The sequence below is a fragment of the Vipera ursinii genome (assembly GCF_947247035.1).
Source record: "Vipera ursinii genome assembly, chromosome: 3".
Taxonomy (NCBI): domain Eukaryota; kingdom Metazoa; phylum Chordata; class Lepidosauria; order Squamata; family Viperidae; genus Vipera; species Vipera ursinii.
The window spans coordinates 33,825,478-33,927,095 of NC_139516.1; the positions used below are offsets into that span (position 1 = coordinate 33,825,478).

Below are 101,618 nucleotides of genomic sequence, written 5' to 3' on the forward strand. Positions count from 1 at the left end.
CAGATGAAGCTGTGCAAAAGCTTCCCTGGCGACAGCTACAATTTACTAATTAAGCAGGTAGTATGAGTCCAGGAAGGTCCCCAGATTGTGTATCCAAGATTAAAGGTGGAACTTGCTAAGATTTGGGTAGCCCAAATACCACAGCCTCCAAGCACTGAGACAGAATCTTGAAAGCTTCTTTTTCTTCTTCCATTGCATTTATATCCTACATTTCCTTTGAAAGTTCCCAGCTGTATATATATAGCAATATCATTTCATTATCCCCAAATCAACCAAAGGGTAGATTGGCCTGAGAGTGAGTGAATGGCCCAAAGGCACCAAGTAAGCAATATAAATAGGTAAAGATTTGAACCTGTATCATCTTATACCTCTACAATACCTTAATTCAGGGGTGTCAAACTGCCGGCCCATGGGCCGGACACATCATCAGGAAACCACGCCCACTCCATTGCTGGCAATGGAGAAAAAGCTCTGATACGTTATGCAATGTCATGTGATGTCGTGAGTTTGACATGTCTGCCTTAATTCCTTATTTTGTTCCTTACACTTTGAATGTTTTTCTTAATGAACAATGCAGCAATTTTTCTTCTCCCACATTATATTCAGATAGGACTACTGATCTAACACAGCCTGTTTCTAAGAATCATTTACCTGATCTTAGCCATATTTGTTTCTGCTATAGGTAAGAACCATCACAAAATTGTAAAAGATTGTCCACATATTTGTCACAAAATAACAAACTACCAGGTTTGTCCCAAATGTGACCTACAAGGAGTCTTGTCTGTTTGATTTTTTAAAAATAATAAGGCTTTCCAGGATGAAAAAAGAGTAATTAATCTGAATATGCAGCGGCATAGATGCTTTTAAAAAAATATGTGAAAAAGTGCCATAAAAGTGGCTGCAATTCAACTTCTCTTAAGACACCAGTGTTGAATTTTGTAACATAACCATTTGTTTATTCCACAATATAAACTGCAACATTTGATACAAGCTACCAAAAAAGAAAAAGCCAAAATACAGCTGTGGGCATTACTTTACAGAGCTTTCTTGTTTCCTACATCACTAGTGTCATCAGTGATACTAGAACCTAAACATTTGCTTTCTGTACATTAATCAATGCTAAAAGCACCAACACGCTGTTTGGAATTATAATTCCAGTCACTGAAAGCAGACACAGGAATTATTGCTCAGATAAATAAATCTAGTCTACAAAATCAAAATGAAAAAAATCTAACATTTTTAAAAATGTTCAAGAGTAAACAGGGATTTCTTCAAAAAGAGAATTATGGGGATGTTTAGTGCACTGCTTTGCATCTAGACAGAGCTGATTTAAGTGTGCTGGTAAATTCCAAAGAGGTAATTGAATTCTATACATGAAAAGGTGCACATCTTGATGCCTTCCAAACAGGCGAAAACCCCGGACCAAAAGAGTCAGCATTTCAAACCTTAATAACCACAAACAGTTTAAAGAATAAAAATACAAAAGTGTCAAATTGTTTTAAGTCTGAAAAAATGATCCCATGAGGACAGAAGTAGCACCATTTGCAATGTGGCTTTAAAACCAGCCCAGTGGCTTTATGGAGAAAAATATCATTTTCTCTTCTACAGTCCTGAATGCTCATCAAATTATTTACTTTCAGTATGGAGAATCTTTTCTGGTACAGCTTGTACAAATATAATCTTCTTTTTCTGCCATCTCTGGAGAAACACCCACGCACACTTGATGAAACCACTGGTTGCAGCAGCCATCACACTGGACCCAGTCCACCTAGGCAGAAAAAATCCAGAAAAGTCCTCAGTATATAGCATTATTATATATGTTGGTTAACAGTCAAAATTTCAACAATATATGTCATGCTATCCACCAGGCCTAGTTCTGAATACTATGTCTTAAGAAAGAGGTAGATAACTTAAGATCCTCCAACAGTATAGAAAACAAAATGCTAATTTTCTATAGATGTAACATGAACCATGTGGGAGGATTATTATTTAAGAGACTTAAATCATTCTATTGGTCTTAAAATGTGAGATATAGATTACAGATGAATGCGAGAAGAAACTTGTTGATGATAAAAGTAGCTTAACAATGAACTAGCTACCAGGATAGCTGGTTTTGCCCTTCAATGAAAATTTGTGAACAGACGGGACAGTTGTTAAAAAATACCTTAACTCTGAATTCCTTTAATTAAGTAGGGCAATGGAATAGATATCCTTTTATTATGTCCTGTATTTTTTAATTCCATTTATTCCACAAGTGTTTGTTTCAATTTACCTCATCACCTTCAGGCTGTAGGCAGTTGACAGCTGGACAAATGGCATTCTCATCTTCAGAGTCTTCCTGTTCAGAGAATGACATTTCTGAAAAAAGCAACTGACTTTCGCCGATATGCTGGATGCCAAGCAGCCCCTCTCGTTCTAATTTGCTCAGCTCCCTCAAATGAGTCAATTTCATTTTTTTCTTGTTTGGATCTATTTTTCTTACTCTTGCTCTCATCTCACTGCAGAAATTCTCTCTTTCAAAGCGTCTCTTCAGCTTCTTTTCCATAGAACAAATTCCATCTCTCTTTCCTCGACAATCATTCTATAAGAAACATATTTACATTAAATACTATGTTAACCATTTCTTATGCTTATTTTTTTATGCAGCAATTCTCTGTGTACAAGAACCACATTTGTAGCAATGTACTTAACTTTGGATAATTATAAAAATAATCTGTACATTGTCTTGTATAGATTTACAATGTCTTTTTCTTAGTGTTTATGTAGGCTTGAATTAATAAAAATTTATTTTAAAAATTTGGGAAAGGGATAGTGTATTATTTGGTAAGTGTGGATTCACCTTTTAACCAGTATTTCCACTGGTTAAAAGCCAATAACCTTTCTTTTGGCAAGAGATGTATCTTCACTATAGCAAAGTTTATGTCTCATGGAAAGCCCTGGGGCCACAAGTGGTATTTAACTTTTTCCAGTATCTCCTAATAATGGTCTATCTTGTTTATATCACCAGACACCCCTTCCTCCTCTACCTTCATAATGCTTTTGTTTGCCTGCACTGAACAATGAAATATTGGCTGGCATCTTCTAAATTCTACAGAAAAATTCTACAGGAACTTGATGGTCCCTCTTCATTACAGCCACCTCCACAGAAGGTCAGGAAGCACAATGGTGCTGTTGAGGGATATATAAGAAGAGTGACATGAATCTCTGGTGGAGTCTTCCTGGTGGCTGGTAAGCATGATAAAAAGAGAAAACTAAGAACAATAATGTCTGCATTAATTTAGTTCTCCTATTAAGAGTAGGAATAGTAAAAAATATTCTTAAGGAAGTATCTGTGCATCCCACTGCTCTCACAATGACATGCTGAGGAATGAGCTGAGAGTTGAAATGTACGACTGGTACAGTTCAAAAATTACCATGGATACATTGATATGTATACACTGATTAGCCACATCCACAATGCTTGTGGCACTTTTTTTTAACATTCTGGAAATGCCCTTGATTACTCTTCACTTCTTCTAGAACAAGTAAAATATTTTTTTAAAAAAACTACTCTTCCAGAAACTGTGCCCAAGCAATGCTACAGTTTCTAAGAGTCTAGTCCAATACTTACTTTTTCACTTGTTGGTCCTACTAATGACTTTTGCTTTGTAAATAAGATCTCATATAGTTCTTGTATTTCAGGTAGTGATACTTGTAGTAATTGGGCTTCCATCAGTAGCTCATTCAATTCTGTACTTATAGCTACAACAAATCCAAGATGGATTTTTTTTAATTCTCCGGAGGTGACAAAGGAAATTCATTTTACAAACACTTATATTTGTATAAAAATACACACACCTATGTACATTTATATATTATCCATAAATATTTGATTTATGACCACAAAATCAAAAAGATTCAAAGCAATCAGCATTAAAGTGTGAATAAAAAAAATCATACAAAAAATGCCAAAACTAAACGTTAAGAAGCATTTCCAGCCATTCCTTATCAATTATCACTCAGCAGGATCACAAAACACCTTAGATATGGCCTATCCAAAAAGGGTCTAAGACAACTCGTGGCCAACTCATCAGGGTGATCTCACTGTGGCCAAATTGCCATGGGACAACTTGCTGTGGTTAATTCACCATGGGCAAACTCACCAGGGGAAAAACTCAACGTGATGTTATCTGTCACTATTTCTTTGACATTTTCATTTTTGTCCATTTCCACAAAAATGGAAATAATGTCAGAGAAACAGTTGTGGATAACATTGCATTGAGTTATCCCATGGAATTGTCCTGAGGCGAGATGTCCCATGGCAAATTGGTCGTGGCGAGTTGGCCACAGCAAGTTGGCCGTGGTGAGTTATCCCATTCTGGTCCAAAAAACTAGGTCTTCAATGCTTTTCTAAGATAGTAAAGTAGCCAAATGGATCTCTAAAGAGAAATAGTACTCTCAGAGGCAGGAGTATGGCAACAGAAAAGGCATGCCTCTTGAGATGTATTTATTTATTTGGTCCTGTTCTAAACAACTCTGGACAGTGTACAATAGAATTCATCATATAATGCATTTTTAAAGCCATAAAAATTCCCAACCATTAAAAGACAAGCAAATATGCAAGAGCCAGCAGCTTCTTTAACTGGGGACACAGCCAGGTTTTCTGAGTATTTTTAACACAACCAGAGTGGGGACCAGATATATCTTGGGAGGGATAGTATTCCAAGGGCAGATGCTGTGACAAAGGTATATCCTTCCTAGCCTCCATCAGATAGGGTTATTTTACTGAAAGGGCCTGGGGCACACCCATGCTATCAGATCTTATAGGACTGTAAGAGACATGAGATATCTCATAATGTATTTAGGATTTTATACTTCAATACCAGGAAGTAAAAATACTTACTATGAAGGGGGATGCAATTTTGTCCTGTAGAAAAAGGTGAATGTAAATGCATTGATCTGTTATTCCACTCATGAGGCAATGAGAAAGATGTGGCACCAATTGTCTGTGAAACCTGATTTTTAAAAAAATTAAATATTTTTTCTTGTAATAGTCTATAAACATAAATGTCTAATAAATTGATATGTACTATATTATTGATTAAATCAGAATTGTCTACTTCATACTTTACCTTTAGAAAGTTACATTTTTGTTCCTATTCATTTTGGAACCAAAATATGCAATACAATTTTAAAAGAAAATTAAGTCTTTACAAGAAAATCAGTAATAGCACATTTGATTAAGAAGTCAGGAATTTAACCAATTTAATTATTGTTTCCAAGTAGTTTGATGTAAAGCATAAAGCTAGAGTTATTAAACCAAGAAAATAACAAATCATTCTAAAAATAAGCAATATAGGGGAGAGAGAGGATTATCTATAGTATTTATTGTTTAATTTTAGTCTCTCTCTGTCCCTCCCTCCCTCTTCTATATAGAAGGGGGGTATTTATTCATGTATGCCTAATGTTTTTAAGCTGCTTCAGTTGTCACTCTAATCAGTAAATAGATATATCCATTTCACAAATAAGATTAAGCTTCAAAACAAAAAAAATGTTATAAGGATTGTGATTTGTGCAGGTAGGAAGAAAATGTCTTCTACACTAAAGTTTGCCTCCATCAAAAGATATAGTGCAGAGAAAACTATAGTGAACAACAATCAAATACATAATTAACAGAATTGAACTACATTCCCCATTATATTGAAAAGGGCCTGCCTAAACAGATATGCAATACAAATTTATAATTATATAAATGGTGTGGAAAGAGGAGTATCAATTTTTTACACCAATATCAAAACTTGAAATTATTTAATAATTTTATTAATTTACATTCAGGACAGACATGAAAAAAATTACTTTAGACCAGGCTTGCACAACATACAGCTTTCATCAAGCAGACTTTTGTAGACCTCTAGCATTTTTTAAAAATATAAATTCACCACCACTTCCACCATTGAAATATGCTACTCAGTACCTCCAGGCCTCATTGCTACCACCAGATCCAATGCTGCTAATCTCCTAACCATAGAACAACTGACTGGCATACCAATTATTCTTTTGCAGCCTGCAATGATTTTCAATTTATTAATGTAGCCCTTTCCTCTCCACAAGTTGTACAGGCCGGCTTTACACTATGAATAATTACTTTTATGGAATCAATGGCATAAATAATCATACACTTAGATTACATTAAAAGATAATTAAACTGAGAAGACATCTATCAATAGATATTACCAAGGATAACAATCAGGAAATAGTTAATGAAAACCAATTACTCAAGGAAGGGAGCAATATAAATTGCTTCTGCATCTTATGCATAGATATCACCACAGATCACTAGGAAAAACACTAGACAGACTTTGCTCTGAATTAGTCCTTTTCTTATATTATTCTTCTTTTCCTTCTTTTTCCAAATTCCCATTCCCTCACACCCTAAGACAGTCAGCTGATTTGGTCCAAGATTGACTGAGTTTGAGATTGACTGTCTCAAGTAACATCAGAATAGCTGATTGAAGAGTATTCTGAAAGTCCAAAGTAAAGGGATGTTTATACACAGTTTCATAACAACCAAGCAGATCGGAAAGAAAAACAATCCAAGGAAAAATTATCTATTCACTTCTATATGGGAAGATTTTTGACAATGACATCAAGTAGCTGAAATCTGTAGGTAAACTGGTAAAGGGCAATATTCATGGACAAATGTACTAACAGTTAATAAATATATATATATATATATATATATGAATCAAGACCAAATACTTAAAATAGCTTGAAATACATCGATAGCATTTTATCTGAATAGCAATTTATCAAAATTTAATACTGTGCAACTCTATTTATTATTGGATCAGGCATGTGCATCCATTTAAATACACACTATACCCATTCACATATACTGCACTGTTGAGTTACTGAGGATTTCATTTATCATCTGACAAATACGTTAAATAATTGGCCATTGTTTATTCTGAAGCAATAGAGAATCCTCACAGCTGTCAGTTCAGCTATTTGTTTCAAGAGCTACACTTCTGGTTAAGGCCTCCAGAAGGTGGCATGCAGTAGAGTCCAAGCTGTGGTTAATACCTTATTGCAAGACAGAGTGAAGCCATATTCCCTGAAGGACATGGTTGTGCACTCCCTTCTTAAGAGGTCTTTTTTGAACCTTCAAGCATCTGTCATCCAGTCTCCAATCTTCCCTACCTACGGAAGGCTGCATTGATAATACGAACTCAGCTTCAGAGGACTCTAGATCAGACATGTCAAACACGTGACGTCACATGATGTCGCGCAACATATTAGAGCCTTTTCGCCATTGCCAGCAATGGGGTGGGCGTGGCTTCTGGATGACGCATCCGGCCCATGGGTCAGCAGTTTGACACCCCTGCTCTAGATGAAATGAATTATCTGCACCATTTTCACTTTGTTTTCAAGCTGAGTTACGGTAATGAAACAGTACTGTTCCCTCTTATGGAAGACCACTAGAGGACTCAAGATAGGCCCTCCTGGATCTCAACAGTTTTCAAAGCCATCGACCATATTATTTATTTATTTATTTATTTAGTTATATTTATATACCGCCCGATTCCCTGAGGACTCAGGGCGGTTTACAGGGAATTAAAAATCCAAAATACAAAAATTAAGAACAAATTAAAAAAAAATATTAAATTAACCCTGTAGTCAGTTAAAAAGAACCCCAAATTAAAAATTCCTCCTCAGTCATTCTGGCCTGGTTTCAGGGGTTGCGGGAAGCATTATTTTCCAGTGGTTCTCTTCCTTACTCCATGGCCAGTTCCACTTGGAATCAGAATCAGAAGAGAGAGGTCCAAGTCCTTGCTTTGTAGGATGCCTCAGAGTTCCGGTCTGTTCCTATTTAAAATCTATATGCAACTACTAGGTGAAGTCATCCATTGGCAAGAAGCTAAATATCATCAGTATAATTAATATATAATATTAATTATATATCCTAGTCTTGGTAAGACAGAATGATTTGGAGTTATGGATTTGAAGAAATATCACATTTGATTTTTGATGGGGTAGCACTCCTATGGACAGAACTGGTCTACAATTGTGGATTCTCCAAGACTCATGGCTCCTGCCTAGGAGGCAGATGAGAACTGTGAATAGCAAGCTTTTGTAAAGACCCATCTTATGCATCAATTGTGCTCATTGATGAATTAAGAAGCTTTGCTCTAAGTCACCCATGCCTTGATCATTTCTCAGTTCAATTACATTCTGCACTACATTCTGCGTGGGGCTGCCCTTGAAAGCCAACTAGAATTTACAACTGGTCCAGAACTCAGTGATGTATGCTGCTGTCCCTCAGTTTGCCCATTACCCACTGCTGTTTGAGTTGCACTGACTTCCATTTTCTTTCAAGGTACAATTCAAGGTGCTGCTTATCACAGTTAAAAATCTATACTAGCATAGTTTCAGGCTATCTGCAGTGGTGCCTCTCCTTGAGAATTATCTGCCTACTCCACTAGACAGGGTGCACACACTCCAGGTTTCTTCTCTCAAATACTGTCTTCTAGTGAGACCTAGAAAGCATATCGTCTTAATAGCAGCCCTTGCCCTACAGAAAATTATCCCACCTGAAATCTGGCAAGCCCCCTCACTTTTAGCTGTCCAGAAGGCATTATAAATGTGATTTTTCTCCCAGGGGTTGAGATAGGGTGAGGCTGGAGTCTAGTGATTGTGGTTTGTCATGTATCAAAGAATGTTGGTTTAAGGGTACTGGCAGCTGGCCTTTTTCCAGGATATTCTTAACTATTATATTTTATGTTCTTATCATTGGTGCTATGAGCTGCCCTGAGTTATTAGTTTGGTGGAGGGAGGGAGGGAGGGAGGATGGATGTGTTCGTTCACTTTTTTCCCTTCAAATTCACATCACTGCAGGACTATATCTAGCTGATCAACTAACAATTTGCAAAATCACTATACATTTTTATACCTCTGTAGACCCCATATCCTCCATTATTATTATTATTATTATTATTATTATTATTATTATTATTATTTTAATTATTAATTTTTATTATTATTTTGTATTATTTATCTAACTAGTAAAATGCGGAAGCATCCATGCTGGTGTTCAGACAGACTTTGCTAGGATATAACTAGAATCTTACCTTATTGGTCTCCTGCAACTGGCCTGCCATGGTTTGCCATTTGCTGTACAATATCCCTGAGTCTACTTTGTCAGGTAAAAGTTTTATATTCCCTGAGGATAACATTTGTTGTGCTCTATGTTGCCAGTTCACGGTTCTCTCTATCATATACCGTAAGGCATCTCCCTCAGGCAGTCTCACCCGAATTCGCTGTAAAGAAGCCAGTAAAGGTAGAATCTTTTCTAAAGGTGGCTTTTCAGATCTATGGCAGTGAGGACAAAGCCATATACAAGGTTCCTGCAAAGTGCTGGGCACTGAAACACAGCTGGTATGGAACATTGCTCTGCACAGCTCACATTGTATCATTGGTGCTGCCGGCTCTCTCTGACAGAGGCAAACTTTGATCTCTACATTCTGATCATCAGAAAAGGTTTTTTCTTCATTTATTGCTCTCAGAGAATGCAGTGCCTCCATTTCTTTTAAACGGGCTTCACCGAGCATGGCCATCTGATAACAAATTACATGAAAATTATTTAGAGACCTTAAAAAAATCCCTAAAATGTTCAGTTACAATTTTCTATAACTCTTGCAAAAAAAGTTCTAAGGAAAATGAATTCTGTTGATTTCTCAAATCTTTTTGAAATACAGTTCACTATCTGCCATTTGGACAACTGTTAATCTTAGATGCCGAATGCAAAGCTTTACTTTTCTTCACAGACTACGTTGAAATTAAATGCATAGAAAATCTGGTTTTACTTTAGTAACTTCAAGAATATACATTAGTATTCTAAGCAAAAAAGGTGCTAATGTACAATTCTGTCTCTGAAAGAATGGAAAAAAGAAGCTTCATAAAATACCAAGCTGTTCTAAGCACATACATTCATTAAATTCTTTTCAGAATATATACATACCGCAGCTACAGTTTCCTTACACTCAGATAAAGCTCTTTCTAAATCACATAAGCTCTCAGGTTTGGTGCTCTTTTTCTTCCCATTTGGAACAGATTCTTTTGTTTTCTTTGTTTTTCTTTTAAATCCTGACGTCCCAATGTCACATCTTGGACATAACACCTGATAAAAATTAAAATTATCATATTTTCTTCTTTTGTATCACAATGTGTTCTGCTAAGCCTGCTCTGGAGGAATAAGGGACCATTCAATGATTATATAGAATGCATATATTATCTATTTCTAAAAGCCCTCATGCCAATTTGAACATACCCAGATTAAAATGCCAACATGCAATTTAAAGTTTGGCAGGTACTTCCAAAATTTTACAAAATAATTAATAGAACTAAGCCAGGGAGGTGGGAGTGCTTGCCTACAATACCAGTAACTGAATAGCCTGGAGTGTAGCACATTTTTTTCTTCCTCATCTACCTCCATGAGCCATGACAATGGAAAGGGAAACATTCCACAGCATTATCCATCCCAATCATCAATTAAAGTGCTTTCTTCAGTTCGCCAACATACACACAAATAAAAAATAAGCATAAAAGATTCCTCATGTGAGGGCAGAAGAATTAGCCTAAGATGAGATGATCTGTTAAAATAACACTATACTCATGATAAGCACCCTGCCCAAAGGGTGAGACTAAACTCCCTGTATTGCATGGGCAGATGAAAATAGCACAAAAACTGAACCTTGCTTGTATTTTAAATAAGGCTTGAATTTTTACTTGGAAGTTGCTGGCTTTCTTCTTTGATGACATTTTTAATTCTTGTTAAAAAGGGAAAAAAAGTCCAAGGAGCTGTTACATTTCAACCTGCAAGGTTTCTACTTCCATTATTGGCCAGGGCAAGCCTGAGATCTTAAAAAGAGTGTTCATCTTGTAAATCCTGGTCAAGCAGTTGACAAAACCTTAATTCTTAATTATCATTTAATTTCTATGATAGGCCTGCATAAATTTTCTACTCAAAGTAAATATGGAAATAAATTACCTCCAGTAGAGAATAGGAAGAGTCCTCAGTCAAGAAAGTATTGCTGGCACATTCTTTCCAAGCTTGAACTTCAGCTACTAAAGACTCCAGCCTTGGCAGATAATCCAGATGAACAGGAATAGAGCGACTTCTTGTAATAAGTTCTACAAGCATATCTAACACAGGCACACGTCCACCAGCCTAATAATGCAGAAATGTTACAAATATTCAGTGAAGATGATAATTACAAAGATATACAAAATGAAATCAGACATTAGATAACAGCAGTCATTTCTGCTTTTATAATGTCTTATATTACTTTTCATTGTAAGTAATAATCAACTATATTACTGCTTTTAGAATTTGTTATAGCTATCAAATAGCCAAATAGACATATGAATTTTTAAAATAAAAAGTGTTTATCTAGATTGCTGCAGAAGCCTTATAGTATACATTTTATAACGTACAAGAAGTCTTCTTTGTTGTTTTTTTAGAGGAATCATTATTCTTAAGGAAACATCATTTATAGTAATATTACTGCAACTGCTTACAATCAAACATCACAGATCTGAGAAATAAAAGTATAGTCAAATTAAAGCATGAACATCATTTGCAATTATTATATTTTTCTTCCTACCTGGAGGCTCTCCACTTCCTGTAGCCAGTCTTTGGCCTTCTTTACAGCATCTTTCAGAGCTATTCCATTTGGAAGATAAGCAGGGATAACATTTATTTCTTTCACTATTGCTTCAAGACTGCTTAATGACTGTCGTGGCCTTAAAATAAAGAAAACACACAGTTTTGTCATGCCATACTGTTATCACTTAAAAACTAGAAAGTCAAAAAAATCTCTCCTATAAAGAAGCAGCACTCCCCCCAAATAATGCCTCAGTATAATAAAAGGACAGATTCTTGCCAAGATTCAGAAAAGTGAGTAATTCTATATACAAATAAAGAGTCCCAATAAGTCATCTACTTGATACGTAAGTTTTCCATCCTTAGGTTTTTGTTGCTTCTGTATAGAAGAATATGTGAATTGTGCGAATCCTTGTCTACAAATTATTGAAACACAAGTTTCTCCCAGTAGAGAAAATTAAGCCCAAGACCTTGTTGAAGACACCTGCCTCCCAAATTCAAAGGTTTCTAAAAAAACATTAAAGTTTGAATTATACTTTTATAAGTTAAAACAAGTTAAAACTTTATTGCTTTCTTCAGTGTGGCGTATTATAGCGTGAACTTGTTACAAAACCATAAAGCCAGCTTTATGAGTTTATGACTAGCTTTAGTCCCCAAATTTAAACTTTTTAATATTGTTGGATTGCAACTCCAATCAGTGATTACTGGACATGCCTGTTAGCAATTCAGAACTAGAAAGAGTTGGCCTATGGAAGAGCATTGATATATCAGGTTGTCTTTGCATCAGAATGGCCAGGGAAAGAGAGTGCTGCAATCCAAAACACCTTAAACTACCAAGTTGACCCTATCGCAGGGCAATGGAAGCATCTGGCATGATGTGAATGCCTGAGGAGCACTTCCCCATTGGCATTTTTGGAAAATTAGCAGGTAAGGTTGCAAATGGCGATCACATGATCACAAGGCACTGCAATCACTCTTAATTGTGAACCAGTTGGCAAGCATCCAGATTGCAATCACATGACTGCTGGGTGCTGAGACAGCCAGAGCTTGAAGAACCAGTATTAACCATTATTAGCTTATCTCCAGCATAACTTCAAACTGTCTCTGAATGAATGGTTGTATGTTGAGGACTAACTGTACTATGTGAAACTATTTCCCTTCCTTTATTTTAAATATTATTAAGTACCGTAACTTACATTCTCAAGGTAATGTTTAAAATAATAATCAGCAATAAAATTGCTAACAAAATATTAATTATTGGTTACCAAAGAAATATAACTTTCTTGTACTACAAATACAATTTCATCGTTGTTGTTTTTAACAATAGCAGAACACATTTTTCATCATTTTTAGTTCAGGTTGAGGAAAAAATAATAATTTAATCACTGAAAAGCAATGGGGATTTTAAGAGTTCTGAAACAGCAGGATTCATTTTCTACCTGGCTTTTATCAGGGTTCTAGCCTTGTCATCCCAGTGTTCAGACACTGTTAAAAGTTCTTGGAGCCTAGCCATTGCCTTCTCAACTGCAGGGTGAGGTGCTAGTCCAACACCAGAATCTATGAGTCTTCTCATATCATCAAGAGTAAGGGAAGTATGGTCCAAGCAAACATTTTGCACATCTTCCAACCAGCGTGCTTGTTCTAAGCGTATTCTTAATTCACTAAGCTGAGGAAGGTCAACATCAAAGTCAAAACTGACTTCTAAAAGTTCTTGTAGTTTTGAAGCACTGGGAATTTCTTCAGAGAGGACATTTTCACTGTATTTCTGAAAATCTTCTACGCGATGAAGAAGATCCTAAAATATGAAGCAGTGAGAATAAGTAAAAAAATAAAATTTTCAAACCAGAACTGTAACTATTTTTAAAATTATTTTAACAGCATTTCACATTTGATGACAAATAATGGGTTAGGACGCTGAGCTTGTCGATCAGAAGGTCGCAGTTTGGCGGGTCGAATCCCGAGTGCCGCGTAACAGAGTTGAGTGCCTGTTACTCGTCCCAGCTTCTGCCAACCTAGCAGTTCGAAAGCACGTAAAAAAGGCAAGTAGAAAAATAGGGACCACTCCGGTGGGAAGGTAACAGCGTTCCGTGCGCCTTTGGCGTCTAGTCATGCCGGCCACATGACCACGGAGACGTCCTCGGACAAGTGCTGGCTCTTCAGCTTTGAAACGGAGATGAGTACCAGCCCCTAGAGTCGGAAACGACTAGCACACATGTGCGGGGGAACCTTTACCTTTACCTTTACCTAATGTAAATTATTTCTACAACTAAGTGACAAAAAATCAGAATGTAAGGTATGTTTTTCTCTAAATCATTTACAGTGTTTAAGGATTTAACAATTCTTTATTGGATTTGCAGTGGAACACCCTGGCCTGTGCCTGAATGGATCAAATGGGATAAGTCAAGAGAAAATAAAATGCAAAGAGAGTTTTTAAAGAGGTTGTATAAACAATCTGGCTTCATCATACATCTCACTGGCTAAGGATAGGATCTCACTGAACCTGGTGCAATAATTGTCACGGGGTTCTCCTAAATCATTCTGTTCAATCAGCAAATAAGAGTCCATGAAATCCCTGTTAATTTATACAGTTTATGAACTGGTTTATACCAACCAGATCTACAATGATATTTACTTATTCTAATTCCTGAATCTTTGAAAATATGAGAAGGTATATTTATATTTATTATTTGAAGGAAAAAAACCTAGTTTATTCCATTTATAATTCCAAGTTACCTTCAGTAGTGTTGTTTGGCTAAGGACACATGGTAAAGCATGCAGTTGTCTAACAAATAAGCGGAGTTCATTCACAGTCAGCTGATTTTGAGATTTTCCTCCTCCAGACCGGTATCTGCAATGACACAGAAATGTTTTATACTGCCAAAGGGTACATTAAATACATTCATCTTGTTATTTCATCTTCATTTAACTAACATATTAAAAGAATACTTGCTAATATGTAAATATTTTTCTCAAACCAGACATCCATCGAATCATAATCATGTGAATAGATTTTTATGGACCATGCTTTCTATGCTAGCAATCCAATTCTGCTGTCATTTCATCATCAATTAGAACAGGAATGCACAATATGTGACTCCTGAAAACTTTGCATACAACTCCTCAAACATCATGGCTTCCTTTGAAGACCGCACTTAGATAAGCCTTGGTGGAGCAGTGGGCTAATGCCTCCTTAAGTAACACCAGCTGCCTAGTTAAAATATCTTTCAGCAAAATGCAGTTACAAATTTTTATATTCTCCCAAGATGCTATTAAATCTATGAAGAAGGGAATGAAGTTAATTCAGTGAATTCACTGAAGACTTAAAAAAAGCTTTGCATTGTTGCCTGTTGGGTGTTTAATAAGTTGCTTTCATTTGGAAAACAATTTTTAAATGGGTCTTGTTGTTGTCTTGGTCAGGATTACCAACTGGAAGCAGCAAAAGCAACATTATTCAATGTTGTATAAATACTTTGGATTAGATTAAAAGATTACTTATGTGGACTTTTTTTGCCTATTCAAGACATTTTATTCATTTTGTTATCCTAACAAAGTGGCAATGCAAGAAGGAACAATGAATGGGTAGAAAGGAATAAGTAACGTTGTGGATGAATGAAATCCTCAAAAAGGTGAGAAAATTAAAAACAAAAGGTAATATATGAAGTTATGTATGCATTCGGTGGAAATTTCCTTTTCTTTTTCTAATATTATGCCTGATTTTTTTTGGTTTACTTCTTACTCTTTTGTGCATTGCATAATGTTACTTTGAAAGGAAACTGCTCGATAGGTGTACACATAAGCAAGTTTCAGTACCAACAGTAACTGTGAGACATAGTGTTTCCAAACAAACACCACAGGAATGTAAAACTACTCACAAAAACCATACCTTGTTTGCCTCTTGCCATTAAGGAGTTGCTGTGCAACAGAGGCACATTTCTCCGCATCCTGAGTAACTAATCGGAGATGTCGCAATAAATCATTGTCTGGAAACTTTCTTATTTCTGATTCTTCAATTAAAGCTTTGAAATTCATGAGACCTTTAGGAGGATAACAATTTTAGTTAAAAAATGTCAATTTTTATTATGACATTATTGCACATTCCTATAGCACAGAGCTATATTAGGCATCATTTCTGTACAGACAATTCTATCCATCAACTTTGAACATTTTGAGAAGGCCTGCTGAGAATCTCTTCTTGAAACATTCTTGATTGAAGTAGCAGCGTTTCTCTCTAGCAGGGTCTGGTTTATGGAATGTTATCACTAGATGCTCAGACATGTCTTTGCTTATGTTCAGGGTATCTTTCCTTTTTCAATGAGCATTTAGCCCTGTCTGGATGATTTTTATTCTGTTTATTTACTGATTTTATATGCCAACTGTTGATGGATGAGTCCTCCATATACAGAAATTTCTCATGCATCTTTATTATTATTTACATGATTTGCTTTTACTCCATTCTTGTACATCACCCAGTTGAAAGATAACATAGTTAGCATAAATAAAAAATAAAATTTATGATTGCTTAGTTATTTAGCTGTAATCTTATATATTATGACTAGTTGTTGAAGATCAACAGAATAAACATGAATATGATTGGATAAGCAATCTCGTAATGTTTAACTACACTGGTCTACAAATTTTGGGAAATTATTGGCCTCCAAGATAAAATGTGTTAATTCTTACATATTTTGATTAGATGGATTAATAAACAGGTGGTAAAGGTGCTGGTTGGCTAACGTTTTCAAGATATTTCACAATAAAGATTTATACACAGGCGAGTATATTTGCCTGCAAGGGAGAGGTGTCTCATGATCATGATGCCTCATAACTTCTTGACAAAGTACGGTAGAACAATGAAAATGGTACCACATGGAAGTGTATAAATTTATCTTTACTTTGAGACTAAAGATTATTATCTAACTGTAATTTATTCTTTTATTGCAAGGAACATATAACTTGGTCAGACCTATGCATCATATAGTTATTTCTGGTGGCTTGTGAAACTGTCATTGCCTAACATTTCCAAGGAACAGTTGCGTGATATTTTCCCTCAGAAGCCAGGATGTCTCAAAATTGTGTAAACAATGCAGATATCTTCTGCTACAGTTGTGTTGAGGTTACATTTGCATCTCAAAAGTGCAATATGACGACAGTGGTAAAAAAGGCATACCAATTATATTTTGGATGCAAAATAGGGGATCAGGACAAGAATTAGACCTCTCATTATCGTGGCTTACATGTGCAACTTATTTGCATCATTGGCTAAACAAGAAGAAAAAGTCCATGCCTTTCACAATCCCAATGTTGTGAAGGGAACCCAACAATCCTAGTAGTGACTGCTATTTTTGCATGGTTCCCCCAAATGCAAAAGGGATCTGAAGAAAAAAGAAGTGGACTGTGGAATATTCAAACATTCCATCCACACTGCGTCCTGTACCCTATGGTGAGGATTTGCCAATTTCAGATCCACCAAAATCCCACTCTCTAGACTCAGATGATGATAAAGACGATGAGCAGGATGCAGCTAATCTGGAGCCGTCTATGTCAGTGGACCCAGAGTGAACTAAATTACCTGGTCAGGGATTTGGAATTGCCTAAAATGGGCTTAGGCTTAGGCTACTGGGCTCCAGATTACAACAGTGGAACCTCTTGCAGAGTGAAAAAGCATGAAAATGTTACATGAAAAACCAATAAATGAATGGAAAGTTATGTTATTGGTATCAATAAAAAGATAAATTTATAATGATTGGTGTGGCACCATTTTCATTTCTACATCACCATTTGGTAGAAACGTTATAGAGCATAATCACACATCCCTCTCGTACTTTTTAATTATTTTGATGCAGTTTTGACCTGAAGCTGTATCTTGGAAACTGGAGCCAATTAATACTCAGGACTTAATTTTCCTTTTTAGTGACCCAATTCTGGTAAACTCTAGTTAATTTCATTTCCGTGGCTTTCTCCTTATAGACCAGTGCTACAGTGCCAAAAATATAAGAGATACATACTTTTTTTATTATTAACTTTTGCCTCTAAAGCTTCATTGACATTAGAAGCCCATTCATTGTAAGATTCTGCCCGCAGCTTAAGTGCATTCATCATTGGATACAGTTCATCCACTGTATATCGATACCTGGAGGCATTATAGAGTTCAAACAATTATTTATAAATTCTAAATAAAATATTGTGCCTTTAATAAAAATATACTGCTGCAATGCATACAACAGCATGAAATACATTACTATGCTATAATAATAATTATGTAGCTGTTGCAAAGGGCAGCAAATCTGTTATTCCTTCACCTAGTTTAGTTCTACAATGGGCTGTTTGCTTGCCTCAGCCTATAGGTTATTAAGAGTAACAAAATTTCTAATGTTATGTCAAATTTACATATTTTAATTTATAAAACTTTCTGATTGGGAAATCATGTGACAAGATACAAAATTCTGCTTTTGACTTCAGTATCAAGCTTGATCCATTTCAGATAAAGTAACAAGTCTTCTGCTGGTTGAAGCTAGATTAGGACATAAACAAGACATGGCTGCTGCAGATATAACCTTTGCTGAATCCTATCCAATATTTATTTGCCTGTACTGTACTTCCTGCCTTTACCATGTTTCCCCCAACAACTCCAAGTAAAAAGATCACAGTTGTTTTTACAACAAGAGAAAGTTGTAAAAACAATCCCTGGGAGAATGGTAAAGGAAGGATTTGGCTTTTCCTTCCACCAATTCTGATTTTTTTTACATTTTCTTCTAATAAATTACAACAGTGAATTGGTGGTTCTTCCACTATCATATGTAATTTATAGTAAATTGTACTGTAAAAAGAGAATTTCATGAAACAGAATAAAGAGACAAAACACAGAAATAAGATTATGAAAAAAAATCACAATACTATAAATATAACAATTCATTTTTTTCTACTTTTTTTTACTAAAACCAGCTAGTCATTTATTACCTACAGACTTTGGTATAAGCCAAAAAAAAAAACAATTACCGTATATACTTGAGTATAAGCCGACTCGAGTATAAGCCGAGACCCCCAATTTCACCCCCAAAAACTGGAAAAAGTTGGTGACTTGAGTATAAGCCGATCCGCCGTTCTGCAAGCCTCCGCCGCCGGCTGCTTCGTTCCGCAGCGGAAAGAAGCAGGCAGGCTGCTTCGTTCCGCAGCGGAAAGAAGCAGCCTGCTTCGTTCAGGCTGCTTCGTTCCGCAGCGGAAAGAAGCAGGCAGGCTGCTTCTTTCCGCTGCGGAAAGAAGGCTGCTTCTTTCCGCAGCGGAAAGAAGCAGGCAGGCTGCTTCTTTCCGCTGCGGAAAGAAGGCTGCTTCTTTCCGCAGTGGAAAGAAGCAGCCTGCTTCGTTCAGGCTGCTTCGTTCCGCAGCGGAAAGAAGCAGGCAGGCTGCTTCTTTCCGCTGCGGAAAGAAGGCTGCTTCTTTCCGCAGTGGAAAGAAGCAGCCTGCTTCGTTCAGGCTGCTTCGTTCCGCAGCGGAAAGAAGCAGGCAGGCTGCTTCTTTCCGCTGCGGAAAGAAGGCTGCTTCTTTCCGCAGTGGAAAGAAGCAGCCTGCTTCGTTCAGGCTGCTTCGTTCCGCAGCGGAAAGAAGCAGGCAGGCTGCTTCGTTCCGCAGCGGAAAGAAGCAGGCAGGCTGCTTCTTTCCGCTGCGGAAAGAAGGCTGCTTCTTTCCGCAGTGGAAAGAAGCAGCCTGCTTCGTTCAGGCTGCTTCGTTCCGCAGCGGAAAGAAGCAGGCAGGCTGCTTCTTTCCGCTGCGGAAAGAAGGCTGCTTCTTTCCGCAGTGGAAAGAAGCAGCCTGCTTCGTTCAGGCTGCTTCGTTCCGCAGCGGAAAGAAGCAGGCAGGCTGCTTCTTTCCGCTGCGGAAAGAAGGCTGCTTCTTTCCGCAGTGGAAAGAAGCAGCCTGCTTCGTTCAGGCTGCTTCGTTCTGCAGCGGAAAGAAGCAGGCAGGCTGCTTCTTTCCGCTGCAGAAAGAAGGCTGCTTCTTTCCGCAGCGGAAAGAAGCAGCCTGCTTCGTTCAGGCTGCTTCGTTCCGCAGCGGAAAGAAGCAGGCAGGCTGCTTCTTTCCGCTGCGGAAAGAAGGCTGCTTCTTTCCGCAGTGGAAAGAAGCAGCCTGCTTCGTTCAGGCTGCTTCGTTCCGCAGCGGAAAGAAGCAGGCAGGCTGCTTCGTTCCGCAGCGGAAAGAAGCAGGCAGGCTGCTTCTTTCCGCTGCGGAAAGAAGGCTGCTTCTTTCCGCAGTGGAAAGAAGCAGCCTGCTTCGTTCAGGCTGCTTCGTTCCGCAGCGGAAAGAAGCAGGCAGGCTGCTTCTTTCCGCTGCGGAAAGAAGGCTGCTTCTTTCCGCAGTGGAAAGAAGCAGCCTGCTTCGTTCAGGCTGCTTCGTTCCGCAGCGGAAAGAAGCAGGCAGGCTGCTTCTTTCCGCTGCGGAAAGAAGGCTGCTTCTTTCCGCAGTGGAAAGAAGCAGCCTGCTTCGTTCAGGCTGCTTCGTTCCGCAGCGGAAAGAAGCAGGCAGGCTGCTTCTTTCCGCTGCGGAAAGAAGGCTGCTTCGTTCCGCAGCGGAAAGAAGCAGCCTGCTTCGTTCAGGCTGCTTTGTTCCGCAGCGGAAAGAAGCAGGCAGGCAAGGCACGGAGATCCAGAGACCTGCCGACGTTTGGGGAGGTTTGGGGAGGTGCCCAAACCTCCCCAAACGTCAGCAGGTCTCCGGATCTCCTCCCCAAACCTCCCCAAACGTCGGCAGGTCTCGGGATCTCCGTGCCTTGCCTGCCTGCTTCTTTCCGCTGCGGAAAGAAGCAGGCAGGCAAGGCACGGAGATCCGGAGACCTGCCGACGTTTGGGGAGGTTTGGGGAGGTGCCCAAACCTCCCCAAACGTCAGCAGGTCTCCGGATCTCCTCCCCAAACCTCCCCAAACGTCGGCAGGTCTCGGGATCTCCGTGCCTTGCCTGCCTGCTTCTTTCCGCTGCGGAAAGAAGCAGGCAGGCAAGGCACGGAGATCCCGAGACCTGCCGACGTTTGGGGAGGTTTGGGGAGGTGCCCAAACCTCCCCAAACGTCAGCAGGTCTCCGGATCTCCGTGACCTGCCTGCCTGCTTCTTTCCGCAGCGGAAAGAAGCAGGCAGGCAAGGCACGGAGATCCGGAGACCTGCCGACGTTTGGGGAGGTTTGGGGAGGTGCGTGCGCACCTCCCCAAACCTCCCCAAACTTCGGCAGGTCTCCGGACGGCAGCTGCTTGGGAGAGGTGCGCGCAATCCCGGAAGCACCAAAGCCTCGGCCGCGCACAAGTCCTCGGTAAGTTTTTTTTGTTGACTGGAGTATAAGCCGAAGTGGAATTTTTCAGCCCAAAAAGTGGGCTGAAAAATTTGGCTTATACTCAAGTATATACGGTAATTTCTTATCAAACAGAAAGATATTTTCAGAATATACTGGAAATACCTCTTCCCTTTCCTTTTTAAATGATTAGTTAACCAAAGATTTATGTGAGATTTATCTAAAATGCATGTGAGATTTAACTAAGATGCATGTGGGATTTATGTGCATAATATTTTAAAAAGTTTTTAAGATATTTTAAATATTTTTAGTTGTCATAATGAAGCAATACACTTACCCCATTTTATATTGATATATGGGACATGTACAGAGATCTTCTACATGATACAAGCATACTAATAAATCAGGGTTACAACTACAATAGACTGCAGACATATAGCAAGTGGTTTTACACTTTATGCACTGTCGTTCATCATCGGGCAACATTTCTAAATTCATTCTTTCTGATTCAGTAACACCCTGTAACAGACAATTCACAGAATAGCCATTATATCAATAAGGAATTATATAATCAGGGTTGGAACAGACATTCCTAATCAAATCCACATTTTGTTCACTGCAGAACTTTCAGTACAAGATAATCTTTATTATCTCCAACATTAGCCAACAGATTACATAGGTGCTTTGTATATAGGCTCAATAAGAAAACTTTTGTTTAATCCTTAGCCAAAATTGCTTTCCTTAAGTTTTCACTCATTTTTTTTTAATCCCATTTATATCCCGCCCTTCTCCGAAGACTCAGGGCGGCTTACAATTTAAAGCATAAATCAATGTGCTTAGCAATGGAGTAAAAACTCTTGCTTTTAAATCAGTGGTTCTTAATATGAACCATGCCATATTTCTAATTTTTAGTTACGATTTTTCAGTCAACAGTGATTATAAGGGAGGTCATATAAATAAATGAGACTCCAAAGGGGGCCACAAGCAAAAATAGGATAAAAACCGTACTGCAGATTGTGCTTGACTTACAACCATTCATTTGCTGTGAAGGAAAGACAGTTAAAGTATGTAAAATCATGCTGCATTGGAGGAAGGATGTCATGGCGTGCAGCACTTAAGGACTAAGAATGTGTTGTTACATGTATTCACAGATTCCAACCAGAGACCAGCAAGATAAACATGAGGCAAAGTCAAAACTATGGCAGAGAGACAGAGCAGCCACTGATAATTCTGTTGGATCTCCAAAACAGAAGGAAGTGTAAGAAATATTGTTGCAAGTTACCCAGCTAAATAAATCAAAAAGATCAGAGGGCGGTGTTTGGTAGCCAGGCTGACTAGGATTCAGATTGACATAGTTAGACATAAGATTGTGGAAATGAAATCCATCTGATGGGGATTGGTTCAGACTTGTGGTGGCCAAGCAACTGCAGTTCAGAGCACTGGGGTGGTAAGCAGGAAGATAAAGAACTGGAAGAGAAGGGAATTTCAAGTTCAAGTTTAGATGTTGGGAGACAGTGAAAAAGGGGAAACATTTTCCCATTGTAAAAGGTGGTTGGGCGATCTTGCTTTCAAACCTGAGTGATGGGACAGAGGAAAGGATATATGGGAGTGCCTTAGGATGGAGGTGCTGGTGAAAGTGTAAGATAGGAAATGTAGGTAGTATAAAGCAGCTTGTCATCTGTAGAATAAAGGCACTGTCCTACATGAGTGGAAGGGGCATACTGTTGAAGGTGTCACAGTAGGAAGTGATGTCTTATCATGCTACCCTAGGAACCTATTGATCCTGTGAATCTTGGTGAAGTGGACAGGTCTTGGAAAGACAAGGTCTCTCTCAGCCCAATCCACCTCACAGGGTTGTTGTATTTGCCAGCTTGAATTCAACAAAAAAAATATCATATAGGATAAAAATTTAACAACAGAGTAACAATACTGCCCCACCTCCCATTTTTGAGGAAGATTACTGAGAATAAGGTGGAGCATCAAGTAGAAAGGTCTATAGATAAAGCAGATTTTTAAACCCTTGGCAATCAGAAATCAGAACTAGACATGGGATGGAAAGCAAATGGTCACTCTTATGAGTGATCTAGGGCAGGATTTAGATGAAGATTATGTGACTACTTCTTATGCTACTGGATCTTTCAATGGTCTTCCATATAATCACAATGTTCCTCTGTGAGGAACAGGAAAGATATTGGAAAGGTTTTACAGTTCCTAAATAGGTGGTTTGTGGGAAGAAAGGTCACATTACATCTTTGTTATAGGTTCCCAGTTTGCTGATTATTATTTATGTAGCTCTATATGAAGTGGAGGGACGTGGTGGCTCAGTGGGTTAGGACGCTGAGCTTGTCGATCAGAAGGTCGGCAGTTTGGCGGGTCGAATCCCGAGTGCCGCATAGCAGAGTGAGCGACTGTTACTCGTCCCAGCTTCTGCAAACCTGGCAGTTCGAAAGCACATCAAAATGCAAGTAGAAAAATAGGGACCACTCCGGTGGGAAGGTAACAGCGTTCCATGCGCCTTTGGCGTCTAGTCATGCCGGCCACATGACCACGGAGACGTCCTCGGACAAGCGCTGGCTCTTCGGCTTTGAAACGGAGATGAGCACCGGCACCTAGAGTCGGAAACGACTAGCACGCATGTGCGGAGGAACCTTTACCTTTACCTTTATATGAAGTGGGACTTGATTTTCTTCAAGGTTGCCAGTTCCAGGTAGAATTAGCCTTTCTAATGCATGAGGATACCCAAATTAGTAAGTAAATAACTTTTAAAAAATAATGCTTTCTTAATGGCCAGACATTTTAAAGCTCTAGTCAAAAATAATTCATACTGCATTTATTTTTTATTTATTCAATTTAAATTTTGCCTCTTATTTGCAAAAATAATAAAGACAGGATTTAAACAAGCAAATAAATATAAACAGATGGACTGTGAGCAACTCACAGCATAAAAAAAACTAAAACGCCATAAAAAGTTAAAACACACAACAATAAACAACATGGTGAATTTGGTCAACAACAAAAATATCATGCACAAAGCCTGGGAAAAGACCGTGATCTGGAACCCCACCAGGGTCAGAGTATCTGGATCTCTAGGAGAACCTCATTCCAAAGGTTGCCTCTGTCCTCTCACTAGCTGGGATATATGAAATGAAATGGTATAGTGTCCACCACCTTGGATTGTTTATAAAGATAATAAAGGCAGAATACAAATAAATAAATAATAAAGCTATCAGTTTAAGCTTAAAATTATTTCACAATTCTACATGTACCTCCCAAAAACTTACCAGATTATGCACAGTCTCCCGTAAAGTCTTTTCATCTTCAATCATAATAGCCATATCTTTTTCAACTGTAGAAGCTACCACCACATCAAGAGTTTCTGCTTTGGCTGCCATTCGACATATCATCTCATCATGAGAAAACACACAATAGCGGTTTAATAAGCGGTAGTGCTCTACACACTGACGACCCAAAGGCAACTAAACAAGAAATGAGAGCAAATATAGTTTCTCTATGTTCTAAGGTAAGCAACATGTTATCCATTCTTGAAAGCTGTTGACTGAAGAAAATGTTAATTTAATGCAGTTCCTTAGACTAAGAATAAAAAGGCTAATAACAAACTCTTCTAAGATCCTATACAAATAAACAAAATGTATTTATTATACAAAGAATGTACTAAAGCTTCAATTTTGAAAATGCAATGTAAATCAAAATGATTTACAATCATTCCCAACAATTAAAAAGCTTTATATGTATACAGAGTTGTTACTTTAAACAATTTTCCTCAAAATAAGTTTTATATGCACAATAAAGAGTGCCTCTAGAATTGATGGATCAGGAAAGATGTTCAAAACAGTCATTTTTAAGGTTACATATGAGAAAGTATTTGGGGTAAAAACTGATTTCATTAAAAAGAAAATTCTGAATTTACTGGATATTTTTTCTCTGAACTGATTTTTCCAGTACATTGATTGTATATCCATCTAGTCAGCATATTTTAAACAAAATTTATATCAGAAAACTATATCCATATCGAAAAACCTACCACAAGCCATTTAGATTTTCTAAATAAAGAGATCATTATATTTACAACATACCCAGTCAACAGTGCAGAAATTAACCGCTTCAGCAAAGTTAAAACCTTGATTAAAGCCACTATGATAGGCTCTTGGAAATGTTATCACAAATTCACCAGCACACTGATTGGTTCGGTAAATCTACAACAAAATAAAGAAAGCCGACACAGGACAAAATATAACTATCACTTAATAAGTCTTGTTTTTACTTTTAAGAAACACTTTAGGAGCTCTTTTCAATAAAAAATAATATTTATTTTATCCCAGATGCTGGTGCCAACAGTTGTCAATGAGAATCATCCAACCAACCAAAAGACAGGAAATTCTAATGATTCCAGCATTATTCAAAAATACAGGTAGTCCTTGACTTACAACAATTCATTTACTGACTGTTCAAAGTTACATCACTGAAAAAATGGCTTATGACCACTTTTCATACTTACGACCATTGAAACATCCCCATGATCACATAATCAGAATTCAGATGCTTGGCAACAGACTCATATTTCTGACTGTTGCAGTATCCTGGGATCACATGGTCATCTTTTGCAACCTTCTAATAAGCAAAGTCAATGGAGAAGCCAGACTCACTTAATGTTACTATATGTTAATGTTAATAATTGCAAGGATTCACCTAACAACTGTGTCAAGAAAGGTCATAAAATGGGGCAAAACTCACTTAACAGTCGTCTCACTTAGCAACAGAAATTTTGGGCTCAATTGTGGTTGTAAGTCGAGGACTATCTGTAAAGCGTTTATGTGCAATTAATTATAAGAAATAACAGGAGCTGAATATATAATTTTTTTGTACATTTTAATGCTGCTGTAATTGCCACTACTTGGTGATGACAGGAACTGTAAATCAGCTACAGTAATTAGAAATAACATCAACAGCAGCAACTACAACACACAAAATAAGAAATTCATTTTCCCAAGATAAAAACCAAGAATAAATTAGGGATTTGGGATGGCTTGTCAGTTTACTAAGTGAGAACAGTATAATATAATATAATATAATATAATATAATATAATATAATATAATATAATATAATATAATATAATATAATATAATATAATATAATATAATATAATATAATATAATATAATATAATATAATATAATATAATATAGAATATTATACTGTAGTGCAGAGGTCCCCAACGTTTTGGGTACCAGGGACCAGTTACGTGGAGAGAGGTTTTTCCGTGGACCGGAGGGGGCGTGGCTTTGTATGCTGCCTGCATCCTGCGGAATGGGTTTTCCTTGTTTGTGCGGACCAGTTGCTCGCATGCCATGACCAGGTACTGGTCCACGGCCCGGGGATTGAGGACCCCTGCTGTAGTCTATTCTAGAGAAATATGGTACTAATATTTATTAGTTTTCTTAGGCTACATGAAGGTTTTAATAGAGGCATTTATTAATACATAGGCAAACTAACATCTGGTATGCTACTGTGCAATGCACAATGTGGAGTAATTGGGCCTAACTTTGTTGTAAATTAGATCGGAACTCATTTTTTAAAACATTTCCTTCTTTTTTATATTCTGCGCTTTCTCTGTTTTTCCTTTCTTTTTAAATTCCATTTCTTGCATTTTCTTTTGTTTATGTTTTATCTGTTTAAGAAATCTTTAATACAAATTATATTAAAAGAGAAAAAAAATTACATTAGAACTGTCCCTCCGCAGTTTACCTAGCAAACCATACATAATAGAAAGGTTCTGCAATTTCTCCATATAGCATTAAACTCAGTTGTTCTTTGGGAAAAACTCAACAAAATATTGGCTTTGATCATTTTCAATTAAGTCAGTAAAAAGTAGTTACATTCCCTGTTCTATCACACCCATTTATAGAAACACCTCAATATAGGTATGTAAAAAATATGTAAAATATTCCCATGTGATAAAAATGCATTAAGATATGTATCCTACATTAGAAGTAAAAGGACAAAAACAAAAACTCAGTGACATACAGGCACACCATGAGACATTAGTGTGTTGGGATTCATAATTGTAACCAGCTGATGCAAAAGGTCTGGTTGAGATTCAAACAACTCAGGAGCCAGCTTCTTCATGACATCTTCCAGTTGTTCAGCTGCATATCCTGGGGCTCCATACCATGTTTTAGGTTCCCCCCTGCAAATAATGGAAAAAGTTATAGAACATTTTTAAATTTAGAATTATAATTATGTACTATAATTAGGAAGACAAACAAGATGTATACCCAAATGAAAGATTAATAGTGCATTTTTTTTATTTTAATTCCATTTATATCCCGCCCTTCTCCGAAGACTCAGGGCGGCTTACAAGCTTAGCAGTAGCCTTCATTCTATGTATATGCCTGCTTATTAGGGCTTTCACACACACCCCAAGCGGCATTATTACAAAGTCAGCTTAATTGCCCCCAACAATCTGGGTCCTCATATATGAATGTTAAAAGGAAATACTTAATTTAATGATCTATATAAATTAGGGATCTTTAAGTATCATTTTTTGCAAGCTCACCAGTGCAAATAGTTAATGGAATAACTCCAGTGATCTTCAATATGCCAGCAAAATGATGAAAAGCACATCCCCACATACAGCCAGGGCAACTTCATTCCACAAATATCTGCAGTGATGTGAGCAAGTACAGACTGTTCCATCACAGGCATATTATTCAAATTCCATCCACTATCAAGATACTCCTAGAAGCAAAAAGTAGAATCCAACCAACCATAAACCAACCAAGTAAAAGAGGCAGCAAACTTTTTAATCTGATTGTATTTTTCTAACTTGATGATAAAGAATCACTGATTTATACTTAAAACTTTATAAAATAATAGATAACATCCTTCAAGATTCAATATGTGAGCAAAACAATGGATAAAGTGATGGATGTTCAAGGATATCAAGGAAAAGGGGATACAGATTAAGGGAATAATCATTTTCTTTGACATGCTGAAAAAAATTAAAATCTTGAGATATCTCCCTATTTATTTTCCTCCTTCAAAGCCTAGGAAGAGAAATTTTCTTTTTCTGTGTACTGTGCTGGAGCTTTGTGCTAGATACAACTTGGAAGTCAGAAGCACCTTGAAGAATTTTGTACAACACTGAGTTATTTCACTTCTTTTGGAACCTATCTGGGGTAGTGAAACATGAATATCACTCTACTTTACTTGCACCCTAATAATGCTTACAATATTTTCATTTCAGCACAGTAAGAAAGTAGAGTTGGTTGGGTCGGGGGAGAAATAGAAAACTATTATTTAGTTTTGGTCTTTTAACTAATTTTTGATTTGGATCTGCCTAGACTTTGTTATAAATGGGCCACAATATAAAAATTTTAAATAAAAGGTGAAATAAATATTTTATGGTTTTAACTTTAACGATTTTTATAGTTTTGTTTTAATAAATACTGTTTTAGTAATTCAAAAGCAATATGAAAATACTGTAAACTATAAATAAAATAAAGCTGAATTTGAAAATAGTTCAAGAAACGTACTATAGTCCAATTGTTACCAACATTGTACCAACTTTCAATTCGGTTTCCAATCCTGACTGAAAGTGATATTAACCTTTACAATCCTAAGTACTTTGGATCCTTGAGAAGCTTTTAAAGCCACCCATATGCATTATTTATCTACATTCTAAAATTGTATTTAGAGTGATATTTCTGACTAGACCAAATGAAGTAAAGCAGATGGTACTAAGAGGTCTAGAGGCATGTAGCATTTGGATTCCACCAGGCAAAACTGATTTGGCTTCACTGTCAGCAGCAATTTTTCTGGGCTTGAATCGTAACCACATGGGCCTAGGAAAATACTCATTTGAGTTAAAGAAGCAGTGAAAATATGCCCCACACTGTGTTTACTTGACATTTTATCTGGTGTAATATTTCAGCACCAAGATAAGTTTTACTTTCTTCCAAGCTTTTCCAGTAGTAAAATAGTAAAAAGGTTAAGCCCTAAATGCTAATTTCTTATTCTCTTTTAAATGCCACACATCCTTCTGGGCAACCTACATTCTGAATTAGTCAAGAAACAAATTTTACCTCTTCTTCCGGTCGAAGTTTAATTTTCCCACCTCTTACAGGAAACCCACTGCCAAATTCTTTTGAGGCAATATCAGCACCATATTCCACTGTCACATCCTCTTCGATTGTACTTACAAGGCGCCAAAACTCTTTCTCCACTAATTCTGTGGGGACCATCTGAATAGAAAGCAAACAAATTACTACCAATAAATAAAACAAAAAAATGCAATGAGAATACATTGGGAACATACAGAGAGTCAAATGATATAATGTGGAGGTAAAGAAAAAAATATTTAATTTGTAAGGGGTATATTCAGCAGATATTTTTACTAAAAGGTTTAACCACTAGGACAAATCAACAAGGAAACAGAACAAATAAAGGAGCCAAATAAATCCTTTCGGTGTTTATTGCTGGAATCATGCAGGTAGTCCTCACTTCATCACTATTTATTCAGCAACCCTTCAAAGTTTTGAGGCTGCTGAACAAATAGTAGTATCAGCCAATCTTTGAAGTTATGTTCACTGTGGCTCCCCAATCACATGATAAAAATTCAGGCACTTGTCAGCCTGTTGCATTTATGATCACTGTGGCAGGTCAGCTGGAGGCACAGCGTGACAGGGATAGGCAGCAGTGGCAGAGTACTGAGTGCCCCAAAGGAAAGCTATAGGAGAGAGATAGGCAGATAATGGAAGCTGAAGCAGAGCGGGGTAGGGCAGGGCAGGGCAAAAGTTTGAGATCCTTGCCTAACAAAAATGCAGTCCTCACTTAGCAAATGGAACCAGGGCTACTGGAACTGCCATAGCCAAGCAATGCCTTCACATGTTTCACTTAATAAGTGCTTTGCTTAGCAATGGAAATTCCGGGCCCAATTAGAGTAGTTAAGCAAATCTACCTGTAATGCCAACTCCATATTTCCCTTGCATTACTAGACAGCAACCTATGCAAAAGTTTTCCTTTAGGAAAAGACAGACCAAAGAGAGCACCTGTCATCCAAGGGCATACAACCCTCTTTAGAAAAGGAATTTTTATTTGTAAAACAATATATAATTTCAATGATGCATTACACATGAGATAAAAGCACCCTTGAATGTAACTGGTTATTTCAACATTTTCTCACAATTAATAGAATCTTTTTCCCCATTATTATATGATGTTCATGAGTGTAACTTTTTTCATAAGAAACAGGAAGATGAAAAAATTTCAGTATGTAAAAAGACACTAAAATACCAAGCAGAATATAAATACTTTCTGAGGCTAGATAAATTTTACAGTGAATAATTTCTGCATTAAAATGAGTCATCTTTTTTGAAAAAATAAAACGTTAGCAATTGAAAGTAGAGAATGGTTATGTAGGATGAAGTATTATGCTCTACATTCCATGCATATCCCCCATAATGAAATCTAAGTTACAACTAATTAAAATATAAACATACATGTACTGGCATATTAAAATAATCTGACTTGAAGGCATCTGCCATTTCTCCAAACGTACGAAGCGTGTAGTCTCGTGCTGCCTGTTCAAAGCCAAATGCTTCTTGTGGTTTGTTGCATTCCTGTTAAACATAACAATGAATCAATTGTGTATGCAAAATACTGAACAAAATCCAACATACTATAGATTACTTGCAGTGAGATGGGCAACAAATAAATTTAATAAACAAATAAATAAATTTGCAATTCTAGAGTTTATAATATGGTCACAAAATTCAGAGACTGCAATGCTCAAATTAAAAGAGTAAAATTATGGATGATAATATTATGGGGACTATTTTTACTCTCTTTTAAAAGCATTATCACATTCATACATTTATTTAAATAATTTATATGGCAATCCATCTCACTACTGTGACTTGGGGAGGTTAACAAGAAATTAAAACCACCTCAAAAAAATTCAATTACCGTAGTTAAAAAAATTTCAACCACAATAAATCAATATATAGTGTGGCATATGGCATAAGTAGATAATTCCATCTTACAATCAGTAAGAAACAACAACCAATTACCAGTGCTCCAACCAACTACCAGTGCTCCCTGACCCAAATGTACAAGGAAACAATCAGATCTTTAATGCTTACAAAGGCCAAAAGAGTCAGGAATATCCAGGGGAATGCTATTCCATAGGATAGTGCTATGATACAGAAGGCATTTCTCTTGCGCCCCACTTGAAAGTATAGCTTAATAGAAAGGACCTGTACAAGCCCACCCTGACACTTCTGGTGAAATAGGCAGAAACAATAAATGATCCTCCAAAAGGTTCTATGCTGTACACAGCTTTGTAGATGGCAATCAGCACCTTGAATTGCATCAGCTCACTGGAAGCCAATGGAGTTCACGGAGTAATATTATGAAAGTACTGTGAAATACTCAAAACTGTCTGTACTGCCACATTCTAAATGAGTTACAGCTCCTAAATGATCCCCAAGGACAACTTCCATGTTGACCACATTACAGTACTCCAAATGAGTGCTGACAAAGATATGAGTAACCATGAATTGGGACTTCCATTCCAGAAACAAATACGATCGGCAAAGAGGATGAATCTGTGCTTCTTAACTATACCTGCCATCTGCTACTTGAACAGGAACCAGTAACTCTTAAGAAAAATGCAAACTGCTAACCAACACTGGCTAGGAAGACTACCCTATTCCTTTAAGGATGGAAAATGTCCACATTTAGAAGGCTTTAGGACCTACAGCCATTTGGTCTTGCGCCAGGATTCAGTCAAAACGTATTCTTCTCCATCTAGGCTGCCACAGCCTCTAACACAGGTAAAGAATCCTAAAGGCATCAGTTGGATAACCCTAGGCAGAGATGAATTAGCTACCTGTTCCTGGGTGAGCTGCTGATACCTCATCCAGCAGCTTCATGTACCTGCTAACTTGGATCAGGAAGAGTACAGAGTCCTGGGTCAACCTACAGAGCAGGGGTACTGGACTTAATCCTCCCCCATCCCAATTGGAATCAATTAACTATGGACAGATTGGCTCTCATAGTGGTGAGAAAAATTACCTACCTATTAAACAGAGTTATGGGGAAGTAAAAAAGTGAGATGCCTTAGTCACCTCCAAAATAAGAGTGTCAAATCAAAGAAAAACTTGTTTTTGTTTCATACAATATATTTTTAATACTGATAACTTATCTTTTTTTAAAAAAGCTAAAACTCTATTACCTGAGCTAGACACTGGGGACATCTCCAATCTCCCTTGGGAACATCTTGAAGAGGTGGTATCAAGCAAAAAGTATGATAACTGTCATCACAACCATCACATAGGAGCAGACGATCTTCATCGTTTCCACTGCCACATAATAGGCATACATACAAATCCACCTATTAAAAGAAAGTTGTGGTAAGAAAATATTCCGATATTTAAAATTTTATTCTACCATTCACAATAAGAAAACCAGACTAAAATGAGTATATAAACATCTCATATTTATATTAGAACTTATTTAGTTGTTTTTACTGAACAACATGCAGTGGATACAGAAAGTCTACACACCCATTAAAATACCATGTTTTGTGATGTAAAAAAAATCAGACCAAAACAAATCACTTCAGAATTTTATTCTACCTTTAATATAACATAAAAGTTGTATAATTCAACTGAAAAACAAAATAAACCTTTTAGGGGGAAAATAAAAAAACTAGAATAATGTGGCTGCAAAGTGTGCATACCTTATAATAAGGAGAGATATGGCTGTGTTCAGAATTAACAATTACATTCTAACTGACTGTGGGTATTACTCAGTATCCACCTACCATTAATTAAAGTGACTCTGATCAAGCCCATATAAAGTTCAGCTATTCTACAAGGATTTTTCTGACATTTACTTAGTTGCCTCTTACAAGAAAAGCCATGGTTTGCAAATAGCTTACAAATCAAAGGGATCTCATTGTTGGAAGGTATCACTGAGAAAAATTTCCAAGACATTGGATATACCATGGAACACAGTAAAGACAGTCATCCATAAGCAGAGAAAATATGGCATAACAATGACATTACCAAGGACCGGATGTCCCTCCAAAATTGATGGGGAAAAAACAGGAAAAGTGGTCTGAGAGGCTGCTAAGAGGCCTACAGCAATATTAAAGGAGCTGCAGGAAATTCTGGCAAGTACTGGTTGTGTGCTACATGTGACAACAATCTCCTGTATTCTTCATAAGTCTGGAATGTGGAGTAGTATGACAAGATGGAAACCTTTTCTTACAAAGAGAAACATCCAAGCCCAGCTACATTTTGCAAAAACTTTCAAGGCTGACAAAAGCATGTGGGAAAATGTGTTATGATCTGATGAGACCAAGGTTGAACTTTTTGGCTGTAATTCCAAAAAGTATGTTTTGCTTAAAAACAACATTGCACATCACCAAAAGTATACCATACCCACAGTGAAGCAAGGTGATGGCAGCATTATGCTTTGGGGCTGCTTTTCTTCAGCTGTAACTGGGGCCTTTAATCAAGGTGAAGGGAGTTATGAGCAGTTCCAAATATCAGACAATTTTGGCACAAAACCTTCAGGCAACTAAAATGCTAAAAATGAAGAGGATTTTCACATTTCAACACAACGATGATCCAAAGCATACCTCCAAATCAACAAAAGAATGGCTTCACCAGCAGATGGAATGGTCCTGCCAGAACCCAAGCCTAAACCAATTAAAAATCTGTGAGGTGACATGAAGAGAACTGTGCCCAGGACATGCCCTCACAACCTGACAGATTTGGAGTGCTTTTTCAAGGAAGAGTGAGCAAAAATTCCCAAGGCAAGATGTGCCATGCTGATATGCTCCTACCCCAAAAGACTGAATGTGGTCACAACAGCAAAAGATGCTTCAATAAAGTATTAGTTTAAGGGTGTGCATCTTTATGCACCCACATTCTTGTACATTTTTATTGTTATTTTCTTCCTAGATTTTAGTGTGTTTTTCAGTTGAATTGTACAGAGTATATAGCATGTTATATTAAAGGTGGAAGAGGGCTGAAAGTCACCCCGAAGAGGCGACCAGCAAGGAGGGGCACTCGCTGGATCACTGGAGAGCCTCAACTCTCCCATTAGACCTGGCGATCCCTCCAAACCGGCGGATGAAAGGACCGGCCATTATGGCTCGCTGTGAACAGCCGAAGTCACATTTTCCACCAGGCAACTCTTAAAACAGCGCAGAAGAGACTGGGTGAGATTTACCTCTTTTACACCCTAATTACTTTCTGTACCTCCTTAAGCTGCTAAGCATTTTCCCCCCTGCGGTGAGGGAAGGGGAACTTTTGCAGTTGGCGACTAAATACACAGGGGGGTTTTAAACGTTGAAAAAGTAACTGAATCCCAATTGGAACTTTATTTCTCAAAGCATGTGGATTGGAAGATTTTTTATTTCCTATTTTTCATTGTCTACTTCTGTTGGAAATCTGGATTCTTTCTTATATATAAAAAAGAAAAACTGAAAAGATTTAAGACAACTTTGGATTCAAAGGGAAACTTTAAAAGGGGCCTGGCTGATTGCCCAGGGAAATAGATAAGATACATAACCTTGAGAACTTTGAAACAACAGGTGTGAAAGGCTTTGTGTTCCCTACCTAGAAAAAAACACCTCTCTTTTGGATTTTCTAAGTGCAAAGCCTTTAGCTTAAAATACCAATATAGAAGAAGACCAGGAACAAAATTTATTTATGGATGAAGATCAACAAACTCTCGCTATGTTAAAAACACTAATCCAAATTCTTACCGCAACCAATGAAATACTAAGAGGCTATGTGAAGGAACAAGAAGACAGCCCAGATATGAAAGCCCAAACTTTGACTACAACTAAAGAATCATCTGTACAAAATACAATAGAAAAAATGATACATTCAAGTATGATATAAGATTCTATTAAAGAAATATTGATATTTGAAAGACACTGACAACTGACAACTTGGAAAAAGGAAAAGGTTTCTTATACAACTCAGAAGGAACTAGAGGATCTAGAAAAAGAACAGTTGGATGAGAAGATAAACAATTCTTAACAACTACGTCAATATAAAAGAATAAAGAGACGACCCACTACTGTAGACCTACAAGTCCTCTCAAAAAAATGGCGATCGGATGGTTTTGCCAATATCAATTAATATACATGATATTACAAGGAGATTGGTTCGATGACCCAAAAACAAGGACATGGAAGATGATTTGGCAAAGGAAAAAAGCCAGAATAAGACTCAAGAAGAATGGAGTTTCGACCATCTTACTGAAATCTGAAACAGAATGTACTTAAATAGATATGTATGTTGAACACAAGACATTGTTATGAACTGAGATAAAGAAAAAATTTTGGTCATTAAAATTTAGTAGTATAAATATTAACAGCTAATTTGGATATTGATTTGTGCATAAAGGTCATGTAGACAAGCTAAAAACCTATTGTTGAAAGTAATAAATAGGTCTATATGGAATGTTAAAAACGAAAATTATCAGTTTAAGCAAGAGATAGCAGATACAAAGAGGAAAAGAGGAAGTATTAAATATTGAAATAAAAAGAAATTTTGATTACTACTTAAAAAACAATTGAAAATTAGCAAAAAGGATATCATATTGTATCCTTAATTTGTTGACGTAGAGGGTGAGAAGTTAAGTAAATGGGATGTGTATTTTGAATATTAGATTTTGTGAGGAATGGTGATAGATGAATTGGGAGTATATTAAAAATCTTGGGAATGATAAATATCAAATGTTAAATCTAAATGTTGGTGGAAATTAAAATTGAAAAATCTATTAGGTCATTGATTGTCTAAAAGATTGTATGTTAAAACAATTAGAATATGTGTAAACTAAAAACTATGGATATATGTAAGAAAGTTATTTTCTATGTGATTGACGGGATGAAACTTGTCTTTAAATCTACAAATAGACAGTATATATGAAGGGAAAAAGAGGAAATGTTTATGGTAGCAATTTGAAATCTGTACTAATGATATCTGTATGTAATTGAGTTACTGCTACACAGGCACCACGTTGCTTTTTAAATATGTAAATGTAATATCAGAAAATCAATAAAATTCATAAAAAAATAAATAATAAAGGTGGGGGAAAATTCTGAAGCGATGCGCAGGAGATCGGACATGGCAAGTTATAGGGTCTCCTGTTTGAGAGAGGGTTAGACTAGATGACGACCTCCAAAGTCCCTCCCAACCCTATTATTCTATGTTCTACCTTGGTCTGTTTTTTTACCTCTCAAAAACATGACATTTTAACAGGGGTTTGTAGACATTTATATCCACTGTACAATATGCAACTGGATAAAAAGAATAGATGGTACTGTTGCATAGACTGAGAAATGTAACACACATGGACTGAAAGCTAGAAATGAATGAAGCTATAACAGACAATAATAAACATAATAAACAAGCCATAATAGAATGATCTTTTGTTATTTTACATATCCTATCACTCCAGAAGCATAAGAAGCAGAGTCTGATTGTAACTACTTGTTTGTTTTTGTATTTCTACCAGTCTTTCTCTTTTAAGAGAAAGAACTAACTGAATAGTGATATTAAGGGCTTTTTTTTCCTTGTTAAATCAAATATACTTTGTTCTCAATTATCAAAATACAGCTTCTGAAGTAGATCTCAATAAATATGAAAGAATCTGAAAAATATTTTGAATAATAAATATCAAATTAAACTAAAATTTCATTCAAAATAAATAAGGCAACAGTGGATCAACTTTCTAGAAAAATATGTTGTAACCGAGCACAATAGTTTAACATCAAGCAATTAGTGTTGGAGCTTAGGTTTTTCTAAAATCTGAGGAATTTCAATTATCTGGATTAAATAATGTATATAACTTTTATAATTTTTTATAACTAGCATGAAAAACCCCAAATAAACATACTCACAGCATTAAAAATTTTCTTAGAACGTCCCTTTGATTTTTCTCTGTCTGCTTCCCAAAGCCACTGTTTTTTCTCAACACCTTCTCGTTTCACTATACCATGAGATTCTTTATCTGATTAAGACAAAACATTAATACTAGTCTAAGCATTTGGAAAAGAATATGCTTTGGAAAACATTTAAATGTAAATCCATTAAATAAAATTTAGTTGGAAAAACTAATTTTTATCTAATCTGCAAAAATGTACACATTAAAGAAAGGCGATTTAAAAATAAATAAATCTGAGCATAACATTTTTTTATAACAATGAAGGTCTTCCAATTTTGTAAACAAGAAAATCTTCATAAAGTTTTAATTTTTATTTAAGTGAAGGACCACATAGATCTTTGGGCAATATACACTGCTAGGCCTAGCTACAACCTGAAGGGAAAACTATGTAACAAAAATGTAGTTTTCACTTGTAAGCTTACCATTGTCAGGCTTTACTGGAGTGCTCCCCATTCTGCGCCTCAAATTATGAGTTTTGGTCTCTGTAGTTTCTTCAATCTCAGCTTTAATGTTAGTAGCCTTGTTAAAAAAAATAAGTTTAACATTTTTCATTTTAAAATTTGTTTACTCTTAAATTAACCTGCTGTTAGCTGATTTTATGCCAAAAATAGACTTTTCCTATATGTAATTAATGTGTCACTCTTGTGTGAGTTCAACTTTCATTGTGAATAAGAATTACACTATAATTAAACTACTTAAGACAAGTAAAAGGAAGGTGAAGAGAAAGAAAGATGGGGAGTCTGACTTTTTTTCTCAGCTGCTAGGAATTAATGCCTTCTTGCGGTAGTAATGTAATAACAATGTTGAAGAATGTTTGCATGGAGCATCCCTTAGTTCTGATTTAGCATTTCATTTCTAAGTTTAAAACATGAGAAACTACGTATGCAAGGACCTTTATAGACACTGCTCACGCACAGGACATTGAATATGCTTAAATCAAGATGGTAGTTAATTCAAAAGTACTGAACTAATATTTTAGTATGTTTTAGAACATTTATAATGAAGTGCTCTAAATCATCTGCATATTGTTAAATTACAAAATAACATTTCACACGTGATAAATCAGACCGCTAAATATCCAGAATTTTTAGTGAAGCTAATGCTAACGTCACAGATCAAAGCTTTAACTCAAAACAGTACTGAACAGTGGAAGCCACTGTTTCTAGATTTCGAAGGTTTATAAATCTGTTCAACTTCTACTCTGACACCAATATTTCTCAATTTGTTTGCCCTCTTTAAACCATATTATAAAAACTAGATCCTCTCTAATGTATTTCTATAAAGAAGTAAAACCTTGACTCTATCACTTAGACAATTTGGGAGATTTTGACATCTCCCCCTGTAGTCATCCCATTATAGTATACATTGTCATGATTTTTTTGAATCCTGCTATTTTTTTGTGTACACCACTTTGAGTGATTAAAAATGACGACGTAGAAATATTACTAATAATACCAAATTACCATATGTGATTAAGAGATCTTTACACATTGTAAAAACTAGATCCATACATTATGCTAAGCCATAATTCTTAAAATACTTTATGTTCCATAAACCATAGTTTACACATTAAAAGCCAACAGGAAACACATCATTTTATAGCTTAATATGATGCGCTCACCGAAGCACTGCAAAAAACAGCTTTCCATGTTATGACTACAATGAAAATACTCCAAATCTGGTCTCAGGTGGCCAGTGAAGTAAAACTGATCCATTATGTTCACATTAAATATTACTGCTAACAGTTTACAGTAGTTAAAAGTTGTTTCCACAAAGAAATACTGTATTATGGGAAGAATATGCTATCTCTAAGACATGGACTGGAGTTGGACCACGAATAAATTTAATTGAATAACGATAATCTTCTCAAATGTGGTTGAATTAGACTACAACAGCAGCTCTATTTGTCATCAGAACTGCAGACCTAATCTGTAAACCTAAGAGAGCATGTTCTTTAATTTCTGGCAATGGTTGAAACTTCTGTATTATGACCTCCTTACAATTATCACACATACAAAGTCAATCCTACCTCTGATTTCATGCGTTTTGCACGACGTGCAGGAGGGCAAGTTTCAGATAGTTGAACAGATTGTCTCTGAGGAATATCATGGGGTTTATATTCTTTGTCCTTTGTACCACTGGTAATATCTGGCTTCTGAAAACACTAAAAAAGCAAGCAAAAATTAATTATTTCTTTGCACTTCATATAAAATTCCCATTGGCATTAAAATTATGTTAAGTTGTTGAAAGAAACTGTTATATGATTGTATCAATTGAATTGGGATGACCACCTACAGTCATGTGAAAAAGTAAGTAGACCCTCTTTGAGTTCTATGGTTTTACGGTATCAGGATATAGTAAAAATCATCTGGTCCTTAGCAATTCTTAAAAGTAGGTAAATGTAACCTAAGATGAACAGTAACACATGCATATTACACCATGTCATTTAATTTACAAAAAGAAAGCCAAGATGAAGAAGCCATGTATGAAAATCAAAGTACACCTTTTGATTCAATACCATGTAATCATTTTCTATATGACGATATCAATCTCTCACATCATTGTGAAAGAATTTTGGCCCACTCTCCTTTACAACATTGCTTCAGTTCATAGAGGTTTGTGGGCATTTATTTACGCACAGCTCTCGATGTCTTGCCACAACATTTCTGGAGGTTTGAACTTAGTTGGTGTGCTTGGGAACATTGTCCTGTTGCATTACCCAATGTTGGCCAAGCTTTAGTTGTTGAACAGATGACCTCACATTTGTCTCTAGCATACTTTGGTATACAGAGGAGTTCATAGTCAACTCATCCTAAACAAGTCCAAATTATCATCCCTCCACTACGCTTGATGGTTGGTATGAGATGATTGTGCTGATATGTTATGTTTGGTTACACATAGCCAAATATGGCCAAAATCTCCACTTTGGTCTCATCTGTCCAAAGGACAGTGTTCCAGAATTCTTGTGATTTGTTCAGATGCAACTTTGCAAACGTAAGCTTCCTCCTGACAACTGTTCCAAACAAACGATGTTCTTCGGTCTTTTTATAATTATAATGTGATGAACTTTAACATTCAAACTGAGGCCTGTAGAGTGTGAGATGTAACTCTTTGACTTTTTTTCAATTTCTCTGAGCACTGCAACTGTCTGATTTTGGGGTAAATTTGCTGGGATGTCCATTCCTGAGAAGATTGGCAAATGTCCTGAATATTTTCCATTTGTAAATAATCTTCCTTACTATAGAATGATTTAAATTTTTTGGAAATGGCCTTGTAAATCTTCCCAGATTGATAGGCAGCAACAACTGCTTCTCTAAGATCATTGCTGATGTGTTTACTCTTTGGCATTGTATTAATACACACCTCAATGCTGGAGACCAGCTAATTCCTGAAACGTCTGCTTTTATATAAGTAATCATACTTGTTAATGATCAATTGATCAAGGGCACTTGATTAGCAGCACCTGGCTGCTACTTAAGTCTCTTCGTACCTATGGAAGCAGTAAGGGTGTAGCTAGTTTTTCACACATGGCTTTTCCATTTTGCCTTTCTTTTTGTAAAATAAATGACGACGTGGTGTCATGTATTGCTGTTCATTGTATTTACCTATTTTTAAGGATCTGCTAAGGACCAGATGATTTTTACTACGTTCTAATACATAAAATCATAGAACTCAAAGAGTAGTGTACTTACTTTTTCATGTGACTGTATGTTTTGAATAAATACTGTATAGAGTGGCTCAATCTTTTTTTTCCTGAAAAAAGGTAGCTTATTTTCAAATGCACACACACCAGACCCTAGCAGTTGGTAAACAACTTTACCAACACCTACCCTACTTTGCAGTTAACTGCCACATATCATTCAATATTTTTTATAGGCCTACCCTTTCTACGGTGTGCTACCAAGATTTTCCACTGCTCCCCAAATGTCTAAACACTGGTGATTTTAGGAACAGATGGTTGAGCTAAGAGATAAATAAGCGTCTTCTCCTGTACTCTGAACCCCATTCAGGGCATCACCAACTTAGCCATTTGTATTCATGGCATATGCTGAGCATATTTGACTAAGAGGTTATCCAAAAGAGTATAATGAAAAATCTCTCCCCCTCTCCCTCTTCCCTCTCTGTGTCTCTGTGTGTGTTTGGCCTAAGGTATTGTTTCTACTACATTTTTCTGACAATGTGAAATGACTGCAGCACTGTTTCAAGCAGTAGGGTCATAAAGTATTGTTAGAGAAGAACATTTGTCAAGTATTGTAGCATGCAGATACATAATAATGCATTTTATTCATTCACATTTTATTATCTTGATATCCAACCTTTTCTCTAATGAGCTCAAGAAAACATGTTTTCCTTTCTAGCACTTCAATTATCCTGAAGTTGAATAGCTTGTATATAATGACTGGCCCAAGTTCACCAAATAGCATTTCACAGCTGAATGGAGAATTGCATCAATTGAACCAAATGGTAAAGGCTAACAAGATGTATTACCAACATTTAGAAATTAGTAAAATTTAAGATACAAAAAAACCTACGCTCGTTAAGTAACAGAATTAAGAAAGTATATAGTATATCAATTGTTGATAATACACAAAATTGATTTTTCAAATCTCGTGCAAGGCTTCAAACTTTTTATAACAATTACATGATCAGACTTCTTATTTGAAATTTATAACTATAAATTAATTTCAAGCCCCTTTTCCTCAAATGCATTTTATTCACAATTGAATGGCTGAATCTCAGTTGCTTTCATTTCGAGATTCACTCACTCTAAACTGGAAGATACAGAAATATATTATTTGGTGAAGACTTTGGTCACAGCTTGGAATGAGCATGCAACTTGGACAGGATCGTATCTATGCAAACTGTGTTTGTAGCTCCTGTAGGCTTCCTTGGTTTATTGAGGAGCTGCAGAAAGTGAAGTGACACAAGAGACATCTAGATAAAGCCAACTATACAAAGGTCTTTATGAGGCCTTTATGAGGACTTATTCTGTGATGGTATGAGCATGGTCACTTCTCCACACTTATTGTGTCTGCAGATAGTCACCAGCAGCCCTGTATGATGTGAACAGGCTCCTTCTGGACAAACAAGAACTAAGGGAACCCTTACAAAGCCAATGCGAGCAATGTTTTCAGTATATCAGATAAAGTCACTCAAGCTACTCAAAGAGATGGGTGAAGTATTAACATTTTTTGAAGGAATAGGGCAATTTCAGTTTCCTGGAACAGGCACTGATGTACCCCCCTCATAAGAGTCCCCCATTGTACCCAACGGTTTTGGGCAGTATCCTCTTTGGGACAGGATTGGGTACTAGATAACTTCAAATGAAAATGATTAAAATCTTGCTTAAGGCCTTGTTTTAGCACCAATACTAGGGGTTGATCAGTACTGGGAAAGAAACTAGAGGACTATAACGATATTGATTTACCCTAGATCTCCCAACCACTTGTAATAGTGCTGACCATGTAACTTGCTGGAGTGGCTATTGATGGAAGACATAATGATATTACAATACTGCTCTTTCCTGAAGAGCTATTTGCACTGTAATGGCCTGTCCCATAAAGTACTTAACTGCTATGCTTTTAAAAAAAATAAAACTACAAAATTATTGAACAAGATTATCTGCAGATATGGGACAGTATGTCATCGGTTAACAAATTAGTTGATCAATCTGAAACTGGTAAGGCACTACAGGGTCTAAATCAGTAAAAGATTGGATGAGAAACAACCCCTTAGTAAATTAAAAGGCTCATGTTCTCATGTGAAGCATTGGAAGAAACCATAGCCTGGGCTGAGTGTCACTCCTCCCTGAAAGAATAGATACATAGCCTTACATCAGCTCTCCTTAACAACAATCAAGACTAAAGGCAAACAGAAAAAATATTCTTCTTGAGTTCAAAACAATAAGATTAGTGAAAAAATTTAACTCAGAATTTCAGCAAGTGACTTTGCTTTCAAATATGTGACCTATACATAGGGAATTTGAAGTGTACATTCTGGCTTTCTTTTTCTGCAATGTCAGTGTTAACAGAGAGGATAGCATTTGTCTTCTGAGAAGTTGAATCATTCTGCTCATCTATTATTGTTTACTTAACAATTACAAGGCACATTATTATTGTTAGAATCCCTCTTACACGTTGGAGTGCAGGATATAGATCTAGTCTTGTCATTGAAAAGCCCACAAAATCACATTGACAGCTATGGCTTTTTCTGGATCGAAATAGACAACAGTTACTCATATCTCAATAAATTTTAAGTAAAATATGGTTTTATGCATAGACCATTAAAATAATTAAGCATCAACTGATATAAAATACTGCCATTCAGTTACCAAGCAGCACACAAATCAGAATTATTAGTCCTTGATATCTTCACTGACTGCATATTTACTCCCAAGCTTATTTCAAAGCAGTGCTGTTAATGTGAATAGATGCCTAGTGGACGCAAGCACAGGTTAGAATATATTTTGGTATGTAGCAGCCCTACATTTACGATCCCATGAATAGGCAATACCTGAACAGGATCACAAGATTGTGGCAGCCCTTGCTATATGACTTCCTGACAATTCAGATGCATCGCAAATTGTGTTACTTCAACTTCATCTAGTATTATAGTATGTATCTAGTTTTTTAAGCTGTGAAACACATTATCTGGTAATATATTCCATCATAATAACAAGCATTTGGTTTGAGATGCTTTTATACTAGGAAGGGTACAACATCGAATTCTGTTTTTATCAGTGTCAAGTGTATAAATAATGTTCCAAAACAAAGACAAATATATATATTTAACCCTTTATATTTCCTTAAAGTCTCTTTCAAGTCAAACTCAGCCCTTGGTGGATACTATGTACACATTCATGTAAATTTCTGGACAATGATGTAGAAGTACTGTAATATGCTTTTACTCTGGGACTGTCGGTCTAATCCAGTGGTCCCAAACCCGTGTCCGTGGACTGATGGGCATGCCAGAAACCTGGCCATGCAAACAAAGCCTCATCTGCAGGATGCAGGCAGCAAACGAAACCACGCTCCCTCTTGTCTGCAGAAAAACCTCTCTCCAAGGAACCAATCCCTGGTGCCCAAATGTTTGGGGGCCGCTGGTCTAATCTCTATCCCCAATACTACCTGGAAGTATCCTATCCACACACGAATCAAACCAACTCTCCTTAACTCTTTAGCCCCAGATCAGATGCTGCTGCTGAGACAGTATACTATCCTCATACTATTTGCATAATATGCATTGTAATGACAGATGCAAAATATCTGCCAAACTAGATTCTTAAAAATGAAGCAAATCCCTGCCCATTTTATTGACCTTATTTACAACATTTTTATTTGCTTATAAACATCTTTCTAGTTCCTGACTCTTATGAAAGAAAACTGCTTATGATCATCGACAAACAAGTCTCTCTCCATAGGCCACTTTGACTTCATGAATGGAATGATGGCACTGATGCTGTTAAAAAAAACTACAGTATTTCACATGGAAGATACACATTAAAAAGGTACTTTACATACTCTAATAGCACAGACATTTTTATGCATGCTATTTTTGCAAATCATTACATTCTAAGGATATCAGAACAAATGAAATTATACCAGTCTGTCTACACTGATGGAAAAGAGTTCTACAAAATGCAAGATCACCTCATTTTGCCAGGTTTTAAAAATTCAATATTGAACAGAAAGAAATGGGGTAACTATTACCAAGTTAAAAAGGGCTGAAAGATGAGACAAAGAGAGGCACATATATCAACAACAGAACAGGCCTTTTCAACCTTTTCAGGCATTGTATCACTTTTAGGATACGGCAATATTCAAGTACCACCAGTCGCCTAGCAGGTGGGCGTGGCCTGCTCGACGCCACTCACTGGACACAGCTGATTCAAGATAGCTGGGGCGGAATGGAACAAGTTGCAGCAGCTAACTTGATGTGGGGACAACTCAGTGCCCCACAAACTGCTAGCCTCCCCAAACTGCTAGCAGCCAAGTGCTTGCGGGTGCACATACACACACCACATTCCAACTTTGGGGACCTTTATCCACAGAGGAAGGAGAAGGCCTTCTCCCCAAACCCAGGCATGAATGGCAGTTTGCTAGCTTGGAATGGGGTTTTTTTGTATGTGTGTGTCTGTGCATAGCATGCTAAAGAGATGTTCTTCTCCCAGTCCCAGACATCATTGGTGTTTCCCTGTCCGGTGCCCCCTCCCGGCAAAGCAGGAGGAGGAGGACATTTGCAGGAAGAAGTTTCCTCCGAGTCCAACTTCTGTCTTGACAGATCTCTGGAAAGCAAGAGGTGGCGGCAGGGGAGCAGCACTCCCGGGTCCTGCACAAGGAAGGCTGGCCCTTCTCAAAAGGGAATTCCCATTTCCAATTGTACTTGGTAAGGATGCTGGCTTGTTGGGGCAGCCTTCGCTCACACAGCTCCCCTGCCACCCCCTCCTCCTCTCCAGAGATCTGCAGGGGAGACAGAGATCTGGAGGGCAAGGTGCAGCCTCCATATTGGCCACTTCTACCTCTCCAAACCCTCCTTGATTAAACATGCATAAAAAGAAAACATAGTTAAATCACTAATTATAGCTTTTCATATATTTTCTGGAAAAACCACCTGTACTGATGTTAGGAAGGAAGAGCAAACCTTATTAAGGAACTCTTAACAGGAAGGGAATTGAAGACCCCCAAGGTCTTGTTCTTTCTAATCTGCCTTCCCTTTGAGCCTTTAGTTATTATTATATTATGTATTTAAGAAGAAGATCAAAGGCCTCCATAGCTCTGGATATTCACCTTAAAATCAGAACCCAGGAAAATTTAGTTAATGCATAATACCGCCCTATGAAGAATTGAAGATAATCTTTGGGCCCTGAGAGCAAGCAGGTGTCAAGTCAGAATATTAGTGGCACACCTGTCAGCAACTGGAAGTGCATACGTCCACGTATTTCCCTTCCCTGTCTCATAACTCAATCCATACATCCTTTAATTTTCAGACACATCTTTTTCTCATAAAAACCCACAACATATACTGTAATTAGCAGGAAAAATAAATCTACCACTCCTGAATTCTTTCCCCAAGGGGGAAAGTTCACAGCCTGCAGGTTGCTAGCAAAGTCGTCAAAGAACGTAGTTATTGCTGCTAAAGGCAAGAATAAATAATAAATCAATTTTGCAGCTCTCTCCTGTTACTACATCCTCTTAGGTCCAGAATGTGGCCTGGGATTGCACAAGGGGCTAGGCTAAAATCCGGTTGAGTAGTTTGTAGCCAGGTGTTCAGTACAGACCTTGCCAATGTTATTTTAATAGCCCAGGAAGGGATAGGAAAACCCAAGGAAAACTTTGCAATCAATAAACCATGGTGGACTCTGCTTATTTTGCCCTATTTTGATTCTTCTCCCCAGCAGTAGCCCATCGACGTCAGAACTGCATGGCCACAAAGATATAGGCCTTTAGCCTCCCAATCCCTGCTTAGAGAGGGATTTGCATTTCAACCAGGGTCAGGCCATATGCCCACAAAACCTAAATCCAGCAGGCCAGAAGGCAGCCCAGCCACCACGCCCACTTCATCCTGCAAAGTGCGGCTCACCCGGAGCACTTCATCCTGATTGCTGCTATGCCGGCAGGCCTGTTGGAATCAGGACAGCTCCGAAGGAGGTAGCTGCAAGGGGGTGGGGGGGGAGCAGGCGGCTTTTCATCAGATGCCGCCAGGCTGCAAACATAGCACTACCCCTCCGCTTTCCAACCCTGAAGTCCCACAGTAAAATTGGGCAGCCTTTGAGTGCTGCTGATAAGCTGCAGATCTGATGTAGTCTCAGTTGCCGCCCCCTTTCTTGGCAGGGCGAGCCTGGAGCAGGTGGCCTTTAGTTGGGGCTGCCGGCATGGCGGTGGCCAGGAGCGCCTGCGGAGTGCCACATTGTAGGACAGAGGTACTTGCAAGTCCTGTCCCAGCTATGGTGAAGAGCAGTGACTGTGTCTGTGCCCAGGGGGTGAGAAGGAAACAGAGGAGTGCGGTGGCTGTGCTGTCTTCTGGCCCTCTGGATTCGGGGTTTTCCTTTGATTGGGTGCTGGGATGGGCCAGCCCTTCACTGTCTCCAGGGTGGCCCCGGGCCAAATGTAAACACCCCGCAGGTAAACACCCCATATTCCTGTTCTGTTCCCCCCTCCCGGAGTACAAACAGACAAGACTAGCAAGAGTTAATTCTACAGACTTTAGTTAATTGCCTTCTGATAAGGCCTTGGCAGCAAAATAGGCTCGTTACCTCAAACTTCAGCTGGAATGAGATAACGTCCAAGAAAACAGTCCAGTAGAAGATGTACAGAAGCGTTGCCAAGAATGCAGACCAGGGTTTCAAACACGAAGCAGAGTTCCAAAGATGTGACCAGAAGTTGCTTAAACTATTGTTTGTCACAAAGTTCTGAGAGCAGCCACACCCCCTTTATACCTTATGGGGTGTGGCTCAATGACTCAGCTACTCCCTGGCCCTCCTACCCAACCTATGTTGCTGCAGACGCTTGGCCCTGCGTCTTTTTTGAGGGTCTAGCCATGACTCATCTTTGCTAGACTGCTGCAGCTGTTCGAGCACCCTCCCAACCTGGCTGCTCCCTGGCTGTTCCTCTTGGCCTCCAGATGGAGACTGAGGCCTTGCCAGAGAGGAGGGCCCCGGAGAGGGAGGCCTTGCCAGTTCCTCCCCATCATCCTCAGAGTCCTCTTCCTCGGTTAGGACAGGCGCGGGGGTCGGGGCCACAACAATTCCTTTCCCCAGGCTGCATGCAGCTTCCAGAAGCACCAGTCAGCTGGAGCCTGGCACAGATCCTGGGTGCTCAGCAGAGACCCGGCAACACCGTGGCTCCAGCTGGCTCTCCCAAAGGCCTGTGTTGTGTTGCTGCCACTTCAGCTCATCCCCATGCTACACCTTTACGCTTTTTTTACACTTTTGTTTTACAGGTGCTTTTCAATCCATCGTAAGCGTACCACCTGCCAGATGCCGACATATCACCAGTGGTATGCGTACCACCGGTTGAAAAGCCCTGCAACAGAAAGTCAGGAACTAGCAAGAGTACAAATTGGAGTAAAAACTCCATACAGTTCTTGTGACATAAAAAATGAAATAATAATATGCAAATTCTGATAGAATATACTTTTATCACAAGAACTTGTTCACCTCTTTACATTTCAAGAAAAGAAATATAAATGAACACTCAAGCTAATTATAAGCTTCAGCTGAGCAACCTATTCTATCAAGAAAAGGAATTCCCTGAAAATTTTTAAAACTATTTTGTTCATAATCTTTCTATTTAAAAAAAATCAGAAACACTGACAGTTTAAATCAAAAGCACACTTTAAAACTGGGAATATTTGGTGCAATTCATTTTAAGATACATATAAGCTTTCATATTGTTCAAAATTAGAATTTTCTCTAATTCATTTTCAACACATTTCCTTTTCGCATTCTAGAATTTAATGTGAGAAAACCAGAGAAAACTAAATGCTTAGAATTTCTCAAATATCAGAATCTGAGATATCAATTGCTATATCCCAATGACTGCAATTTTTCTATGTCACTAGTAAGAGCCAAAAGCATTCTTCTACTTTAATAGCTGAATGTAATCCTGCTGAAATAAGGAAATATATGTTTTAACACCATAATTTTTCTTCTGTATCAAGTTTGGTAGATATAAGTGGTAATGCTAATTTAGTTTCTTTTCACCAATTCTTCTGTACCAAATTTTATTTGTATTAAAATATCATTATACTAACATTTGCCTATATTGTATTGATCAGCAGAATCTGATCACTTATTTAAAAAATGTTTTATGATCAAAAGTAGAAGTGAACCAGATAAAAAACATTAAGATTAATTTAAATAATGATTTATTTAACGGTGTATACAATTTGAATATTTTGCATAGGAAAGGATTCAGAGAACGTCCAAAATAGTTTAGAACAAAGATAGGGATGTCATTCAAAAAGTCATGTCAAACATACCTTTTCCAGAACTGCATCATCCACTAAACACATCAGTTTGGAACAAATGTCTGGTGCCTATTGCAAGAGAGAGCTTGGAGAGTTACAACTTAACGGAATTGTGACCTTGTAGATGGAGGCCACAGGTAGTCATTTGAAAATCATTTACTTTTAGAATGGCCCTTAAAAAAAATACTTCAGGTTTTATTTTCAAAGACATCTGCAAAAGTAGATTTTGAGTAACACAGTAACCAAAATGGCTCTGACTTTTTAGGATGAAAATGGAAAGTTGTTTATATGTTCCCGTCACAGTAACTATGACTACATGAGGTAATGAAGAAAATGTGCACAAGACATCCCTCCAATTCTATTAACCTCAACAGCAATAAATACATACACAAAATGATTAAATGAATTGCATATGCTAATTAGTCTAATCAGTAGGAATATAGGAAAACGATCATGACAGAATCATGAACATTATTTTTCTGGTCCAAAAGCAGACATTTTTATTGAGACAATCTTGCATTATTAACATTTCTATACTAACAAAAATGTTCAAGTTTTTTTCTAAAGACACATATTGCTTAACTGAGACTTGAATACTGAATAATGTATGCATGTTTAAATACTACATTTAGTAACTAACTGTAAAACACTGTAAGATATGAGCTGCTATAGATATCAACTGGTTAGGATTTACAAATGTGTTTTCCCACAGTGAGGCAATTTAGTGTAAATTGACTAAATTCAGTCCACTTACAATTTTACCATCACAACAACCAGTTATAATTGGATTCACCTACTGATAGTATTGCTTCCTTTCAATTTAAAACTGTCCTTTCAATTTAAAACTGTCTTCTATTGGGATGAGAAAGTTGCAATGAAATTGGATTTCAGTTTCCTTGTATAAACAACATGGAAACTGAATGAATCTCATGTCTTATCCCCAATTTCATTTTGCAGTGTCTTTCGGATATTCTCTTTCCCATTCCCCACCATCTGGGTTCATAATACAATATCCTTTGGTCTTAAAAGTTCAACACAACTCTTCCAAAAAATATTAAAAATATTTTGCATACACTTTTAATGTGATATATTAATATTTAATTGATTTAGTCCCTAATAATGCAAAAAACAAATCACAGCTTTATTGTCACTAGTTATTACTTCAAAGTCTTATCTCTATGCACCTAAACTGAACATAATGCTATAGAGGCCCACAATAACTAGTCCTTCATTCAGAACAATAACACTATGACCATTAGAAAATATTTCTAAATACTTATTCACTATGGAAATTGTATGCACACCATACTATACTTAAATGTGTGATAATGCAAACATAGCATACAGTTTACTGACAATTTATTTTGAAAAATGTAGGTTTCCATTAAAATAGCCATTTGTAGTTAAATCAGTATTATCCAATTGTAAAAGGGAGCTAATTATTTCTTCTGCTTTTCTTTCCTTCTTCTTTTATTAAAGAAATATCAGCATATAATTAAAAATGATTAAGAAAAACAGTAAAGGGGGGACATGCAGGTTAGCAGACATGCATTTTAACTCACTTTTCTAAAAGTGTATTCATTGTAACAAATCAATTATTAAAAGCCCATATATATATATACATAAATCATAGTTCCATCACATATGAGTGAATTGTGTGTGTATATGCACCTAAAGAGAGATTAAGATTAGTCATGGTTTGCATTCTTTCCATGCATTTTATTAACTATATCCATCTTTTAGAATAAGATTTCAAAATGGTCTCTAAATAAGGTAACTTATTCAATTAAAAAGTTAAAACAAAATAGCCCTATTGTTTAAAGAGCAGATAAAATCAGGCCAGCCATAAATGAAAAAGAAAGCTTAGCAAAATAAAATGCATTCAAAGTTCTTTCAAAGACTACAAGAGAGAATCGTAAATGTTTAAATGTTTTTGAAAAATGGGATTACATTAATAAGATGCTATTTTAATACTTTCTAATTTCATCAACTGTAGTTAAGATTTGATATCAGAGCTTAAGGACAAGCTTAAGTCCTTGGAAAAGTTATTAAGAAACTAGGTATCTTTCAAATAGACTGATCCCAAACAATTCGGGACTTCAAAGATCAACACTAGCACTTTTAATTCATTCCAGAAAGGGATCATAAATAAAACTAATGCAAAATTGGAATGATGTGATCATAGGGCTTGTCAAATAATCTTGAAAGATGAATTTCATTAATATGAAGTTTCCAAGACAGCCATAAAATGGAGCACTGTCCTAATATGGTACAGACACAACTAAGCTGGCCATAAAGATTTAGTCTAAAAAACGTTATCTTTGTTTTGATAGAGAATGTTATGCTTTAACAAGAAGTTCATCAGACAACCAAAATCTGGGTCTAAACATGATTATTTCATAGAAAATCAGAACACTCAATATCCTATCAGAAGATTGCTTTTACATTTAATTCTCACATTTGAGAACAGGAAAAAGTTCTTATGCCTAGAGAGTGAAAACGAAAATACCTAAACAAGTCCAAAATGATAAATGAAAACTAGCATACTGAAACACAGGTACTGTAGAATACAAGAACATTCTTCCAATTGTGAGGAAGCAGTCAATTCATTCTTTTTTTTTTTCTTTTCACGGGATAAAAATAGCCTCTATGAATTCAATTTCTTGATAAATAATGGTTGTGTTTTGGGGTCATGGAAATCTTGAAAGTTGTATAAAAATTTCCCAAACCCCACTGAATTATATATCACTTTGAGAATTCAGCAGCCAGCACCAAAACTTCTAAATTAAGGACAAATGTTTTATACTTTAAAGCACTGTTAGAACGTTTTAGAGCAGAATGGGAAAAGGTTTATTTAAAATCTGGACTAAAAAAGCAGAACTTACCAGAAGGCTAGCTCCAGATTGGAATAAGTTGTAAGGGTAAAGAATACGTTCATAGTGAGCACGTATATGTGATCCCACTGCTTTGCCAGGAGCAAATCCCATCTTGGAAGCTATTTTAGTCCATTTTCTGTCCTTGCAGACCAAGTCAAATCCACCTTCCTCTGCAACTAGCTATAAAAATAAAAATAGTTGTGTAGCCAATTATGTGTATGCAAGAAAACAGTGGTAAAAATACATCTAATAAATGGCAACTAGTTTGTCTAACTATGTAGTTGTTTCCTTTATCAATAATCTATGTTATTAATAAAAAAAATTTAAATAGTAATTTGATATACTAGAGAAAATCAATGTTTTAAGTAATCAACATATTCTCCAAAAACACGGGTGAACTCTTCAATCTTACCACTTAATTCTGGCAAAGCGACACAAGGTATACAATTCCTTACCATTTGCTAATAGAAAACAAAAAACTGTTCTATAATCCCTAGAACAGTGATCCCCAACCTCTATGGACTGGAAGTAACGGCGGCAGTGACACTGTGGAGAGGGATGATTTTGAGCACGCAACCTAATCCCATGCATGTGCAAACAGAGCTTTTCGTGCTTGCCTACCACTTTCGCGGGCCAGTTTCCAACAGGTGTAACCCAGTAGTGGTTTGCGGACCGGGATTGGGGACCTCTGCCCTAGAATATGTCAATTTTTAAAAAAACAAAGAACTAATATTTATAAAACCAATTAAAAACTGAAACTGAAACTCCCATATACAATATAAAATAAGCCTCATTTGCACCTTGTCCATGGCAAAAAATAATATATGTCCCCAGTCACCCCAAGGGTGACATCATAATCTGAATTTTATTTCTAGAAAATGCATCTTTCAGTGGCCTTAAGAACTATTTCTAAATTTTGTCAAAAATTGTAATGCACAACTTACCCTGTTAAGCTGGAACAAATCTAGAATTTTTCTTTCTACATGTGGAATTTTCAATGTGCATCCCTGGAGTTCCCAGAACTTTGCTATCTGGTCCAGAAAATTCAGTTTCACCCTAGTCTGAGCCTATTAAAATATAAAGTGTATATATTATACAGAAGTCATGCAATTCAGATGGGAGGCCACACAAATTTAATATTTATTCTCTTATTCAAATGTCAGTGCTTCATGTAGCAGTACAAGAGAAGTATTAGATGTATTTCTAAACAGTCATATCATATCTGATACTTGAACAAGCATTTTCTGCTTAAATAGAGCTAGTATTCTAAAAAAAGTACAAAAATACTTCTTTAAAAAAACCTCTCATTGAAATTATCAAAAATAAAATTAGAAACTGATATACTGGGTATACAGTTACAGTCAAATTATATTTGAAAACCAGGGGGTATGTATATACTGGGTTTTTCCAGCCCTTGTACTCAAGCTTATATATTTCTAACTTATTCATTAATGATCTAGATTCTCTATCTGAAGTCCTTGCCAATCATTGCCTCAATGAACTGGATTCTATCTCACAGAAACAAAAGAAAAATGTTTTTTTCTAATATTTATGTGTTTACAAACAGTCCATTGTTTATTATTTACTAATTAAACTAGTATTTAAATAATTTACCACATGTCCATTTTACACTACTTCCAAATTTCACACAATACCAGTAGGGAACTACTGATTTAGAGTTAGGGTGAATAATAAGGTGGACAAATTTTTGACAACTTCAAATTACTGATTAAACCAAAAAAGAGCAGCTAAGGAATTCAAATCTATATTCCTGAACTGAAAGTGGCCGCTAAAACTGCAGATTCTGGGCCCTCTGCATCAGCGTCTAGGCTGAGAGAATACCTGTGGTAGAATTTAGTCCTGATTCTCAGGAGGGAGGAGTGTGAGAGTAGCTTAGAGGGTTTGGGTGGGAGAAAAAGAATTAAAACAGCTCATTCCTAGGTTCTCAGAATATATGTTTAATACTGCAAGTAGCTTGCTTCAGTTTTATAAGATTTCTGTCTGAAGGTGAGAATCAATAAAGAAAACTGCTAAAAAGAACCTCAATGTGAATTTCTTGGTTTTGGAACCTGAGTCATAAACACTGAAATATCTATATGCTGTAAAAAATAATTTGAAAACTATTTAATTGTATTTAATTTCAAAATTCTATATGCTATGATGTATAAGAAGTTCATTATTAATGCAATTCATATTTCTGAGGTCATTACCTCTAATTCATTCAGCCTTTGGATTCTTGGAGTAAAATGAAGTTTATCAACATCACATGCAAATGGAGGCTGCCAGTCCTAAAGAAAAAGAAAAATAGTAAGTTTAATATGAAGCTATACTTACTGCATTTTCAGATATTTAGAAATTTAATTGGAAAAAAATATAATAGTATATTACATCTTACAAGTGCTATGGCAGAAAAAGATAATTTAGAAATCACAGTGATGAGGATCAAGCAAATATATTAGTGCTAACTGCCCTATCTTTGACTCCTTTTGTCTACTGGGAGCAGGTGAAGTACTAACAAAAACTCTTGATTTATATTTTAATATTGCCTGCAATAATTAAAATAATTAAATGACTTTGTATTAAAATTAGCGTATCAGATTAGTTTTAAAGATAGCACAAATAATTTTCCTTGGTTTTTGGAAAATAAAGTATTGGCTCAGTTTTAAATTCCTGATATTAAATTAAAATTAAAATTAAACCCAAATCTTCTTTAGTGTTTCTGAACACTGCTACTATATGAGCTGCAAGCTCCCAGTAGACTTCTGTGTTTCAATGTACTTTAAATCCCTGCACAGCACATTGGACCAGGTTATTTGCAAAGTTATCTTTCGCTGATGGTTTTGACCTGGCCTTCCAGATCTAGCAAGGTGGACATGTTCTGGGCATTGTTGCTAAAACAATGTCACCTGATGAGTCACTGAAAGCATGCCTTCTGTGTACGGCACCTATCTGAAAGAGTATGAAATATGGACAGTTCCCAATCTATTGATCTTTCGTAAGGCCATGAAGACCCAGCTCTTCCTCCAGATCAGACATGTCAATCTCGCAATGTCATGTGACGTTGTGCGATGTATCGGGACTGTTTTGCCATTGCTGGCAATGGGGTGGGCACGCCTTCCATGTGACGCATCTGGCCCATGGGCCGGCAGTTTGACACTCCTGCTCCAGACAATGGAATTGGGATGTTAGTATGGGGACCCTGATAGAAATTTATGTGACTAGTGGCTCTAAAGGACAGGTAGTCCTCGACTTACAACTGTAATAGAGCCTGCCAATTATGATAGTAAGCTGTGATGGTTATAAAAACAGGTTATAATGTGACCAATACAATTTTTATGACTTTTTTTGCAGTAATGAGTCAGCAAATGCTATGGTCATTAAACAAGAGCCAGTTTGGTTTAGTGTTAAGACATCAGCTAGAAACCAGGAGACTGTGAGTTCTGGTTATGCCTTAGGCATGAAAGCTTGCTAGGTGACTTTGCACCAGTCATTCTCTCATCTCATGAACTCATCCCATAACTCATCTCATAGGACTGTTATTGTGGGAAAAATAGGAGGAGGGAGGAGTATTTGATATGTTTTAAGTTATTCCTAAAAATAATAAAGGCAGGATAACGCCCCCCCCCCACACACACCTTTTATTTACTATGGGTATTTTTGCTAAATATGGAAGCAAATGCCAGTTTTCAATAAAAATATCATAAACCAGCCATGTGACCACACTGCAAACACCATTAAAAATCAAGGACTACTTGTACTGAGCTTTGATATAACTTTATTTGGTTTCTTTGTTTTACTGAAATAACTTTTTATTTATTTGGCTGACCAGTATTTCTTTCCCAGATGGATGGCCAATATTATTGTTGTTATTAGACCTGTATTCCACCCAATTTAATGACTCTGGGTGATTCACAAAAAAGTTACAACCAAATCAATAAAATATAAAATATAGCAAGCCTAATGAAGGAGTGGTCTCACTCTTCCTTGCCAAAGACCTGGGTGAAGAGTCAGGCCTTCACAGCTCTTCTAAATAGCAACAGAGTGGGGATCATCTGGATCTTGTAGGAGACTTCTTTCTAGGGAGCAAGGCTGAACTAGACTAATAAATAATGAAGTTGTTTATATATGAAAAAAAATTGCCTATGCACTACTGAAATTTATTCTAAATAAATGTTCAAAAGATTGCATCCTCTCAATTCAGGTCAACTATATACAATAGTTATATTTCAATCTTCATTCCATCAGCATAGTTAAGTGATTGAGAATGAGAAAGAACGAAGATTCATTACTAGCAGGGGATTAGAAACCGATTCAGATTTTAATCCATACATATTGTTATTCTGATTCTTTTCATAATGACATTCAGCTATTTATACTTATTTAGAATAGAGCTATTAGCAGAACAACAGAATATGGATTTTGCCACATTAATGTATAGTGGGAAGAGGTAAATGTCTTTTCAACCAGGGCTTTTCAACCAGTGACACGGGTACCACCTGTGGTACATTGGCATCTAGCAGGTGGTATGCGACCATCCTAGAAAAGTGGTAGCGGGGGAGGGGAATGAGCTGAACCGGTGGCAGCACCGCACAAGCCTGAGCGAGAGACAGCTGGAGCTGCAGGGCTATCAGGGCTCAGCGGAAGCACCTGGATCAGCGCCAGGCTCCAGCTGGAGGTTGGCGATTATCCTGGCGCTTCTGCTGAGCCCAGAAGAAGTGCTGATCACCTGGAATGTTGCAGAATCTCCAGGGTCTTGTGATTTACATTCAGATGCTTGGCAACTGATTCATATTTATGATGGTCACAGTGTCCCAGGTTCACGTAAAGTGACCAAAACCTGCTGCAACCACCCAGCACCGGGGGGGGGGGGAATAAAAACCAGACACACACACCTGCCCCATCCCCACTGCCAATCCTCAACAGAAATGCTCACAACAATGAAAACCTCGGACAGGAGAAAGAACGCCGCCGGGCAGGCAGGCAGGTGTCTTCCTTGGCTGTTGCTTGGGGGGCACTTTTTCAGTGCCATTGTAACTTCGAACAGTCACTAAGCTAACTATTGTAAGTCGAGGACTACCTGTACATCACTTTTTTCCCTTTTTTTTCGATCATCAAGTTTTTGACACCTTGCTAGGCAACTGGTAGTACTTGGATGTTGCCATATCCTAAAAGTGGTACAATGGTGAAAAAGTTGAAAAGCCCTGGAATACACTACTGTGTTACCTCCATATGAGGTGGCTTTATTTTACAAGGTTGTCTACACAGCACAGTCAATGAGACACTCCTTAGATAAAAACAATGGAATTTGCTATTGGCTAGTTGTTTCATAGCTTCTTAAAATGTCAATCATAATTTCAATGACTGAAGGATGCCTTTAGCAGCTTACTTCTAACAAGGGGAAGGCTTCTGCACATGTGCAGAAGGCTCTTCCAGTTATTACAGGGGTCCCCAACCCCTGATCTGCAGCCCACTGCTAGACTGTACCCCTTTCAGAACCAGGCTGCAGAAGTGGTGGCAGGTGTGCGCACAAAATCATCCTCCCCAACTACTGCCTCCGCTGGTCCGCCAAGCCAGAAAAGTTGGAGAACGCTGAATTACTAGAACTTCTGGAAAATTATCAGAGAAAAAGCAAAACAAAGCAACATAGCTATTTTGGTGTTAAAAATGAGGGGTAACCTTGCTTTACAAAACAGCTTCAAGCCTTCATTGAAGCCAAGCATCCTCTTGAAAAACTGCATAGCTCTATAGACAAAGTATTACTATCTATCAAAGCAGATTAAAAATGCCTCATATTATAGAAAAAACAATCCAACATTGCCAGTTATATATGAATATTCTTTAAGTCTGCATCCAGCAAAAATGTGGTCCCAATCTCATATTTGTTGGGGAAGAACAAAATGCCAAAACTAAGAGTGAGGCTGATCAATGTACAAAAAGGAAGAAAAATTAAAATACTGCATGCTTGCCCACTTTTCCTAGAAATGCCTCCCACAAGATCACTTCCTTCCTTCTCATTTGGATTCATTTTTGGTTTCAGAAGTTAATCTGAAAAGAAAAACACTCAGAAAATATATTGGCAAGGAAGACTTCATGCAACAAATGCTAGTTTTCTCTATAAAATTCACCTATTATTGTTATATTATTTTAAAAACCTCAAATGATTGAAAAGCCTGTTGTTCCTTCACCATGTTATATGGTCCCTTTGAAATATTTTTCTCACATTTTTTTCTATAATGACATAATAACCATAAATATGATCTTAGCAAAATAGGATTTTGTGAACTTATCATCTGTTAAATAAATGTTCCCTAATACAGTATGTGGTAATTTAATATCTACTTCTATGTTTATATCCTATTAATATCTTATTTCTGAAACCTCCACAAAATACGCTTTCAATTCTATACTCCAACTGCAAGCAATATTTTGCATCGCAGAGTTACACAAGTAGTCCTTGACTTATGACCAGTTGTTTATCAGTCATTAAAAGTTATGACAGATTCCCCCAAGTACTTATGGACCCGGTTCTGATGTTTTGATGACTGCCCTCATCACGTAACCACATTTTGAGTGGTTACTTTCCTCTTCTTCACACCAAAGAGAAATTTAAAGCTTTCATTACCCTCACTATCAGCAACTATGGTTTCTGAATATTTTTTACAACCATAATCTGAGAATTATATTTTGTCACTTCATTCATGATTTATAATGTGGACCTGGTCTTTTCAGTGACAACTTCTGAACTCGCAGTAGGAAATTTGCCATCTCTTTCATAGTGAAGAAAATATGCATAATGATAAATGAAGTAACCTACCACTTCTGAAATTAGAAAGTGTGATGTAAACTCAATGAGAAATAATTGTTTTTAAAAAATAGTAGGAGATACAAATCTTAACAGTGAGCGATTCATTCATATTTCATGAGCTGTACAACTTTTCTATCAATTCTGCTTAAATCAAAAGATCAAATATGGTGCAAATAATTCCATTAAACAGCCCTTACTATTTTTTTGCCGTGTCATCAGAACATAATTGGTTACACCTAACTAGAATTACCTGATTCACAAGCTTGCTACAGCTGCATTAATTCAAGATTTAGATCTTGATTAATCAATTTGACTAACTGAATGTTACAATGTAGATGAGGAAGTATCCTATCTAAACACATAATCCTGGATGTAATAACTTAAGTCCCTAATTCTCAGAATATTCACCAATGACTATGTTAGGAAATTCTGGGAACTGAAAACCACACATCTAGAAGGCAATATATGGAAAGCTATCCTAAGTAGAAATATGGGAGTCAGATATCATCAGAAAAATCAAGAAACATCAGGAAAATAATCTAACATAGGACTCATTAAAGTAGGGTTTGTAAAAAATTGTTATAACTGAAAATCTCATTTCAGGAATTAATATTGCATAGGCAAACTGTTTATGAAGTGCAACAAATCTGTTTTAGATTTTTATTTTGAAAACTTTTATGTTGTCTAGCATTTTGAAAAATGAATTGCAGTTCTAATAAATATAAATATTAATATAAAATAACTCCAAGTATGTCTAAATTTTCAATAATCTCTAAAATAACCTCTAAGTAAATACTACAAATGAGAACTTTGTTAATTTTAAGAGCAGAAGTTAGAAAAGAATTCATAGTTTTGAATGGTATCTACTTCTTTGCCGGAAAGGGTTATTTTCTGCCAATGAATATATGACAATATATTTGAATTTATGACAATAAAGGGACCATTTTTTCCTGAGCATTTTAAATAAGATATCTCTCTAAAAACTTGCATTCTGCAGCGGATTCAGTGATTAAATAGTGTATAGTTTACCCAAGTCTACACTAGTACGTATTTATTAAATGTACATATGCTATCCAATGTATAATAAACATGTACTTAAATCAATGTACTTACATTTATTTCAATGTCTCAACTCTTACAATCAAACAAATTGTAAGAGTTAGGAGCAGCTAACTTTACTGAAATTAAATGTGGTATTTTGAGGCTATAGCCTCTAACATCAAGAATTTAAAATTGGTACTTAAATAACAAGAAGATGAGAAAGACACTAGATTGTTATTTTAAACAAATGGACCAGATTTATGTCAGCATACTTTAAATTTTCCATTAGATTATATTAATAAAAAATAACAGTCAAGAATAGGGATCCATAAACATATTCAGATAAATATAATTTTAGTCTTTTCTGCCCATTATGGTAAATGAATGCTACTTATGCACAAAATGCTAGTGTGTCTCTTCAAAATGGTATACTCATTTTCTAGAAACAATTGATGCCAAATCCAGAAAAAATGTGGAGTTTAAGTATCAACAATAAATGCATCAAAACAAAAATGCCTGTGTAATTATGGTACATATTATATTCCATATACTGATCTACAAACCTGATATGTTGTCCAATATGATCTCTGTTATACACAACTAGGCTTTATTATAAAGGTGGTGTTACTTATAAAAAGAACTTAAAATGTGAAACACATGTTCTCTGACAGTGTGAGATAACAAATTCCAAGACCAGGCATGGAAAATATTTTCTTGAAAAATATCTTTAAAAACCAATTTAGTTTTATTTTTCCACAAAACTGTACCAATTTATATGAAATGTATGTCTCTTATTTTCAGTCCATTTTCTAAAATGGACTAGATTTTATTTTTAAAATCTCACCTTGACAAAACTCCCAGTAACAGTAATTCAGACACCACTGTTCATCCTACTTTTTGAACTATATCTCACAAACATGTACAAATCTGCACACACTAGAATTTAAAGTGATTGTAAAACATGATACAGGCTTGCATAACAATCTTAAATATAGAAATTTTATCTGACTTAATAACAAATTTAAATATGGAGAAAATAATTTAGAGAATCTACAAAATATAATCTTCCATATATACTTAAATCAGAAGTTGTATACGGTATGTATGTAAGTGCTATCCCACTGTTACTTCTGAATAAACTTTACTGAACTAAGTGGATCACTGACTGTAAAAAAGATGAGTATTTTTTAATTAGCAGAAGAGAAGTCCTACATACCACTTTCTCCAGTTATGTTGACTACAGTAATTAAAACTAAAAGTTATTTCCAAATGTATCCAAAACAGAACATAAAAGTTTTAATAGAATTTCTAACATTACCAAAATGTCTCAACTTCCAAATTAAATGCTGTTAAGGACGCTTATTATAATGAATATGTGCCTGAGGCCGTTTGGTCTCCTAAAAGAAGCTATCTTTATTTTTGATTGAAGGAATAGATTTCTTTTTAAAAACCAAACATGTGATTTTTTTAAATACTTCCTTCTGATCCATATTTTATCTTTTTCACCAAATTCAAATAACTGTAGTATTTGAATAACTATAACAATAAAAGAATAACAGGCTGTTTTACTCAAAGCTACACTCTTGCAGCCTGCTGTAGTGCCTGTTTATATTTTTAATGATGGAGACTTATCACCTTTTCCACTATGTTTTGTACTCTAAAATGGTGGCCATGTGTGCCTAGGATTCTAAAAGAAAAGATTTCTCCAATCTCCAATGTAATATATTTATTTTAACCTTTAAAATATGGATACCTTTATTAAAATCAAGCCAGATAGGCCCTGAATGGCCACAGAATTATTTTTATAGGTACAGAAAAGAGGGAAATAAGGAAATCTTCAGCTTTAGCTCAACCACAATGCCAACATGGAGGGCAACACCCAAGCAGCTGTCTCATTTAGGTCTTTACACAATGATTGCTCAAAGTACTTATATTGAAATCAGCAGTGTAATTCTAAGAATCTGACACAGGTTAAACTTTGACAAAGTACCTGACCAGATACAAAACTACTTTCAAAATAGCCAACTTTATGAATCGGCTGTCTCTTTACAGCTATACAATTTCTCCTGAGACTACTACTGCCTTGTAGAACTCCACATTTTTAAAAACAAAAATACCATATAGCATACATTTTCATTATTTGCCTGCAAGAAGAAAACATACACCTAGTCATGCAGGGAAGTTTTAAAACCCTTTATGAAGTTGAAAACATGTCTGAAGCTGCACACATGATGCCTACTGGTTGTTAGATCTTCTTGGGTAGAAACAAAAGCTTCAACTGCTCTTTAAAGGCAGTGCCCACTAGCGAGCCTTGGAGAAGTCATCCAGAGAAGGCCCTTTAAAAACAACCCCGAGATAACTTCTTCCTTTGATCTAAAAACCCAGCAGCTTAGAATTGTTTAGTGTGTGAGAATGGAGGGGGTGGGGTGGGGGAGGGAGTGAGAAACGCTACAAAAGTAAGCTTTGGGGTTTTTTGCTTCCCAGGTTGTCGGCTGGACCTCACAAGGCAACTTTATTTTGACCGCAGCGGGTTGCGAGCGAGCAAGAGTTTCTCGAGTGGAGTCAGGGGCCGAAACGAGAGCGATGGGGGAAACTCGCCGGCAGCCATATTTATGGGTCTCCCACGGGGAACCGAGCCTCCAAGCCTGCTTGCTTACAAGGGCGGCCAAGCGACACCCCCACTCTCTCCTCTTAGCCGAATGGGGGTAGGACGTCGGACCTACAAAAACAAGTCGACCTGAAGCACACAAAGCTTTTTAGGCTATGGGACTCCTGGGATGGCAAGGCGAGGAAGCGGCTCCCCCTCCCGCTCCGTTGTTCCTCTTCACCAGCCCCCCCCCCCCCGAAGGAAAGCCTCGAGCCGACCACGAACAGCTGGATAGTAGGGAATCCCTCTTAGGGAAGGGCGCACTTTTCCCCGTGGTGACGCGGGCATGGGACTACGGGAGGAGTGGAAGCTTCGTGCAAGGAGGAAGGGGGAGTTGGGGGAAAGTTTCAGAGTAGGCAGGGACGGGGACGCCCGGCGACCGAGTTCAATGAAAGCCTGGGAGGACGGGGGAGGGACTTGGGGGTCTCGGGAGGAGCTCGTCGAAAGGGGGCGAGTGGCCCGGGGGACGACCCCCCTCCCATTTTCACGTACGGCTTCACACACACACACACCCCTCCAATGCCTGTTTGGGATGGGAGCAAGAGAACCACCCTCTCCAGCGGGGGTCGTCGAGGTTTACTCACCGGTGGCGGCCGCACCTTGCAGATCCCGGTCCGCTCGGCAATGGGCCGGATCTTGTGGATAAAGCCGAAAGGGTCGGCAAATTCTTCCCAGGTGGGCTCGAAAACAGGGCACTCTGGCGGCGGCAGGAACTCGGCCATGGCCGGCAGGACGGACACCTCCGACTCGGGTAACCGTTCCGAACAATCCCCCAACAGCCAAAGCGTCGATGAACACCTCTAGAATGGACGATGCGCCTCCGCGCAAAAGGGAGGGAGGAGGAAAAAGAGTCCGCGGATGAGGACGCTCTATGAGAAGTTTCTCCTCCCCCCCCCGCGCTTTTTCTTAGGGGCTGACGTTCACTCTCGCCGCATGGGGTGCCAAGCCCTCCTTCTCCTTCTCACCCCTTTGTTTGTGGGTCGGGAGACGGGCGGCAAGAGTCTTCCAAAGCGGTTAACAGAAAACGGGGCTGTATTCTCCCACTTGCTGAAGGGCTCTTCCCCCCTCGGCTACTCTGACTGGAGTTTAGGGCCTATTGGGCCCAAAGGATCGCAGTTTGACGGGAAGGAAAGGCTCCCGGCCTCGGTACCGTGGCTCCACGGCAACTAATTGGGAAGGAGGGCCAGGCTTAAAAGCCCAATGGCAAACAGTCTCCCATTGTTCGAATTGGTGCAGTCAAGCCAGTTTCTACTAAACGTGGTTAACTTTAGTTGGTATAAATATATATACTACCAGTCGAGGATGCATGGGACTATGAAGAGTAAACCCTTGGCTTAAATTGCTGTGAGAAATTGCTTAAGAAAACGGGTGTGTCTTGGCCTGGCTGTACAACTCTTGCAGCCATGTGTACAACTGATTCATTCCATACTCTACGCATTCATTCCATACTCTACTCATTCCATACTCCATACTTAATTTATGCTTGCCCTGTTACTTCCCCCCACCCCCACCCCCACAGCTATAAAATCAACCTGAGTAGCTATTTTGGTATGAATAAGGCCATTTTGTATGTTTGAGCTATTGAGATTCTCTAGTTATAGTAAAACACGACACATGAAAACAAAATAAGCCTCCTGCCGAAGTCTGAGACATAGTTTTCCGTTTAAAAGCAAATTTCTGCCACACACACCCTCTTGATCTTTCAGTCCAAACACAATACTGTGAGATGAGGAAATATCATAGAAAGCTAAATTTGTTTTATTATGCTATTGTTGAACTGAATAGCATTTTTTTAAATCAAGTTTTAAGTTTCAGGTGGGCATGAGTAGTGATCAGGACATCGATTTTAGTGAAATCTTTTTTGCAAATAAAACTTGTTAGTATGGTAACAAGGTACATGTCTGATGCAAGAGAACAATGCACACAAAGAGGGACTGGATTGATGTATTTGTAACTCTAAAGAAAATTTGGCATTATGAAAAAGAAGCATCCCAATAAGTAGAGTACATGAAACTTATCAATCTTTTCAAAACTGCTTGCATTACATTAATATTGGGAACAGCATCGCAGTAAGGAACTTAATTTTTTTGTATAGTCTACAGTTGTATTTCAGAATGGAGACTGGAGTGAGGCCAAAAAAGGTAAGCCAAATTTTCTCTTACAATAATTGTAGTTTTTAATCTCTTTATTAATCCAGCATAACTTAACTCAATTCTGCTTGTTTGGCAATAAAGTCTACTGAATTCAGTGGCATTTATTTCCAAATAAGACTTGAAAATACTGCATAATGCATGTTCAAAGATTCTGGTAATTGTTTTACTTTGCAATTTTGCTTAATGATTTGTTACTTGTAAACATTGGCCCATGAAATCTATGATAAATTTACTTTGTCCTTAACCTTGGCTTCTTAAACAATATGCAAAATAACATAGGTTTAGACTGGTTCCAAAAGAACGGTGAGATTCTAATATTGGAGAGGCAAATGTGCATATAAAAAGAATTCAATATTATTTTAAAGGAAAAACATGCTTAGAATCATGGACTTTAACACAAAGCAGAATCATTTGTTTTTTCGGAGGTAAATTGAATATAGCAATTTTGTATATAAAAAAGTACTAAAGCTGTGACTTCTCTTAGAACTTAAGGGCAATTTTATTATAAATATATTAAGATTACGTTTAGTTTGAACAAAAATATCTAAGCTTAAGCTTCTTATAAACTTAACTAATTTCTTCGTATAGACCTGCTTGCTGTATATAAAACTTTGGGATTTGTCTTCGTTCCAGAAACCTATTATGGGATTGTTGCGATGCTAGAGTTCCTCCAACGGAAGATCAACTCGAGACCTCTAAACTAACGAGCTGCACGCAGAGAACGCAAGCACATAGGTCTCTACTCTCTAATCCACCTTCGCCTTTATGATCTATGTTTACATGTGCGGAGCGATCTTTCACAGCTGACAGCCATCTCAATGCCGGCACTTCTTTTTTTAAAGAGCCTCTCTATTCTCTCGGATAGGCCAAAAGCTTGGAGGACGTCATAAGGGGAGGGAGGCTGAGCTGTTTCATTGTCTGCGCCTGGTGCTGTGCAGTGGGGAAGCCTTTTCCAGTGTAAATCACTGCACGAGGAGGGAGGGTGGAGTGTAAACTGGAGATCTGCTCTATGTGTGTCTTTCAAGCCTGTATAGAAGAATCGAAGCTCTTCAGTACGGGCAATGGGCAGATCACTGGAGTGTCCAGGACAATGGAAATTAGTGATTGGGAAGAAGAGGACGATCCGAGTAATCATTAAAAACCGATGCTGCGACTCCAGTTTAAAAGGGGTTTACTTTGATCTTCTACTAAGATGAAAGATATATATATATTTCTTAGAGTGCAAATGCGTGTGGAGGATTAGAGCTTTAGCATCGGGGACTATAATCTATCCGCTTAACCTGGAAACAAACCCCAATTAAATCTGTCTAATTTACTTCTGAGCAGCTATTAATAGGACATGCTATGTTAAATGTGCCCGTTCCTGGACAGAAAGAGTTGTCACTTTTTAACATACTTTTCCTTTTGCCAATATCAATACAACTTTGGACACTCCATATTATGCAGGGTGCGCTTAAACTCCGACTAAACTATCTTTAACCAAGTTTTAGCTCTCCAAAAGTAGGTCATATTTTCACCGTGTCAAGAATTCTCTCCCTCTCCCTACCTCATTCCATCGATGTTTAAGCCTTACTCATTAGCAGAATTTTTCAAGAAGAAATGGGTTGTAGTTTTGGAATTATTCCAAAAAGTTTTACAGAAATAGGTTTCTTCCGGCGCGCTCTCCCCCGCCGCTGTAAGTTACATGAAGACTTCTGGCGTTAATCATCGTCGACCGTTTTGCACTTTGGAGGGTGGGGGGGGGGGAAGATGTTTACAAACAAAAGTTCAAACCATCTCCCCCAATATCACCCAGCAATCCTTCGAATCTTGACATGCAATCAATTTAATCTTTACCTTCCGCCCTCCCTAACAACTATGCCTCTGATTCAGTTTCACACAAAGCTCAAGGGATCCAGTGAGAGAGATAAAATACAAGATAACCGGCCCTATAACTTAAGGCTTTGTCCAAATCACTTTACCAACTGGCGTGGTACGTGGCGTCTAAGCTCTTATCCTGCTATAACCCCACCCCACTCTTTATTCTGTTACTGGCAAACTATGGTGAAGGCGGGATGGACAGCGATGGAGGTAATGTCACTTGGTTCATACTGCTCTTCCGTGACCAGAACTTTACACTCGGGTTAGCATCCTTCGGCTCTTGACCGGTACGTCGGCCCATTCGAAGACAATTAGCAGAACAAAAGGACAATCCTCTCTTAGGTCAGATTATCAAAGGGAAGTACAGCCTACATAGGATGGGGCTAGACCCGGTGGACGAAGTCCAAACGCCTCCTTTAATCAGGATCTAGCAGGGATCTCCTGTTGTACGAAGGTGGGGATGAAACAGGAGAGCCGCAAATATCATGTATTACCAAGGTGTCGTGACTGACCCCACCCTATCTTCGGGTACTGACCCAACAAAGAAAGGATGGGTCAAAGCACCTTGCATAGAATATAGCACCACCTGAGGGGAAAGAGGAAGAGACTTGCCTTCTAGGACCCAGGGGAGCAGCAGGCGCTGCACGTAGCGCACGTGTATTCGCTCCCGTGTTTCTGGCCCAATCTGCTCCTCCTCCCCCGTACAAAGGGAGGAGTCGCCACTCTTTCGACACAGCCTGGATGCCGCCCCCGTTTTTATCCAACTTTTAGGTTTTTGGGGGGGCCGGTCCAGCCAGTCCCTTTCTGCACCTCAGTTCCTAGGTATGTGATACCGTAGTAGGTTTGCAACAGCTGGTGAACCCAAGCCTTTTTTCTGCTGCGCCCGTCGGAATTCAGTATTTATAATTTGCACATCTTAAGCGCATGAGATATATGCTATGCCCAGGGCATGGCAGAGTGCCGCCTTCTTGCCCTTTTGCCATACTGGAGAGTTAATGAGTTATGAAAGATGACAGCATACTCCCTTTTAGAGCGTGCTAAAGCTATGCAGCTGATCATCCGGAATAACGACTATAAGCTTTGGAGCAGGGAGTGGTTTTATTCTAGACTGATTAAAAACAGAAAAGGCCCAAGGGTCTAAGCAGTAGTGTACAAAAGTGTGACCACAATCCAATGCACAAATGACAATGAATCTCATAGTGTCTTAAAGCTGTGATACAACCTAAGGAAGTCAGAGTCACACTGCCAGAAAAGCTATGGAATCCTTTTTTATTTAAAACAACAGTAATCTTCTACCTAACAACAAATTCTCATTTTATATTAGTCCTTTCTAGTACAAAAACTAATGTATATACATGACAAACAAAAGCCAGTAATATAATCATGTTGCTGAAATATAAAAAAACTCAAAGGTTGGCTGGAATTTTTATATTACTATGTGAGCAATTAAAAGTTGCAGGAAATAGCAGTAGGAAACTTTCTAATTCTTTTACATATGAAATAGTCCTCACCATATTCTAAAGGGGGCATAAGAAGAAATAAGCAGGAAACATTACATTCAGACCCTAAAATTGGCTATCTGCATCACCACATTGTACAATACAATAAGTATAATATAATGAGGGTAATATTTGCACATTTATTTAATGGCATTTGCCCTCTCCCATGTTCTCTCTGGATTAAGTTAAAAAACAAACAAACAGTGTAGATAACAAAACTTTAAAAGACCTGTGTTAAAAGAGATTTGAATCTTCTCCATATTTTAACAGAGAGGTGGAAACTTCCACCTTAACATAATATTCCATAGAAAAAAAACAAATTAATGGTCCTTATTTATGCATATCTGTGGGAGGTGGCTTCAAAAGGAGTCTCATTAAGGACAAAATTTCACATATATTAAAGTACCAATGTGGAGTTCTCTATTCTTTGTTTAGAGAATAAAGTTATGCTTAGTGCATTTTTTAAATAGCCTTCCTCAGCCTGATATAGTTAGCTTATTTGAATCTGTAGCTGCCATCATTAATGTTCATTGGCACACATCTAGAAAAGTTGGTTGATTGAGGTTGGGAAGGAGCTATCACTTTGCAACTTCAATAAACCAAAAGAAAATATAAATGTCAAAAGCATACACACATAAAATTTTTCCTCAAAGAAGGATAATAGTAAAGTATTAAACACAAAATCTTACAATTAAAAATATACAATACTGCCTTAATAATGGATTCTAAGCCAATGCAGGTAGTCCCAGTTTAATGATGGTAATTCTGCAACTCTGTTACTAAGTGAAGCAGTCTTGGTGATGTCATGTCACCATGCTGCCTTATGACATCAGCAATCCCAGTTGCCGTCATTAGGTGAATCATTCACAGTCGCAGCATCCTATGGTTACATGATCAGCCTTTGTGACCTGCCAGTTTCTCCACTGACTTTATCAGAAGCTGTGTTTGTGTAACATATGAAGCCTCAGATTAGTTAACCACATTGGAATATGTATTGCTTGAACCCAGGCCCTGTGATTAATTTATGGTTCTGGCATTATGTGGCATAAAGCAATAGACCAAGTTTGGTATTTTAGAAATTCTTCAAAAATTGAAAGATTCAAGAAGTTTGGGATATAGTTTAATATAACTTTAATGTATTTAACGCTTAATTGGCTTTCAAGAATCTACGGTAATTCAGTATAGTAATAATATCTAATTAATAAAGAATTTCAAGTGGACATGTCATTGTCTAGTACAGAAGTCCCCAACCTTTTGGGCACCAGGGATAGGTTACGTGTAGAGAGGTTTTTCCACAGACCGGAGGGGGTGTGGTTTGAATGTTGCCTGTATCCTGTGGATGGGGTTTTCCTTGTTTGTGCGGACTGCTTGCTGGCATGCCACAGCCCAGTACTGGTCCACAGACTGGGGGTTGGAGACCCCTAGTCTAGTAGACCCTAAACAGATTTTTTTTGCTTGGGGCTCCAATTTCTGGATGGTGTTTTTAGCTGTATGAAGTTCTATGCTTGGAGAATGAATCCTATTTTATATGCTTTCCAGAACTAACACAGCTTTAAGACACTATGAGATTCATTGTCATTTGTGCATTGGATTGTGGTGACAATTTTGTACACTAATTTCCAGGATCTCCAGCAGATCAGAGTGGCAACTGTTCTGTTATTATTTGCAAGAGTATGGTTAAACTATAATTATTTTGCATTTTGGAGTAGTGTTTATATTTGTTTTTATTTATTATTTATTTATTCAATTTCTATAGCCACCTATTCAGTCAAGGACTTGGAGCTTAATAATTCCAAAATTATAAAACAATTAAAACATTTTAAAGCATTTTAAAAAACAATTAAAAACATCCAAAATAAATATACATAGCAACCAAGATGGGGCCAGTTAACAATAAAGCCAAGAAATGGGGCCCTTATCACATTCAGCACCCCAGGCTTGGGAACACAACTGGATTTTTAAAGCCTCACAAAAGGCGGACTGGTTTTGGGCCAGTCTAATCTCTAAGGCAGACATGTCAAACACAAGGCCCGGGGGCCGGATGCGGCCCGTGAAGTGGTTTCATGTGGCCCGCGAAGCCATCCTGGAAACAGTGAGGGAATGGCCCCCACTGCCTTGGCCCTGGCCCAGAGACCCTCCTCCTGCCAGAGACCCTCAGATCTGTCCCACTCCTGCCCAGGCCCTCATAGGCACCCTTGAGGCGAACGATGTAGAGCTGACCATGCCCACCCAGTAGGCCATATGCACTCTAGCCACGCCCACCCAGTAGCCAGGCCCATCCCGGCCAGGCCCATCCCGTTCTCTGTGGGTGCACCGGATCTTTGGAACCATCTTCCGGTCGAGCTCCGGATGATGCCCGATCTCCGCTCCTTCCGGCGCGATCTTAAAACCCATCTCTTTGAACAAGCTGGCCTGGCCTGATGGGACGGGGTTGGATTTTATAAATGGATTTTAACTTTTAATCTGTATTAATTTATTACGGGCACTGTTTAATTACTTTTTAATAATTTTTAATTTTTGTATCTTGTTTTTATGTATTGCCCTGTTCACCGCCCTGAGTCCTTCGGGAGAAGGGCAGTATACAAATTAAATTAATAAATAATAAATAAATAAATAAATACCCACCTGGCCCTCTGAGGGCAACGGCAATGCTGATGCGGCCCTCAGTGAAATTGAGTTTGACACCCCTGCTCTAAGGGGAGGATATTCCACAGAGCAGGGGCTAGTGCACAAAAGGCCCATCTTTTAATTCCTGCAGCTGACACTCATTGGCTGACAGAATCCGCAGCATGTCCAATCTGCTAGATCAAATTGAACGGGTAGAGACTCTTAGAAAAAAACAGTCCCTCAGGCAACCTGGTCCCAAGCCATATAAGACTTTAAAGGTGAACATGTAACACCTTGAATTGGAACTGGAATTACGTATCAGTACAGTCTCCTAACTACATCTGTGGTGCAGAGCTTTGTCGGTCCCACTAGATGGTGGTATACAAGGACATTGTTTCATTACACAGTTAAGAGTTAGAACCTGAATTAGAGAAACCAGAACAACATAAAGCTAATTCCCATTATTCATTTAGAGCATCTTACATAGTTAGCCTATCAGTGTGTCAATAGAGCAGTAAAGAGGACAAGGTTTATATTCAACAATGGCACATGACATTAAAATAATATAGTCATATTGGGTTATGGTTTTTATTGTTGTATATTGTATATTTGTAAACCACCCAGAGTGACTAAATTTTCTAAGTAAAATAAATGAATAAATGTCACTAATGCGGAAATGATCAAACTAAGTTTAGAGACAGGATGATTCTTATAATTCAATATTTTATTCATTCATTTACTAATAGACATACAAATTGTTGCTGCAGCAGCAAGGATCATATCTAAAATGCAATAAGCCATTCATAGATGTTTTAGCAACACTTGGATTTGGGCATTTATTTCTATTGGCTATCTATAATATAGTTACCCTTGAAAAATGTAACATGAGTTTTCAGTGTTTACACATATGCAGCCATAAATAATCTGTATTTTTGTTCTAGTCTTTCCTCTAACCATTTTTTCTTTAAAGGGACCGCTTCTTCATTCCCTTGTAGGGTCAATAGGTTACCTTTTTTGGAAGATTTTAAAAGTGTGAACTGATTTTTCATATGACCGAAATAATTTTCTATTATCTTTGTAATTTTCACAAAATGCTTATTCTGCTTTGGCAGTAAAATAGAAGTATATCAAATATTCTTGACATCTTCTATACTCTATACTTCTATAGAAACTTGTATTATTTCCTCATATAAATTACCTGCTGTTGGTTTGGTGATAATTGGGAGGGGGCTGTTTTATTTTTTAAGGGTTTTTGGCCAGCAATCTGCTAGATTAAGCTTTGTGATATTATCAGTTACATTGTCAGCTGCTCTAATGCCTCGAAATGCAGCTTTATCTGCTAAAATTGGCAAAATAATAATTGTCACCTACTAATGTTTATTAATGTTAAAGTCAGGAATATAGGGTCAGTGTCATGGTTCCAATGAATAAGACAAATCAAACAAATTGCAGGCATTTTATTTATCTAAAAAGTCTTAGTAATGAAACGAAACATCAGCACTCATGGAGGGATGCCAGAATCTGAAATCTCCTCCCCCCCAAACCCATCATAACACACACACAATCCCCGCCCTTATCTACATGTCATAAATCACATTATCCAATTAGTTTCACATATGAGGTCTCCCCCCCCCCCATTCTGTACCTGGGCTTCTTATCTTCTCAAAATAGACGTTAGAAAAATTCCCTCCCTTCAAGATTCAAAGTGAAGCAGTTTAAACAAAAGGCTGTCTCTTACATTGTCAGTTGGGTTGAGAATTTGATAGCCTTATATCAGTAATAGGTTTTCCTGAATGCAAATGAAAAATGTATTAAATCATCAGCTTTTGAAGAAGAAAGTTGCTTTGGCATGGCTGCAGAAATTTGGAAGTCGATATTTGCTCTGCTTAAATGTTGGGAAGGGAAATCTTTTCTGTGCAGTTTTTCATTAATATTCACTTAAGTCCTGCCTGAAAATATTATTTACAATTTCACTCGAACTTGAGGAATTAATTTACTTCCTAAACCATTTAAACAGAGAGAAAAAATATATGAGGTCAAAGTAAATATTTAATGACCTGAAGCCACATTGTAATGTTTTCTATTCACTTTTGTTGAATATAAATCACATTTAACGGATGAAATCGGCAATGAGGGGGATAATTTCTGGAGATTAGATGCTCATCTATATCAGAGGTATAACATGGCAGGGGATCAGAGAAGAGTGATAGACCCTAGACACCGACTGATTTCATAATACACACTAAACTACAAACTATCCATCCATAATTGAATCATAATTCAATCTGGGTTAGTGGTTCATTGTTAAGCATATCATACAAATACACTAAAAATTAACTGAGTAAACTGTTGGTAAATATACTGTGGAAATAGTATGTACAGAACAAGCAGAAACTTAGTCAATTTTGTTGTGCTATTGTAATTGGTGGCAATAGCTGTATGAAATGAAAGGGTCAAAGTAATGAACATAGATCAGTCCATATTGGATACAAATTTATTAAATGTGTAACTTTGGGAGCATTAGTATGATTAACACCTAAGCCATGACAAAACATAACTCTAAATGAAAGTGAAGATTAAATGCTTAACAAAAGAAGGAATACAGAGATGCAAAATAATTCTGTTAAGGCTTTCTCTTCTGGTTTTTAAAAAAGCCTTTTAAGCCCATGAAGACTAACATAAAACAAGTCTCTAAACAACTAATGCCTAGTAAATAAATTCAAACAAAATGGAATTCCAGAACACTATAAAGTCAAGCCAGCTATATCTCATTTACTGTACTTCTTCAGTGGTTTGTTATGAGCATACCATGGTGCTCTGAATATTTTAGCCTTTCTTTTTTTTCTGTTGTTGTTACCTCTGCCAGCTCTAGCAAGGAGATGCTATCCCATTGTATTCTCTTTTCTATATAGCCCCTAGCTGTCTATATTTCTATAGACTGCATTGTACTTAGAAGCCAAAAAAACACGTCTTTCCTCAAGGTGAGTCTACTGTCATCAGGTCAGTAGTGAATTGTACTTAGTTTTTTGTAAGATGTATTTATTGTAGCAGAGTTTAATGAAATATTTAAATATTTAAATGCATTAATTTGCAAATAAGAGTGAGATAAATAAAACTATTGCACTTGAACTGGTATAATTGCATTATGATGTTTTAAATAATAGCATTATGTCTGCAGAGTTTCTCAAGCTTTAGGAAAAAATAAGATATTGCCATTGGACAGGAAAATCTTGTGGCATAAGGAACAGTAAGGTATTGAATAAGCGTTGCAGTCTACCATTCATTTTATAAACCGTTATCTTGCAAACCTTTGATGCAGTGGAGGAAACCATTTCTCTACCATTGGGAAAATAAAGTTCATCTATTCCTGGAATTTACTTTCCATATATGGAATAGGAGAAATACAATTTTATCCTTTAAGCAGCAAATATTTATTTTTATAAGTCAAGGTGGTGAACATACCTTTCCTAACGGTGAAAATAATCAACCAGTGGAACAGCTTGCCTTCAGAAATTGTGGACACTCCAACACTGAAGGCTTTTAAGAAGACAATGGACAGCCACTTCTCTGAAATGGTAAAGGTTCTGCTGCTTGAACAGGTGGTTGGACTTGAACAGGGGTGTCAAACTCAATTTCATTGAGGGCTGCATCAGCATTGCGGTTGCCTGCAAGGGGCCGGGTGGGTATGGCCTGGGTGGGCGTGGCCTACTGGGTGGGTGTGGCTAGAGTGCATATGGCTTACTGGGTGGGCGTGGCCAGCTCTACATGGTTCGCATCAAGGGTGCCTATGGGGGCCTGGGCAGGAGTGGGACAGATCTGAGGGTCTCTGGCAGAAGGAGGGTCTCTGGGCCAGGGCCAAGGCAGTGGGGGCCATTCCCTCACTGTTTCCAGGATGGCTTCGCGGGCCACATGAAACCACTTTGCGGGCCGGATCTGGCCCCCGGGCCTTGTGTTTGACATGTCTGGACTACAAGACCTCCAAGGTCCCTTCCAATTCTATTATTCTGTACTTCTTTATCCTGTTTCCCCTACAACAACAATCCTGTGAAGTAGGTTAGGCTAAGTCTTTGGCTGGCCCAAAGTCACCCAGTCACATTTCATGCCTGCATTCAATAAAGGATGAAATTTTAACATTTCTGACAATATTCTCTCAGAGAGAATACAGTATTTGGCCTTATATGGAAAGTTAATTTCAACTCCCCTTATGGCCTAAGGGTTATACCCAGGAATGTTCATTTTAAGGTTTGATCAGTATCCTGTTTCATGAAAGCAAATATGATATTAATAGTTCTGTACCGAAAAGCTTGAAATATGCTGTGGTGAGCAGAACTCTTTTCATGCCGCAAACTCTCCCACAAGCTCCAAACTTGTCTTTAGAAGGATCTGACTGTGGTAATGACTGCTTCAATACTGTACCACCTTAATGTATAAGCCAGCTGGATAGAAATCTGTTCATGCAAATACCTGCCAGAAGTATTTGGTGGCTCAGAAATGTAAAGAAGCATATTCAGTGCAAGATTGTTGTTGTTGTTAGTTGCGAAGTCGTGTCCGACCCATCGCGACCCTATGGACAATGTTCCTCCAGGCCTTCCTGTCCTCTACCATCTTCTGGAGTCCATCTAAGCTCACGCCTATTGCTTCAGTGACTCCATCCAGCCACCTCATTCTCTGTCGTCCCCTTCTTCTCTTGCTCTCAACCTTTCCCAGCATTAGGCTCTTCTCCAGTGAGTCCTTCCTTCTCATTAGGTGGCCAAAGTATTTGAGTTTTAGCTTCAGGATCTGGCCTTCTAAAGAGCAGTCAGGGTTGATCTCCTCTAGGACTGACCGGTTTGATCGCCTTGCAGTCCAAGGGACTCGCAGGAGTCTTCTCCAGCACCATAGTTCAAAGGCTTCAATTCTTTGGCGCTCAGCCTTTCTTATGGTCCAGCTTTCACTGCCATACATTGCAACTGGGAAGACCATAGCCTTGACTATACACACTTTTGTTGACAGGGTGATGTCTCTGCTTTTTAGTGTGCTGTCTAGATTTGCCATGGCTATCCTCCCAAGGAGCAAGCGTCTTTTAATTTCTTGGCTACAGTCCCCATCTGCAGTGATCTTGGAGCCCAGGAAAATAAAATCTGTCACTACCTCCATTTCCTCCCCATCTATTTGCCAGGAATTGAGAGGGCCGGATGCCATGATCTTGGTTTTCTTAATGTTAAGTTTCAACCCAACTTTTGCACTCTCCTTCTTCACCCGCAACACGAGGCTCTTTAGTTCTTCTTCACTTTCTGCCATTAGAGTGGTATCATCTGCATATCTTAGGTTGTTGATGTTTCTTCCGGCAATCTTAATTCCAACTTTTGATTCATCTAGCCCTGCATTTCTCATGATGTGCTCTGCATATAAGTTAAATAGGCAAGGCGACAGTATACAGCCTTGCCGGACTCCTTTCCCAATTTTGAACCAGTCAGTGGTTCCGTGTCCAGTTCTCACTGTTGCTTCTTGGCCCGCATATAGGTTTCTCAAGAGACAAATAAGATGGTCTGGTATGCCCATCTCTTTAAGGACTTGCCAGAGTTTGTTATGATCCACACAATCAAAGGCTTTAGCATAGTCAATGAAGCAGAAGTAGATGTTTTTCTGGAACTCTCTAGCTTTCTCCATGATCCAGCGTATGTTAGCAATTTGATCTCTAGTTCCTCTGCCTCTTCGAAATCCTGCCTGTACTTCTGGTAGTTCTCGATCCACATACTGCTGGAGTCTAGCTTGTAGAATTTTAAGCATAACTTTACAAGCATGAGAAATGAGTGCAATGGTGCGATAGTTTGAACATTCTTTGGCACTGCCTTTCTTTGGAATTGGAATGTAAACTGATCTTTTCCAATCCTGTGGCCACTGTTGAGTTTTCCAAATTTGCTGGCAAATTGAGTGTAGCACTTTTACTGCATCATCTTTTAAGATTTTGAATAGCTCAGCTGGAATACTGTCACCTCCACTAGCTTTGTTGTTGCTCAGCTTTTCTAAGGCCCACTTCACTTCACATTCTAGGATGTCTGGCTCGAGGTCAGTGACCACCTCATTATGATTATCAGGGACGTTAAGCTCATTCTTGTATAGTTCTTCTGTGTAATTTTGCCACCTCTTCTTAATCTCTTCTGCCTCTGTTAGGTCCCTGCCATTTTGGTCCTTTATCATGCCCATTTTTGCATGAAACGTTCCTTTCATCTCTCCAATTTTCTTGAAAAGATCTCTGGTCCTCCCTATTCTATTGTTTTCTTCTATTTCTTTGCATTGTTCATTTAAGAAGGCATTCTTATCTCTTCTAGCTATTCTTTGGAATTCTGCATTTAATTGGGCGTATCTTTCTTTTTCTCCCTTGCCTTTCGCTTCCCTCCTTTCCTCAGCTATTTGCAAAGCTTTCTCAGACAGCCATTTTGCTTTCTTGCATTTCTTTTTCTTTGGGATGGTTTTGGTTGCTACCTGTTGTACAATGTTGCGAACCTCTGTCCATAGTTCTTCAGGCACTCTGTCTATCAGATCTAATTCCTTAAATCTATTTGTCACCTCTACTGTATATTCAACAGGGATATGATTTAATTCATACCTGACTGGCCTAGCGCTTTTCCCTACTTTCTTTAATTTAAGCCTAAACTTTGCAACAAGAAGCTCATGGTCTGATCCACAGTCAGCTCCTGGTCTTGTTTTTACTGACTGTATAGAGCTTCTCCATCTTTGGCTGCAGAGCATATAGTCAATCAGTGCAAGATTAAAGGAGAATAAACTAGAGCCGCACATATGAAACACTTATGCAAGACCTTAAAACAGACATGTCAAACACAAGGCCCGGGGGCCGGATCCGGCCCACGAAGTGGTTTCATGTGGCCCGCGAAGCCATCCTGGAAACGGTGAGGGAACGGCCCCCACTGCCTTGGCCCTGGCCCAGAGACCCTCCTTCTGCCAGAGACCCTCAGATCTGTCCCACTCCTGCCCAGGCCCCCATAGGCACCCTTGATGTGAACGATGTAGAGCTGGCCATGCCCACTCAGTAGGCCATACGCATTCCAGCCACGCCCACCCTGGCCATACCCACCTGGCCCCTTGAGGGCAACCGCAATGCTGATGCGGCCCTCAATGAAATTGAGTTTGACACCGCTGCCTTAAAAGTATTTGAAGATTTTTTTATGTCTTTTGAGCTAAGTACTTAACAGAGCAGCATATATTTAAAATGGGTGGCTTCATGGATTGTAATTAAATTATATTTTAAAAATTAATAGTATGTATTTAAAAGTAAAAATATAAACAGTTTTTAAAGACAGTGTGCTCCAAGAGAATTGGTGTAATGGTAGATATTTAATCAAAGATATAAATATGAACTTGCCACAAATGTCAAGGACAGAATCTTAATTTCATTGGCAGGTATTCTCCATTGCTACTTATTTAAAATAAAGTTACATACTGAAAATACAATTCATTTATTTTGGAAAGGTAGCAGAAGAATTGGTGCAAAATTCATTGACTTGAATCAAGTCTTAGTCAAGTCTGGAATTTATCTAATAAAATCCATAGGGAAAACAAGTTAATTGCTAGGGTTTTTTTCTTATGTAGCTGAATTCAGATGTGTCAGTAAACAACTGTGTGTTGTTTTTTTTAAATTTTAACATGATGTAAAAATCCAGTCATTCCAGTTTGTAATAATGCACAATATAAATCCTGTACTTACATATTATGATATTCCTCAAACCAGCATTGAATAAGTAATACTAACACTGAACTGTACTCCCCCAAGAAGGTGAAATATATGTTACAGCATACTTCAACCTGGTATCTCCAGATGATTTAGTTCAAGCTACTTGATAGTGACATGGGCAACATATAAACTTAACAAACAAACCCAACAACTTTAAGATGTGTGGACTTCAACTCCCAGAATTCCCCAGCCACATCTTAATGTGGTTGAAGTTGAAAAACATTGATTTAGATCAGACATGTCAAACACAAGGCCCGGGGGCCGGATGTGGCCCGCAAAGTGGTTTCATGTGGCCCACGAAGCCATCCTGGAAACAGTGAGGGAACGGCCCCCACTGCCTTGGCCCTGGCCCAGAGACCCTCCTTCTGCCAGAGACCCTCATATCTGTCCCACTCCTGCCCAGGCCCCCAAAGGCACCCTTGATGCGAACGATGTAGAGCTGGCCACGCCCACCCAGTAGGCCATATGCACTCTAGCCACGCCCACCCAGTAGGCCACGCCCACCCTGGCCACGCCCACCCAGCCCCCTGAGGGCAACCGCAATGCTGATGCGGCCCTCAATGAAATTGAGTTTGACACCCCTGATTTAGATCATCACTCCAAGTCAGCCTAGCCAAAAGCTGTTTTGACTGAAGATGGGGAAATAGAACTCCAAAACATAATGAAAAACCAGACTGGAGTCAACTGTTCCATTGAATCCATTCTGCTCAGTGCTTCCACTGAAAACTTTGTAAATACGGTAAGAACTTGACCTATTTTCAGAAGTATTGTAAGTGTGTTAGTTGGTTGGTTTTTGCCAAGAACAACTTGTGACTGGAAAGTGACATATTTAAAAAAGCTCTCTCTGCTCTGGGCAATGACAAAGAAAATAGATAATGCAGGCGGCATTCCCCCCCCCCCCCATACTATCAATCACTGCTAGGTGAAATGTAGGGCAAATGTTCACCAATCACCACAAGTATTTTCCTGAATGCAAAAGTAAAATTAAATTTGGGTTATTGCTATTCTTGTTTATTACTTGAGCATAGATCAAGTAATAAAAAAAACGGCAAGACTAGCTCAACAAAACAATAATGGTCAGATTCACTAGACATAACATGAAATAGCTACCAGTGACAGGAACTTGCAGTTTGTCTAACCAGATTCTTTTTTACAGACAGACTTCCCTTCCCCCATCTGCACTTCAAAGGAAGAGCCATCCTTAAAAAACAGTGCACAATGTAAACCCAAAGGGCTAATCCCATTTAAGCACCCCTTTGCAAAATATACTCATTTACAGTTGACATTCATCAGACCTCAGCAGAAAATTAGACCGAGAACAGCATGAAAATAGCACATACTAAAAGAATAATAATCAGGTTTAACAGGTTTTTGCAGGACACTATTTAAATGTGGGTGGAGGAGTGAGAATTTGCTATAATATAATGTCTAAAGACAAGATTTCATAGTTAAGTACAGTTAAAACACCACAATAAGCACCTTACTGTAAATCCATTAAGATGAGGGTAATAAATGTCATTAAATGCAAAATAAAAAAAATATTTTCACCCATTGTAAATTTGTCTCTTTCACAAAAGATATTTCACAATGTGGGCAAGACTTTTATTCTTGAAGTCTTCCAAAGGTTGAGCATAAGTGCTGGTGACTAAATTAACTAATTATTTGTTTTCTTTACAAGAATAAAGTTTTTGCTACAGGTAGCAACTGAGCCAAAAATTTCTGTGGCTAAGCAAGATCTGGCTTCCCCATTCATTTTGCTAGTCGGGTCGCAAAAGGTGATCACATGAACCCTGGACACTACAACTGTCATAAATATGAACCAGCTGTCAATTGTCCAAATTTTAATCATGTGACCATGGGGATGCTGCAATGGTCATGTGAAAAACTTTTAAAAAGCTTCTAGCATGTCTTAACAGTTGAGAATTCTTGGTGCGTTCCCGTCCCAGTACTACCATAACCTCTGTTCAGTTTTGAGAACAGTCAAGGCCAACAAATACAGCTGGCTTGTGACGAGGTTAATAAAGAGGGTACTCTTATTTTATTTTACCCGTCCTCATTTGAGTACGGGGATAATCAGATTCATTTTAAATTATTCAAATTCAGATCCTGATATCCTGGATATCTGCTACATTTTAAAACATTAAAAAAGCTATCTGTATTACAGAATCCTCGATCCATTAAATTACCCTTTGGTTGGATCCCCTTTAGGACCTGTCGGTGATGTAGTAGTATGGAAATAATGTGAATAGATAATGTAACCTAGGCTGAGCATTCACCGGCATCATGAACATCCAGCAAACCTTTTAATGGTCAGATTCTGACTTATTAGCTAAAGAGGTTATTCAAGGAAAACATACATGCAAGTTGTATGCTTTGCATAATTTATATAAAAATTGAATTTTTGTCACCGTTGAGTGTTCCAGTTAGTGCTTATTCCCAAGGGCAGCCTTCCCACAAATTGGCTGTTTTCCCCCTATCTGGTTCCTAATAGGCTTTAGGCAGTGATTTAGGACACTTCATTGCATCTCTACCTGGCTGTGAAGGTGGAATTATGTAGCTAGGTGTCATCTGAATATTAATACCTTAATCTAGATTCTATGTCCTCACACCCAGCAGCTTCAGATGGACGTTAAAAGAGGAAAATAGTTCGTTTGGGATTACAGATATGGACTATTTAATAGACATGTAACAGGCAGGAATAGAATGCTATGAATTATAATTTCTGTCCTTACCATTTAATATTTGGTCTGAAAGACTGAAAACTAGTTTTGTTCTTACAACAATGGAAAACATACAAATAAAACATTTACTCAATTACTTCTTTATCTTCCATTCCTGGAGTTCAGAGAAGCATCGATTGATATTCCCAGGCTTTGTTTCACACCTGCTACTTTATATCTTCAAATGCCAGAACAAGAAGTCTTAAGTGGGCTCATCCATGGAGATGGTTGGTGTCATCACTGATTAATTTTTCTATCATTCCACCTTATAAGCCTCTTAATTCAAAAAGAGATGCATAATCTATGGTTCAAAGGCTGCAACTATTCCCAAATTCTCTTTTTAGAGAATGACATGAAACTGAATGGTACGTAAGATAATGTGAAGTGGAGCTTATATGCCAGGCTCTCTAGCAGGCTAGTGATATATGGGGAAAGTTCATTTTTGGATTAGATAAGTCTGTAAAATATAAGTTTGAATTATGTAAATTTTGGTGTGAGTAGTTATGTACAAAGGATACATGACATTCTTTTAAGAATATGTTTTTGTATGCAAGCAATATTAAAATAGTAAAAAAGATGGATTTTTTTTAGTAAAAAATGAAATTTTACTATATGCAAATACAGAGTGAAAATGTCTTGTTTTAAGAACATGCTATATTGAGACTACTCTATATTGATATGCAAGATCATTTTATTTGTATCCCAGCTAAAAGTTTTAGTGCTTGCATCAACAACTGATAAAATTTCTTTGGTTATAAGAATTTATTCCAAGCACTTTATCATGGAATGCTAAATGTTTACATTTGAGATGTAAAATGCATTTTCTTGCTAATACAGGCAAAGTAGCAAATGGTAACAGCCTCACAATATTTAATGAGTTTTAATACTCTTCGCCTTCATCTTCACCATCCAAGGAGTCAGTGCCGACTTCTTCATAATCCTTTTCAAGTGCAGCCAAATCTTCTCGGGCCTCAGAAAATTCTCCTTCCTCCATTCCTTCTCCTACATACCAGTGGACAAAAGCACGCTTGGCGTACATCAAGTCAAACTTGTGATCCAGACGGGCCCAAGCTTCGGCGATGGCTGTGGTATTGCTGAGCATACAGACTGCACGTTGGACTTTGGCCAAGTCACCACCAGGAACTACTGTTGGGGGCTGATAATTAATACCCACCTAGAAAGTTTAAATAATAAATATTGTCAGGCTTTCCTACATCACAAGTAGTATGTAACATTTCTACATCTGCACATCAGAATCTGTTGCATTTACATACAGAACAGAAATCATATATTGTTCTGTGCTTAAGCAGCGCCAAACTGGATCTGTATAATTTTTAAAGTATTGCCTTTTAAATAGAAAAAATGAAATAAAGCAAGTCTAATTATTTGCATTTGTCAGAAAATATCTGAACATTATCCCCCAAAGCATTCTGCTGTTAAGAGTTCAATTTGCATAATTCTGCATGCAGTTTCTCCAGTAACAGATATATAGCATCTTACCTATTAGAACTATGAACAAAACTCTTCAGCTACTATATGCCCTTAAATAACTGCACTGTAAATCATGATGCTGTTTATACCATTTTAAAGTTGCACGTTTCTACTACATTTATTCAGAAATCTACACATTTAGACAAGATGCCATTCCCAATGTTGTTGTTGTTAGATGCGAAGTCGTGTCCGACCCATCGCGACCCTATGGACAATGTTCCTCCAGGCCTTCCTGTCCTCTACCATCTTCTGGAGTCCATTTAAGCTCACGCCTACTGCTTCAGTGACTCCATCCAGCCACCTCATTCTCTTTGTCCCTTTCTTCTATTGCCCTCAATCTTTCCCAGCATTAGGCTCTTCTCCAGTGAGTCCTTCCTTCTCATTAGGTGGCCAAAGTATTTGAGTTTTAGCTTCAGGATCTGGCCTTCTAAAGAGCAGTCAGGGTTGATCTCCTCTAGGACTGACCGGTTTGATCGCCTTGCAGTCCAAGGAACTCGCAGGAGTCTTCTCCAACACCATAGTTCAAAGGCTTCAATTCTTTGGCGCTCAGCCTTTCTTATGGTCCAGCTTTCACTGCCATACATTGCAACTGGGAAGACCATAGCCTTGACTATACGCACTTTTGTTGACAGGGTGATGTCTCTGCTTTTTAGTGTGCTGTCTAGATTTGCCATGGCTTTCCTCCCAAGGAGCAAGCGTCTTTTAATTTCTTGGCTACCATCCCCATCTGCAGTGATCTTGGAGCCCAGGAAAATAAAATCTGTCACATATCAGCAATACCTACCTTAAAGCCAGTAGGACACCAATCAACAAATTGAATGGTACGCTTTGTTTTAATGGCAGCAATAGCAGCATTGACATCCTTGGGGACAACATCTCCACGATACAACATACAACAGGCCATGTACTTGCCATGGCGAGGATCACACTTCACCATCTGATTGGATGGCTCAAAACAAGCATTGGTGATCTCAGAGACAGAGAGTTGCTCATGATAGGCTTTCTCTGCTGAAATAATAGGGGAATATGTGACCAGGGGAAAATGAATTCTGGGATAAGGCACCAGGTTTGTCTGGAACTCTGTCAGATCCACATTTAAGGCACCATCAAATCTGAGAGAAGCAGTGATGGATGATACAATCTGACCAATGAGACGGTTGAGATTGGTGTATGTTGGGCGTTCAATGTCTAGATTCCTTCGGCAAATATCATAGATGGCTTCATTGTCAACCATGAAGGCACAATCAGAATGTTCAAGAGTAGTGTGCGTAGTTAATATGGAGTTATATGGCTCAACAACAGCAGTTGAAACTTGAGGAGCTGGATATATGGCAAATTCGAGTTTTGATTTCTTTCCATAGTCAACTGAAAGGCGTTCCATCAACAGAGAAGTAAAACCTGAACCAGTGCCTCCTCCAAAACTGTGGAAGATCAGGAATCCTTGCAAACCAGTGCACTGATCTGCCTGAAAGAAAAATATGCACGTTACATTCCAACAGTACAATCAAGATTTATGTCTTACTTGTTTGCCTTTCTTTCTTATATTCTATAAAGTATCAAGAATTTCCAGTTATTATTCTGATCTGTAAAGAAATTCAGAAAAAAAAGGAAGTTTGTATCCAGCACTGACTCTCAGCAAGATGTAACATTTTTTCCTAGACACCCTGTTCTAAGTGGACAGTCTGCAGCCTTATAACCCTCAGATTAATCTCAAAAGTGCTCTCAGTTTAGACTTTGGCCAACACTGGTTTGACTCTTGTCTCCAGGAAGAGGAAGATATGTCAGAAAAGAAGAGTGAAGAAAAAGTCAAAAAGAAAAAAATGAACAGAACAGAAAAATGAGTGGTTCCAACAACTTTTGGCTCTAGGATTGCTCTGATTTTCACTGAAAGAATATGACATTAGGAAGTGTTGCTCACGAGTACCCCAAATCACGAAAAGAAATAAACTGAGGTGTCCTTGCTCTCCGAGCTTAGTTGTTCCACCTGGCTGCTCTATTGCCTGTTGGCTGGGTAATGGTGCCCCCAAAATACACCCCACAAATAGGCTCAGTGATCATTGCCTTGTCTTCACTTAGCAGGTTGTCCTTGATTGTCATCGCCAGTTTGTTGCACAATCAGGGTTATACTGATATGACAATTGTGTTCGGGAGCCCAGCCTTTCCTATGGATAGGAAGGGAGGAGATTGGGAAGGAACAGCACCTCTGCCACCCTACCAGTCACTGCTTGCCTAGCCATATAGGTGCATCTATTATTGCAAGTGGGCAGAGAAGCCTTCCAGAATGCCTGTGGTAAGTGCATCATGTTAGCTTCTTCATTTCAGCCAATGACATTTTTCTTGTTGGAAAAAGCTTTATATTCCAGCCCTTGGGTCAATAAGCTAATCCTCCTATAGCACTTAGAACATGTGCTTTAAATCTGATCTATGCTCAAGCTAAATCTCATTGTATGTTTGACAGGGTAAAAACATTAGGACATACCAGCTTCCTGATCCGCTCCAATACAAGGTCGATTATTTCTTTCCCCACAGTATAGTGACCTCTTGCATAATTATTAGCAGCATCTTCCTTGCCAGAAATCAACTGTTCAGGATGGAAGAGTTGCTTATACGTCCCATTCCGTACTTCATCTGCAATAGAATACATACGTTATTCTACAGTGAAAATCTAGAAAATGTATTGTTCATATTCTACTTCCTCACTGGTTCAGAGTATGACTGTTTAAACTATAACCTCTCACTAATACCTAAGATTACAATACCTAAAATTATAAGAAATAAGGCATTAGAAATGATATCCTGCAGACGTTTGAAATCCCGAAAAACTCTTTAAAATGGTTTTAATTTCCCTTCCAAGCAATTCCCAGTCTTCTGTAAATAATCCCTTTTATATTCACAAATCAGTACATGTTTTAGATTTGATAAGGAAATACAGATTATATATTTCAGCCATTTATAATATTTTTATTTTTCCCTTCATAGAAATATTGGTTTCTGGTTTCAAAACTATAGATGTATTTTAAATCAGAAATATTTAGTGTACTGATTTTTAAAAAATGAATTTAGTTTTTCAAATTTTTATCATGAAAGATTAAGCTTTAAAAATTATCATTTAATTTTAAGACTCTCTTGAATAAGATTGATTTTGCTTGCTATTTGGGATTTCCTCTCTGGGAAATAGCGGGATATAAGCTTATTGAAAGAACATATAAATATTCTTATTTCCTAGTTGCAGATATTAACCTATATCTTAACTGGACATTTAATAGGAACATGATTCATTGTGCCAAGTACTCCAAAAGTTACAAACTAATCATGAGAATACACAGTAGCAGAGGGCACAGAGAAACACTATCTGATTTTTCAAGAGTTATGAAGTATCAAAAGCTAAATAAAATAAAGCAGATTAGTTATACATTTGGAAATACTGTGCTTTGATCCAACTATACAGTAGGGGTAACACGCTTCTATAACTTCCTTTATAAAGTCCAGAAGGCAACATATAAAACAGGAGGTTTTTACGTCTTAAACCTCTGTTAAACCACTTCCACATTTCTCCCTTTTACTGCAGCCATGTAAGCCATATTTACCTATGACTGCTGGTTCCAAATCCACAAACACAGCGCGAGGAACATGCTTTCCTGCCCCCGTCTCGCTGAAGAAGGTGTTGAATGAGTCATCTCCACCACCAATTGTTTTGTCACTTGGCATTGTGCCATTAGGTTGAATGCCATGTTCCAAGCAGTACAACTCCCAACATGCATTGCCAATTTGCACACCGGCTTGACCAACATGGATCGAAATGCACTCACGCTATGGAGACAGACAAGAAATTAATAAGGTTTCCTCCTCCTTTACCATAAACTGAAAGGCAAAGTGCCAGCTAATTCACTAAAGGGAAAATAGGTTGCTGTCAGCTTCTCTTGAATTTAAGAGATAGCCTGTCTTTTAAGGAGTTATCAATTCCTTGAAACTTTACATCAATGCTAGAATAAGGCTCCACTATATACTTCATATTCGATGAAAACATTAACTTTCATTTTATAAAATAGGCCTTAATTGTTTTGAAACAGTTGGTTATAAATATAGGAAATAATGTCCCAGAATTTTGGTCAGCCTTGTGAAAGCTTCAGGGTGGAAAAAGCTATAATACAGGTAGTCCTTGACTTATGACCTTAATTGAGGCTGGAATTACAGTTGTAAGTTGTAGTCGTAAAGCTGGTCACCATGTGACCGATTTTACAATCTTGTCTGCACTGTTTGTTGAGTGAGCACTGGGGTCATTAAGTGAAAGTTTTTACCAGAAACCAAAAATGAATGCCAGAAACCAGAAAAAACCCCCTACAAAAATCATGTGACCAAGGGATGCTGCAGATGGCCATAAATGTGAGTCAGTTAAAAAGACCCAAAATGTGATCAGTTTTGTGCTTTTTTGAGGAACAGCCATCAAAATTTTGAAAATGGGTTATAAGTAGCTCTGAAGAGGTCCATCATAACTTTAAATTAAACAAGGTCTACCTGCGAGTGTAGGTAAACTTTATGACCTGGGCATCATAAATAATCTGGCCAGGTAATAAGTATCTGCAAAATCCTAAGTTTTCAGCAAAGTGATGATAGCAGCAATATGCTGGAAATCTCACCCCCTTTATGTGTCAGACAGGACAACCTATGTTCTTTTCATCATTTGCTATACCCAGTGCCTCTCCGTGAAAGAAAAGATATACTTTGTAAAGATAAAAAAGATGAAGCCATTTACTCCCTCAAGTCATAGGGAAAAACTATTTCCACTATGTTTAGAGGCCTTGAACTGATACCTCTTTACCATGTCCACCCACCCTTCTTATAGGCATACAGTATTTGCACCGGAAAAAGAAAGCAGATCGCTTGAATCTTGTAGAGGCACAGTGTTATTCATTTGATTTTCTGCTAAATGGGTGCAATTGTTGGGGCCAAACATTTGGTAAAAAAATAGCTCCTCTCTAATATTGACAGTTGTTTGGCTAAGGGTTTTCAAAATTCCAAGGGTGCCCATCATCCACAAAAATGGAATAGAGTAAAAAAGTTGCATCCATCTATCTAGCAGTACATCTCCTGGTGATCGGTTCTTGACTGCATCAATGTCCAGAGGACTATAAAAGTGGAATAATTTGTGGCTGTGCATAGGATCCTTCTTTAGTCATCAATTCATGCTTTGTGTAATTGTCATTAAAGGCAAGAGCTTAAATACCTGTACATATAAATCCATTTTAACTACCAGTATGTTCAGAAATGTCTGTTAAGAGAAGAATTTTGATTTTAGTTTATTAGGCTTAGGATTCTAAGTTAGGATTTGTCTAACTTTTTCACTAGACTGCAATAAGAAATTATATTTGATGAAATCAGTGTAACAAAAATAATGGGTTACAATCTTAACAGAAAAATCTTGGAATAATTTTAAGAATTAAAAATCTGATCTACAATTCAGGGAGAAACAAAATGAAAATAAAAAGGATAAATTACATAAGCAGTAGGAACTGTGAGCCAAATTGCATTGTGAAAAACAATTTTAGGAGATTTGGTCATCGAGCGTTGAAATATCAGGAGAGAAAAAAATGGAGGCAGCCATCTTATTTAGAACTTTTCCACCATTTTATGTCAATGCACAAAGTTGCATTGTACAAAGTTGAAGGACAAAACTCAAACGGCCAGAAATGTTTCTATCAGTTCCGAGTTTACAGAGAGGGGCCTCCTACAGAAAAATACTGGCTGGCAACAGTCATTAAACCTCGCGGAACTTAAAAAACAGAGCCGGGTACGAGGGTGGCGAATCAAAGTTTCTTTCGCATCCCTTCCGCCCTTTTTTTTTTCTTCCTCAAACAAAGAGTAGTTTTTCTTTGGGAGAGCAGCTGTAATTAAGTCTGCCCGGGTCTCGGCTTTCCCAACTCTTAATTCCTCTCGATTTCTGAATATACACGCAGTCCTTGAACACGTATATTTCAAAAGCTTAATACAAGAGCCTCATAAGAGGAGAGACTCCCAGTAAAACGTAACTCGACCCCACGACCAAGACCGCGCTCTGAAGTGGTGGCGGCGCTACTGTTGTTCGCTGCCTTCTCTCTTTTGAAAACCTGGGGCACTGATAGCGGGAAAGCGGCATTAGCGGAAGACGAGTGCACTTCTTGGGCCGGGGTGTGTGTGTGGGGGGGAGGCATCATGTTTGGGGAAAGCCATAGGCTCTCTCGTATAGTCAAGGCTATGGTCTTCCCAGTTGCAATGTATGGCAGTGAAAGCTGGACCATAAGAAAGGCTGAGCGCCAAAGAATTGAAGCCTTTGAACTCTGGTGCTGGAGAAGACTCCTGCGAGTTCCTTGGACTGCAAGGCGATCAAACCGGTCAGTCCTAGAGGAGATCAACCCTGACTGCTCTTTAGAAGGCCAGATCCTGAAGCTAAAACTCAAATACTTTGGCCACCTAATGAGAAGGAAGGACTCACTGGAGAAGAGCCTAATGCTGGGAAAGATTGAGGGCAAGAGAAGAAGGGGACGACAGAGAATGAGGTGGCTGGATGGAGTCACAGAAGCAGTAGGCGTGAGCTTAAATGGACTCCAGAAGATGGTGGAAGACAGGAAGGCCTGGAGGAATGTTGTCCATAGGGTCGCGATGAGTCGGACACGACTTCGCAGCTAACAACATAGGCTCTCTGCTTCCGGAAAGCCACTCTGCCAAGCCTTTTCCTTCATTAGGACCTCTTCGCTACCCAGCCCCAGCCCCCCTTCTTCGGAGCAAAGCTTGTCCAGGCTGTCAACAGGGACCCCCACCCATCCCAAGTTCAGGACGTGCCTGTTCTTGCCAGCGATCTGGCCTAGAAAGCGGAGTAAGTCAGTTTTTCAAAAAAGAAAAGAAAAACTTTTGGTAAAGGGGGCGTTTGTCGATTACATAACGCCCCACCAGTGGCCATACGGACGCTTAACTAGCCACATCCCTGGAAAACTATCCTACAGCAAAAGCCCTTTTGGCTCTTACCATTTTTTTTCCGGCAGGTTACGGCTCTCCGAAGCTATGGGTGCTCTGGCGACAACAGACGCGCTACGGGTCTGAGCAGCACCGCGAAAACAGCTGCTCCGCTCTGCGGGCAGCCTTTATATAGAGACCCCAAACGAGCGCTTTTCTCCTGGCAGCGCATTGGACAGCGCCGCCGCCTCCTCCTCGTGCCTCCTCCTCGCGCGCTATTGAGTCGGAAGCGAAAGCGGGGGAAGCAGCCTTCTCCTCCTCATTGGGTAACCGCTACGAATTTATCCGTTCGCGGGCGGCCATAGGGTAATTCGTAATGGGGCAAAGTCAAGAAAAAGTTCCCGCCGAATGCAAGCGGCCGAGGTCGTCGCTCTTTCTTCCCGCGTCGGATCAGCTCGCCTTCCTCTGTGCCAAGTTCGGATCTGCCTACGCTTGTATGGAAGCGCGAGACGCAGATGCGCTATGTCGCCGGTGTTGAGTGGCTGGCTTCTGCCTGTTGATGTCTCGCAGAAGAAGGCGGCCTTTCGATTTTCGCACCGTTCTCTCGAGGGCATTTTCGTGAATCTACTGGGTTGGGTGAAAAATGCAGAGAGCCGAAGTGGGAAAAAAAACCGAAGCCTCCATACAGCTCAATTCTCCATTCTTTGGGGGTGGGGGTGGGCATGGAAGGAAATAGGGACTAGGAAGAGCCAAAAGCTGGATTTTGGTTGTCAACGTGGCAAACGTGGGAAAGTTAAACCCAGATCAAAGGAAAACAGTTTTCAGGAAAACTGTCTTAGTGGCTCTTTTGGGGCACTCCTGGGATCTGATGAACATTTAACTTGTAATAGAATGCTTAAAAATACCATGTGTCATATTTCAGAGTTTTAGCTGATGCTAAATTTAAATAATATACCTTGTGTGTTTAATCCTAGACCTATTTGTGGCCCGCAAATTTATCACATTTAAGGGGATTTCTAAAAAATAGAAATCTGGTGACATCTTTTCCAATTAGTGTATTATTAAAAACGTGGATTTATACACAGTATAAATGTAAAAAATAAAATCTTTGGAAACGATTTTTCTGTTGGAAAAGGTATTATTAGACTCCTGATATTTTTGGCATTGTAGACTAACATGGAGGACTTCTGAAGATACCTCTACACTGGCTGGATAATTAAATAGCTATAAAAAGCTGCACCGTCCAGTGTGCCACACTTCTATTGCCTCGTCTGATTTCAAAAAGTTAAGTGGGACCAAGGCCAGTTAGGTTCAGTTGGTCGATCAAGAAATCCCAGATCTAGACTGGGAAGTCGAAACATTCTGGAAGGAGACACAATGGCAAACCATTTCTGTAGGTTCTCAAGAAAACTACATGAGTGTATCCATTAAGTCTCCAAAAATAAAGCCCAACTTGAAAATGACTTTACTCTTTAGGGTCAAATGATATAAGCAGAGATGTTTGATGGGACTTTGTATAATCAGAATCTAATTTTAGTGGAGCAGTGGGCTAATGCCTCCTTAAGTAACACCAGCTGCCTGCAATTAGTGCAGGTTCGAGTCCCACCAGGCTCAAGGTTGACTCAGCCTTCCATCCTTCCCAGGTAGGTAAAATGAGGATCCAGATTGTTGGGGGCAATTAAGCTGACTTTGTAATAATGCCGCTTGGGGGGGGGCGAAAGCCCTAATAAGCAGGCATATACATAGAATGAAGGCTACTGCTAAGCTTGTAAGCCGCCCTGAGTCTTCGGAGAAGGGCGGGATATAAATTAAAATAAAATAAATAAATAAATTTCTCATAAGATTAAACACTTGATTTTATCTGAGTTCAGAGGGAACAGCTTTTGGTAACATTTAACTGTCTGAGGCTGTTTCTCTGGTCAATAACATTTAAATTGTAAAATAGTCTTTTCTGCCTGATTCTCTCCTGATTAGAACTGTAGTTGTTAACAAACATAGCTCTGTTAGTAAGGGATTGTTAATTAGTCCAATTACATTGTAACAACATCTACCTTATTCTATAGAATTGATGGCATTTTTCTACGATCTTTGAGTTTAGTATTAGCATTAGATCCTCCCATGCTATGCAACATAGTGGGCAGCAAGCGTTCTCCAGTATTTTCAGTTTTGGATGAGTACTTCAGTATCTTCCCATGTCATGTTTGAAATCTTTACGTCATCAATGAACATTCTTTTCCATGTATTTCGAGGGTGTCCTCTTGATCATTTGGTATGGGGGGGGGAAGGTTTCGACTCATTGCCATCTTGGGAATTTGATTGTTCTCCATACGGAGTATATGACCTGCAAGTGTCAAGCACCGGGAAAATCAGAAGATTCAGGCAATTCAAATGAGTATAAAGATTTAATGCGAGCTTAAGCTCTCTACAAGAATCTGACCAACTAACAGTCAAGGGAAATGAGGCGATAGGAAAAGCATTCAAGGTGGGCTGGATTTAGATCTCTTGCAGGCGCGCAGGGACTCATGACCTATGACGCTTTTGACCCCTCCCAAAGGCTCAACCTAGTCATCTACAGCACGTTGGAGTCTTCTGTGTGCAACAATGTTATGTAATTTGCAGGAGAAACTGTTTTGGAGCACTTCTTTGTTAATAAAGTTCTCAAAATGGTGAATCTTATTAATATTTGCTGATGCTTTCCAGGTCCCACTGACATAAATGGCTGTCAGGATCACTATAGAAGTGAGCAAATGGAATTTGAGTTTCAGTGATAAAGATGATGAGGACCAGATTTTATTCATTCTCTGGAAAACACCCGTTCCTTTTCCAATACGGCACTTGAAGTCTGTCTTTGCATCTCCATTTCATGCTATTACAGTATCCAAATAGGTGAACTTTCTATATCCTGAAGTTACTGTGATCCAAGTGTGATTCCTCGTGTTTGTGCAGTGGAGCTTCCATGCATGATTTTTGATTTCTCGGCACTTATCCTGAGGCCAATTCTGGTTGCTTCTTCATCGAAGGCAGTTGTCACTCGTAATTTCATCTCGTCTTGCTCAAGTATGGCAATATCATCTTTTGAGTTGCTGCAACTATATATAGATTATATTTATAATTTTTAATTTTTAGAAGATATAAAAATAGGTCCATGTATGCTTTGGGGGGAAAAAAGTGGCAACTGGAAGAAATGTGTTAACATTAATGAGAAACATCATTTTTCAGCTCAGACAAAAGCTGAAAAAAATGCAGGCTGTACTAAATGAATAGCATTTAGCATCCTCTAAGGACCTCATGACAGAGCCAGCTTCACGGCCTCTGTCTTGGGTATGCATCCATAAGATGTTTCCCCCTTTCAGTTTATGTAAAAAAAGGAAACAAAATGCTGTAATCAGTGAGATATTTTAGATCACTTTCCACAATTTGGAACTTTTCAGATGTATTGGCATTATAATAGTTCCAGTTAACATTGTCAAGGAATTTTGGGAGACACATTGTAGTTCCAACACACACGGAGGATGCCAGGTTGAGAAAAGCTGCATTAAGTTTGGGATATTTCCAAATCTCTCAGAGCCACGTTCTCATTTGCAGTACTGTAGTCCATCAGGTTTATACAGAGGAATCAGTCTGTATGAGCTTATTCTCGTGAAGAATTCTGCTCATCTTCTATCAACAGTTTGCAAAAGAACTGAACTGGGTTGGGTATGTACATGACAGATGAGAAAGATTGGAAGGAGGTTTACTCCCTGCTGTAATTACTGTACATGATTTGTTTAGTAACTGGTAAGACAGGCTAATCAAGAGAAAATAGGGATCATTTCACATTCTTTTTTTTTTTTTTTATTGAAAAGTTTTATAAAATACAATTTTCCTTTAAAAAAACCCACCTTCCCCCTCCCTCCTCCCCTCCCTACCTCCCCCCTATCTCCCCCCCTCCCCCTCCCCCTCCTCCCTCCCCTACCTCCCCCCCTCCACTTCCCCTCCTCCCCCCTCCTCCCCCCCCCGACTTCCCAGAGCAAAATACAAGGTATATATCTAAAAGGCAATCATAAACAATCATATACTAACAATTATAAACTCTAAAATCCATCACTCTCTAGCTTGTATATAGTAAACCAATCCTTAATAATACTAAATATATATAAAAAACTAAAATAAAAGAAAACTAGCATCATTCCCATCTATATTCTTCCACAATTCACTATTGCCTTAACATATTCTCATTTGCACATTAATAAATAGTTCTTACACAAATTAACCCACATTAACCCACAAAACTTTCTTCCTCTTCCTCTGTAGTAAGTTGTCCATTAATTCCAAATTAAAAAAAAAATCTATTACCATACATAGCATCCCAAAACTTTTTTTTTTTTTTAAAAAACACAACTACCACTTAACTATAAATATTTTGTGGAAGTTCCATAGATTTCTACTGATCTTATTTTTTTTTCCTTTTTTGAGCGTTTTAAGGCAGCACGCGTCACCCTCTGTTCTCTAAGATCATCCAAAAGAGTTGCAGCTTGAACTCCTCCTGTACCCTTCTCGTCTATCTGTGCATCTTCATCCTCTTGATGTTCTCCTTCTCCAGATCCCTCTGCAGCTTCCAGAAGTGTTGATGGGGTTACTTTCAAGACATTATTATAAAAATCATGCGCTTGCTTCACATTACTCAAACAGTACCTTTTGCCATCATACATGAAGCTCAACCCAGCTGGGATCTCCCATCTGAACCTTATATCTCTTTGCTTGAGCTCTTGCACAAGAAATATAAAATCCTTCCTTCTCTTTAAAATCTTTGGAGGAATTTCTTTTAGAACCAAAACTTGTTGACCAGCAATCACAACTTTGGTATCGTAGGCAGCTTGTATAACTTCATCTCTAATTTCCCTTTTTACAAAATAAACCACCACATCTCTAGGCAACTTTCTCTGTTTAGCAATCCACGAATTCACACGAAACACTTTGTCCATACCTTGTTTTAATTCAGATGCTGGATGGTTCAATACTCCCTCAAAAGCCTCAGAAACCAGCTGCTTTAAATCTTCCTTAATATTCTCTTTTAGGCCTCTAATTCTCACAGCAAACTGCATCTGGTAAAATTGAGCCAAGCTCTGTTCACTGTCGATTTTGTCTTTTAAATCTTCAATTTCCAATACTTTTGCTTCTAATAAAGCATTCTTTTGAATCAAATCTTGCACTTGATCATCCAGCACCTCCACACATTTAGCAACTTTTTGCACTGAGGACAAAATGTCTACCTTCATTTCTCTAAGTTTCTGTTCCATCCTTTCTTCCATTCTCTGCTCCAATTTCTCCAATTTCTCCTCCATCTGTAGAAATTTAACACCCATTGACTCCAAAATTAACTGGGTATGTTTTTCAAGATCCTTCGATGTCAATACATCAGGAGAATGCAACGCCTGCAGCAATGATTGTTGTTGCACCGGAGAATTTCCAGCACTCCGAAAAGTTCTAGGGGGAGGTTTAGCCGCCATCTTTTACTTACAATTGTGACGCACTTTCACTTTAAGTTTTAAGCAAAGTCCATCAAGCTTGAGAGTAAAATAAAATCTTCTTCATCTCTTCATCTTTCCCTCTTGTACTGCTCTGCCTGCTCTTTCCCTTTCATAGTCTCTCCTTCAAGCAGGGATGGTCGCAGACGCCTGGCTCTGCTCCATGAAGTCCGGAGCAGAGACGCTAGCCAGCTGGGAGCAGCCCAGGCTACGGGGGAGTTCAATCCTTCAGCCGCCCAAGCTCCAAGCTCAGGCGGCCCCGGAGAACTCAACCCCCACCTGGGGGCTCACCCCCTCCTCTTCTCCCGAGGAGAGGGCTTCAGATTCGCCCGAACAGCTGATCGGCGCTGTTTCGGGCGAAAAAACACCAGCTGAGCCGCGGGCAGCCCGGGAAGGCTCCCTCCGTCGCCGCGGAGCCACCGGAAGTCCGGATCATTTCACATTCTTGAATAAGTTAGGTAAGAATGAGGAACTTTAAGCATCCACATATTATATCTGGTCAGTAACATTCTGGGAAAATTACTTATTGTACCAACCCCCTAGTGTTGGGGTTGGGCATTAAATCCCTAAAAGATTTGAGATCTGACTGTCCAAGGGACTGCCTCTCTCATAAACACTGGCCTTAAGATTTGGTGGGAGATACCCCACTGTCTGAAGCTTGTCATCCTATGCATAGGAGAGAGGCTATGTGTTGCTCACAAACTATGGAATATGCTTCCTTGAAAGTTGGGTTTGGCTGCAGAACTCTCAAGTTTTAAATAGCTGTAAAGTTGTAGCTCTTTAATTAAACAATCAGTTGTTATATCGTTTTTAGTACATTCATCAGCTCAGTCAGAAACGCTGAATGAATGAACAACTATTGGATTTGAGCTGCAAATATCTATGTGGCCAGTACATATGATTAGCTGGATTTCTGCAACCCAGATATAATAGCTCTGATTTTAGTATCAATATTATTTAGTTTTTAAATTTTTATTGTACTTTTTTTTTAAAAAAACCAACATTCTTAAACACCTTGATGCTTCTTTGAGCGCAAAGCATGGGTATAAATAAATAAATCTCATAGCAAGGGCTTTGGGTGCCATTGGGTGAAAGACAAAAATGAATTTCAAACAGCAAGGTAACTATACTACAAAGTAAGCTTTAGGGCCTTGCTTCAGATGTGGTATTTGGTTGTATGTATAGATTTCCCATATGGGTAGATGATTACAGGACTTGTTTTTGGCTATCTACTTTATTACACATGCATTAGTGCAAACTGTATTTGCCACGCTAAATAGGCACATACCGGTATTAATATATGGTCTACTTTTGCTCTAGCAATCAAGAAGAACTAAGTTAGTGATGCTGGGATCACTTCTAACATGCTGCAACATGGACTTTATACTTTCACTAAGTTGTATCGTACTCAAACACAATGACGCCGGGCCAATCCAAACCTGGCTTCTATCAATATCAATAGTAAATAATTCATTGCTTTTTCCCCATTAAATTTCAATTTAAAAATAAAAAAACCATGAGAACAGTTGGTAAGACTGGATTTTTTGATAATTTCTAATGAGATAAATTTTGTAACATTGTGATTGTGTAAGCTAACAAAGTTCACTAAATTATGTTAACATTTCATATGTAGTGTTCTGAATTTTATTTCTCAAAGAGAAGAATCTTGGGATAATATCAAGAAATTATTTTGGGATGTTTTCTGTCTTACAGGGAAAGAATGGGAGTGTTTACATATAGTCTGTACTTTCAGATTTCAGAGTTTCAGGGATGTACAGCATGTTTGCCAGAATGTAGTAGTTTTGGAAGGGAGGGGGCTGGTGCAGGAATAATTCTCAATCACCCGTGAAATTATTTGAGAAATCATTAAAGGATGAAGATTGAAAATTTGACTCAATCATTTGCAAAAATGTTTTACAATTCAGGTCAGGATGACGCTTTTAAGGGAAATATTTGGCTTTTGGAATGAATGCAAGGTTGAAATTCATGTAGAGATCTTGTATGCTACCTAGTCATTAAGGAGGTGTTCCAACATGTGAAAAGGAATTTGTTTATGAGAAGAGATGTATTAGAGCTACAATTAGTAACACATATGGTGGGAGCTTTTATACTTAGAACAGCTGTCTTCCCTGAGGAAATGTTTCATCAGTAGAGAGTTGCAATATACGCTTTCAATAATTGGACTGCTCTGTTTCAGTGAAACAAATTATAAACATTATAAATCTTGGTGCCAACAAAATAGGAGGCCCAATCTAGACTACTGAGAAAGTCCAAATATTTATATTAAGAATACTTCTATAATGCATTATCAAGTTATGACATTTCTTTTAATTCCTTAGGAAAAGGAGAACTTCTTCCTTCTTTCCTTCCTTCCCCTAACCCAGTACTTGCCTGAAAAAAATTCCTGTTGAAAATCCATAGTAGCAACATATGGGAAAGAAAATGCAAACTGAATATGGTTCATTAAAAGTAGAGCCAACAACCACAGCAGAATGAAGAGCCAGTGAGTAGACCAGCTCTTCATAATTCTTCTCCAGACAAGGAAATGACCTGAGAATATTCCATACAGTGATTCCTGGTGAGCAGAGCACAAGATAGCAGTCTATGACAGGTTTGGAACTCTGGGAGACAAAGGAATTATCATCTTGCTCAAACCACAGTAGGTGACTTCAAAAGAACCTTGGGTTTGTGCACTTCCTTTTTAAATCAGTTTTGGAAATGGCTTTTTAACTGCTTTTCAGATATTAAGAACATTTGGATCAACAAATCTGAAAACATCAGATGGGCTTCCTTCAATCCTTAGTGAAAGAAGTTTCAAATACAAGTTTAAGGATTTAATTTTTTATGACATAAACAGCAAAAGGTTAATAAGAGCTTTGATTTTGAAAAGTTATAAACAAACCAGGGGTCCACATGGATTTGAAATAAGAATGTGCAATTAATTACGAGAATCCTTCTAATGGGAAACTGCTTTTGTTTTGAATTCATAAAAAAATGATAGGACAGCTCTTTGAAGGTTGGACACTAACGGGAACTAGAAGGAAGTTAAGATTATGACTAAAGGAGAAGAACACTTAAATTTGATTGATATTGAATGCAAAAATGAGCAAAACATTTTAACACTGGACATATTAAACAATTAAAGCATAGTTTTGAACAAATGGACCCAGAAGTTAATTTTAAAGTATCTGCCTGTATAGATACAGTGTTTAGATCAGAGGTTTTCAAACTTGCCCCTTTTACGACTTGTGGACTTCAACTCCCAGAATTCCTCAGCCAGCATGCCTGGCTGAGGAATTCTGGGAGTTGAAGTCCACAAGTCGTAAAAGGGGCAAGTTTGAAGACCCCTGGTTTAGATGTTATGAAAGAGGTACATGTTTAGTCTAGACTGATCTGAAAGTGGATTTTAAAATGATAGGCAAAAAGAATGATATGGAAAATAATGGTATGCTTCACATAGAGAAGAAACTGGCAATTTCTTAATAATTCAAAAGTATATATACATAACAAAGAGTGACCTGAATAATTTTCCTATTTGGATTTACAAAGAGGAAGAATTTTGAAGAATTTTTGGGGATAAAAATGAAAAGAAATCAAGATTTAGGACGTTTTTTGAAGAGACTAAAGACCAAGATTGTTAAGAGGAAGGAATATAAATTCAATTTGCTGTATTTGATTGCGGTTAAAATAGATATTTTGTTATTTAAAAGGGTATCACACAGAGGTTCAAGATCCATTTCTTCTGTTGTACTCGAGTACAGGTATCAGAATAATAATCTTTAATTGTAGGAAGATGAATTTCAATTTTATGCAAGAATAATACTAACAGCAATTTGACAGTTAACCAATTACTAAAGTAGATAAGAGGGTTCCCCTTCACTGAGTATATTTGAACAGAGACGGGACAGCTATCTATCAAGAACCATTTTCATTTGGATATATCAGCAGGAGGTTGCGTAGTTTAAATGGCCCCTTCCAATGCTATCATATCTCTAGGAAGGTAATTAGAACTTTAAGATGCTTATCATGCCTATATTGGTGTCATATCCATTTGTCTTTAATCTGTCTAACTCAAAAACTGCAGGCTTTGACTGTGGGTGATTCAACTTCATGAATACAGCATCTAGTAAAAGAACCTTCAAATTCACTGGGTTGTCCTTGAGATAAAAAAAGAGAGACTTAAATGCATCTGAGCCTAAGGATTTGTTTTCAGATGTTCTCAAGACGTAACTGTAGTATTCATACGTAATTTTCTTTCTAGAGCAAATTTAGAATAAAGACCAAATAACATCTCTTTATTTTAAATTGTAAACTGCAATGTTTACCTTGAATTTAGGGGATTTTCATCTCTCTTCTAAGAGGTTTTTACCTTTAATGTAAATTTATAGTATGTATTTTACACATTATACCAGCAGAGAAGAATTAATTTAATTCCACTATCCCAAAGGTGTTTTTTCCAAAAGGCAACTGGACTTTCTTGGGGTTTTTTCTTTGAAAATATTGTGCTTCTCATCCAAGAACTTCTTGAGTTCTGAATTGAAAAAAAATGAAAAAACAAACAAACAAGAAAGTCCAATTGTCTTTTGGAAAAAAACAATTTTGGGACAACCATGATTTGGATGATTGAGAATCTCCATAGATATAATTCCACCACCATATTGACTTAGCAACAAGCATCTCTTAAACATCTTTCCTCCAAGGAAATAGTTATTCTAACTGTAAATATATTTCAAAAAATCTGCTATTTTAATTTGTTCTAATTAATTTCTGATTTGTTCATTTAGGATCTTGCAAGACTGCTTTGTTACAGGAGGAATGTTCATTTGTTATTCATTATACAATATTTGATTTAATGTTATTGTGCAAGTTTCAAATATTTTTACTCCAAAGTATTGCAGAAAAGAACTAAGTTGATAATATTTCCCACATTAAAAAAATAGGACTGGTGTCATTTAATGCTCTCATTTGTAATTGAATTGCTATAGAATATACTGCAAAATTATGGTCATTAGATGGCAGCGTTCTGAGCACTTTTAAAGAAGCATTTTTTAAATTTTAAGACATTTTTAGAAAGCTGTTATCACAATAGGAAGGCCAGTATGCAGCCATTTAAAAATGTGAAAATAAGAAAAATGAACATAAAAATAATTATCCCTGTTCAAAAGCACTGTATTACCACTTTGTGAATTGTTTTCTTCATAAAATTAGTGTACTGTCTTTTCCTAGAATTTGCTTCATTAAAAAAAACCCTGCAAAAAGCATTGAAGTATGGCTGTTTCCTCCTTTAGCCAGCTTCCAATATCACCCCCATAGATTATGTAAGAAAGAGGTTCGTATGCTTGAAGTGTTTACAGGATTTAAGCTTTTTTTTAAAAAACAAACAAACACAAAACCAAGATTTTTCTGGTTGCACTGCACTTCCAGACAGTGGAATCTGCCACGGTGCTAGCAAGAGATGTAAATGTAGGAAGAGGAAACTTCCCTTTCTTCTTTAAAACTTCTCATTTGCATCTGACACATATGACAAAATTCCTCTTACTGCTTCATGTATGCTACAATTTAGTTCATTCTGCAAGTTTGGTTTGCCATGTGGACTGAGATGGTGTATCAAATTAATTCCTCTCCTTTTAAAGTATTAAGATCTATTGCAAAAAGTCTGAAACATGCTTTTGTCAAGCAGAAAAATGTGATATATAATTGATTTCTGTTTCAAAATTCGGGCCAAGTATCATTTTTTAAATAGTAAGGTAAAGGTAAAGGTTCCCCCGCACATGTGTGCTAGTCGTTTCCGACTCTAGGGGCCGGTGCTCATCTCCGTTTCAAAGCCGAAGAGCCAGTGCTTGTCCGAGGACGTCTCCGTGGTCATGTGGCCGGCATGACTAGACGCCAAAGGCGCACGGAGCGCTGTTACCTTCCCACCGTAGTGGTCCCTATTTTTCTACTTGCATTTTTACGTGCTTTCGAACTGCTAGGTTGGCAAAGGCTGGGACGAGTAACAGATGCTCACTCTGCTATGCAGCACTTGGGATTCGAACCGCCAAACTGCCGACCTTCTGATCAACAAGCTCAGCATCCTAACCCACTGAGCCACCGTGTTTTAAATAGTAGATTTACACAATATACTAAACCATTATTTATTCTAGTTTGGCATGTTTGGTGAACCTACTGAGACAGCATAACATGAAAAATATTCCTTGAGGATACTCTATGTATTAATTTATCTGGAGCAATATTTAAGGTGACAGCCATAACAAAAATGTTGCTACTTGTAATATTAGGGATTTAACAAAGCCTTTTTAATTTTTGCAGAGCTAGTATAAGATCCCCCAGTAAGTACCTTCCCATTCGTAGAATATTGGTGCCACCATGTGGTAGACATTTAACATGGAAATATTACCAGGCTCTATGCAGCAAAAAGAAACATTTCATTCTGTCAAATTGTTTCCCAGCCTGTATTCAGATGCATCACAATGTGCAATGACAGCTGAATTATCCAGCAGAACCCAGAAAGTCATTTTTTGAAATATCTAGCCCAATATTTTCTTTATTGAATTGGGCTTGATCTCCAGCTAGCTGATAATGTGAAAATGACATCCAAGTGCAAAATTAGACACAATACCAGTCCCTTACAGTCATCATTCACCTATGGAAGCTGTGTATTCCTACCCTGTACATAATTGGTACCTATAGCGTTTAGAAACCATAAACGTAGCCTGAAGAATGGCTTATGTAACAAAGCTACTCCTGCAGTGAAACTGAACTCACTGAAGTTCATTGTCAGTGTTGTGTACCACTGATCTTTATTCCTGACTATCCAAACTTTTATACAGATATCCAGAGATGAAAAACCTATACATGTACAATTCACGAACATGAATTGAT

At 38.0% G+C, this 101,618-nt stretch overlaps 2 protein-coding genes across 4 annotated transcripts; both read right to left on the minus strand.

Moving 5' to 3' along the window:
- Window positions 1–929: 929 nt before the first annotated feature.
- On the minus strand, window positions 930–63,058 carry KDM5B (lysine demethylase 5B). Of its 3 annotated transcripts, none has more exons than XM_083359197.1 (28): window positions 62,825–63,058; window positions 53,958–54,035; window positions 52,692–52,814; window positions 51,757–51,927; window positions 48,884–48,940; window positions 38,934–39,068; window positions 37,327–37,423; window positions 36,861–36,970; window positions 32,166–32,324; window positions 30,430–30,549; window positions 29,014–29,172; window positions 27,486–27,667; window positions 26,954–27,116; window positions 25,005–25,124; window positions 24,192–24,386; window positions 21,248–21,429; window positions 17,647–17,771; window positions 15,525–15,675; window positions 14,375–14,489; window positions 13,081–13,436; window positions 11,643–11,781; window positions 11,027–11,206; window positions 9,998–10,156; window positions 9,288–9,593; window positions 4,883–4,994; window positions 3,611–3,741; window positions 2,273–2,581; window positions 930–1,768 (listed from the first exon to the last, which is right to left on the minus strand). In XM_083359197.1, exons 1-28 carry the CDS (start codon window positions 62,960–62,962, stop codon window positions 1,637–1,639), a joined length of 4,404 nt encoding a protein of 1,467 aa, XP_083215323.1. In that variant the 5' UTR covers window positions 62,963–63,058; the 3' UTR covers window positions 930–1,636. The 3 variants fall into 3 exon arrangements, with proteins under 3 accessions (XP_083215323.1, XP_083215321.1, XP_083215322.1); XM_083359195.1 differs by having other exon boundaries at window positions 9,108–9,593; XM_083359196.1 differs by lacking the exon at window positions 48,884–48,940 and having other exon boundaries at window positions 9,108–9,593.
- Window positions 63,059–80,750: 17,692 nt separating this feature from the next.
- LOC310638096 (tubulin alpha-1C chain-like) lies at window positions 80,751–86,148 on the minus strand. Its single transcript, XM_083358845.1, has 4 exons — window positions 85,890–86,148; window positions 84,782–84,930; window positions 83,087–83,767; window positions 80,751–81,985 (listed from the first exon to the last, which is right to left on the minus strand). The coding sequence occupies exons 1-4, from the start codon at window positions 86,008–86,010 to the stop codon at window positions 81,692–81,694; spliced, it is 1,245 nt and encodes a 414-aa protein (XP_083214971.1). The 5' UTR covers window positions 86,011–86,148; the 3' UTR covers window positions 80,751–81,691.
- Between the last annotated feature and the right edge of the window lie 15,470 nt (window positions 86,149–101,618).

Coding starts and splice junctions, on each gene's coding strand:
- KDM5B (XM_083359195.1), bottom strand. CDS start 62,962: ATGGCCGAGTTCCTGCCGCCGCCAGAGTGCCCTGTTTTCGAGCCCACC. Junction 48,941..51,756: donor AATCTGGAGCTAGCCTTCTG/GTAAGTTCTGCT, acceptor CTCTTGCAATAG/GCACCAGACATTTGTTCCAA. Junction 25,125..26,953: donor TAATGTCTCATGGTGTGCCT/GTATGTCACTGA, acceptor ATTTTGTTGTAG/ATTTACCGAACCAATCAGTG.
- LOC310638096 (XM_083358845.1), bottom strand. CDS start 86,010: ATGCCAAGTGACAAAACAATTGGTGGTGGAGATGACTCATTCAACACC. Junction 84,931..85,889: donor TTTGGAACCAGCAGTCATAG/GTAAATATGGCT, acceptor ATTCTATTGCAG/ATGAAGTACGGAATGGGACG. Junction 83,768..84,781: donor TGGAGCGGATCAGGAAGCTG/GTATGTCCTAAT, acceptor TTTTTCTTTCAG/GCAGATCAGTGCACTGGTTT.